Source organism: Oryctolagus cuniculus, chromosome 8 (assembly GCF_051225735.1).
Source record: "Oryctolagus cuniculus isolate XC-2025 breed Fujian yellow rabbit chromosome 8, ASM5122573v1, whole genome shotgun sequence".
Taxonomy (NCBI): domain Eukaryota; kingdom Metazoa; phylum Chordata; class Mammalia; order Lagomorpha; family Leporidae; genus Oryctolagus; species Oryctolagus cuniculus.
In genome coordinates, this window is record NC_142874.1 from 15,714,277 (window position 1) to 15,858,455 (window position 144,179).

Below are 144,179 nucleotides of genomic sequence, written 5' to 3' on the forward strand. Positions count from 1 at the left end.
TCTTAATTTCTTATAGTGCTAGGTTGTATGTATTGTATCCAGAAAAACAGAGTATTAAATATTATATCAATTAATGGGTATTTTAAGAAAATACATAAATTCTGTTTTTCTACTTATTTTGTGGGAGAAAAGGGGAGGTAAAATGAAGAGAAGGTTAAACAGCAGAAGTGTGCAATAAAGTAGCTACAACATACATGCATGCACATATGTTACTTAACACATACGACTATGAAATATAAAACTTGTATGTCTGTGCTAATTTAATCAAAGGGTTGAAGTAGTCATTACCTTCCTACTATGTCTACATTCTTATTTCTGAAACTATGTATTTCTGTTCTGATTGATCTGGTAATAAAGTGATGTATTCTTTTCCTCAGGAAAAAAATTAGTAAAGCTGATACATACAGGCATAGTGTTTTGTCTTTGTTTTAAATCCTTGTCAAGAAATGTTAACAATTACATACTACTATCGTTTTAATGATTTTGTGGCTTTTAAACTTTCCTTTATATGAGAGAACTTGGACATATTTCCATTTAATTATTGTTCATGGCCCTTGCCTATTTGCCTGATCAACAATGCTCTTTCTTTATTTGTTGAACTCCTTATTTAATGGGGCATTAAGCCTTTGTGCATAGTGTAAATTAAAAGCATGTTATCTCAAAAATGACACATAAGATATTAAGTTAAAATTTTTTAATGATAGGAGAGCTCAGTCAATAGCTGTGGGTGACCCTGTACCTGGTGGGGAGTTTGCCTGCCCTGCCCATGTAGGAGGTAAAGAGGGTGTGGTACACTATGCCTTCTGGGAGGGACCTTACAAACTGACAGCTGGCAGATGGTGGGAGCCCCAGGCACATTTTCTCCAGACCCCTGCTCCCTGTTACAGGGCCCTGTAATTGCCAATCGGGTTAACAGCCCCCAGGTGTGGCACAGGCCCATTGGGATCACCTGGAACGCTATCCTAGCTACGTGACCTTCAAGCTGATTGGAGACGCACAGCAGCACCAATATTGGCTTCCTCCTATAGAATTAGTGTGGCCCTGAATTAGTTACACCCCCCTGCCTGCCCTTTAAGAGGTGTGCCTGCTCGTTAATAAAGCGGATACGTTCACCGAAACTTGTTTCTGGTGCTTCCTGCCGAAGAACGAGGTCGCCCCACCATCGGGCAGCGTGGACCTCGCGGGCTGGGGCTGCAAACAGCTACGTGATCACGACCATTCTCTGAGTACTTAGTGTGCGACGCGGCAGGCTGCATGGTTTTCATTTCAGCTTGGAGCGGTGACAACACTGCAGGGTGAGTTTTACTATCCCGATTTTACCTCAGTGGAAAACTGAGGCACAGTTCATTTATTAGATCGATATCATTGCCATGGGATGAAGTATTAAATCTCCTTATGAACATATCCCCAAGATCCTCTGACCCCTGCCAATACAAGTTTACCGTGCAGGCTTCCTTGACAAGCTGTCCTAACGGTGGGCCAGGCATCTACATCTTTACTGTTTACCTGCTCTCAGAGTAAGGGTGCTGTTATGGGACATTCCGCTTTTGATACCTGAATTCCTGGAGGTTCTAAAAATGGTCAGGTGTCTGACTTAAAACTGAAAATTCTGCTGGCGCCGTGGCTCACTAGGCTAATCCTCCGCCTAGCGGCGCCGGCACACCGGGTTCTAGTCCCGGTCGGGGCGCCGGATTCTGTCCTGGTTGCCCCTCTTCCAGGCCAGCTCTCTGCTGTGGCCAGGGAGTGCAGTGGAGGACGGCCCAAGTGCTTGGGCCCTGCACCCCATGGGAGACCAAGGTGATAGGCACTGTTCAACATAAATAAGGAGACTCCTAACTCTTCACTAATTCCTTATTTAATTCTGTCCATTCTTGGGCTGGTGCCGTGGCTCACTAGGCTAATCCTCTATCTGTGGCGCTGGCACCCTGGGTTCTAGTCCCGGTCGGGGCACCAGTTCTGTCCTGGCTGCTCCTCTTCCAGTCCAGCTCTCTGCTGTGGCCTGGGAGTGCAGTGGAGGATGGCCCAAGTGCTTGGGCCCTGCACCCCATGGGAGACCAGGAGAAGCACCTGGCTCCTGGCTAAGGATCAGTGCAGCGCACTGGCCGTAGCAGCCATTTTGGGGGGTGAACCAATGGAAGGAAGACCTTTCTCTCTGTCTCTCTTTCACTGTCTAACTCTGCCTGTCAAATAAACAAAACAAAACACCAATCCTCACTTAATCAGAGAAAACAAATTTCAAAATAAAAACATTGGATCTGTGGTGCAGATACAACTAGTCATGAGGCTTCATTTTGGGGTTTGTTTTTTGGTTAGCTTCGCTTTAATGAGGGGCGCATAGAGGTTACAGTGGAGTGCCGTGGAGAAAACCTGCGCTTTCTACTATGACCTCATGATCAGACTTGACTTCTTCCTCTTGTCTTGGACTCCAGGTTTTTCAAGCATTACTGAATTTGCTTGTGAAATTACATATATGAAAATCCAGTAAGGTCTTTAAAGTTTCATTTTTCTTGAGTCTGAGAAATTATTTCACTTACACTGCAAAATGTTGGTATTCTTCCTTCCATCTGACGGCAGGTTCGCATTGTCTTAAGAAACCTCATTTTCTCACATCCTCACTTGAACTCTACTTGATTTCCAAAGTTCGTGGTACTTCCAAAAAAAACTGATTGTTTAAATTCTATTTTTCCATGAACTTTGGAATCCCCATACATTGGCCAGAGGGGTGATCGTTTGCAACTACATGCAATATTTGGTTTTCAACTTGGTGCACGTGTGCATGTAGGTGTCTGTGTACACATAGACTCTATCTTTGGAATTTGCCCAATATCTTTCTTCATAAGTGTGCTTTGTGTGGTGATCTGCCCAGCTGTTTTCTTGCCCACTGCTGTTTGTTTTTCTAGTTGATTGCTGCAGATGCTCATGTACTGTCCCTTATGCCTTTCATTGTTCTACAAAAGAATACATGAGAGAGGCCTATCCCTTTGATTGAGACTGTGAATATCTCTCTTTAAAGCTTAAAAAAAATTTTTTTTTATCCTGCAACAGAGCTCAGTACACCTCACTTTTCTATCCTTGGAAGCACAATCACACTTTTAACTCATCTTTCTGGGAGGTTTCCATTGTTTTGCTCCTTTTCCATGGAGACACATCTTCAATGCAGCCGTTCATATTTTAATAACAGAAGAAAATCTCTGAATTAATGTTTATTAACATTTACTGAGAAAACTGTTTGTGCCAACTCTTTAGTTTTTAAAAATGAAGCAAATGTGTTAGGTAGTCCTTGATGTGTGTTACGTTTCTACACATATTATCTTTCTTGCGTTGTGAGTATTAATCACCTTTTTTTGCCACTTGTAAAGCAAGCAGTACTATTATTCTGTAAAGCACAGGAGGGAACCGAGACACTGAAAGATTGAATACTGGTAAGTGCCAGTCAATGGAAAGAACACATTTTGAACTCAAGAAAGAATGTTCCAGAGATTATGATTTAATTGTTATACTGTGCCATTTCTGGTTTTCCAAAATATATGATGGGTGGTGTGAATATCAGCTCACACCAATCCTAACAAGACGTGTGTTTTCCACACCTATTGGTCAAGAGAGGTTGCAATTCTTTTGGTCCAGAGTCCTCTAACCTCACCAGACAGGAGCAAAGCTTTAACAGAATTCTTGGGAGCGACTGGTGAAGATCACTTTACAAACACCTGCTTTAGGGGCTAGCACTGTGGTGTAGCGGGTGAAGCCACCACCTGCAGTGCCCGCATCCCATAAGGACCGCGGGAGACCCAGAAGAAGCTCCTGGCTCCTGGCTTCAGATCAGCGCAGCTCTGGCAGTTGCGGCCAATTGGGGAGTGAACCATTGAATGGAAGACCTCTCTCTCTCTGCCTCTCATTCTCCCTCTGTGTAACTCTGACTTTCAAATAAATAAATCTTAAAAAAAAAAAAATCTGATTTACTTCTTAGTTTGTAACCATGGAGGACACATCTAATCTCAAGGAAGAAAAATGTTTGTTATAATCAAGTGAATAAAATTATTAAGAAAGCACATAAACTGTGCCTACCCCTGAGCAATTTGGTATATTTATTTTCCAAACATAGTTATGTGTTGTCACTTGGTTTTAGCTGTCTCAGTCGGGGGAGAAATCTGACTCTACATTTTCTAGGCAATATCACCTGTCACCGCTATTTAGAAATGTTTTGGAGGCAGGAGGCCGATTTCCCCTTCTAAAGTTTCCTTCTGCTGTGCTTAATGACACCCAGTGCAGGTATTTACAGACACAAAAGCAGAGTGAGAGAAAATAAACGTAGACACATCGTTCTTCTTGAATGCAATTGCTCCTCTGCAGATGTCTCTAGACATATTGTAAATGGTGAAACAGCTATTTATCCTCAGCTCACACTTGCTCACGTCCTCACTGAAATGCTAGCCGGGCCGGTGGTTTCTCTCTGATGTCTGACCCGCGGATAAAATTACCCGAATCCCGGGCGCTTTGTAGAAAGTGCTGCTGTGGAGCAGAGCCGCCAGGGGGCGCCATTCCCGCGACAGGTGCGGCCCAGGAAGCGAGGAAGCGGCTGGGACCCTTGGCGGCGGTGCGGCGAGGTAGGTGGACGCCAGAGGCACTCCTGGGCCTCGTCAGCACCTGCAGACGGCGTCCCGTGGGCACTGGGGCTCGCCTCTGCCGCTGGCTCCGCAGGGTCTCCTTCGCCGTGCCCGGCGGGCAGCTGTCTCCGCTCGGCGGGTGCACAGGAGCTCGCCTTGGGGACCTGGTGATTCCAGCAGCACGCGGTGTTGCCAGCGCCGGGGTTGCTCACAAATCCTCGCACTTTCCAGGCTGACTCGGAGGTGGGGCTGTGCACCCCGAAGCCCCGTCTGCCTGGAGCTCCCGGGCACCGGTGTGCCGAGGAATCGAACCTGTGTCTTCCCGCTCGTGAGCACTAGATGTCAGCATTGCTCCTTCTCCTGGAACACGGGGCTCCGCGAATGACGGCATAGGCGGCTCCTCTCGCAGCCCTCTGCCACAGAAACCTCACTCGCGGAACCCTCTGCTGAGATGGTTCACCCATTCCCGTCGGTTCTCCACCACCCGGTCCCTCTTGTTTTAATAACCCATCACTACTTCTGAGCGCAAAGGAGCAATCTTTTTCAAAGAGAAAAACGGAAGCTAAAGTAAAAACTAGCTCAGCTAATCATCCAGTTTTATTAAATGAAACCACAGGCCTGACCTTGTGGTGCGGTAGGTAAGGCAGCCGCCTGGGACACTGGCATCCCATATGAGCGCAGGTTCAAGTCCCCGCTCCTCCACTTCCCATCCAGCTCCCTGCTACTGTACCTGGGAAGGCAGAAAAAGACAGTCCCTGCCAACCACCTCAGACTTAGAGAGGGTTCCTGGCTCCTGACTTTGACCTGGCCCAGCCCAAGCCACTGAGGCCATTTGAGGAATGAGCCCACAGATGGAAGATCTCTCTCTCTCTGTCTCTCTCTGTAACTCTGCCTTTCAAATAAATAAATCCTTAAAAATATGTAAATGAACCAGCACTAATCAGGTTTAAATATAGCTGAAAACATCCACATTTCTTTTTTCTATTTTTAAAGATTATTTATTTATTTGAAAGTCAGAGTTACACAGAGAGAGAGAAGAAGAAGAAGAGAGAGAATTCTGTCATCCGCTGGTTCACTCCCCAAGTGGCCGCAATGGCTGGAGCTGTGACAATCAGAAGCCAGGAGCCAGGAGCTTCTTCCCGGTCTCCCACGCTGGTGCAGGGGCCCCTAGGACTTGGGCCATCTTCTACCGCTTTCCCAGGCCACAGCAGAGAGCTGGATTGGAAATGGAGCAGCCAGGATACAAACCAGTGCCCATATGGGATGGTGACACTGCAGGTGGCAGCTTTAGCTGCTACGCCACAGCGCCAGCCCCCCCCCCCCATTTCTTAAAATGTAGTGGGTGAAAGCCGAAGATATAATACAAATAAAGATATTCATGCAAGTATCTTAAATCAAATATTTAAAAACTCTATATGTAAATTTATTTATATTTTCTATTTATATTATGCATCTTTAAGAAAGTATGAGGATTACAAAACACCTTTTTTTAAGCATCTTTAACAGAAAGAAAAATCAACACCAGAATATCTTTTTTCTAATTTTTATTTTGAGGTTTTTAGTTTTCAACAGATTCAAGGTAGTTCATAGATACAATTCTAAGAATATAATTATATTCCTTTTCCCTTTCTTCCTGTCTCTTCTTTGCACCCTGCCCCTCCCTCCCCCACTCTCTCCCTCCCCCACTCCCTCCCTCCCTCACTTTTTCTTCCTTTTGGAAATGCATGCTCTTTGTATCGGCTTTGGCTTCCTTAGGGGCTACATGTTATCCATGATTTTGCCAGCTGATTGCCTCTATCGGCACCCTTTCATGGGGCATCATTCATTCATACACTGACGTCACTCAGCAAACCTTTACCGAGAATCTACTATGTGGTATGCAGTGTTCCAGGGATCGTTCCTACTGTAACAAGCAAAACAAATGACATTTTATTCATGAAGATGATATTCATTCAAGGCCTGAGGTAGAGAATCAAGGGTAGAAATAAGTACATTAAATAAGCAGGCTGACAACAACTGTGGTCTTGGAAGACATACACGCAAAGGTGAGCTTAGACCTGGATAAAAGGCAAAGTGTGAGCCACGGGGTCACAAATGTGAAACAAGAAAGTGGGAATCAACTCGCAGTCATGGTGGCAGTCTTCGTGGCATGCGTGATACGCACTGGAGTAAACTTGCTGGGAACCAGCTTGGGGACGTTACAGGACTGGGTTCATGGAGACTTGGGAGAACGATGGAGCCCTGACCTGGAGGGCAGTGACAGCTGACATGACATCGTTCGGGTGTAATTGCAATCAGGGTATGCTTTTTAGTGTTTGTTTATTTGAGAGTGATGGAGAAGGTATAAGTAGACTTTTTAAAAAATATATTTATTTGAGAGGTAGAGTTATACGCAGTGAGAGGGAAAGACAGACAAGTTTTCCATCTGCTGGTTCGCTCCCCAAGTGGCCTCAATGGCCAGAGCTGGGCCATTCTGAAGCCAGGAGTCAGGAGCTTCTTCCAGGTCTCCCACATGGGTGCAGGGACCCAAGCACTTGGGCCATCTTCTACTGCTTTCCCAGGCCATAGCAGAGAGCTGGATTGGAAGTGGGGCAGCTGGGATATGAACGGGCTCCCATATGGGATGCTGGCACTGCAGGTGGAGGGTTAGCCCACTGTGCCACAGCACCTGCCCCCTCATTTCAGTGCACTGGTTTGTTCCCCAAATGCCTGCAACAGTCAAGGAGCCAAGGCATGGCCAGGTCAAAGCCAGGAGCCAGAAACTCTACCTGGGTCTCCTGAATCAGGGCACTTGGGTCATTGTGTGCAGCCTCCCATGTCTATTTTTTTTTTTTTTTTTTTGACAGGCAGAGTGGACAGTGAGAGAGAGAGACAGAGAGAAAGGTCTTCCTTTGCCGTTGGTTCACCCTCCAATGGCCGCCATGGCCAGCGCACCACGCTGATCCGAAGCCAGGAGCCAGGTACTTCTCCTGGTCTCCCATGGGATGCAGGGCCCAAGCACTTGGGCCATCCTCCACTGCACTCCCGGGCCACAGCAGAGAGCTGGCCTGGAAGAGGGGCAACCGGGACAGAATCTGGCGCCCCAACCAGGACTAGAACCCGGTGTGCCGGCACCGCAAGGCGGAGGATTAGCCTAGTGAGCCGTGGCGCCGGCCCCAGGATGTCTATTATCAGGAAGCTGGAATATGGGCAGCTGGACTCAAAGCAGGCACCCGGATGTAGTTTGTAGGCGTCCTAGTTGGTGGCCGAACCTACTGCCCCACAAAACAAAACAGGAGCTCTGCTTCCTGCACAGGCCCTGGCTTCCACCACTGGCATCACTCCTCAGGCCCTAGTGAGCATTTTTAGTGGAATATCTGAGCCCAGCCTGTTCTGAGATGCCTAGATTTTACCTTTCCACTTCATTTTTTTTCCAGTGGTACGGGAGTTCAGGTGGTATTAGAGAGACTGATTGAGCGCAGAGGGAGGGCAGTGGTATTGGAAAGACCAATTGGGATTCTCAGTTTCCCTCTTGTTCTGGAGACACACCTGTTCAATAGGCGGAGAGCAAAGAGGGAGGTTGAGACCAGCAGAACAGAGTCCTAAGTATCCCTGTTTCTTTCTCTTGGTTCTGCATGGTTTTATGACTTCATTCTGTTTAAAAGCATGAATTTGCAACACATCAGCAGGAAGTATGCAAATGTAAACATAAAATATAGTCCAAAGCCAAATAAAATCATTTTAATGAGTTACTATTATAGATTGTTCATTTCTCTGATTTTTCTCATGCATCACTTTACTGAATAGATTTGCATATCTGAAATGAATTTCAAAGTTCTGAATACTCACAATAATCCAGATGGAACTCACTCAGAATATATCATTTTACACTTAAAATTTTTGATTATCATGTAACACTTGAATATTTAATTAATATAAATATTTCAACACATCAGAGCATAAACTGAACAAAGAGATATTTGTGCTCCCATGTTTATTACAGAATTATTCATAATGATCAAGTTAAAGAGTTAACTCAGATGACTACTGATAGATGAATATATAAAGAAAATGCAGCTTATACATACAATGGAATATTAGTCACCCACGAAACACAGAAATCCTGATAGCTGTCACTGGAGGTCATGATGTTCAGTGAAATAATCCAAACCCAGAGAAGCAAATACTTTATGTTGTCTCTTTTTTTTTTTTAAACACTAATTTTATTTATTTGAAAGACAGAGTTACAGAGAGAGGTAGAGATAGAGAGAGAAGACTTCCATCTGCTGGTTCACTTCCCAGATAGGCACAGCTCTGGCCGTTGTGGCCATCTGAAGCCAGGAACCAGGAGCCTCCTCTGAGTCTCCCACATGGGTGCAGGGACCCAAGGACTTGGGTCATCTTCTACTGCCTTCCCAGGCCATAGCAGAGAGCTGGATTGGAAGAGGAGCAACTGGGACTAGAACTGGCACCCATATGGGATGCTGGCGCTTCAGGCCAGGGCTTTAACCTACTGTGCCACAGTGCTGGCCCCATCATGTTATCTCTTATTTGTATAATTAAACAACAACAACAGTTGATCTGAACCAAGAATAGTGATTAGCAGAGGCTGGGAAGGGTGGGGGCAGGGAGACAGAGGGAGATTGGATTCTGGGTGTTGACTCTCAGATCTGTTGCCTTTTCAGGATGAGTTGTGCACCTGTACCTGTTCCTCCTGCTTGGAGCGGTGGCTCTCACCATGGGGAGCAGCGTGTCCTGCGTGCACATTTAAAAGCAGACGATGATCTCGTTGCTGGGTAAGACCCACGGAAAAGTACTGCATTCACTGGCTTTCTTTGTCTCATCTGAATTTCCCTTTTGCTGTTATATTTTCTTTCTTTTTTTTTTAAAGATTTACTTTATTTATTTGAAAGGCAGAGTTACATAGAGAGTGAGAGCAAGAGTGAGCGAGAGATTGAGATCTTCCAGCCACTGGTTCACTTCCCAGAGGGTCTCAACAAGAGGGGCTGGGCCAGTAGGAAGCCAGAAGCCAGGTGCTTCTTCTTGGTCTTAAACTTGAACGCAGGGGATCAGGCACTCAGGCCATTCTCTGCTGCTTTCCTAGACACATCAGCAGGGATCTGGGTTGGAAGTGGTGTAGCCAGGACACGAGCTGGCACCCATATGGGATGTCGTTGTCACAGGTGGCAGCTTAATCCTTCACCCACTCTGCCACAGTGTCGGCGCCGCTGCTGTATTTCTTGATTTTCCCATTTGCCATATAAGAAGCAAGGGGAAAAGTAAGAACAACTGATTTGCCGACTTCATTTGCAAATAATAACTGAAGCATTTTATGAAAAAAAAACCACTAGTGTGAAAAAAAACAGCAGAAATAGAACATAAATGTATAACCTACTCCCATGTAAATGATACTGTTGTAACTAACTTGACCGAATTCTCTTGTTTAATCCGTGATCCTCCATGTTGTTAGATACAGCTCAACTATTGATGGTGACAATGTGATACATTCTAAAAATGTTTTAATTGACATCCTGGTAGTAGCTTCTTTTTTTTTTTTATTAAACCTGAGCTTTTCCCCAAGTTTTTAAGCTTCTTTATGCTTTATGTATCCTTTTTAAGATAAAACTCCCAAGAAAAGCTACAAAATTCATGGCAATAATGAGCAGGAAAGCATGCTCTCAAGTGCTCTAAGAGAAAGCAAAATTAAAAAAACTTTGGTGTGTTACCCAGAGATCACAGCAGATCCCTGACCCAAGGAGAGAGCAAACTTGACAAAAGAATCATGCAACAGGCTCAGGTTCCTATTCCAGAATTCCAGGGAAGTAGAGAATAACATTGATTTCTGCGGGAAACACAAGGGCATCTTAAAATATGTGGAAAAATGTAATTAAAGGGCAAGATTATTTTGATGCAGTTTTTTAAGCCCATGGCATACGAGTTGTTTTCAAAAATTCTTGAAAAATATATGAAAACCATCCTGCCTGAATTTCAGCAGTTTTTGCACCCAAATAAGCTTATCTTTTAATTCCTTTTTCCACTAGATTTAGAAGCACTCTCTCACATGGACATTGTTTTGGTTATGATCAATTGTCAGTATCTTAGCCTGGAAAAGAAATTGTTAGGATGGGAAAGAGCAAAATCTCTGAATTCAGTTTGTGTGAGTTCAAACCCTGGTTCTGGCCCTTACTAACTGTATAATTTTGGGCAGGTTACAAAACTCTGAATGCCAACTACCTCCTTAATAGCACTGAGAGTTTTCTGAGTTCATTTTTGTAAATCATTTACAACAAGAGTTAATGTATAGTAATTGCTATGTTTTGTTAAAGTTACACTATTTTAAGCTTTAGTGTATACATTTCAGGATTTCATTTGACAGGGCCTTATCTATTTCTTTTTTGTAATTTAAATTTTCTCCACAAAGAAATTCTTCAAGTGTTTGCCAAATTTAAATATGCTTCCCACATCTGAATTAGACTGTAATTTGATTAACTTATTTCTTTACTATAATGATGTGAAAATTACAGGGCAGGAAGCAAACACTGGTCAGAAACAAACAGAAACAAAGCAAGAAACACTAATTCCAGAGAACTATAGATCACATTACTTAGAATGGTAGAAGTGTCTAGAAATTGTTGAAGTAAATGCTTAGTCATCCCAAATATTAGAAATATATATATGTATATTTGTATATATGCACATATATAATTATTTAAAAGTCAGAGTAACAGCTAGAGGGAGACACACACACACACACAGAGAGAGAGAGAGAGAGAGAGAGAGAGAGAGAGAGATTATTCCATCCAATGGTTCACTCCCCAAATGACTACAACAGCCACAGCTGGGTCCAGCCAAAGTCAGTAGCCTGGAACTTCATTCAGGTCTCTCATGTGTGTGGCAGGGGCCCAAGCCCTGGGCCGTCTTCCACTGCTTTTCTCCAGGTGCGTTAGCTGGGACTGGATCAGAAGTGGAGCAGCTGCTGCTTGAACTGTTGCTCCTATAGGATGCTGGCATCGCCACTGTGCCACAACTCTGGCCCCTCAGTATCTATTTCTGATAAGATCGTAGTTTACAAGATCAAATCAATGCTATTTTTGGAGAAAAGAAGAGTGATTTATTCAAAGGTAATGTAAGTTATTAAGATGAAAGTTTTGAAAGTTCACATGTGATTATTCATCCCCAGTGCGTGATGTATTATTTCCAAATGAATTATGAAATTTTTTTCTTGGTAAGCATTTAAAGGAAGAGAAAGGAAGATAGTACAAACATTTTTCTTTGACTTTGGAAAATGTCTTTTATATTTGTGATTTGCTAATTCACCATAGCTTAAAATGAAGCCTACTGGAACAAACGTGTGTATTACCCAGCTCCTGTATCTGCTAACCTGGTTTAGTGGGGATTATATGAGTTTCTTTGTGTACTGAAAAGGTTGTTCTTGTCCAACAGACAGCTATATGTCAATTATTTTATTTTTCAACCTTGTTCTGTCTTTACAGACTCTATAATTTCTATTGTTCCTTCTTCAATTACAGCAACTCTTCTTTTTCAACCTTGTTCTGTCTTTACAGACTCTATAATTTCTATTGTTCCTTCTTCAATTACAGCAACTCTTCTTGTTCTATCTACTTTGCTCTTCAATGGATTGAACAGAATTTGTATTTCAGACATTTCATTTTTCATCTAGTGAATTTTCATTTTCAAAAGTAGTTTCAGGCCAGCGCAGCGGCTCACTAGACTAATCCTCTGCCTTGCGGCGCCAGCACACCGGGTTCTAGTCCCGGTCGGGGTGCCGGAGTCTGTCCCGGTTGCCCCTCTTCCAGGCCAGCTCTCTGCTGTGGCCAGGGAGTGCAGTGGAGGAGGGCCCAAGTGCTTGGGCCCTGCACCCCATGGGAGACCAGGAAAAGCACCTGGCTCCTGCCACCAGATCAGCGTGGTGCGCTGGCCACAGCGTGCTGGCCACGGCGGCCATTGGAGGGTGAACCAACGGCAAAAGGAAGACCTTTCTCTCTGTCTCTCTCTCTCACTGTCCACTCTGCCTGTGAAAAAATAAAAAATAAAAAAAATAAATAAATAAAAAGTAGTTTCATTTTCTGCCGATATTTCCTATAGGTTCACTCATAATGAACATATTTTACTTTATGTCCTTAAACATAGATACAATAGCTGCTTTAAAATTGTTACCTGCTGATTCCAGAAACTGGATTGAGTTGGTTTTCATTGATTTCTTTGTCTCTTGAGAGTAGCTGTGGTTTTCCTGTTTCATTGCAGAAATGATAACTTTGGACTCTATTCTGGATGCGTGGTGTGATGTGTACTTATCATAGACGCTGTAACCATGATATAAAGAGTGTTGATTTTTTTTCAAGAATCAGTGGACTTAAATGAACCATAATCTAAACTGTCTATCCTGAGTTTGGCAGCTGCTGAAATCTTAAAATATTTTACCCTTGATTGGATTCTTTGAAATCTACCTCATGCATGCATAATCATGAATTTCCAAGAAATGCGGGTAGATTTTATGTGTACACTTCTGCTTGCACTTGTTTTCAGTTTTCCTCTCTGTGTCCAGCTGCTGCAGCTGCGCGCCACACTCTGTTCTTTGGTTCCGCAAGCCAGGAAGGCTGGGGTTTAGTTTGAGTCAAGGAGCTTTAAGGAAGGGAAGGACTGAGCCCTCCTCCAGTGTTGTCTCCTCGCTGGTTTCTGTGGGATTTTGGTCTCTGCAGTCCCTTCAGAACCTTGTTTCCTGTCTTGTCTGGAGTTCATGATTGTTATCTGCAAAAGAGTTCATTATTTTATTTTTTTATTTTTTTTTCCCTGACATGGTGCATAGCTGAGGGTAGAAATTATGTATTTGATGATTGTTAAGTGGAAAACCTGACAGCTTACATCTGGGACAATTTTCTACAGGGATTTTGTATGTGTTATGCTTGTCAGGGGAGCCATTAACCTGGTGTGATATTAATCTTTATTGGCTATCCTTACCATCGTCTTGTCACTGGCCAAAAGATTGGCCTTCCTTTCTTAGGACAGACCTACGAATACTTCTGGCTGTTAGTCCAAGTAGAGATAATGTTCTATTTCATGTTCTCTCTCTCTCTATGAGCATGAACAAGAGTGCAATGAAAATATTTAATAGAGGATATTGGATTGTGGAATGGGGTACCTTTCAACTTTGTAGACTGGAATGCTTCTAGAATATGATTTTTAAGTCTTCAATATTTTCACATTGCTAACAAATAATACTTTACATTGAATAATTTGATTTCTTGTTAAATATAGTTGCCCTTGCCAGTTTTCCTCATGCTTTTGAAATTCTTACAAAACTTTCATTGCATAATCATCGTTGTACTCTGGTCTTAAATTATGGCAGTGCATACACACTCATGTCCATTTTATAGTTAGTCATGATTCAATTAACTACCAAGAAAGTCTCTGATCCTTCTGGTTCATACGCTTATTCCTCTTTATATGCTTCCTGTTGTGCAGTAAGTGGTATAGAACCCACAATATATGGTCTATTTTTTGTATTACTTTCCATCATTTTCCCCTTGTATCAAATACTTGTTAATTCTATGTGTTAAGGTGTTTCATGTAACAAATTAAGAAATATATTTTAAATGATGTGAAATAACTTCCACTTTAAGTTAAAGGCAGAATAAAAAAAAACCAAAACCCTGACAATGAATCGTGGTGACAAAGAACAAACAAAGGGCCAGCATTTGGGGGGAGAAGATGACCCCATTAACATGGGTGCATTCTAGACTGGAGTGCCTGGTTCTGAGTCCCAGATCCACCCTGATTCCAGCTTCCTTCTGCTATGCACCACGGAAGGCAGAGATGGTGGCCTGAGTGCTTGTCTCCTTGTCATTTATGTGGGAAAAACTGTCATTCCTGGGCTTTGGGCCTGACCAAGCCCTTGTTGTCCTAAGCATTTGGGGAGTGACCAGTGGATGGCTGATTGCTGTCTCTCTCTCTCTCTCTCTCTGTCTCCCTATAATTCAAATAAAAGAAATGTATACTTTTATATGCAAAAAAAGCCATGTAGGGGACAGCATTGTTTTACAAGGGACTAAGCTGCTGCCTGTAATCCCAGCTGAGTCCCAGCCGCTCCACTCCAATCCAGCTCCTGTTAATGTGCCTGAGAAAGCAGCAAAAAATGCCCCAAGTACTTGGACCCCTGTCACCCACGTGGGAGGTCCAGATGGAGTTTCAGCTCCCTAGCTTTGACCTGGCCCAGACCTGGCTGTGGCCATCTGGGGAATGAGCCAGTGGGTGGAAGATCTTTCTCTCTGTCCCTTCCTCTCTGTCAACCTGCCTTTCAAATTAAAAAAAAAAAGTCTTTTAAAAATGTCATGGAAGGAAGAAAATACAATTGCAGTTATTTTTAATTACACTATCCTTTAGGTGCAACTTGCAAAAGGCAGGACACAGGATTGAGTTTCTATTAAAATATTTGCATAAAGGGAGAGATTCACCACAAATTTATTTCCAGTGTCTAAAAATCCAATGAGAGGGGCCAGTGCTGTGGCACAGCGGGTTAAAGCCTCAGCCTGCAGTGCCAGCATCCCATATGGGCACTGGTTTGAGGCCTGGCTGCTCCACTTCCAATCCAGCTCTCTGCTGTGGCCTGGGAAAGCAGCAGAGGATGACCCAAGTCCTTGGGCCCCTGCACCCACGTGGGAGACTGGAAGAAGTGCCTGGCTCCTGCCTTCAGATCTGCTCAGCTCTGGCCGTGGTGATCATTTGCGGAGTGAACCAGCAGATGGAAGACTTCCCTCTTTCTGTCTCTATATCTCTCTGTAACTCTTTCAAATAATAAAAAAAATCCAATGAGAAGGAATTTTGAAAGCAATTCTCCCAAATATTTCAACTGTTTCTATATATCTACTTTTCTCTTTCTCTTTTGCTTTTCACAGCCGTTCAATTTTAGGGATATTACAGGAATTATTATTCATATTTTTGGTAATGAAATAGTGACACATTCTAATGCAAACCAGAATGCTTAGCTTATTTAGTTTTATGCTTTTAGCTAGTAGAATTCAGGCGCACATGGAAAATTAATTTAGAAGGATTAGGTTAGTCAGGAGTGTTTAGCTGGTGAGGAGCATCCTCCTTGCTCCTTCCCTCCATCCCTCTCTCTTCCCCCCTCCTCCATCCCTCTTCCCTTGCTGTGTGATTTCTTTCTTCTTCTTTCTTTCTTCTTCCTTCTTCTCCCCTCTGTTTCTACTTGAGCACATTATTTGCTTTTGTGGTGGTGAAACCCATTTATTTTGCATCACTTATTTATCAAGTCCACTTGAGAATCAGAGCTGAATCATACTTTTTTCTTTATTTGGTCTACATTGTTTTTTTGGTGACTCATGTACATGCCAGCCACCTGCTAGGTGCATAATAAAGTTCTGAATGTAGAAAATTCACTTGAGAAACTGGTCTGCCGATTTCACTGGACTACTGATCCACAACGCTACCTGTGGCTCGGCAGTCATCTCTCTCTTCCTTCTGGGAGCTCCAAAATAAACCGATATCAGTAAATACAGGCTCCTGTTCATCCCTCGACTACCTACACTTGGGGCATCTGTACTCTTTCTACTGCCTTTGGAAGTTTTCTTATATTCTTTCTTGTTGACTTAAAATGTTTAATTCTCTACCTAACCAAAAGTAATACACTTTTCTCCTTTAGTGTTCAAGATTTCCTTTTTTTATTTAAATATTTATTTACTCGAAAGGCAGATTAACAGAGAGGGAGATGTGTGTGTGTGTGTGTGTGTGTGTGTGTATACAAAGAGAGAGAGAGGTCTTTCAGTGGCTTTTTCACTCCCCAAATGGCCACAGCACCTGAAGCCCAAATGATCCAAATCTGGGAGATAGAAGCTTCTTCTAAGTCTCCATGTGGGTGCAGGGGCTCAAGGACTTTTGCCATCTTTCAATGCTTTCCCAGGTGCACTAGCAGGGAGCAGTATCAGAGGTGGAGCAGGCAGGTCTCAACTGGTACCCATATGGGATGCTGGCGTCACAGGTGGTGGCTTTACCCTCTCTGCCATAACACTGGTCCTGAGTTTAGGATTTTCAGAGTGGGAGAAAGCCAGTTTGTTTCTCCAGAGTTGCAATTCCTGGTTTTCCCACAGTTATCTCCTTCACAGAATGCATAGATTCTCCAGAAAAAGACTGGGTCAGCACGAGTTAACCGTATGCAACATTTGGAACCATCTGGTGCTCCTAAAATTAGGGCTTAGTGTGAGCCTGACCTTCACCTAGATATATTGTTAATTTGGTTTCCCACTGAAAACTCCACCTAGCCGTGTTTGCCATCTGGTTTGTATTGCAACTACCATCCCCGTCCTCCAACGTACCATACCTGCACCAGATCATTATGAACATTGTCATAGGTGTGGACTTCCCTTGTGGTTTAAGGCTTTGGTCATGTGGTTCTTGGTCATAGAAAAAAGCATGAGCTGTTTCTGGGTACCTATTTCTATGTCCATAAACGTCAGTTTGTTAGAGAGTCTTCTGTCCTGTGTCACAGATAGGATATTAGTGATACTGACAATCTCCTGGTTACTTATCAGTCATTAGCTTCAGCTTGTTGAGGGATAAATACTGCCCCAGGTCCTCTGTGGTATTTATACAGTGATACTTTACAATTCTCCGGCTCTGAATGCGTTACTGCATTATGTTGAAACAAATGAACACCTACATATAATTCTTAATTTTTAGCATGACTACATTGCATAACATGATATTGAAAAAGCATTATGCAAACAAAATTAAAATCTGACAGTGAAAATACATTTTGACATCATTCAAAGTATGCTAATAGAAAAGCACAAATTATTGGAAAAAAAGATTATTATGGACTGTGCTATTGACATTGCAACTAGAATTGTAGATTAGTGGACTGTTATAAAAAATATAATTAGTACTATTGTCTGAAGACACAGACCAGAGGAGAATTCCAGCATTGTATCTGAAGCACTTGATAAATTGGTTTGAAGGCTGAGCTTTTGTAAAATCTTTAGAGTTCAACTGGATGAGAGTATAGATTTTGCAAATCTCTCCTTTGTGTTTGCTTTGGTATGGTGGGTTCGGGCAGAATAATATGAGGAAGATTTATTGCGCTTTAAAATGCTTGTCACAGAACTGTAACTGGATAGTGGAGCAGTCTGGACTTAGGCTTTGTCCAATCCCATCCTTCTACTGTGCTCTGACTGACAAATGTCGAATTCAAAGTCCCTTAACAGCATTCTGGGAAGACTCCATAGTCTTCCCTTCAATTTCACTTACCCTAAATTCACCCCAGTCGAAAACTGCAATTTCCTCTTCTCTTCTAGCCTCAAGCAGTGGCTTAGCTGTTTGCTAGAAGGTCCCATATGGGGAGGTACCTGCTTGTTTACACCACTTTTCCTTCTTTGCTGTGTTCTAGTTACTCTGGAGATAGACAGACATTAGGGTGGATGGGCAGAAGTCATCCGCTCTGACTGTGTGATTAGGAGCCCACTTGTTCTACTTCCCTGGCTAACACTGACTATGGTTGTCTGTCCCTGGTGACGCAGGCACCGGGATGGTGGCTCTTTTCTAGAAAGCATCGGGAACTTCTCTGGTGCCCACTGCCATGACCTAATCTCTGCCATCCATCCACTGTAGCCCCCTTTCAACAGCATAACCTCTCTCTTTCAAGTGGGATCTTTCCTCAGGCGTCGTAGCTCTGTGGCGTGATGACTGCTCAGTTTCTTAGTCCTCCTGTCTTCCGGACCTGAAGATTTGGTTCCTAAATCCTGGGGACTCTCTTTAGAATGCAGATTTATTAATTTTCTTCCCTTTGTGAAATTAAGTTTCTGCCCTTTAATTAAAATTAATTAGTTTCCTGCCCATTCTGAGACAATAGAAAATTTTTGACTAGGAAGATTGTTATGTGTACAAAACAAGGGGAACTGTTAAGATTCCAGGGGAATTTTTAAGATACAACCTAATAATTTGTCAATGGATTATTACCTCCTGTGCTGATAATGGGAAAAATGGCAGAGGAAAAAGAAATCCCAGAGGATTAGTGACTCAAAATATTTACTGAAATCATTATGTAGTCCTAGTTAGATGTACAATTAAAAGATAGCAGCTAAAGAGAGGATAATTTTCAAAATACGAGAGGTCTTCAAAAAGTTAATGGAAAATATGTATTGTGAAAAAAGCCATTTAGCTGACTTGCCCCAATTGGTAGAGTTAGAAACATACCAGGGGATTCCAGTTCAATCCCATCAAGGTGGCATGTGCCAATGCCATCTCACTATTCCAAGTGATCAATTTCAGTTCACAATTGATCATAATGAAAGGACTAAGAGTCAAAGGGAGCACATAAACAAGTCTAGTACCTGCTAACACTAACCGATAGAATAAATAAAGGGGAGAGTGATCCAACATGGGAAGTGAGATACTCAGCAGACTCATAGAATGGCGGATGTCCTAAATAGCACTCTGGCCTCAGAATCAGCCCTAAAGGCACTCGGATCTGGCTGAAAAGCCCATGAGAGTATTTCAGGCATGGAAAGCCAAGACACTCTGGCAAAAAGATCTCTGTGAGTGAGATCCCAGTGGAAAGAACAGGTCTTCAAAGAGGGAGGTGCCTTTCTCTGAAGGGAGGAGAGAACCTCCACTTTGACTATGACCTTGTCTAAACAAGATAAGAGTCGGAGAAATCAAGGGGCTTCCATAGCCTTGGAAACTCATGACTGGTGCATAGGGAGATTACTGATGCCATAAACAGGAGTGTCAATTTGTAAAGTCAACAACAGGAGTCACTGTGCGCTTATTCCTCATGTAGGATCTCTATCCTTAATGTGCTGTACACTGAGGCTTAATGCTATAACGAGTACTCAAACAGTATATTTCACTTTGTGTTTCTATGGGGGTGCAAACGATTGAAATCTTTACTTAATGTACACTAAACTGATCTTCTGTAAAAAAAAAAAAAAGAAATTATCAATTCCCAACTTGACTCTCACTGGGATTAAACATGACAATAGGTCTGATCTGATTTCATCATCATTTAAAAAAAATCATCTATTATTTTTCACTTTATGTTTCTGTGTGGGAGCAAACTGTTGAAATCCTTACTTAAGGTATACTAAGCTGATCTTCTGTATATTAAGATAATCGAAAATGAATCTTGATGTGAATGGAAGGGGAGAGGGAATGGGAAAGGGGAGGGTTGTGGGTGGGAGGGACGGTATGGGGGGGGGGAAGCCATTGTAACCCATGAGTCGTACTTTGGAAATTTATATTCATTAAATAAAAGATAAGAAAAAAATAAAAAAAAAGAAAAAAGCCATTTAGGGATTTCATTTTTTGCACCAAAGTAAACTTGTCCTTTAATTCCATTTTCTGAGAACTTCCTATGGTTGTATATTTATATATAGTGGTTTGCCTTAGAGACTGGAAGTATTTGTAGTTTAGAAAATTAATCAGATTAAGATCTGAAATTCTGATTTACTACAGGATGATGTTTCGAAGTAGTCATTTTTATTTACCTCTTATTTCATGTCACCCATTTCTCCTTCTTCCAGCCAAGAATTGAGATTTGGCTGTGATCTTACCTCAGGAAGGGGTATGGGAATATCAAAATGCAGAAAATGTAGACAAACTGATTCCTGGTTCTAAACATCTAAATTTTATGGAGGACATTGGGGGATTCTTGAAATGCACACAAAGAGGGGAGCTAAGACATTGGTTGAGAATCTCAGAACCTGTGTCAGAGTGCCTGGGTTCAATACCTGACTCTGACTTCAGATTCCTGCTAATGCACACCCTGGGAAGCAGAAGGTGGATGATGGTTCTACTGGTTGGATTGCTGTGCTCCCATGGGAGATATGTAATGAATTCTAGGGTGCTGGCTTTGGCCTGTTCTAACTCTGGCTATTGTGGGATCCATGTATCTATCATCATCTCATCCTGTCTGTCTGTCTGTCTATCTATCTATCTATCTATCTATCTCATCAGTCCATCTAGCTATATAGCTATCTGTCATCTATTTATTTCTCTGTCCTCCAAATACATTGTTCTTTAAGGATGTAGAAGTGCACAAAGCATTTGAGAGCAGTGTGTCTGAACACAGGTGGCTATTCTATTTCCACTCTGCTGCCACTCGCAATTTCCCCTCTCAGATCGGAAGAAAACTTCTCTGTTTGGAAAAAATGAGAAGAGTGTGAGAAGAGGAAGTGATGTTCCCCCCTCCCCTCACTGCACTAGACCATTTATTAGTGCAATTCATTATGTTTTCAAAATAAAGGAAGAAATCACATGAGCCTACAATTAAAAATATTTCATGAAATTCAATGTCATGAAGACATGATACACAGGTGTGAGAGTCACCTACATAATTTGCATTGCCCCATCCAAAAATGAAAATTTGGTACCATTAGTCCCCACAGCAGGAAAAAGCTGTGCTTGAAAAACTAAACTATAGGACAGGCACTTGATGCAGCACTTAAGATGCCAGTTGGAACATTGTTTCTCAGAGTGACTGGGTTCAAGTCCCAGATGTGCGTTAGATTCCAGCTTCTGGATAAGGCACAGCCTGGGAGGCAGCAGGGGACCACTGAAGTCATTGACTCCTTGCCACCCACATGGGAGACCCAGATTGAATTCCAGCCTCTGGCTTTGACCTGGCTCAGCTGTGGCTGTTGCAAGTAATTTTGTAGAAGTTGCTGAAAGAATGTCCAGTGACATCTACTATAGTCCCTGCTGGTTTGCTGAGATGGACTTAAACGGAGAGAATGGAAGATCTTGTCTGTCTGTCCTTGCCTCTCTTTTTCAAGGAAAAAGCCATAATTTATATAATAAAGGGGATTTAAACCATAGTTTTTTTTCGTTTCCTCTGCCAGCTCTCTTTCAACTTACTATTGTGTTTGTTATTTAATGTTCTAAGTAATGACAAGTTAAAATTAATAGTTATTACCATGAGTTTTACTGACCAGTGTTATGTTATAAATGGAGGTTTTAAATGCGAATATAAGAGTATTTAATGCATATGTGGAGTCACCAAAATGACAGAATTCATAGTCACAGTTTATACGTGGATACATACATATTTGATTCTTTCCAGAGTAATGGAAAACACCACATGAAGCTATCTCAGTAGTTTTTATTTTGCTTCTGGATAAACACACACACAGCCTAGTAATACTGTCCACTTTGAGCTTACTGGCGAGTAAGAAGGGATTCGGAGAAACACATTGTGGGTTTCTCCTTCCTTCCTTCCCTTCTCTACAGCCATTTTCAGGGTTCATGATTGGCTAACACAGAGGATTAATGTGAATAAGAGAGGAGATGGTAAACTGCCTTGATCATTCATAATTCATAATTCTTAAATCTTAGAATGTCCTCAACTGCTTTTCTTTGGAGGCAAATTATGGATCCATGGCAAACAGTAGCCCCTTGGAGCTATCAGATTTCTCTCCTACCTTTCTCATTCACTAGCAGATGTAAATTGCTTGTCTGGTACTGACTTTGAATGTCACTGCACTGCGCCACACATTGTGGTAGCCTGGGATTCTGAGCTTGTAGGGTGTCACAAATGCTATCTGTGACTATGGAGAAAGGAACGCGGGCCACATGCTTTGTACATTTCTGTTTTGTTGACACGCACACTCTATTGAGCCGCTTTTAAAGATAAAAGTATTAAGAATTTTCAGAGCATTAAAGCAAGACTGAGCCATTTCTGAATGCAGGGTCCTGTGCAGCTACACAGAGCACCAACTCAGGACACCAACACTAGCGATCAACAGCCTTATCTGACATCTGAGACGACAGTAGGATGAGTGTCCAGATACATGCATGCAGACATCCCCCCGGGATAGCACCTGAGTCACTGGCTCACCCTCTAGCCTTTAAGGGCTCCTGGCTGAAGTCCCAAACATCAGGAAAGATTTCCCACTGGAAGATGCTTCTATTTTAAAAGAGCAAAATGGCATCCAATTAGTACAAATAAAGAGAAATCAACAGAGTAACAATGATTGAATGCATCTAATTAAATCTCAGGCTTTGGTAGAAAATATATTTGGGTATATATACTTCCTATACCCAGTCATTTTGTTCTAACCAATGTAGAGATGGTATTAAACGTGGTGGGTTCCTTTACTTCTGCTTGGCGCCCTTTTGTATTGAAGAAGTTGGTTTGGAAAAGTGTTTAAGGCCTAGACGCCCTGCAGGGAAGGGTGTGTGTGCCCTTGAACTAGACTGTCAGGGCTTCCCTGGGGCTCTGCTCCTCACCAGTTAGATGACCTTGTGTCACTTCTTTGTCACTCTGTGCCTCTAATTCCTCTTCTGACAAATTAAAATAATAATAGCCCAACTGATAAATAGCTATGAAAATTAAATGAGTTACACATGCAAAACACTTAAGAGAGTATCTGACACCTGAGAAACCATTGTACACATGAGCTACTATTATCAATAATTTAGTTATAAGTTTCATTAATATTTTGGTTATTTTATAGGGCAATATAAGTAAAATTGGATATGGAATACTTTCTGAGAAGGTGGTTGTTAGTTAATTTTGTGAAATAAGGCATGCTTTGTGTAAAACAGCAGAGAGCTAAACAATTCAAACTATAAAGGTTCCCGTAGACCATTTATAGCTGATTCCCAAATTATATGTGCTATTGTCAACCATTCCAGGCTCTGTAACAAAGTGACATTACATAAACTTTGTTATTTAAAATCTAGAAAAAAATATTCTCTTGGACTGCATCAAAAACAAAATCAATATCCATTATTTGGAGAAATAGCCCTTGTACGAATAGCAAGCAGAGAGAATTGTTGACAGAGTGCCTGGTGACATCTATTACCCAGTCTCTGCTGGTGCACAGGGATGAACTGAAACTTGCTGTCTTCAGTCTTAGCTCACCCAGGGTCCTTCAGACCCTCTCCCTGTTAGAGAGATCCTTTTCTACTGCTTTTTTCTGCTGATTGCCTCTGGTCTATAATCTCTGTGCTGCCGACATGCTAGTAAATGATAGCAAAGGATTCTAGGATTCTAAGCTTTTTAATCACTGCAATTATTATGCACTTATGATAGATCCTTTTCAAGTTAACTGGTGGGTGAATCCATGACAATCAGTCTCCCTTTGCGCACTGGCCTTCCCTGGATCACCCATGGCTAACTGGTATTCAAGCTAAGGGAGCTGGGCCCCAGCTTTGGCTTGGCCTGTCAGTGTGGTGACCAATGTGGCAGGTGCAGCTCTGAATTCAGAAGGAGCCTCAGGTTAGGGCACCATTTGGGGAGCCTGCTTAACTGTGCTCAACAAGGAAAAACATTATTACAGTGAAGGAAAATGGCATCTTGAGGCTCTGGCTCTGGTTAATATGGAAAGTCATAATGGCATCTATATATGAATTTAGCTCTCGATTTGTCTATATGGTGCAAAATGAACTTCTTGGATTTTTTTAAACAAATAAATGTGTAAAAAAACACCAAACCTGTTTGTGTTTTCAACAAGCAAAAGGCACTCCAGCAGCAAGGACCCACTATCCTGATGCGCTATTTAACTTGGATTTCCCTTCATTGCATTTGACTGTTTCTTTGTTTTGAAATTGCTTCTTTTTCCATGTGGCTTCCCTAATCTGGGCCTGCAAGGTAGGCTATTTTGCCTCTTTCACTGAAATGGGAAAGGTAGAAAATTGCGTTCCTGGTGAGAAACCACAGGCATCTCTCTCTCTGCACACACGAACCTCCAAGAGGTGTCATTCTACTCAAGAATTATTTTGAACAACAAGTAGCTTTAGTGAATTAAATTCATTTTTTTTTTCCTTTTCCTACTAGCACTTAGCTGCAGTCTGGCAGCATCAGAAAAACACCTAATTCCAGGCAGCTGAATCGTCTGTCTCTCAGCTCATGCATGAGACCAAAGGGTATTAAGATTCTCTATCCTTTCCCTTTGTGTCTCCTATGTTGTCACTTGTGATGATTCATCCTTTGTAGTCACCTTAAAAGCATAATAATGATCGTTTGTAAAACTTTAGTAAAAAGCAAACTCTGGAAAGTTCATCCCCAAATGTTCCAGCTTGCTGTTTCTTCTCAGGTTTCATGGCTTGAAACAACACAGCAGGTCCTAATATCCATGAAATGAGACTCTTAAGAGCAGAGGAAACCCATCTCTAAGGACAGTGGGAAGTCACCGGCTCCGAGACATCCCTGCTTCGAATCAAAGATGCCATGCAGTGGCACTTTTTTGAAGAATGAGACATCCTTCTGTTTGTGGGACTTCACACAGACAATTTATTTTCATTCCAAGAAAGGCATTTCCAAATGGAAGACAGTTTGATCTCATAATTTAGTGTATAGTCCTTGGAAAGACGCACTGCTTCCCTTCCAGAGCGTTACGAGAGAAGCCAGGAGGGGTGGTAGAACTGACGATGGGTCTGGAAGACTCCTGTGTTGTTAAACTTCTCCCCCTGACTTGAGGAGCCAGATGGTGTTTATGTGAGTCAAGACCCACCCAGTTGGCACTCTCAGCTGTCTTTAAAGCGGAAAGATAAAGATGGCAGAAGTTACTAGGATATGCTTTTGAAGAAGAGAATTAAAGATATCAGTTATGCTGTAAGACAATGTTTCGGAGTGTCTGTGGCTTGCGCTGTCTCCTGTAGAAAATGCTTTCAGTAAGCAACTTTGTATACAATTACACACACACACACACACACGCGCGCGCAATCATTAGCTAATATATAATGATGTAGTCAAATGAGCTCTAATTATAAAGAAAACTTATCTTGTAGCATAGTCCATGACAATGACATTGAAGCGAATATGAAGCTGAAGTAGCTGATGTTTAAAAACAAATGTTCCAGCGTCAGTGAAAACCAACTGGAGTTTATTTGTTGTGAGAGAGCAAAGGATGTCTCTGGCATGTGGGGGATGCTAAGAGAATGCCAATACTGGGTAAACAGCTTTTCCAGGGAAATAGAACTTCGCCTGCAGTTTTAATAAAGATGGAATGTGGTAATGATATTAGAATGCTGCTATCTACATGCAAAGAGGTTTGGAAATTGTTCCTGGGAAGCCTTATTGGACGGGATGTTTGTGATAGTCTCCGCTGAATGCCTGCAGGCCCTGACTTATTAAGAATGCCTGGAAATTAGATCTTGCCTTAGGTCACGGGAGTTGCTAACTTTGTCAGATAAAGGAAACCATTGGAGGCAGAAGAGTAATTGTTCCAACAGAAAGAACAGGAACAAAAAATATACATTTTAGTAGAATTTATTGACAAAAGTAGAAAAACACACTGAAGCTGGGATCGTCAGCTCTTTGGAGTGACACTTGCCAATTTGTGCCCCAGCAGCGTTCTTTTCCTACCTTGTTATTTTGTAATAATTCATGTGTGGGAATTAGACTATGAAAACAGGACATATGTGAGATTAGGAAATATAAACCTCACACAAGAAATTAAGTTAGCTCCTGGTATGTAGGGGTTCCCTGGTACTAATACATTTTTAAGAAACATAAAATTGTCAACTTTTCTGATATAATAATATTAACTGTTTCAACTTCCATTTCTAAATTCTTTTTAAATCATATTTTAGTCTCCAGTTGTCTTTCTTACATCAATATTTATGCACTATATTTTCTATTAAACTTTATAACTTTGCATTTGGAAAAGTACAGATTATTTTTAAAATTGACACGTGTCTATATTTCAAAACTTATTAAAAGACTTTCAGCTTAAAATGTAGTAGAAAGTACACTTCAAACCAAAGATTAAAATTTTAAAAATCACTGGATTATTGAAACACATACATAATTATATACAATATGGTTTATATATTATGTTTTATATTCATGTATTTACAATATAGCATTTATTTGTCATTACATATAGACTCAAAGTCGGAATACTGGACACTAATTATATATGTAACAAAAAATCGTTTTGGATACTAAAATTTTTAATTCAGCAGAAAAGATTGTTGTTACCAAATAAAAAATATTCAAGAATCCTTTATTTGGGATTTTATGAATACGGAGGAGGGATTCATGCAAAATGTCTAATTCTAAAATATGCACTGAGGTTCCTGTGCATGTTGGTCTATGGTTAATTAAAATTCAAATTCAGGGACCAGCTACGTGGCACAGTAGGTTAATCCTCACCTGTGGCGCCAGCATCCCATATGGGCGCTGGTTCTAGTCCCGGCTGCTCCACTTCCAATCCAGCTCTCTGCTGTGGCCTGAGAAGGCAGTAGAAGATGGCCCAAGTGTTTGGGCCCCTGCACCTGCATGGGAGACCCAGAAGAAGAACCTGGTTCCTGGCTTTGGATCAGTACAGCTCCGGCCATTGTGGCCATCTGAGGAGTGAACCAATGGAAGGAAGACCTTTCTCTCTGTCTCTCCCTCTCACTGTCTGTAATTCTACCTCTCAAATAAATAAATAAAATCTTTAAAAAAATTCAAATTCAGCAAACTGCAATGACTCCATACTAAGGTATTGACATTTATGTCCCATGTGACCCTTTCTACCTAGCTCCCCAGCCTTCAAACTGATTGCTATACAATTGTTTAAAAACCACTAGATGTGTACAGCTAAACTATATTACTTTTTCTTGTCTTGATTTTAGATATATATATATGTATATGTGTATGTTTTAAATATTAGTTAATTTATTGAAAGAGCAACAGAGAGAGAAAGAGAGGGAAAGAGAGAAAGAAAGAGAAAGAGAGAGAAAAAGAGTGGGAGAAAGAGAGAGAAAGAGAGAGAGAGAGAGATCTAGCATTTGCTTGGTCACTCCCCGAATACCTGCAATAGCGGGAGCAGTCCAGGCCAAAGCCAGGAGCCGGGAACACCATCCTGATCCCCTACCCAAATGGCAGAGTAGTTGAGCCATTGCCGGATGCATTAGCAGGGCTCTGGATCAGAAAAGGAATAGCCGAGACTGGAACTGGCACTCTCAAGTGGTGGCTGTAACTTGCTGGACAAAATTGTTGCCCCCCAGGTTTTCATTTCTTTAAAAATATACATGTTGGGGCCGGCACTGTGGCGCAGCAGGTTAATGCTCTGGCCTGAAGCACCGGCATCCCATAGGTGCACTGGTTCTAGTCCCGGCTGCTTCTCTTCCGATCCAGCTCTCTGCTGTGGCTTGGGAAAGCAGTGGAAGATGTCCCATGTCCTTGGGCCCCTGCGCCCACGTGGGAGACTGGGAAGAAGCTCTTGGCTCCTGGCTTTGGATTGGCGCAGCTCTGGCCGTTGTGGCCATGTGGGAGTGGGCCAGTCCTTTCTCTCTGTCCCTCTATTAACTCTGTCTTTCAAATAAATAAAATAAATCTTTATAAAAAAATACATGTTATATTTAAGTGTAATATGCTGGGCCTATTGATTGCATCTCATGCCCCTCCCCCCACCTCCTTTTGCTTACAAAAAAGTACTTCATTACTTTACAGCAAAGCCCCAGATTTCATTATTTTACTGCTAAGGAGGCTTTGTTTTCCTCCAGTGGAGCTGGACGTGAGTATCATCAGCTGCCCCTTTGCCTTGTGTGTCTACAGTAAGTCACAGAGCAGCCAGTGTATCTGCTGCATCTCTTTCTACCCCAGAGGTATCTGATCTTTTTGTTTGCTTTTGCTTTTGGTTCAAGTGCACTGGGGCCATAGAAAATATAAAAGCAGGGCCGGCGCCGTGGCTCACTAGGCTAATCCTCCGCCTGTGGTGTCAGCACCCCTGGTTCTAGTCCCAGTTGGGGCGCTGGATTCTGTCCTGGTTGCTCCTCTTCCAGTCTAGCTCTCTGCTGTGGCCAGGGAGTGCAGTGGAGGATGGCCCAGGTCCTTGGGCCCTGCACCCCATAGGAGACCAGGAGAAGCACCTGGCTCCTGGCTTCAGATTGGCGCAGTGCGCCGGCCGCAACATGCCAGCCGTAGCGGCCACTTGCAGGTGAACTAACGGAAAAAGGAAGACCTTTCTCTCTGTCTCTCTCTCTCTCTCACTGTCTAATTCTGCCTGTCAAAAAAAAAAAAAAAAAAAAAAAAGAAAAAGAAAATATAAAAAGCAAAGGTAAATGGGCATAACTTCTATACAACAGTAGAATCCCATTCAGAAGAGAAAATAAGTTACCCTTATTTGTTTTATTAGTTTAAGTCCTTTTTTTTAAATTTAAAAATATTAATTCTAATTAGTTTTTAACAGATTCAGTGTGATTTATAGATACAATTCTAAGAACATAATGATATTCTTTTCTCCCTCCCTGGTTTCCTCTTTCTTTTTCCTTTTCTTTCTTTTTAGTTTTTGAGATAACATACTTTAAAATTATATTGCAGTCAAAAGACTTAGTACTTCACCAAATAAGAAATTCAACAAGTAAAAAACAAAAAGACCTTTATTTAGTGGGAATGTAGACAACTGCTATAAACAATAATTAAATGGAAAAATGACAATTTCATCCATATTCAGTATATTTTAAAGTAATCACAGATCATTAGAACTAGTAGCATGACATTCTTAACTGCTGGTTTGACAAAGGTATAAAACAAAATCTTACAAAACTATGTTTGCAGCAATACTGATACATAGACATTTCCTTTTCCTTCTTTCTTTTTTTAATTTTAGCTTCCACATATAAGGGAGAACATGTGGTGTTTGCCTTTCTGGGTCTGGCTTACTTCCGTCAACATCATATTCTCCAGTTGCATCCATTTTGCTGCAAGTGGTAGAATTTCATTCTCTTTTATAGCTGAATAATATTCCATTGTGTATATATACCACTTGTTCTTTATCCATTCATCTATGGTGGACACCTTGTTGGTTCCAAATTTTGGCTGTTGTGAAAGTGTTGCTACGAACATGGTGATGCAGATGTCTCTTTGTTGCCTTGTGTTCAAATATTTTAGTAATATACCCAGTAGTGGGATTGCTGGATCCTATGGCTAGCCTATTTCTAGTTTTTAAAGAAATTTCCACACTGTTTTTCACAGTGTTTGCACTAATTTACATTCCCACCAACAGTATATAAAGTGTTCCTCTTTTTCCACATCCTCTCCAGCATTTCTTACTCTCTGTTTTGGATTTTAGGCATTCTAACAAGGGTAAGATGATATCTCAATGTGGTTTTGATTTGCATTTTCCTGATGGTTAGTGATGTTGACCATTTTGTCATGTATTTATTGGCCATTTGTATTTCTTCTTTTGAGAACTATCTATTGAAGTCCTTTGCCCATTTGCCAATTGGATTGGTTGATTGTTGGTTTTAAAGTTGGTGATATATTTGGGACATTAATCCTCTGTCTGATACATTGTTTGCAAATATTTTTTCCCGTTCTGTTGGATGATTCTTACTATATTTCGTGGAAGCTTTGTTGTGCAAGTGCTTTGGAGTTTGAGATACTCCCATTTGTTTAGTTGTTTTTGTTCCCAATGCTTTTGGGATCTTGTCCAAGAAATCATCCCCTACACCAACGTCTTACAGTATTTCCCCTACATTTTTTCCAACAACTACATAGACTCAGGTCTTCAATTTAGGTCTTTGATGCATCTTCAGTTGATTTTTGTTTATAATGAGAGATATGGATCCAATTTCATTCTTCCATATTTATGCATCCAGTTTTGCTGGCACCATTTGTTGAAGAGATTATCCTTACTCCACTGTAAGGTCTGAACACTTTTGTCAAAAATCAGTAGGCACATGGATTAATTTCTGGGCTCTCTATTCTGTTCCACTGATCCATGTATCGGTTTTTATGCCAGTACCAAGAGGTTTTAATTGCTGCAGCCTTTTGAAATCAGGTATTATAATGCCTTCAGCTCGGTTTTTCTTGCTCAAGATCACTTTGACTATTCTGGGTCATTGTGATTCCATATGAATTTTAGGATTTTTTTTTTTCTGACTCTAAAGAATTCCATTGGTATTTTGATAGGGAGTGCATTGAATCTGTAAATTGCTTTAGGTAGTATGGACATTTTAATGATATTGATGCTTCCAATCTATGAGCAAGGAATATCTTTCCTTTTTTAAGTACCCTTCATGATTTCCTTTTTTTTTTTTTTTAAGATTTATTTTACTTGAAAGTCAGAGTTACACAGAGAAGGAGAGGCAGAGAGAAAGAGAGAGAGAGAGAGAGAGAGAGAGAGAGGTCTTCTATCTCCTGGTTCACTCCCCAATGGCTGCAATGGCCAGAGCTGTGCTGATCTGAAGCCAGGAGCCAGGAGTTTCCTCTGGGTTTCCCATGTGGGTGCAGGGGCCCAAGGACTTGGGCCATCTTCCACGCTTTCCCAGGCCACAGCAGAAAGCTGGATGGGAAGTGGAGCAGCCAGGATACAAACCAGCATCTGTATGGGATGCCAGCACTGCAGGCAGTGGCTTTACCTGCTACTCCATAGTGCCGTCCTTGATGATTTCTTTCATAAATGTTTGATAATTTTCATTGTAGAGATTGTTTAGTTCTTTGGTTTAAATACTCAAATATGTTTTTTTGTGGTTATAGTGAATTGAATTTATTTCTTGATTTCTCTTTCTGTGAGCTCATCATTAGCATACGAAAAGCTACTGTTTTTGTGTATTATTTTTTATAATCTGCAACTTTATTGAATTGGTTTATCAATTATAAAGGCTTTTTGGTGGCATGTTTAGGTTTTTCCATGTAATACATCATGTCATCTGTGAATTTGGATAATCTGAGTTCCTCTTTTCCAAATTTGATGACCTTTATTTCCTTCTCCTCTCTAATTGCTCGTGCTAAAACTTCTGGTACTATATTGAAAAAGAGTGGTGAGAGTGGACATCCTCGTCTTGTCCCAGATCTAAGGGGAAATGCTTTCAGTATTTCCCCATTCAGTATGACATTGGCTGTTGGTTTACAATATATCCTATATCTAATTTGTGGAGACTTTTTGTCATGAAGGGGTATTGAATGTTATGCTTTCTCTGCATCTATTGAGACAACCATATGGCTTTTGTTCTTCATCCAACTGGTGTGATTTATGATGTTTATTGATTTGTGAATTATGAACCACCATGGCATTTCTCTGCTAAATCCCCCTTGATCGTGATGTATGATCTTTTTGTTGTGGTTTTGGGTTTGATTTGCTACTGGTTTGTTGGGAATCTTTGCATCTGTGTTCATTAAGGATCCAGATCTGTAGTTTTCAGGTCACATCTTTGGTTTTGGTATTGAAATAATGCTGGCCTCATAAAAGGAGTTTGGCAGAATTCCATCCGGTTCAATATTTTGGAATACTCTGAAGAGCGTTGGAGTTACTTCCTCTTTGAGTGTTTTGAAGAATTCAGTAGTAAAGCCGTCAGGTCTTGACTTTTCCGTGATGGAAGACTTTCAATCAGTGCTACAAACTCATTGCTTGTTATGCACCTGCTTAGATTATCTGTATCTTCCTCATTTAGTCCTGGTGGGTTATATGAATCCAGGACTTTATTCACTTCATCGAAGTTTTCCAGTTTATTAGCATATGGCTCTTCATGGTAGTTTCTTATGATCCTTTATACTTCAGTGCTGTCAGTTGTAATGTCTCCTTTTTTTCTAATTTTATTTGAGTTTTTTCTCTTTTTTCTTGTTATTCTTGTTTACCTATTTTGTTTACCATCTCAAAAAACCAACTTTTTGTTTTGTTCACCTTTTGCATTTTTTTGTTTCAATTTAATTTCTGCTCCTATCCTTATTATTTCTGCCTCCTACTACTTTTGAATTTGATTTTTTTTATTTGACAGGTAGAGTTACAGACAGTCAGAGAGAAAGGTCTCCCCTCCATTGGTTCACCCCCCAAATGGCTGCTACAGCCGGAGCTGCGCTGATCCAAAGCCAGGAGCCAGGTACTTCCTCCTGGTCTCCCATGCAGGTGCAGGACCCAAGCACTTGGGCCATCCTCCACTGCCCTCCTGGGCCACAGCAGAGAGCTGGACTGGAAGAAGGGCAACCGGGACTAGAACCCAGAGCCCACATGGTATGCCAGCACCACAGGCGGAGGATTAGCCAAGTGAGCCATAGTGCTGGCCCCTTGCTTTTATTTATTCTTGTTTTTCTAAGTATCCAAGATGCATCATTTGATCTTTAATTTGAGACATTTCTCTTTTTTTAATCTAAGCATTTAATGCTATAAACTTCCCTCTAAATACTGCTTTTGATGTATTCTACAGGTTTTCATATTTTTTTATTTCAAGAAAGCTGTTGATTTCTTTTAATCTCTTCAATGCCATATTAATCATTCAATAGCATGTTTTTTAATTTCCAAGTGTTTACGAGCATTCTATTCTTCTTGTTGTTGATTTGTAGTTATATTCCTTTGGTCTGAGATGATACATGGTATGATTTCAATCTTTTTAAATTTTCTGAGATTGACCTGTGGTCTAAAATGTGGTCTATCCTAGAAAATGTTCCGTGTGCTGTATTCTGTATTCTGTAGGTGTTGTGTGAAATGTCCTTTAAATGGTTTTTAGGTAGATTTGCTCCATTGTATGTTTCAACTCTGATGTATCTGTCTTGATTTTTGTCTGGATGATCTGTCCATTGATGAGAGTGGGATGTTGAAGTCACCCAATATTATTGTGTTGGAGTCTATCTCTCCCTTTAGGTCTAATAGTATTTGCTGTATATATCTGGGTGATCTTGTGTTGGGTGCATATGAATCTATACTTGTTATATCTTCTTGCTGAATTGAACCTTTTATCACAATATAATGTCCTTTTTTACCTTTTTTTACAGTTTTTGATTTAAAGTCCGTTGTATTTGATATTAGGATGGCTACATCTGCTCACTTTTGGTTTCCATTTGCCCGGTATATTTTTTTTCAACCCTTCACTTTCAGCCTTTGTGAATCTTTGTGAAGCGAGTTTGTGATAGGCAGTTTCTAGTGGGGTTGTGGTTTTTCATCCATTCAGCCAATCTACATCTTTTGCTTGGTGAATTTAATCTAAGTTAATCCTTTATTTACACTCAAGGTTAGTACTGACAGATGAGAACTAAGCCCTGTCATTTTGTCGATTGGATGATGATTCTGCCTGCTGTGTTAGTGAATTTGGTGGTGTCATGTGTTTTCATGATGTTTACTTCTAATGCAGGACGCCCTTCAGAATTTCTTGTAAGGCTGGTCTGGAGGCAGTCAATTCTCTGATTTTGCTTATCTGGGAAATACTTTATTGTTCATTTTTAAAGGATAGCTTCACTGTATGTAATTTTCTTGGTTAACGGCTACTAACACAACATGAAAATGGTTGGATGCCTTAGGATCTTACAGATATGATGCTGCAGGCATTGATAGATGGAGACCTTGATTAAATTTAGAGAGATGGGCTTCCTAAGAGAACTAGACTTTAAGTAAGGATTTGAAGGTTTGAACATATGCCCTCATGAAGGGAACATATGAGCCAAGGCAGTGAAGTAGAAAATGTTTACTGAAAACTAAACTGAAGCAGAGGGAATTTTATATAACGAAAGAATTTTAGTGGAAAAATTATGCCCAGACTGCTTGGTGATAGAGCTTAATTGAGGGAAAGGATGGGGGGTTTGTGCCCCTGGAGTCCTTATGCTGAAATCCTACTCTCAAGGTGATAGAATTAGGCGTGGTATCTTTGGGAGGTGATTAGGTCTTGAGTGTAGAGGCCTCATTCATGGAATCAGCACCCTTATACAAAAGGGTCAGAGTGATCCTTCATCACTTTCACCACTTGATGTTAGAGTGAGCAGACAGCAATCCATGAACAAGGAAGCAGGCCCCCACCAGACACGGAATCTACCAGCTTCTTGATCTTGGCCTTCAGAGCCTCCAGAACTCTGAGAACAAATTTCTGCTGTTTGTAAGCCATCTGGTCTATGATGTTTTGTTGCAGCAGCCTTGAAAGGACTATGACAGCTGATAAGAATCTGATCACTATTTCTGATACAAGGAAATTAAATGAAAGATTTTTTTTCTTTTTAAATATTTATTTTGAAGAGTTATGCAGAGGGAGAGAAAAAAGGGGGGAGGGGGAGAGAGGGAGAGAGAGAGAAAGAGAAGAGAGAGAGAGAATCTTCCATCTACTGGTTCACTCCCCAAATGGCTGCAATCACTCCCCAAATAGCTGCAATGGCCAGGGCTGGGCTATGCTGAAGCCAGGATCCAGGAGCTTCTTCCAGGTCTCCCATGTGGGTGCAGGGGCCCAAGCACTTGGGACATCCTCTGCTGCTTTCCCAGGCACATTAGCAGGGAGCTGGATTTGAAGTGGTGCAGCTGGAACTTGAACCCGTGCCCATACGGGATGCTGGTGTTGCAGGTAGCGGCTTAACTTGCTGCACCTCAACACTGGCCCCAGAAATCAAGGAGAAGAGGGAAGGAATATTTTGGATTTTTCAAGAAGATTAGTGTGATAAAGATGTTTAGGTTGGGTTGAAATAAAAGACGAGATATAGAAACTAAATTAGGGGAATGTTGTAGAAAGACATATGCATAATGTGTAGCTGATCTACATAGGTGTGTGTGAGACTGTGAACATTGTAATTTGGTATGTTACATACTTTAAAAATAAATATAATAAAATGCACAAGATACTGGTTATTCATAATTATCAGGCTGATGATAATTTCAAATGTTTTGAATTTCCCAAAGATGTTTCAGAGATCATGTCTTCTATAAACTTGTTAATTACTTTAAAAGATATTAACAGGATATCACACCCTAGACACTTAGGCTTTCAGGAATGGAGGGAGAGGTAAGTGTGTTAAGGGCTATTAGACCGTTTGAAAGGACTACAGTGCTCATATAGGAAGGATGGTCCTGAAGTAGACTTTTTTCACCCCAGGGCTAGTTGCTGGTGTTTAGATATTAATTGTAACATAACTTGTGGAAAATGGAAAGCTTGTTTTCACATACAAATGCAATTAGGCCACCATGGGCAGAAACTAGAGCCCAGGCAAAGATGATAGCCAGGAAATCTGTGTCTCCTCACCTTGTGTGACAGGAGTATGACCCTCATCTATGTTGTAGGAAGATATATAACTGGGTGCGTGGATAAGTAGAGAAGTCAGAGTGAGCTGAGAAGTTCACGTGATGTCTAAAATATATCAGAAGTTTTATGTATGATGATGACATAATCAGCTATGTGATTTAGAAGAGTTACTGTAAGAGTTTAGAGTGTAATTATAGCATGGAAGATTGGAGGCAGGAAAATAATTTTTGAGATTGTTGAAGTAATTTGAGCAAAATTTTATGTCATCCTGAAATAATGTCAAAGCAGAAGGGGAGTGAGTAATTAAAGGCATGTCTGAGGAAGAGTGACCACAAATTGAGAATTGATTAAAAGTGGCATGCTGAGTGGGCACTGTGCCACAGCAGGTTACACTGCAGTTTGGGATCTGCACCCTATATTGGAGTGCCAGGTTCAAGTCACAGGTAGCTTACACTTCTGATTCTGTTTCCGGCTACCGTGCCTGGGAGGCAGCAAGTGGTAGCCCAAGTGCTTGAGTTCCTGCCACCCCTATGGGAGACCTGTGTTGAGTTCCTGGATCCTGGCTTTGGCTTGGCCTAGCTTTTATGTTACAGGTGTTTGGGAAATGAACCAACAGTTGGAAGATATCTTTCTCTCTCTGCCCCTCCCCTCCCCGCATCACTCAGCCTTTCAAATAAATAAGTAAATCTTTTAAAAAATAAAAGACGTGGTGTGCTAAGGAAGAGGGAGACGTTATGACCCATACCCATTTCTCATTTGCTTAGTTTCTTGTCTGCATATTCTATACACTGAGATAAAGAAAACCAAAGAAGGAGGAAGTCTGAGAAGATACATTGGTATGATCAGGTTGAATATGATGGTTTCAGTGCCAATGGAACAGCCTTGTGGGGATATTCAATAGATAGGTGGTTATGTAGGCATAGAGCTCAAGAGAGTTACCTAAGCCTTTACTAATCAAAGCATCAGCATCATCTCTGAAAAGTTATTAAAAACGTAGAATCTCTAGCTCCTTATTTAATAAGATCCTGTATGATTTAAATGCCTCTTAAATTTTGAGAAACATTGATCTAGAATCCACATTAAAAACACACACATCCATATAAGTTACTAGAACTTAAATGATAGTAAGACTATGGAAATGTGTCATTTGAGCACAGAAAAGTAGGAAAACTTTAAAAATGGCAAACACCTGAATTTAAAGGAGGGTGGAAGAAGATGAATCCTAGAATAAAACAGGTAAGTTTCAAGATGAAGAAAAACTAGGAAAGCAGTTTATCAAAAAAGTCGAAGAATAAAGAGATTCCAACTATAAGGCATTGGTATTTCTCTCTCTCCCTCTCTCCCCCTCTCCCCCTCTTCCTCTCTCTCTCTCTCCATATATATATAAATTTAATTTCATGAAGTAGAATTCAGTATGCTTTTGAGGTTGCTGGATATGGCTTCAAACTTATCAAACAGTTCCCACACTGAGGTTCCAAAAAACTATAAAAATATAGTGAACATTTTCACACTCATATCACTTATTGATCGGAAATTATGTTAGATGAAGTATTATTCACTTGATTTCTTTGTTTATGATTCTTGAATTCTGTATTTAACATTAGGTTCGATCTAGGATTATGGTAAATTTTGTTTGACCAAAATCACTAACCGTAGAAGACAAGAAACACATGAGAACTAAGTAAAATTTTAACTATTCAAGGGAAGAAAGCAAATCTATCAATCTATTCATTTAAGGAGATCACAACTTGATTATAAATGTCAATAAGCACAAAAATGAGAGCATACATTATGAAAAGAGTAATAATGTAGACCTTAATAATAATGAGTTGTTAAACCTGCGTATTAGGAGAAAAATAAGAATTGAAATTAAAGTTTGCCTCATAACGATTTTAAATTTATTAAGAAACTTATGTGAAAGATAGAACTATACAATTTTTAGAGGGTAATTTAAAGAATATTTTCACCAACATGAGTTAGAAAATTTTAAAATGATAAAACATAAGAAGTGTCAATCATAAGGGAAATTTTAATAAACATAAGTAAAAGTAGATATTCATGTAGTACCATGATTTTAAAAAATATATACTCTTTAAAAAGCTTGAGAACACACTGTGTTGATGAAGTTAAGGGGAAGAAGGTATTCACTTCTGATTGGGATGTAAATGCATGTAGTTTGAGGTAATTTGCAAAGTCTTCAAATTTGAAAGCAATTAAAACATTACATTTAAAAAATATTTCAAATAATTCTAGGTCAAATACATTTTGGGGAATTTTCCCTTATAAAAATGTATTTTCCAAATAATGCACATATTCATTAAGCAATTATTTTATCATACTGCAATAGAGGAAGCAAAGTCTTCGTTTGAAGATATATTTAAAAATTATCATCATCTATCAATACACAAAAATAATAATGCAGTTACAGAAGATTAGTGTCATTGTGTGTGGATATAATAGAACTTCCAAGATATTGTTGATTTAAAATGTAAACAAGCAGAAGTCTACACATTATTTTCTCCTGTGTATTTTAAAAGTCAGCATATGCAATAGCCTTCCTAATCCATAGTTCCACATTATACCGTTGAAATTACCTGTGGTCACCTGTGGTCTGAAAACACTCAGTGGGAAATTCTAGAAACAAACAACTCCAATGTTTTAAATGGCACGTTATGCTGAGGAGTGTTCTGAACCCTTGTGTGGCCTCACCACATCCCCCCTGGATGTGACCGTGCCACATTCACTGCGTGCCTATCAGACACTTAATAACCGTCAGGTCAGCAGGCTAAGTTCTGGTAAGGCAGCATTTGTGTTGAAGCGAGATGACTGATAGCAGCCACACACTGTGCCACAATGCTACATCATTTCCCGCACTTCATCTTGTCATGCAGGTGTTGTTTCGTGTTATCTCACTGCAGGAAGTGCGAACACAATGCAAAGATGAACAGAAAGAGAGAACTTCCATAACTTTTCTTACAATAAAAGTTTTACATTTACAGTTGTTCTGTTATTAATTATTATTATTAATCTCTTACTGTGTCTGATTACAAGTTAAACATTATCTTAATATGTCTGTATAAGCAAAACATACACATATATATATTGTCATACATATATATGCTATATGTATGTGTGTGTGTGTGTGTGTGGCATTTATATGTGACACAGAGACAGAGTATATATAAAGTTCAGTCGTATCCAAGGTTTTCTGTTTTAGGTATCCTCTGGTTCTTTTTTTTTTTTTTTATATTTGATAGATAGAGTTAGACAGTGGGTCTTCCTTCCGTTGGTTCACCCCCCAAATGGCCACTATGGCCGGCACTGCACCAATCCCAAGCCAGGAGTCAGGTGTTTCCTCCTGGTCTCCCATGCGGGTGCAGCGGCCCAAGCACCTGGGCCATCCTCCGCTGCCTTCCTGGGCCACAGCAGAGAGCTGGGCTGGAAGAGGAGCAACTGGGACTAGAACCCGGTGCCCATATGGGATGCCGGCGCCGCAGGCAGAGGATTAACCAAGTGAGCCATGGCGGTAACCCCATGGTTCTCTTGAGATGTGGATATGGGATGGTTATTCTATGTGCATAGAATATTATTCATAATGTATGAACACATAGGAAGAAGGCCATTGTATTTTCCATTGAGAGTCGAGTTGAAGGCTAAGAAACACTGATGAAAGAGTAGAATTAAATAACAGATGTTCCACATATCAAAAGATATTTAAAAATTATGAAATTTAATATGTACTTGTCATCTATTTCATGACGTTAAGTAATTTTTGACTTATTTTGATGTTTGCCTTTTTGAACCTGAGACTTCACTCTTCAGAAATTCAGTGAATTTCTGAAACCATCAACTAACTGAACACCACAAGTTGCAAACTTATTTGAGTAGTTCCTATTAACTAAATTCATTAGAAACTTGTAAAGCCTGTATTTACTTTCTTCACTTAAAAAGATCTAGTTCTCAGACTTTTTAATATGTAGGAAGCACTATAGTCCTACCATTAAGAGTGCTTCATCGATGTAAATGCTTCCTTAAAAAGCATTGAATCTGATCATAATGAAATCATATAGCAAATCTTAATGTAAAAGCTCAATATCGCAAACTTTTTTATCCCTCAATACTATTCAAAATGGTACATTTAAAACCACGATTAAGTTATTTTATACATCAGTAAAGTAGCATAGATAATAAAATGCAGTGAAATCATTACTTGCTTCCATTAACTCTAGTTAGTGGAAAAAAAGGAGATGTGATTTTGTTACTTGACAAGGTGTATAGGAATTAAAGATTTAACCAAATGGATAATGTTCAAGTTTTTGCTAAACATGATTCCAGGGTTAAACTCAAGTCTCATCATCCTCGGTTTCCATGGAGAATGAATATGGCTTCTCATTGAATGCCTTCCCAACTTGGGCGAAATACATTCCTTATAAGAGTTTCTTTTTGGAGTTTGAATTGAATCCTAATATTTCAGGATTAGACATTTTAGAGGGGGAGAAACCCTTCATTTGTAAATGTATAAATTTTTTGACATGAAATAGCAGTTTTTAAAGAAACATATATTTAAAATCTTCCTGTGCCATGAGCATAGTACGTGATATATATTCTATTTAATATACATTAAATATTCAATTTAAAAATGTGCTGCACATCTCTGCTACAATTTGAATTTTGTATTATAAAATGAGGGATTTACCTATTGCTCTATGTTTTTTTAGGAAAACCAATTTTGAGGAGGATTCCAAGATGGAAGATTTGGAATGATGTACTGCGCTAAGGTAGGGATACATAGTGGGGAAAAAAAAGTGTGGGAAGTGCACTCTCAGGGAAGAATCCGAGAGCAAACCACACTGGAAGTTCTGCAAAAGGAAGAGGGATGCCGGTGGACCTGTGTGGAAGGTGCAGACATGCAGCACGGACATGGCCACAACACGTGACTGCAGCAGCAGAGAACCGAGGTAGGTGGCAGCTTGGATGGGGGGTGAGAGCAGACTGCAGCATCCCGTGGTAGTAGAGCAGAGGGAGAACCTGCTGAGGAGAGGGCAACATGTGATCCAGAGATTCTACCAGGGGGAAAAATCTGCAGTCCCCAGTGACTTTGAGCCTGGCTGAGAGGATTGATGGGAGGCTGGGCATTCACATAAGACTGTGAGATGCCCCCAGCCTCCTAAAATACCGTGGGCTCTGGGGCTCAAGCACCCAGGAGGAGCTGGCTCAGGGAACATCTGCCTCTCTGTGGATCAGACAAGTTGGCAGGCTAGAGCAGAACCTTTGCACCGAGAGATTAGGGGAGTCTTGTGTGCTAAGATGTGGAGACTTGGTGGTTACATGAGAGGGTGCATGTTGTAACCGGGTCTCTGGGAAATCACTGGGTGCATCTCCACACGCTTGAAACTCCTTGGTTGTCTGTGGTGGGTCATTGTAGCAGGAACCATGCTCAGAGTGAGGACTGTGCAGATCATTTGAATCTGTTGGGGAATAACAGGCATTGCTCCACTTGGAGGAGTGGATGTGAGGGAGTGAACACACTAACAGAGGTGACCAGACCATTCCTTTCCTTCTGTTAACAAGAGATCTACCATGGCCAACTACCCTGGATACACTGACCAGAGCTCCCTGACCACACCCAGCATACACATTTGGTATTCACTGAATGTGCAGACATTCCAATAAGCCACAGAGACATAATTCAAAGATAAAAGCAGTGAGAGGAAAAAACCAACATGTAACTCCATGTATATCTAGAAATAAATGTGGGAATTCAAGAAATAAGAGTGAGGAAGACATCATGAACCCCTGCCCTCAAGGAACACAACAATATTTCAATATTAGAATGTGAAGGTGAAGAATTGAGGAAATACTGGAAACTGAATTCAAAAGATTAATCATAGTTACTACTCAAAAGCACTCAGAAGTAAATACATGAACTAAAGAAGATCATACAGGATATGAATAAAATATTTCCCATGAAATTGAGATTTTAAAGAGAAACCAAAACAAAATATTAGAAATGAAGTATTCAATAGATCAAATAAAAAAATGTAGAAAGCCTTAGCACCTTTTTGGTGTGGCAGATGAAAGAATATCTAAAAGAATATCTGAGCTAGAAGACAAATCTTTGAAAATCTTTCAGTCATACCAAAATAAATAAATAAATAATATATATTTTTGTCAGCCTACTAACCTCTTTTGATATGGAATTCTGTTGAGGAATGCTTACAATTTCTATATATAGAATTTTGTCTCAATAAGCAAGACACTAAAGTTTAAATGTTAGTGTGGTTTCCTAACTTCAGGTGAATAAGTTACAATAACTAGGGAGTATCTCTGGGTGCCCAGAAATCTGATATTTGTAGTAAGATTGTAGATGCTTCTGCATTTGTAAAAACCAAACAGATGTCATGTATGTAGGTTTTCTCTTGTTTTAAGAGACGTCTACAAAACGGTTAATAAGAAAATTTACCAATATTATTTAGGCACATGTGTTTCTAGACAACTCTAGCTGAGTTGTTTGTGTTTCTTGATGAAGGAAAATATTTGCTAATTTGTTACCAACAACTATTCATCTAATAATTGTTGACAATTCCACTTTTGTGTTTTATAGGAAAAATTTAGCCATTATTTTAATTAACATGAATATAATTACTCTTTCTCTTTCAAATATTTTATTCTTTACCTTTTCCCATTCTTGAGAAATAACACATTTCTTCAATTCTTGTAATTATTTAGATAGCAATATATTTTTAAAATTCTTCAAATTTCAGCAGTGAATTATTCATCCAATTTTTAAACTTCTTTTCTGAGTCCACATGAACTTAGTCATAATTTTGCTTCACTTTGACAAAAGCTTTATTATAGAAATAATTTTAAAATTTCTGTTAGCAAAATTGTCTTTATTTATGAGTTACAGTGTGACATAATTTTGATTGCCTTCTACATTTATTACATAAACACAGGCAAAACTAACACAATTATTTTTCTAAATAACAAGAGTCCTACTTTGATGCTGGAGGGTATCATTTTGATCATCTACACACCAATTCTCATGATATGAAGCAGCCTACTCACCCAGAGAGGTGAAGGATTTGCCTTCAGCTCATGGAGGCACTGTTGGCCTTGATTATACATTACCACGATTCCAAGAGAAAATTTTTTTCCTGTCTTTTCTGAAATATGAAACTTTCCAGAGTTTTTTTTTTTTTTAAATACGTATACAAGCATTCTTGCTTATCTATATTATATTTCAAAGTGATTTTTGTCACAAAATAACTATATTGGTATGCATCTAATAAAAAGTACTACATATAGCTTCTATTAGTAAGAAATCACTTAGGAAAATTCAAAGAACAAGACAGAAACAAAATAGGGTATATCAGGTTGGATATAATGATGTTTGTTCCTATGAATTTAGTTCTATATTAAATATCATGTGTTCTTGACTAAAGTGTAGGTATACCAAATTCCACCAACTGCCTTGATATACTAAATATCTGTAATATCTCCAGGCCTAAGTTTTCATGATCTATACTATGATGATATGAATAGTATCAATTTCATACCGTTATTATGGGATTAAGCGAGTTAATCCATGAAAAGCATTGAAGGTCTTGTTAGGGAAGTGGAAGTAGGAAGCATTTGCCACTGTTACTACTCACTATTACTCTTGCTCTTGGTGTGGGTGATAACAACTGGCATTCTTTCCGTGTCGACAATCTGCCATCTACTTTGGACTTACTATCCATATCTGTCTCATTTAGCATCACAAATAATCTTAATATGAGTCCCCAGTTGAGGAATAAATAGTTTAATTGTTAAAGTAATTAAAACATGTAACCAATGTCAACAAATCTTAACAACTCAAATACTCTTACCAACCAGTCATACTGTAGTTTAGTATTCTGTATTTGAAGGGCAACTCAAGGTGGATGAAAGAAGCGGCGTTAATTGGCAGAGAGGCTAGAGAGAAAAACTAATCAGAGGAACAATGAGAAGAAGGATGAGGGTGAGAAACAAACAAATGAGTGACACAGAGATTGTGATTTAAAACAGGACCTGACATTTAGACAAACCATTTGGTGGTTCTGAGAAGGCTAGGCTGCTCTGTGGATTCTTCATGTGTACCTGAAAGAATAAAGGATGTTAGAATGGTTTAATCAATTGAGATATGTAAGATGAGGAGGAGGAATGCTGGTTATTAAAAGTCACTTGGAGGCAAGATATTGTTCTCCAACAATGCTAGATAATGGATGATTGAAATGATTTAGTTTTAGCTATTTTAAAAGAGATACGCATCTGTAACTCATGGGTTGACAACACACAGATTTTTACAAAATATTTTAACCCCTTTCATATACTGTTTTATTTTTAAAGTATTTTTTCAAAAAATTCAGTTGAAAGGCAGAGAGACAAAGAGAGACTGAGACGAAAGAGGAAAAGACAGATCTCCTATCTGCTGGTTCACTCCCCAAGTGCTTACAGTAACCAGGGCTGGGGCAGCCTGAAGCAGAGCCTGGAACTTCATCTTGTTTTTTTCCTGTGGGTTGCAGGGATCCGAGTACTTAAGTGTTTCTTAGTGTGTACAGTAGCAAGGAGCTGGAATGGGGAGTGGAGGTGGGACTTGAACCCAGGCACTCTCAAGTGGGATGTGACATCCTAAGCAGTGTCTTTGCTGTGCCAAATGCCTGCATTTGCATTTCATTTTGGACTTGTTAAAGTAGGATATTCGAAAGTTAAATTCTTGATATGGAAGTTGACATAACTTGATGATTAAGTAGGTCACTTCTTGTTGAAATTAAGATGTTCATAATATTTGCTGACTCTGATGTGTATCTTGAGTGTTTCACAGCCCAGTGGCAATTTTAGACATAAGTCTGACATGGGCTGGAATTGATAGCTAGGTTATTTCCTTACAATGCTCATATCTGTTTAATTTATAGTCTTCAGACCCATTTATAAATATGAAACACAATGAGAGTATTATTATTATTTTGGAAAGTCACCATCATGTATATAGCAAGATGAAGTCTGATTATATTCAAAACACTTAGTTTTAGTTTTTATAGAGATCAGAAACGCTACACCAAGTTTATGGTTTCTTTTACCCGTGAATAATCTTCCCAAAGTCATCTTTTTTCTCTTACCTGCTATTTGAAAGCAGTATTTATGTTTTGATACAGATCAGCTTCTTCCATTCTTGTCATTTTTCAAATAAAGAATCAAGCCTAGTGAATTCTGGCACTTTGTAGTTAACTCTCTGCACACCACAAATGAAGTTTCTAATATGGAACTAAATGATGGCTCTATATATTGGTCTTTTTGCCAGGCCATTGAGTCTTATGGTAAAACAGACAAACTATAAAATTCAGTGGCTCGCATAATTATACCTCTAGATTCAATGAACAAAATTGAACACACCTTTAAATGCTCTTGTTCAAAAGAGGAGTTCAGTGTTGTTGAAGATGTAGGTAGTAATTGTGCTGAATTTTAATTTTAGTCTAGGCAAAAGAATACACTTAAATATGCAATACGAGAGAACAAATTCTATAGTCCTAAAAGATAATAGAAAAACATTTCAGGAAAAATTTAAGAAAATACTGTTGATTACATTTCAGACACAAATGTTCTCTATTCAGTCTATAGTCCTTGATTGTCTGATTTGCTCACTTATTTTAGGCTGGGGAGTTTGGAAATTATACCATTTTTTTCTAGGGTAATTGTTTTATATGAAAATGATTAGCATGAAAGTCACACCTGACAAAAACTTACAGGTTAAGGAATTTACTCATTTTTGAAAATGAATAGGTTCGAGTTGCCTAGGACAAATTTTAAGAAAAATTTGCTATGTGTGATATACTTAATTTGGTGAATTGTCATCAGCAGAAATGCTATTCAGTTTATTGGGAAAACGCTACATGGAGATGCAACCTTGTCTGAGATGAATACTGTGGCTTGCTTGTGAGTGGGTCACTGGAGAAGAATGAACCGCGAGCTGCTCTTGACTCCTTTCTGTTCTAGGATTCTATGAGTCCATTGTGCACACCTATATAATTACTACACTTAATTTTAGTATGTATTATACATTATCTATGTAAGCGAATTAACTGCCGCAAAATTATAAAAATGGCAGTATCTTTTCCTAGAGTTCAGCGTATTTATTTGAAATGTACCACCAGATTCTGCTTAAAGTAAGTAAAAACTGGAGGTTTTTTTTTCATTGAAAGTGTTGCTGAAGATTCTCCATTTACATGTATACACATTGTTTTTACAAATGCAAAACATTCAGTTCTCTCCTTGGAACAACAGTTAGACAATCAGGTAATTTCCTATTTTTTCACATATAATTTTCATCACTAAACTATTTCAAGGCAGCTTGAATATAAATGTCTACTTCTTACATGTAGGATAAAAAAATGTATGTAATTAGACATATTCTACACAAACAAAACCATTTCATAATTTAAGACATAATACATGGTAATTTAAAATTCTGACATTAATAGCTAAAGGTTTTTTACATTGCATTGACTACTACTTTTGTTTAAGTCATCTGGAAAGGGACAGAATTTGCACACCAATTCCTGTACTATAGATGCACAAGAAGCTGCGAGAGGCTGGTGTGGCACGGAGGGTTCAGTCACTGCCTGGGGCATCCACACCTCTCACCAGACGGTCTGGTGTGGAATCCTGCCTCTGCTTCTGATCCAGCTTCCTGTCTCCTAGGAGGCACCAGGTAACGGTTCAAGTGCTTGTGGCACTGCTGGGAGACATGGATGGAGTTCTGGCTTTAGCCTGGTTCAGCCCTGGCTGTTGTAGGCATTTGGGAAATGAACCAGTGGTAAAAGAAAAGTGGGAGTGCGGTGGGAAGAGTCACTATATTCCTAAATTTATATATATGAGCTGCATGAAGTTTGTATTATTAAAAAAACCTCTCTCTCTCTCTCTTTCTCTATTGTTCCATTTCATTGAAGTAGATACAAATAAATAGTAAAAATTCTAATCCTTTTGAATTTAATTATAATAAAATTATTAACTTTTAAAATAAGAAAATAATAATTCCAGTAATAGAGGGAGAGAGCACTGAGAGAGAAAGCATGAGAAGAAAAGCTTTTTAAGTTCCAGTCCAACAGACACCTTTCTTAGAGAAACTTTGTCTTGAGGATTTGTGTTCCCACAAATTCTGGAGTTAAATATCCAAATCAAACAGGAAAAAAATTAAAGATTTTTAAAAAACATTCTAATAATTTTAATAATTTAATAAATAATATAAATATATTCATTATAATAAATAATATAAATAAAATGATATAAATAAACATAATAAATAAATATGAATATAAACGAATATATAAATAATACAAAATAATCATTTAAATAATTTTAATTCTGGAGGTGATAAGCTGGAGAGCATCCTGATTTCTATCATATATCTGAGCACACAAAAACCATGTGAAAACATAATTGTCTCTGAGATGTTTAGAAGGATGTTTAGGGATTACATACTATAATATAATAATATTATAACATTACAATGTAGCAGGTACTGTTCCAGGTGTCTGTAGAAGTTGTTCGCAACTAATTCATTTAATACTAACCTTTGTCCTCTGTGCACTATGGTTGTCTTTCTTGTATAGATGGGGGACTGAGACACATGTAGGTTACCTTATACTCACACAAGTAACTAGGAAGGAAAGGATTAAAATTCCAACCCAGATCACTGGACTCCATAACTTGCTCTTGTAACCGTACGCCTACCCCTCAATTCATAACTTACAAACACATGTGACTCAAAGTTGTTTTTGTGGCACTTAAGTTGCACAAAACCTGTGGTGGAGAAAATGTTTAAATTATAAATCACTGTGTATTTAACTTTATTTGGATCTTTGGTGATGTGAAAAAGAACACTTCAAATTATTAGTTGGAGTAAAACTTGCACATTGAAACACGGATTGTCATCTAATTAGGAGGCAAATATTTCCAGCTATTGCCATTTAATTTCACTAGAAACAGCTACTTGTAGATTATTAAAGGCTTAAATATTCCTAGAGTATAATATTATTATCCTGTTATTAGCATTGATGATGCTTTATACTTTTCACACTATAGTAGTCCTTACTCATGATTTCTACATATACCCCTAAATATCTCTTCAACCATTTCAAGCATTTTATTTTATACATTTTTAGATTGCATTCTAATATATTCTAATATAAAATAACATTCTCTATGTCACCGGTGAGGAGGTCCCATTAATCGGTGAACAGGGACTTTTTCTTCACAGCTTTTCCTCTCTCTTTGTAGTCTGAACATTTTAATGATCTTTTATCTGGTAAAGTAGTCATTTCCATGGTAGTTACCACATTTGAGACATCTTGGTTGATTTTATATTTATTATAGTTGTCCTTTAACCAAAACTTCCATTTTAATAGCCTATTGCAACTTGTAATGTTTTATATCTAAGTAAGGTCATCTCTTTTTAAAAGATGAATTAATTAATTAATTTATGGGGTGTGGGAGACACTTCTTTGATTCACTGATTAACCCCCAAATGCTTGGAATAGCAGCAAAGACTGGACCAGGACAAAGCTAGGAGCCAGAATTTCTGTCTAGGTCTCCCATGTTCCTCCCAGGCTCCTGAGAGCAGGAATCTGGATAACAACTGAGGCAGGATTCAGTCCCACCAAATGTCCCAAGTGGAAGTTTAACGTGCAGTGCAGCACCACCAGCTGTGTAAAGTCATCTTCAATATCCAACTTTCTTTTTCCTTAGGGGCCTGAGACAAAAGATAAGCTGTTGAAGTATCACTCAGGGATGAGTTTTTGCTTTCTTCTTCCTACAATCCATTAACATCTTTGGACCTGGGCAAGAGGGCGCCTTGTCCTGAGCTTCACTGGTGAACACATGCAATGATTCTTGTGATATAAGACATTTTCCCGTAGCACCTTGCAGCCTGTTCTTGCTTTTCCTTGTATTTCAGTAGGGACTTGGATGTATTTCTTGACTGAGTTGAGTTTAGTCAAGAATTGTACCTGACTACTTAGGGACAATTTTAATATTAAAGCAATTTGTATGTTCAAAAGAAAATGTATATGTGCTTCCCCATCTCTTTAACATTTAATATATGCATTAGTACATTTATATTTAATATTATTCACCATAGTATTGAAATTTATAGCTAGAAAAATCAGGCAAAAGCAGGAAATAAAGGGCATCCAAATTAGTGAATTGTGTTTGCAGATGATGTGATGTTATGTATAGAAAGCCCCAAAGACTTCACAAAAAACTAAAACAAATTCAGCACTGTTGCAGTATACAAATACAATATGCAAAAATTAGTAACATTGTTATACACCAATTGCAAATCACTTGAAAAAATAAAGAAATCCAATTTCAATAGCTAAAAAATAAAATAATTGAATAAATTTAAGCAAAAAAAGCGAAAGATCTTGCAAGGAAAACTGATGGAAATAAATTGAAGAGAACACAAAAAATGGAAAGACATCCTGTGTCTGTGGTCTAACAAGGATGAATGTTAAAATGGGTATATATCCAAAAAATAATAAATCATTGTATCAAAGAGATATCTGTGCTACCATGTTTATTTCAGCATTGTTTACAACATCCAGAATCCTGAATCAACCCAGGTGTTCCTCCTCAGATAAATGCATGAGGGAAATGTGATGTGTACATCCGCTATGGAATACTGTCTAGCCATAAAACCAATGGAATTCTGTCATTTACGGCATTATGAATGGAACTAGAGGATATACGTTAAATAAAATTAGTGAGACAGAAAAAGACAAGTATCATGTTCTCTCTTAAATTTGGGAGCTAAAAAACACTGAATCTGAGCACAAAATATTGCTTAATAGAGCAAGGGAGGGGTAGAGGATGTTTGGATTGGATTGGTTCATTGATTGTGACAAATATACTAACATTAGATATTAATAACAAGAGAAATCTGGGTGTGGTTTATAGATTGTGGCACATATATCCTAAGAGTATAGGTGTTAACAATGGGGACAGCGCTGTGGCACAGCAGAGTAAAGCCCTTGAATGAAGCGCCAGCGGTCCATATGGGCGCTGGTTCTAGTCCCAGCTGCTCCTCTTTCCATCCAGCTCTCTGCTATGGCCTGGGAAAGCAGTAGAAGATGGCCCAAGTCCTTAGGCCCCTGCACACACATGGGAGACCAGAAGAAGCTCCTGGCTCCTGGCTTCGGATTGGCGCAGCTCTGGCCATTGCAGCCATCTGGGGAGTGAAGCAGTGGATGGAAGGCCTCTCTCTGTGTCTCTACCTCTCTCTGTAACGCTATCTTTCAAACAAATAAAATAAATTTTTTTAAAGAAAGTAATTTTATTTGAGAGGCAGAGAGCAAGAGACAGAAAGGAGAGAGAAGGGTGAGAGAGATAGGGAGAGATTAGAGAGAGAGAGAGAGAGAGAGATGGGGGGAGAGAGAGAGAGAGATGGGGAAGAGAGAGAGACAGAGAGAAACTCTCATCCATTGTTTGACTCTGCAGTTCCCACCACAGTCAGGGCTGGGCAAAGCCAGGTCAAGGTAGGACATTGGGAACTCAATCCAGGTTTCCACGTGGAAGTCAGGGAACCAATCACTTGAGCCACCACCTGTAAAACATTTTAATGTCAAGTAATGTAATGCCTCATAGGGTGTGCATTAACAGGAAGCTGGAATTGGGAGCAGGGCTCCAGTATGGAATATGGCATCCCTAGAAGGAAATTATCCACTTTGCTAAATGTTCTTTTTTTTTAAAATTTTTTTAACTTTTATTTAATGAATATAAATTTCCAAAGTACGGCTTATGGATTACAATGGCTTCCCCCCCATAACGTCCCTCCCACCCGCAACCCTCCCCTTTCCCATTCCCTCTCCCCTTCCATTCACATGAGGATTCATTTTCAATTCTCTTTATATACAGAAGATCAGTTTAGCATACATTAAGTAAAGATTTCAACAGTTTGCTCCCACACAGAAACATAAAGTGAAAAATAATAGATGATTTTTTAAATGATGATGAAATCAGATCAGACCTATTGTCATGTTTAATCCCAGTGAGAGTCAAGTTGGGAATTGCTAATTTCTTCTTTTTTTTTTTTTTAACAGAAGATCAGTTTAGTATACATTAAGTAAAGATTTCAACAGTTTGCACCCCCATAGAAACACAAAGTGAAATATACTGTTTGAGTACTCATTATAGCATTAAGCCTCAATGTAGAGCACATTAAGGACAGAGATCCTACATGAGGAGTAAGTGCACAGTGACTCCTGTTGTTGACTTTACAAATTGACACTCCTGTTTATGGCATCAGTAATCTCCCTATGCAGCAGTCATGAGTTTCCAAGGGTATGGAAGCCCCTTGAGTTCTCCGACTCTTATCTTGTTTAGACAAGGTCATAGTCAGAGTGGATGTTCTTTTTAATCCCCTAACCAAAGCAAGCCTGAGGGAAAAGAATGACGTAGGAGACATTATACTACCTAGATTTAAAATATATTGAAAAGCTGTTGTATTAAAAACAGCATAGTATCATCACAAAAACAGACACACTAGCCAATGGGGCAGACTACAAACAAAACAATGAATCTATAGGTAACTACGTTTTGATGAAGTTGCTAAGAAAATGCATTAGTCTTTTTGAACATATGGTGAAGGGAAAATTGGATATCCACATGCAGAGGAATGAACTACACAGTAATCTCTCACTGTACAAAATCAACTTAAAATGGATTACAAACCTTCATGTAAAATATCAAACTTTGAGATTGTTAGGAGAAATGAAAGGAAACATTTTAGGACATTGAAACTGGTAAGGACTTTTTGGATCAGAGACACAAAGCATAGAAAAGTAAATCAGAAATAGACAAATGGGATTTCATTAAACTTAAGAGCTTCAACACAGAGAACACAGAAGGAAGCAATCAACAGAATCAGCAGACGAGCCACATAATTGCTGAAATATTTTCAAATTTTCTTTTTTTTCATTTTCAATTATCTTTATATACAGAAGATCAATTTAGTGTATATTAAGTAGAGATTTCATCAGTTTGCACCCACACAGAACATAAAGTGTAAAATACTGTTTGAGTACTAGTTATAGCATTAATTCACATTGGACAACACATTTAGGACAGAGATCTCACATGAGGTGTAAGTGCACAGTGACTCCTGTTGTTGACTTAACACTCTTTGACACTCTTGTTTATGGCGTCAGAAATCTCCCTAGGCTCTTGTCATGAGCTGCCAAGGCTATGGAAGCCTCTTGAGTTCGCTGACCTCGATCTTATTTAGACAAGGTCATAGTCAAAGTGGAAGTTCACTCCTCCCTTCAGAGAAAGGTACCTCCTTCTTTGATGGCCCGTTCTTTCTACTGGGATCTCACTCGAAGAGACCTTTCATTTGTTTTTTTTTTTTCTTTTTTTTTTTTTTTTTTTTGCCAGAGTGTCTTGGCTTTCCATGCCTAAAATACTCTCATAGGCTCTTCAGCCAGATGCGAATGCCTTAAGGGCTGATTCTGAGGCCAGAGTGCTGTTTAGGACATCTGCCATTCTATGAGTCTGCTGTGTATCGCAATTCCCATGTTGGATCGTTCTCTCCCTTTTTTATTCTATCAGTTAGTATTAGCAGACACTAGTCTTATTTGTGTGATCCCTTTGACTCTTAGACCTATCATTATGATCAATTGTGAACTGAAATTGATCACTGGGACTAGTGAGATGGCATTGGTACATGCAATCTTGATGGGATTGTATTGGAGTCCCCTGGCACATTTCTAACTCCACCATTTGGGGCAAGTCAGCTTGAGCATGTCCCAAATTGTACATCTCCTTCCTCTTTTATTCCCACTCTTATATTTGACAGATATCACTTTTCAGTTAAATTTCAACACCTAAGAATAATTGTGTGTTAATTACAGAGTTCAATCAATAGTATTAAGTAGGACAAAAAAATACTAAAACGGATAAAGTATTACATTGTACATCAACAGTCAGGACAAGAGCTGATCAAGTCACTGTTTCTCATAGTGTCCATTTCACTTCCACAAGTTTCCCCTTTGGTGCTCAGTTAGTTGTCGCCGATCAGGGAGAATATATGATATTTGTCCCTTTGGGACTGGCTTAATTCACTCAGCATGATGTTTTCCAGATTCCTCCATCTTGTTGCAAATGACTGGATTTCATTGTTTTTGACTGCTGTATAGTATTCTATAGAGTACATATCCCATAATTTCTTTACCCAGTCTACTGTTGATGGGCATTTGGGTTGGTTCCAGGTCTTAGCTATTGTGAATTGAGCTGCAATAAACATTAATGTGCAGACTGCTTTTTTGTTTGCCAATTTAAATTCCTTTGGGTAAATTCCAAGAGTGGTATGGCTGGGTTGTATGGTAGGGTTATATTCAGGTTTCTGAGGAATCTCCAGACTGACTTCCATAGTGGCTTAACCAATTTGCATTCCCACCAACAGTGGGTTAGTGTCCCTTTTCCCCACATCCTCTCCAGCATCTGTTGTTGTTAGATTTCTGAATGTGAGCCATTCTAACCGGGGTGTGGTGAAACCTCATTGTGGTTTTTATTTGCATTTCCCTGATTGCTAGTGATCTTGAACATTTTTTCATGTACCTGTTGGCCATTTGGATTTCCTCTTTTGAGAAATGTCTATTGAGGTCCTTGGCCCATCTCTGAAGTGGGTTGTTTGTTTTGTTGTTGTGGAGTTTCTTGATCTCTTTGTAGATTCTGGTTATTAACCCTTTATCTGTAGCATAGTTTGCAAATATTTTTTCTCATTCTGTCAGTTGCCTCTTCACTTTCCTGACTGTTTCCTTTGCAGTAGAGAAACTTCTCAATTTGATGCAATCCCAATAGTTAATTTTGGCTTTGACTGCCTGTGTCTCCTGGGTCTTTTCCAAGAAGTCTGCCAGTGTCGATATCTTGCAGTTTCTCCAATGTTCTCTAATAATTCTGCCTGGCAAAATTACTATGGAACAAAATATATAAATAAATTGAATTTGTATCTTTAAATTTTGATTAATATTTGTTCTAGCTTATTATCAGTATTATAGTTAATTTTTTAAAAAAATCTTGTTTTTTCACTTTTTAACTTTGTTATAGTTTCTTTGGAATAATTGTCTCTTGTTGGACTTTGTTTACAAAATCATATAGGTTTGTGCTTGGTGGAAATTTTGACATTACAACTTTCTGCTTTTCTTCCATAGAACTTATCTCTTTTCTTATCCAGTTTTGTTGAAAATATTTTCCTAGACAATTTTGTATTCCATTTATTGGTTCAAGTGCATGCGAAAGGATATATGGAAACTATTTTCTAATGATTATTTTAATATTGGTATTTTTATGCTTAATTCCAGACATTTTTATTCATTGTGGTGGTGGTCATATGCCTACTTGCAATTAAAAGTTTTGATCAATATTTGTACAAGTTTGTTACTGGTATATTATGGTGAATTCTAAAAAATAACTTAATTTTTTAATGTTTTAGTTTAAGTTTGTTAGAATTATTTGCATTGTCACTTTTTATTAAATTGTACACTTTGGATATAGTCACTGTATTTAAATTAGGTCCAAATAGATCTGATAAAAATTCCAATGTTAGTATTCCATGATTTTTCAGGCTTATATAATTTTAACCCTGTTTTCTAAGCATTCTAGTTGTCCATTGCTCCTTCTCCTTTCTCTCCCAATTTTTACTTATGCATCCATTTTAATTAACTTTATGTTAAGAAAATGTCCACTGTGTTATGTTTTAGTAATCCTCTCACCTGTGTGTTTAGTAAAACACACTTGCTCTGGCGCTTTTGCTATTTTATGTATATTCGGTGGTCACTGTCTCTTTTGACAGTAATTTATCCAGACACTATGTAGATGCCTCAGCTTAGATCTCCAGTGTTTCCTTCAGTAAGCACTCCTCGGAAAAATAATGCATGAGATTTTTCAAATTCAAACTACTTACATTTGGCCTTTGTATTGGAGAGTTTCACTAAGTGCCAAATCCTTGCCTCATTCTTCATCTCTCCTTGTGTTTCTGGTAAGTCTCATTGATTGTCCTATGTTTATAAACATGGCTTTGATAATTGTGACTTTGAAAAAACTAAAGTAGACTTCTTCTCATCAAAGCTACCTGATCAATTTTTTCTTGCTTTGCAAACATTTTTGAAATCTATGCATATGAGAGATCTTTATAAACCTCTTGAAATGCTTATTGTGAACAAACTATGCATTTCAAAGTGTTTTTGTACTAAAATAAACTTATCTTTTCATTCCATTTTTACATGACCTTTGAAGTACCCTTGCATGTGTGTGTTTGTGTGTATGTGTCTATGCAAGGAAAGATCATAAAAATTCCTTGAACAGGACGTAAGAACAAATGATCCCTACAGATTTACGCCAGTAGACTGTTTATGGCACTGATGTCAAGATAAATTAGCTTTAACCCATTTTATCTTTTTATTAAATTCAGTCAAATTAAAAGTTGTTAAATACAAAGAGTACCTGACTGGACTCTCTTGAAAGAGTGTCCCATCATTGGGTAGGGATGATATCCTATCTTTTTTTTTTTGACAGATAGAGTTAGTGAGAGAGAGAGACAGAGAGAAAGGTCTTCCTTCCGTTGGTTCAACCCCCAAATGGCCTCTACGGCTGCAGCTAAGCCAATCCGAAGCCAGGAGCCAGGTGCTTTTCCTGGTCTCCCACATGGATGCAGGGCCCAAACACCTAAGCTATCCTCCACTGCCTTCCTGGGCCACAGCAGAGAGCTGGACTGGAAGAAGAGCAACCGGGACTAGAACTGGTGCCCATATGGGATGCCGGCGCCGCAGGTGGAGGATTAACCAAGTGAGCCATGGCGCCAGCCCCCTATCTTTTTTAATTGAACCAGATTAGCTTAGTTAGATGAGAAGTGTTTCTCCAAAGTATAATCTATTATAATGCTATTATAAAAGGATAGAATGAATTCCAGACAGACAGAGGGATAAACATTGTGTTATGTTTTAGTAAGTTTCACTGTCTTAATATCCTCGCAATAGCCAATGGGAATAACAATAGAACAAAGCTGTGACTGCATTTTGTCATCCCCCGTTCATTCCCTTTCTATAAACACAGAGCCTTGTCAGTGGTGCTCCTCAGCCCTGCTTCACATTAGACCATCTGGAAGCCTCAGAGTTCTAATTTAGAGTGTTATAAAGCTGGCTGCTAGGGTTGCTAGGTTTTTGGATTTTTTGTTTTGTTGTTGCTATTGTTGTTGATTTGTTTTTATTTTACATAAATTTTTATAGAAAACTTATTTAATAAATATAAATTTCAAAAGTGTAACTTGGATTATAGCGATTCCTCTCCCCATAACCACCCTCCCACCTGCAAACCATCCCATCTCCTACTCCCTCTCCCATCCCATTCTTCATTAAGATTCATTTTTAATTATTTTTATATACAGAATATCAACTCTATACTAAATTAAAATTTCAACAGTTTTCACCCCCCCACACACAAAGTATAAAGCACTGATTGAAAGCTAGTTTTACTGTTAATTCGCATAGTACAACACATTAAGGACAGAGGTCCTACATGGGGAGCACGTGCACAGTGACTCCTGGTGTTAACAATTGACACTCTTATTTATGATGTCAGTAATCTCCTTAGGCTCTTGTCATGAGCTGCCAAGGCTATGGAAGCCTCTTGAGTTCACAAACTCCGACCTTATTTAGACAAGGCCATATCAAAGTGGAAGTTCTCTCCTCCCTTCAGAGAAAGGTACCTCCTTCTTTGATGGCCCCTCCTTTCCACCAGAATCTCACTCACAGAGATCTTTCATTTAGGGCATTTTTTGCCGCAGTGTACATGATAACTTTTTTACCACTAGTGGCCAACCCTGGTAATTATAATATGCAGTAGAATGAGATCAGCTAGCTTTGTGGTGAAGAGGTTGAGCACTGTAGCCAGGCTGTATATGTGAATATTCCAGCTTAGTGTCTTAGAAGTCTGGTCACCTTGAGGAATCTCTATAATCTCCTTAATGAATTGGACTTTGGCCAAAGAGTAAATGAAATCACACATTTAAATACACAAAGTAGGAAGCAGGCATTAAGCCCAGCAGTTAAGATACTCATCTGATTCTGGACCCCTTCTTCTGGCCTTGTTGTTCATTTCTTCATCCACATAGCATTATTGTCAGGAGCTGTATTAGGATGATGCACAGTAAAGTATTTAGAGACACATTTGCATAGGAAATAATTTTTGAAATATGAAAAAATGTTACATAGCTATTTAACAAATGCAACAATAGATATTCCAACAAAAGAGGTCTTTGTTTAAATTATATAGGAATTTGTTCTAATTCAATAATTTTGTCTTTAGAAAAATTTCTCCTTTCTTATTTTTTTTAAACTTTTATTTAATGAATATAAATTTCCAGAGCCGGCGCCGTGGCTCAATAGGCTAATCCTCCACCTTGCGGCGCCGGCACACCGGGTTCTAGTCCCGGTTGGGGCGCCGGATTCTGTCCCGGTTGCCCCTCTTCCAGGCCAGCTCTCTGCTATGGCCAGGGAGTGCAGTGGAGGATGGCCCAGGTGCTTGGGCCCTGCACCCCATGGGAGACCAGGAGAAGCACCTGGCTCCTGGCTCCTGCCAGGATCAGCGCGGTGCGCCGGCTGCAGCGGCGGCCATTGGAGGGTGAACCAGCGGCAAAGGAAGACCTTTCTCTCTCTGTCTCTCTCTCTCACTGTCCACTCTGCCTGTCAAAAAAAAAAAAAAAAAAAAATTTCCAAAGTACAGCTTATGGATTACAATGGCTTCCCCCCCATAACGTCCCTCCTACCCGCAACCCTCCCCTTTCCGACTCCCTCTCCCCTTCCATTCACATCAAGATTCATTTTCATTTCTCTTTATATACAGAAGATCAGTTTAGCATACATTAAGTAAAGATTTCAACAGTTTGCTCCCACACAGAAACATAAAGTGAAAAATACTGTTTAAGTACTAGTTATAGCATTAAATCACAATGTACAGCACACTAAGGACAAAGATCCTACATGAAGAGTAAGTGCACAGTGACTCCTGTTGACTTAACAAATTGACACAATAGCTACAAAAACAATCAAATACCTTGGAATAAACTTAACCAAGGACGTTAAAAGATCTCTACGATGAAAATTACAAAACCTTAAAGAAAGAAATAGAAGAGGATACCAAGAAATGGAAAAATCTTCCATGCTCATGGATTGGAAGAATCAATATCATCAAAATGTCCATTATCCCAAAAGCAATTTATAGATTCAATGCAATACCAATAAAGATACCAAAGACATTCTTCTCAGATCTAGAAAAAATGATGCTGAAATTTATATGGAGACACAGGAGACCTCGAATAGCTAAAGCAATCTTGTACAACAAAAACAAAGCTGGAGGCATCACAATACCAGATTTGAAGGCATACTACAGGGCAGCTGTAATCAAAACAGTATGGTACTGGTACAGAAACAGATGGATAGACCAATGGAACAGAATTGAAACACCAGAAATCAATCCAAACATCTACAGCCAACTCATATTTGATCAAGGATCCAAAACCAATCCCTGGAGTAAGGACAGTCTATTCAATAAATGGTGCTGGGAAAATTGGATTTCCACATGCAGAACCATGAAGCAAGACCCCTACCTTTCACCTTACACAAAAATCCACTCAACATGGATTAAAGACCTAAATCTACGACCCGACACCATCAAATTATTAGAGAGCATTGGAAAAACCCTGCAAGATATAGGTACCAGCAATGACTTCTTGGAAAACACCCCAGAAGCACAGGCAGTCAAAGCCAAAATTAACATTTGAGATTGCATCAAATTGAGAAGTTTCTCTACTGCAAAAGAAACAGTCAGGAAAGTGAAGAGACAACCGACAGAATGGGAAAATATATTTGCAAACTATGCAACTGATAAGGGTTGATAACCAGAATCTACAAAGAAATCAAGAAACTCCACAACATCAAAACAAACAACCCACTTAAGAGATGGGCCAAGGACCTCTATAGACATTTTTCAAAAGAGGAAATCCAAATGGCCAACAGACACATGAAAAAATGTTCAAGATCACTAGCAATCAGGGAAATGCAAATAAAAACCACAATGAGGTTTCACCTCACCCCTGTTAGAATGGCTCACATTCAGAAATCTACCAACAATAGATGCTGGAGAGGATGTTGGGAAAAGGGACACTAACCCACTGTTGGTGGGAATGCAAATTGGTTAAGCCACTATGGAAGTCAGTCTGGAGATTCCTCAGAAACCTGAATATAACCCTACCATACAACCCAGCCATCCCACTCCTTGGAATTTACCCAAAGGAAATTAAATTGGCAAGCAAAAAAGCTGTCTTCACCTTAATGTTTATTGCAGCTCAATTCACAATAGCTAAGACCTGGAACCAGCCCAAATGCCCATCAATAGTAGACTGGATAAAGAAATTATGGGACATGTACTCTATAGAATACTATACAGCAGTCAAAAACAACGAAACCCGGTCATTTGCAACAAGATGGAGGAATTTGGAAAACATCATGCTGAGTGAATTAAGCCAGTCCCAAAGGGACAAATATTATATGTTCTCCCTGATTGGCGACAACTAACTGAGCACCAAAGGGGAAACTTGTTGAAATGAAATGGACACTATGAGCAACAGTGACTTGATCAGCTCTGTCCTGATGGTTGATGCACAATGTAATACTTTATCCATTTTAGTATTTTTTTTGTTCTAGTACCATTGGTTGAACTCTGTAATTAACACACAATTATTCTTAGGTGTTTAAATTTTAACTGAAAAGTGATCCCTGTTAGGAATTTGGAAAACATTATGCTGAGTGAAATAAGCCAATCCCAAAGGGACAAATACCACTTGTTCTCCTTGATAGGTGACAACTAACTGAGCAAAAAAGGAAGCCTGTGAAAGTGAAATGAACACTATGAGAAACGGTGACTTGATCAGCCCTCACCCTGACTATTGATGAGCAACTTGATATGTTATCCCTCTTAGTATTTTTTTTTTTGTTTGTTCTACTTAATACTTTTGGTTGAATACTGTAATCAATACACAATTCTTCTTGAGTGCTGAAACTTAACTGAAAAGTGATCGCTGCTAAATATAAGAGTGGGAATAAGAGAGGGAAGAGATGTGCAATTTGGGACATGCTCAAGCTGACTTACCTCAAACGGTAGAGTTAGAAACATACCAGGGGATTCCAATTCAATCCCACCAAGGTGGCATGTACCAATGCCATCTCACTAGTCCCAGTGATCAATTTCAGTTCACAATTGATCATAATGATAGGACTAAGAACCAAAGGGATCACATAAAAAGAATAATGTCTGAAAATACTAGCTGATAGAATAAAAAAGGGAGAGAATGATCCAACATGGGAAGTGAGATACACAGCAGACCCATGGAATGGCAGATGTCCTAAACAGCACTCTGGCCTCAGAATCAGCCATTAAGGCATGTGGATCCGGCTGAAAAGCCCATGAGAGTATTTCAGGCATGGAAAGCCAAGACACTCTGGAAAAAAAAAAAACCTAAATGAAAGATCTCCGCGAGTGAGATCCCAGTGGAAAGAACGGGTCATCAAAGAAGGAGGTACCTTTCTCTGAAGGGAGGAAAGAACTTCCACTTTGACCATGGCCTTGTCTAAAAATTATCAGAGTCAGTGAACTCAGGGCGCTTCCATATCCTTGGCAGCTCATGACAAGAGCCTAGGTTGATTACTGATGTCCTTTCTTATTTTTATAATTAAATTTACACTCTCTGTTTATGAGTTTTGTAAAGAAATGTAGAATATACATGTAACTTTAAAGCATGAGTTATGTCAACATAACTTGAAATTGGATGAAGATCAAGTCCATGAGGGAAGAAGCTATTTATTTCTCTATCTCCAGAATCCTACAAATGCAGGATTCTTTAACAAAAATAAACCCAAAGAATAGGATAATACCTCTACACAATTATGTATTTAGTTATTTATTTTCATCTTATTTGAAAGGTGGAAAGACAGAGAGAGAGAGAGAGAGAGATCTCCTATTTACTGGTTCACCATCCAGCTTCCACAATAGGCAGGACTCTAGCAGGCTGAAGCCACAAACCCAGAATTGTAACTTTGTTTCCCATGTGAATGACAGAGACCCTTGTACTTGAACCATTACTTTCTGCTTTCCACAGTGTACATTAACAAGATGCTGGATAGAAAGCAGAGGAATCCATATTCCATTGAAGCATTCTGGTATGGGATGCAGGAGTTCCCAAGTGGTAACTTAATCAATGTGCCAAATACTCATTCCCAAAATTGTCAATGCAGTGTTTCTTTCTCCTTGTTTTAATTTTATAATATTTAAAGATTTTAAAAAATATAAACACTTTGCTGATCCTGGACACATTGCTAAGATAATAGTTTTTCAACAAATTTCTCTTTAGTGTCTGGAAATTGAAAATTAAAGAAAGAGCATGAGTATTAGGATCTATCCATGAATATCTTTAGAAATATACTTTAAAATGGGCTATTAGTAGGCTGGCACTGCGGCTCAGTAGGCTAATCCTCCACCTAGCGGCACCGGCACACCGGGTTCTAGTCCCAGTCGGGGCACTGGATTCTGTCCAGGTTGCCCCTCTCCCAGGCCAGCTCTCTGCTGTGGCCAGGGAGTGCAGTGGAGGATGGCCCAAGTGCTTGTGCCCTGCACCCCATGGGAGACCAGGATAAGTAGCTGGCTCCTGCCATCGGATCAGCGCAGTGCGCCGGCCGCAGCATGCCAGCCACGGCGGCCATTGGAGGGTGAACCAACGGCAAAGGAAGACCTTTCTCTCTGTCTCTCTCTCTCATTGTTCACTCTGCCTGTCCAAAAAAAAAAAAAAAAAAAAAGACAACATTTAAAAAAATGGGCTATTAGTAATCAGATAATAATTTTATGACCTATTCTGCTTTATTACAGTTAATCTGTATGATAAAGGTAATTTATATCTAATATATTTTAACAAAATGAGGTATTGCATAAAATTATTTCAATACTAGTTATGGGAGGGAAGAAAAAGAAACATTTGTTTTTCTCTGAGATATTTTACTAATATATGAACACATTCCAATAGCCTTTTTTCCTGAGGCATACATAACAAATTGAATTTGCTTCAGCATATTGTTGGTTTTCAATGTTATCCTCTAGAAAATATTACCACATTTTGGCCAAGGGGGTTGTTGTCAGAATTGTCATTTTTTTTTTTATGGTACATGGAGCTTTTAAGTCTCAACATTTTATATTGAAAAGGGACTCTTTCCTCACCAGTGCCTTTAAAATGTTATGACATCCATAGGGGTAAATCAGTATTGCTTCATGCCTGGTTAAGAAATTTTGCTGGTGGATATTTGAAGTTTTTATGCATTCAAAACATTTTAGTGGTTTTACTTTTTCTTATATGTCTTTCATGATCTTTTTATTCAGCACTAGAAGTTATTTTTAAAGAAAGATATTTAATGGAGAATCAATACTTTTGACACTTTAGGGATCTTCAAACTCTACAGTCCTCTGGATTCCTGCATTATTTGTACATAGTGCATGGCTACATTTCATCTAGTCAAAACTGAATTATCATGCAGCATTAAGCTATGTTTTTATACATGACATAAACTGCTCATGCTTATATACCTTCAGAATTATTGACTTCATATTTCAATGTTGTCTTCAAACCTTTCAGTGACTTTAAAAATGCTTCAGGGGCCACTTCCTTGAAAGGGAAGGACTCTCCTTGCCTCCTCCCATCTTCTCTAATCAGAGCAGCTCTGCTTGTATGGGCTGAAGATCTGTCCTATGACTAAAATAAGTTTAAGAACTACTAATATAGGCCGGCGCCGCGGCTCACTTGGCTAATCCTCCGCCTGCGGCGCCGGCACACCAGGTTCTAGTCCCGGTCGGGGCGCCGGATTCTGTCCCGGTTGCCCCTCTTCCAGGCCAGCTCTCTGCTGTGGCCAGGGAGTGCAGTGGAGGATGGCCCAAGTACTTAGGCCCTGCACTCCATGGGAGACCAGGAGAAGCACCTGGCTCCTGCCATCGGATCAGCGCAGTGTGCCGGCCGCAGCGGCCATTGGAGGGTGAACCAACGGCAAAGGAAGACCTTTCTCTCTGTCTCTCTCTCTCTCACTATCCACTCTGCCTGTCAAAAAAATAAAAAAATAAAATAAAAAAAGAACCACTAATATCTTCTACTCCTTGAAGGAATTCATAAACACTATTTATGATCTGCATGAAGGATTATGGGGCAGTGCATTGAAATTACTTGGAAAGAATAGAGATAATCAGACATTGAAACTTAGCGTACTGAGTGGGGATCTTCAAACCATCTCAGACTTCATGATTTGCTGGGAGGAATCATAAGACTCAGAAATGTTACTATACTTAATGGATATAGCTTATTAATGACAAAGGATCTTTATTAAGATCAGCAAGGAATAATGCACTTGGAGTGAAGTCTGCGAGGGACCAAGCACATACTTTCGACCACTCTTTCCCAGTGGAGTCCTATAAGGATGAAAGACTTATCCCAGCACCAAGGGGTGATGGCAGCTATGCTGTGTTGCCAACCATGGAAGTGCACTTAAGCTTTGGGATATGGACTTCCAGTCCAGGTTTTCCATGCAGGTGGCAAGGACCCAACCACGTGTGTCACCAGCTGCTGCCTCCCAGAGTTCTTATTAGCAGGAAGCTGGAAATGGGAGGAACTTGTGTACTCTGATATGGAACGTGGGCATCCCAATCTGCATTGTAACTACTAGACCAAAAGCCTGCCCCTGTTCTCAGGGTTTTTACCGGGAGTCTGTCCCTTAACATATTGAGCCTACACAACTGATCTCAATGACTTACTACCAACTCCCCTCATTCCGTATCAAACAGCTTATTATGATAAAGTATATTATTGTGATAAATACATTTATGTTGTTAAATTGGTACAGCATGACCCAAAGTCTCAGGAATATAAAATCACCTATGTCAGGCAGAATATTCCAAACGCTGAGAGGTTACATCTCAGCAACCAGCAAAAGACAAATCCTGAAGGCAGATACATCTCGGCATTGCACAGAGTTTGAGCAATCCAAACCTGCTGCGCTAACCCTTTCTTCAAGATCCTTACGGCATCCCTGTCTTTTCCCAGATTTTAATGTCCATTCTAACCCTGTCCATGAGTTTCTGAAAAGAGCATATTCATTTGATTATTTTCTTTCCATAAAATTAATTTTTATAAGGGTTGTCTTTTCCTTTGGAGAAAGAAATCTTTTACTCTTCTTTTGTCATCCCATTAAATTTTTAAAAAAAGACAAAATCTCTGAATAGATACGTAGTGCAAACTGCTATAAGTACTAAAACAGAGCCACCTCTGACACACATGTGACCCCTGTGCTGTTTGTGTATAATCAAAGGGCATTCACTTTAGTAAATAGAAGCAACACTAGTTTTGCAAAGATTGACTAATTTTTCATACTTACCACTTTTGCATTTTTAATACCTGTGGTGGCTGTAATTTAAGTATCCCAGATTTCATGGACCTCTGACTATAGATAAGGTAACGTATTCTTATATTTAAATTTTCACTACTGAGATTGCATCCTACTTGATTGATTTCACTAAACTCCAAGTCCTGAGTAGCTGAAAAGCCTCCTGAAACGCTGGTGTGTTCTACAGTCCTCTCTTGGTTGTCTAATTTTACCACATGCAACCTCCCATCTCTTCTGGAGGTTAGTACTTCACACATAAATTTATTCTCCTACAGGACTGCTTATCCAACTTTGTGGCTTTGATCCAAACATGGGCACAAACTTTTCTTTAAATTCTTCCAGTAAAGCAAAGGGAAGCTACAACAGTTAAGCACATTTAACTGAAGACTTGGAGATAGCTGAAGAAAGTGGCAACTGTGGAAACCTTCATTCTACATATGTTGCTACCACCTTCCCTAGACCAAAGCCTTTCCACAGAGTCTTAGCAATGTTCTACCTTCTTACTCCCAAGCTTCCAGAGTGTTGCCTTCCACGACAGAATTTCCCTCCAATGTGACGCCAGCCTCACCCCTCAAAGCTCTGAAAGAAAGGTGTACTTACCAAAAAAAAAAAAAATAATGCACTCAGCAGAGTTACAATTTCCACCGTCATGAAGACAAACTTGGATGTCATTATGCAGAGCAATAATAGCTACCCATTGGCTCCTGCTATAATCAAATTTCTTTCTGTTTTAAGAAAAGGGCCCAAACACCTTCGTTTTAATTATTCAACTTGCTTTTGTGAAATTTTGCTACAAAGAAATTTCTATGAAAGAATTCACAAGATTTTAAACTTTTTAAAAATAGCTTTGGATACAGTAGGCTAAGTGTTTTCATAAGGAATCTCAGAGACTTAACTGTAATCTTGAACCATCTATCTACTAAGCCAGCTATTAAGTCTTCTAAAACAGTGGTTGACAAGCCTTTCAAATGGGGACTCCATCTATTTTATAGCAGAAAATATCTGTTTCTTTACAGTGAAAGGCTTCCTGCATAAGAGAAGGAATTAGTTGTAAAGAATGGAACAGAGTCAAGTTTAAACATACTTACAACTTATGTAGCCCATTTTTTTTGGCAAATGTTTTCCCCTCTCCAATCTTCTCTTTTTTGTGAAATTTGATTAAGAATATTCTATGTCTTCTATCTGTTCACTTTTCCTATCAGTTCAAAGAAGAAACTACAACATAGTAGTTGAATAGTTTAAGAATATTTCAACTGAAAATGATTAACCTGAAGTTTTTCTTTAATCAAAGTGTATCATTTTATACAGATACAGCCTTTTAGTTTATGTTTTAATCTAAAGCAGGCAACTTGTGATATATGTTTGCATGGCTGCTCAAGGTTGATTGTTCAAGAACAGTCTTTGATTTATCTATATAGAAATTTAAAAACTCACTGGATAGTGTTTTCCACCAAAAATGGAGTGGTTTCCCCATCTAGACAGGGACTCTTCAGGGTAAAAATCACCTTTAAAGTCTAGGACTCTCCAGGGGCCTGTACTGGGGCTCTGTGGGTCAAGCCACTGCTTGGGACATTGGCATCCCATATCAAAACACCCATTCAAGTCTTGGCTGCTCCAGTTCTGATCCAGTACCCGGGAAAGCAGCAGAGGCTGCCCACATGGATGACCTGGGTGGAGTTCTTGGCTCCTGGCTTCAGCCTGGCATAGCTCTGTGTGGGCAGCCACAGGTAGTCACTTCCTTTGTTTACACTTAAACATATGAATGGAGACTTCCAGGCACAGACAATTAGGCTAGGAAGAGGCAGGAAACCTAAACCACTCATAAGAGATAATATAGATAATCAGTCAAACCTGAAACCTGCATTTATCACCTAAGTGTTTTATTGTAACCTTAAAAGCCTTTTTGATATGTAAATCTTTTGTGCTCCTTCTTGTAAACAACTGGTCATGTTTAAATACTGCTGGATTTGTTCAATAAAGGAGCCTTGATCAGGACTTGTCTTGGCTCCATTCTTTGCGTCCTTGTCCCCGCATTCCCACTCTCTGTTTCAGGAAACCCAGTTCATTGTGCCGCAGGTTGGCACAGCTCTGTATATTGGGACCAGTGGATGGAAAATTTCCCTTGCTTGTCCTCTTTCTCTGATGTCCTGCCTTTCAAACAAATAAATAAATCTTTTCAAAGAGTAAGTCCTAGGACTCAAGGAAATGAAGCTATTAGCTAGAAAGCTATCTTTCTATTAAGTATTCTTTCTTCTTTAACCAATTTGCCCTCTAAAGTAGTGAGTTCAGGTCTCATCTATTACTGGCTGTCTAAAGTGCCAACATATTTAAATCGTAACACTGTAATTGGCCTCCATATATTTATTTTGAGAACATTGATGAATTATATTGGTCGGAGCTTCTGGGAGATCAGATACCTGCTAACTCTGGTTAAAAGTTAAGATTACACCCAGCTGGTCAATAACAGAGAGGAGCAGATGCCTACTTTTGAAGTATAAGTGAGAAAAGGTTCATTTGCAGCTTCTGTTGGACCTGTTGTGAACCATTATATACTGTTGATCGAAGAAGCACTACCAATTGTCAAAGCCAGAACAGTTACCTTTGCTGTGTCTCCACCAACCTAAAACATTCACATGTTCTCTCCACATCCAGTGATTAACCCTACTCTGTCCAGAGTGAGGTAAGGCTGGAATCCTGTGTGCTTTCCCCCATTGCTTACAGGATCTCCTCTTCCGCACTAGGTTTGGAGAGGTCATAAGGAGGTATTAAAGTTTACTTATGCCCCACTCTTAATGTTTGGGTCTTTGTTCCTAGCCTAAATTACCATGATTAAAAAAGCAATGCTTATACTTCCAGCTCTACTTCTAGTAGAGTCATTCTTATTTAGACTATTAAATACCCCTGGTGGAATAAATCAAGGCTGCATCCCTTAAGAAAAAGAGAAGGAGTGTTTTGAAGCAATACATTTCCCGGGGCTAGCATTGTGCCATAATGGGTTAAGCTGCCACCTGCAATGCTGGCATCCTATATGGCCACCAGTTTGAGTTCCAGCTGCTTCACTTCCAACCTAGCTCCCTGCTAATGAGCCTGGAAAAGCAGTAGAAGATGGCCCAAGTACTTGGATTCCTGCCATCCACATGGGAAAACTGGATGGAGTTCCTGGTTCCTCACTTCAACCAGGCCTAGCTCCAACCATTGCAGCCACTTGGGGATTAACCAGTAGATGAATAGATCTCTCTCCCTGATTTACCACCCATATGGGAAACCCAAATGGCGTTCCTGGCTCTTGGCTTTAGCCCAGAACAACTCTGATTGGGGATTTAACCAGTGGATGGAAGACCTCTCTCTCTCTCTCTCATTCTTTCTCTCTGTGTCTCTCCTGTCTCAATTTGCCACTCTCCCTTTCAAATAAATCAATAAGTCTTAAAGAAAGTGTGACATTTACTCATACCTTACTGAAAAAGGGAAAGAGACCATTGGAGAAAATCCTTCAATTTCCAGCCACCACTGATATACTTCTCCATACCTAGTTTTACCTTTGCTACCTTGAAAGGGGCAGGTTTCTTGTGTTTCAGATGAATTCTTCTTGTATGCTTTCTTCATGTTCCCATCATCCTTTCTAGTTTTCTTATTCAGTGTAGCTCCTTCCCATGATTTAAATATGTTCAACCGTTTGCTTTTTACAAATACATTTTTGGATTTCCTAAACATACATTTTTAAAGAATGTATTAATATCCTACTACTTACACTTAAGGTTGGAAGATAAGTGAACACATCCTTTTTTATTTTATGTTTATCCCTCATATTTATATACAACATATAGATGCATAAGTATAATTTTTCTTTGTAAGGTATTTCCTGGTAAAATGAATTAATGGTGCATTTCAAAGTGGTTAATAATAGGATGTCAGTGCACACAATTTATATAGCTTCTACCATGAAACTTAACAAAGTTTCACAAGGGGTAGAGACGTTAAATCAATAAACACAGATTATTAGGATTTGTGCTAAAGAAAGATAGCACATGTGCTGAAGTCCAGATAAAAGGGAACATGACCACATCTGTGAGTTTGGGAAGCTCACTTAGGATCATTACCTTTTTTTTTTTTTTTGACAGGCAGAGTGGACAGTGAGAGAGAGAGAGACAGACAGAAAGGTCTTCCTTTGCCGTTAGTTCACCCTTCAATGGCCGCCGCGGCCGGCACACTGCGGCCGGCACGCTGCGGCCGGCGCACCGCGCTGATCCGATGGCAGGAGCCAGGTGCTACTCCTGGTCTCCCATGGGGTGCAGGGCCCAAGGACTTGGGCCATCCTCTACTGCACTCCCTGGCCACAGCAGAGAGCTGGCCTGGAAGAGGGGCAACCGGGACAGAATCCGGCACCCCGACCGGGACTAGAACCCGGTGTGCTGGCGCCGCAAGGTGGAGGATTAGCCTAGTGAGCAGCTGCGCTGGCAGGATCATTACCTTAACAATGCCTGTGGCATGGTTATGAATTGTTCAGAATAGGCAGGGGTGATGTGAACAGAGACAGAGTCTCATTCCTGGCAGGGAAGAGAGCAATGAAAAAACCTTGAGGTTAATGAAGAGCATGGGATTTCCTTGCATCCAAGATTGGCTCACAGGAAGCCGAGGGGAGAGGCTGCCGAGCTGGGCACGGCGCCAATCAGGTGGGGATGCTAGAGGACGTATTTAACTCCCCATGTACTTAACTTCTTTGTCACCTTCTTTAAGCACCAAGCTTCCGTCCTTGACTACACTCTGATGATTTTCCTCCTGTCTTCATCTCCTCTTTCTCTTCAACATGTCTTTTAAGCTGTTGGTGTCCTTAATTGAGGCCTCAACACATAAGAACATGGCATAGTTTTACAACATGAATGGGACAACCAGTTTTAATGACCCAATCTAATATTTTTACTAAGACAGTGTAGTGCTTTATGTGTTTTTTCCCATTCTTTGCAAGGAATGGTGTACCTATCACAGAGTCCTAATTTTAGAATGGTATATTGCTTGGGTAGAAAAATCTTTGAGATAGTGGTGTGCAAAATTCAAAGTGTTCTGAAATGAATGACTAGGGCTGGTGGTGTGGTGCAGGGGATAAATCTACCATCTGCAATGCAAGCATTCCATATGGGTGCTGGTTCAAGTCCTGGCTGTTCCACTCCCAGTCCAACTCTCTACTAATGTACCTGGGCATATAGCAGAGGTTGACTCATGTACTGGGCCCCTGCACCCACGTGGGAGACCCAAAAGAAGCTCCTGGCTCCTGACTTTGTCCTGGCCCAGCCCTGGTCATTTTGTCCATTTGGGGAGTGAACTAGTGAATGGAAGATTCTCTCTCGCTGTCTCTCTCCTTTCCTCTCTTTCTGTAATTCTGCCTTTCAGTCTTTTAAAATGAATGATTGATAACCAATGTATTAAATATTTAGCAACTCTTTGACTTCCAATTATTTTCTTTCAGTGGTTGGAATGAGAATGTAAAAATGTTGACAACTGATGAAAGACAAACTATAGCACTCAGTATCAGATCCTTATTTGACTTTTTCAAATTGAAGAGATCAGAGAATATTTTAAAACATTTTGTTAAAATACGGTATACAAACCAAAAAATGCACTTAAGTGTATAATCTCATATCCATGATATTTTGTCAGCTGATCACCCTTATAACTAACACTAAATTAAGAACAAAGGATTACCCATTGCTCCTTAATATACTTCCATCTCCATTTCATTTTTAAATGTGTGAAACAGGAATATATTGCCATTTACTTGGTATAATTCGATGAATTAATATTTATAACTATGTACCAATGATCTGACATCCACACAATTTGGGTAACATTATTATCATAGAAGGAGATTCTATTTTGATCTACTTCTCTACGTGTATAATACACCTCAATGATTAACTTTTCAAATAAAAAATACTAGTTATGTAGATTCCTGTCTCGTTTTCATTACAAGAACTACCTCATCAACAACACATAGTTGGGGAACTCTATCCATCTCCTGGGCTTCAATTGGAGGGATTTGAATTTCTTTCCTGTAAGACTGGGGTGGGAAATGCAGTTACAGCCTTCAGAAATCTTCAGGTTGGAGCTACAGCTCCTTGACTCACTTGCTTCACAATCTGGCAAATGCTGCACATCACAGGCTGGCCTTGATTTGTGTCCTGGTCTTCCCCTCTAGTGAGACATTTTCTCCTTGGTTCTATGAAATTCTGGGATTTTTTTTTTCCCATTCCCATTCAGCTTAAATGTCACCACTCTAGAATTCAGTGAACAGTCCATGGGGCGGGTTGGGGGTAGAGACAGTCAAAATTTCCAGTTCACAATACCAGTTCTGCCAGATATAACTGCTGAAGAATAATATGCTGAGGTAAATGCAAACTCTTCCTGGTGGACTAAGCACGATCCCAGAATTCCCATCAGGATAAAACAGTTGACAGTTGTGTTTATTTAAGAAGGTTGGTATTATTTCTGAAACCGAAATTCTACTGACCAGAAAAAAGTGAGCCTAGTGTATGTATTAAAATACTGTGAGAATTTTTGGGGGAGAATTATTTTATGTCAAGAATCCACAAATATTTCCTACTGCTCATTGTTAAATATTGAAATTATTTGCTATCTGGAAAGTTTAGTCTTATGTTGGTTGTTAGGATGAGCGATATCTGGTGTGGGAGAAGAGAAGAACACCATGGGGGAGGAGGAAACGATTGTGGTGTTCAGACTATGATTCGGAAATCTAAGTTTTATGTCTGAGCAAAAAATGATCTGTCACTAAGGAAAAAGGGATTTAGTTTTTATGCTTGTTGTAAAATATTATTTCACTGAAAAATGCTTAAATTTCCATTTAGTGGCTCATTTGTGTATACATTTCAGAATTGGAGATATTTTTTCTTCCTTTTATTTTCTTTGAGCTATATTAAAATATTAAATGTTCCCAGTTGTGTACTACTTAAAAAGAAAATAAGGATTTGAATCAAATCATAAATATGCTTCCACAAATTTCAGAAATGTCCTAAAACAGCACAGGCAAAAAAATATAGTTGGTCATATTCATGTATGGTAAGAGCAGGAGGAAAGAGAATATTCTATATTTGAAATCGAAATTTGTAGGTGAAGATTCAGGATAAGACCCCAAAGAGGCTGTAAAATCTATAGATATAACCAAAATAAAAAATATTGTTTGAGTTCAGATCAAAGGACAATAAAGGACATTGTCTATTATACTAGGTTTAAAATCTATTTTCATTTTGGAATGATTAAGTAGAAAATGAAGGTAACCGATTTCTTGAAATCAGAGTAAAGTTTATAGAAAATTTATATCTAGTAATCCTAGAGAGAGAGAAAGAGAGAGAGAGAAAAAAAAAATCTTCTCTGGCCGTTGTTGGCCATTTGGGGAGTGAACAAAAGGAAGGAAGACCTTTCTCTCTGTATTTCCCTCTTACTGTCTATAACTCTACCTCTCAAATAAATAGATAATCTTCTAGCTGCTGGCTCACTCCCCAAATCCCCAAATGTCTGCAACAGACAGAGCTGTAACAAGCTAAATTCAGGAGCCCAGAACTCCATCTGGGTCTCCCACATGGGTTCAGGGGCCCAAGCACTTGGGTCATCATTTGCCACCTTCCCAAGCACATTACTGGTAATCTAGATTGGAAGCAGAGTGTCTGGAGCTCAAACCCACTGGTCGGATATTGAACACCTGTAGCTCAAGCTGTAGCTTAATCCACTGCCTCATAACACTGGCCTCAAGAACCCAATCAGATTTTACTAATATTTTCCTTGAAGTTTTGAGAATATTATAATCCTGTTACTTGCTAAAATGAATAGTTCAACTACATTAATTTGATAAGTAGTGAATTGTTCTTATAATAACAATACTCATTTGGACCCAAGAAAAGTTTAATGCCATTGTGAAGTAACGATGTCCATGAAAAAGTGAAAACGGTAAGAAGATAAAAAGAACTCATGGAAACAAAACTGAAACATTTATCAAAAGTAGTAAATTCTCTCTCACATAAATCTGTCAAATGTGATTTTGAAATAACGTGCTTTAAGTGGGCTTATGAAATTCAAAATACATGATTTTTAAAATTTTCACTCTATTTTCTCCATGGCCTATATTCGTGTTTCATTCAATGTACAGGAAGAGGAATAGCTTCACCAATTTCTATGCTGGAGAGCTGAATTTACTTGCCAATGTATTGATTGTCACCACCTTGGATTTCCTAGGTGCTGAGTGGGGTGGTGGGTTACAGCAGCATGTCCAAATTGAATCGCCTTTTTGTGAATTTCCCACTTTCATTGCCTGAACTTCTTTCTCCTCTTGGGCTAGCCAATTTTACTGGAGAGGAATTTTCCACTTTCCTGGATGTAGGTTATAAAATTGGCTGCCAAACCTTATTGGAGTATGTGAAGTCTGAGGAGAGGAATGCCAATGTTCAGCTTGCAGGCTTCTCACTCATTCCCTCCTGTCAGCCCCAGGGCCACCTCTGGCATGAGGTTTGCTACTGCAGAATTTAGAGGGACAATGTTTCAGCCTCTTCCAGAGGTGAAACTTCCACTCCTCTGTTGAGATTTTTAGAGGGACCGATATCCAACTGCATGAAGAGGGTGAGAGGGTCTGGGAGAAAGGCAGGTCAGCTCCACCTCTCTTGACACTTCTGGGTTCTGAGAGTTGATCTCTGCAGGAATCACCTGGTTTCTGGGTTTTACCTGCTGCTTTGCACGCTGCTGGTTTCTGGACTTTACAGCTGCTAGCACTTGGCTCAGTGCACTTTGCATGCTGTATCAGTTACATCTGATTTCAGCTTCCAAATCTTAGTACTGTCATCTCCTCTCCTATTCTCTTGGCTTCATTGGTTTCTGATATGTGCACCTAGTTAGTTGGGTTTTGAAAGAATATTCATTAGAAGCAATATATGTGGATTATCAGCATCATTTAAAGGAGCTCCCTTTTATGTTATATATTTAATGATTGTATTGTCTTCTAGGCACCATTTTCTATGACTCCTTCATGCTCCTTAATATAACCTTGTCCTTATTTTCTGATATATATGTGTACTTAATAAAATTCTTGGAAGTGTGTAATTTAAAGGCAAATTTGGCAATGAGATTTGACCTAGAATTTAAGATACAGGTTCGAATGTGATATCCCATGTCAGAGTTCCTAGGTTCCAGCCCAACTCCGGCCCTAAATCTAGCATCGGGCTGATAGGTAGCCAGGGAGGCAGTAAGTGATTGTTGAAATAGTTAGGTTCCTGACACTCAGGTGGGAAACTTGGCTTGAGTTCCTGGATCTTACCTTCTGCCTGGCCCAGCCTCAGCTGTCGTAGGCATTTGGACAGTGAATCATCAGATGGAAGTTTGTCTGTCTGTCTGTCTGTCTGTCTCTCCTTCCCTCCTACTCCCTCTGTAAATAAACAAACAAATAAATAAATAAATAAATGCATTTTGAAACAATAATTTTATTTAGGTGTAAAATAGATTTAAAAAACCCATGCATAGTTTATCCACAATACCTGTTTACACATTTCCCATGAATTATTTTTTTTGAGATTTAAAAAGATTTATTAGTCAAAGACCTACAGCCAGAGCAGCATGGAGAGGGGCTTCCAAGAAAGGGGAAAAAAAACCCAAAGAACCTTGTAGCACTGGGGTTTTCCAGGTACAATTTTAAAGGAAAAAATATACTTGACAATCAAATTGGCATTCAGTTACCAGGCAGAGACAAAATATATCAAAAGACCTGATTTACAATTCTTCATCCTTTTAAGGATAAAACAACAACAACAAAAAAGCTGCTCTTGATGAAACAAAAAGCCATCCAGAAGGGTGGGAGAGGAAATTTGTTTTCACAGTAAGCTGTGACCTCAGGAAGAGCTCCCTTGCTATTTTCATGGTAAATTTGGAGATTCCAAGGAAGGAGGGCAGCTTGTTTGTTCTTGCTAGAGATAACATTTTGGTAGAGGAAGCAAATATTTTACATCCCAGATTCTATTGGGACCACCCTGACTACCTATTAACCCATCTAACTCCTCACATCCCCCCCACTTAAGAATGTACCCTGACATCTGTTAGGGGGACTGGATGATGATGGCTCTGGCTGCTCCAGGCTGAAAAGGGCCATTTTGGGAAGAGGAGTCAAGACAGGGTTCCAGCAAGTAGTGGCTTCTCAGCAGGAGGTGGCTTCTCCAGGGGGTTGCAGTGCCAGTTGCAGAAACTGCCTCCATTGGAGGTTTCATGTGCATATCCTCCTAGAATTTTACTTTTTCAAGTCTGGAGAGAAAACAAATCTAACATGCAGTTTAAACTCAAAGGATCTAAAACTGAGGACAGAGTCATTATTAGAGGCCCTAAGAAAGGTGTCTAAACCATGAGCAAGTTTTCTCATTCAGAGGCAAATAGAAACTGACAGAAAGAGCTGGCCAGTTATGAGGCTCAGCTTTGTCTATCTATTTACATGGCGTACATCATAAGGGAGGCACCCTGTTGACTTCTAATACCTAGCTGGCCTGGAGGAGAGCTGGCTGAAGAGAAGCTAGGTGGCATTTCTAAAAGGAAAACATTTTTAGTTACTCTACAGTTCTGCCTGCAATGCTGTTGACCTTACTTGGCTATCCTCTTGATAGCTGTGGTTACTTTGGAAGCTGGGACTAGTGAAGGGCTTTTCAGCTTAGAGCAAACAATGTCTGTGGCTTTGACCTGGAGCCCTTGGAATCCAGGACAGTTCTGTTTCCAGTGACCCAACTCTTGGCTGTCGTAGCTGCTAGGGCTCTTCATAAGCTGCCTTCTGCTGAAGCCCTGGATTTCTATATCAAAAACCAATGTAGTGGACTGGACTATTGGGTCTCCTTGATGGCAGATATAAAGCAGCCATTCATTGGCCTGCTACCTATCTTTACTTTGCTTCTGCAGCCTGGTTTCCTCTTCCTCCTGGTTTTTTGTTAAAACAGACCAGAGGAAACCTTTAAGAGAATGCAAGTCAAGGGGGTGCTCCATCCCTAATATTTGGTAGCCTGAACTAGAAATCTGTAGTCATAGGCATGTTCTAATAGTGGTTTTACTTTGAGGTAGACAAGGCCCAGAAGGAAAGCTATGCCAAAATGATGACCACCTTATCTACAAAATTTTAAGTCATTAGTAAAACTCTCTCCCTTTGTTTCATTGAAAAAGGGAGGTTATCCCTTTTTACTGTGCCCATGTCATAGTAATCTAGCTGTGGAATCATAATTTAAGCTCTCTTTTTGACTATGCTATTATTATTTTTTTTTTTTTTTTTGGACAGGCAGAGTGGACAGTGAGAGAGAGAGACAGAGAGAAAGGTCTTCCTTTGCCGTTGGTTCACCCTCCAATGGCCGCTGTGGCCACTGCGCTGCAGCCGGCGCACTGCGCTGATCCGATGGCAGGAGCCAGGTGCTTCTCCTGGTCTCCCATGGGGTGCAGGGCCCAAGCACTTGGGCCATCCTCCACTGCACTCCCTGGCCACAGCAGAGAGCTGGCCTGGAAGAGGGGCAACCGGGACAGAATCCAGCACCCTGACTGGGACTAGAACCCGGTGTGCCGGCACCGCAAGGCGGAGGATTAGCCTATTGAGCCACGGCGCCGGCCAACTATGCTATTATTATAGAAAAATATTAGCCATCCCTTTTAGAAGGTCTAAAGATTAAATTGTATGTCCTGGAGAGTCCTTCAGAATAGAGCAATGAGTTCTTTTGCAATGCATATATGTTAGTAAATATTCCAAAATAGTGTTAAAAATCTGTTTAAAAACTGCAGCCATCTCCTTTTAATAGTCTTGTTTAATTGGTGACTCTGTCAGTTTATTAGTCAGCTCCAATAAGCTATTTTCTCTTCCCTAGTTCTGATTCTGTTAAAATTGTTCCAAGTCATATTTAAGATTTTATTTTCGATTTTGGGGATGACCAAGGACAGATTTTGTGCTCTGCTGAAGTAATTTATTGTGTTCTGTTAATGACTCTGTTAAGTTCTAATTGTTTAAAAACAGATGTGTTTTTATTAAGAGTTATGGTTTGTTTAAATCTATATTCATTCTAAAGCATTTGAGTAATCGCCTTGCATCAATGATCAAATCTGGTCTGTATTATGTCATGATGTTAAGGGAGCCTACTTCAACCAGATATTTTAAGCCTTTTTGATATCCTCGACAGACATTCAAAAAAAATAAAAGTTCCAAATTCTCAGACTTTGGTATTTCCAGCTGTGCCCCTGAAAATATCAAAGTATATGTCTCTCATCATGTAGAGACACCAACTAATAAGGCTATCTGGATTGTATTAAAGGTACTGACAAAATGTGAAGCAGTGCTAAATCTTAAGTTATATAATATAAAATGCTACTGATGCAAATGTGCAAAAGTTACAAAAGTCTAATGATCTTGTGTTATCAGACATGATGGTTGTCTCAATGAGAAATGCCCAGAGGCTTAAAAGGGTTAACTGTTTTATAAAATCCCACAGGTGCTGTCAAAAATACTGTGTGGAATTAGCAAGTGCCTCTGCTTGTCGGTTAATGAGTTTATAATATTAAACATTGCTATTTGAAGCCTTTGTCATCCACAGTTTTGTATTCTCTAAGCCCTAAAAATCAGATTCATTGCTCATGAAGTTGCTGATTCTGTGTTAAATTGTGTCCTTTTAGATTCCCAAGGACTTGTTCTATCTTATGTTATATCTGTGCACATATCGTATGTCCACAAGGGAAAATTTATTAAGAACTCTGTTTTAATTGGCTTATAGATAAAATAATTCGCATTAATCCAAACTGCTAAATTAATCAAAGACACTATTTTGGTTCATGTGACCTAAATTTCTGTACCGGATGTTTAAAATTTGTTGACATGTTTGTACTTGGGTTTGCTGGTCAAACGAGTTAGACTTGTGTTAGATATTTAAGTGATGTTTCCAAACACAGGTACTCTTGTCTTGAAATTTATAGAAGGTATTGGACCTTTTTGTAAATGTTTTCATAAGTCATTAATTAACAATTAAGTTGATTGCTAAGTTGTCATTTGAATTGTTTTTGTCAGTAAGCGATCTGGGAAGCCTTACCTGTTCCCTGATTTCTCTATTCTCTTCAAGATGGGAAACTAATTCTATTTCATGTATTTTTGAAGATGTCTTATAAGCAAGGATTTCCATTTTATTGCCCTCAAAATAAGCATTTTAATTCTATTTTCTACAAAATTTTTGAAGTATGTTTGTACAGATTCTGAGGTTGGTAAGTGTTCACTGGTTAGGGTTGCTTATTTGATTTCAAACATGACATTTATAAAGAATAATAGAAATTGAAAGCCAACAATTTCTCTGATCAATGGCAAAAAAGGATCACACTTCTTGAATGTAAAAGTAATTCACCTTTCTTGGATTAATTTGTACTTTTTAAATTACATTTCCAGAGGCAAATGGAAAATTATATTTCAGTGTTGAAAGTAAATCAGTAGACATGAGTCATTGTCAATGAACAGAGAAGATGTGCTATAAAAATAATGTGCGCTATTAATTTTCAATATGTGGCAGATAGACTTCAGTACTGAGAATCTAAAATGTGAGATTCTCTAGAGATATTCCCTGCAAATTATCTGATAAGGGAAGAGGGAATATTCATGGAGCTACCTAGCTAATGTTATACTGGTGAATGTTGGAGTGAACACTTTGAACCAAAAATAAGCCCATCACCAACAATCCAATCAGAACTAGACAATTCAAGTGAGATCAGAAGGAAATAGAGTTTCAAGGGTCCCTGGGTGTGATTAAGAGCAGAGGGTGGAGATTGTAGGGATATCGGGCCTGAAAGAGGCAACCAACATCTTCTCTGATTGAGCTGGTACAGGAATCCAGAAAAACCAAACCCCAGGCTGAGGACTGCCATCCCTTTTTTGCTATGTGCATGTACACATTTTTACCCACTTCCATACTGCATTAGTGCACTACACTGCATTAGAATGAGGACTTGGGAGGAAAGACTTTATTCTCACTTCCATAAAGTTGCATGTTGAGTTGTGTCTGAATTTAGGTGTCCCTGGTTTCATTGATTCCTAGGATGGAAGAGAGGTTGGAGAAAAAGAGAGTAGGACAGTTTTGGTGTCTGGAGAAGTGTGGTTTCTGATCTAAGAAGCATAAAAATCTCTTGAGTATGAGAGTTACTACACCACTCTCTCAAAACTCTTAAACAGCTCTTAGAAACATGACTATCATATCTGTTGGAATTAAAGTCACTCCAGTGAAACCAGTGTTACAGTCGAATTAGAGTTGAATTGCTCTTGCCACCCCAAAAACGCTCCAAGAGACCTTCTCTCATGTAATTAACAAAGGGTAAAGTTTATTGATGTTCCGACATGTCGGGGCCCCCGTCCCAGTACAGGCGAGCGGCCTCGAATAGTCTTGGGTTGGGGTTTTTATACACATTGAAACAAAGAAAATCAATCATTGTATAGAGCAGACAGTGGTATAGAGTAAACAATTGATACAAGTTAAGTGATTTTACAACCAGTTGATTTATGAATACAGGGAGTGATACCTAGGAATGCAGCCGAATGGCGATAAGGGACACCTGGTGGCGCCAGGGTTCCAGGAGGCAAAGAGATATATGGTGACTTCTTCTATCTTACTTAGGTGAAACTAAGGTTACGCTCACATTGGGGTAATTTACTGACCAATTAACTTTATAGAGAATGGCTATGCAGAGCAAGTCTAACGAGGTCAGGAAAGTTCACCAGAGGAGGTTGGGGGGGAGCGGCTTTTAACTTTTTAACCCTTCACCAGGTTCTGAATTCAGAAGAAAATGGGATTTGTGGGAGCAACTTCAGTCCACTAGAGCCAAAGATTTTAATGACTATTTGAATAAACATATCTTGAGACTCTAGATATGAAGCTTATTAAATAGGTTCTTTGTTCAAATATAGCATAAACTCAATGTTTATTATACGTATTGGGCATTCTGATAACAGAAATTTGTCTAATTCAAGTTCCAATTTGAAGTCAACAAAATGGTTAAATGACATTTGAAACATTCATCATGACTGATCCTTGATTTCTCATTTCTTATTGTTTTATTTATTTATTTATTTATTTATTTTTGACAGGCAGAGTGGACAGTGAGAGAGAAAGAGACAGAGAGAAAAGTCTTCCTTTGCCGTTGGTTCACCCTCCAATGGCCTCCAGGCCGGTGCACTGATCCGAAGGCAGGAGCCAGGTGCTTCTCCTGGTCTCCCATGGGGTGCAGGGCCCAAGGACTTGGGCCATCCTCCACTGCACTCCCTGGCCACAGCAGAGAGCTGGCCTGGAAGAGGGGCAACCGGGACAGAATCCGGCGCCCCGACTGGGACTAGAACCCGGTGTGCCGGTGCCACTAGGCGGAGGATTAGCCTAGTGAGCCGCGGCGCCGGCCTTCTTATTGTTTTATTTGGTAATTTTACCTCAACTAGAACTCTGTTAAATGATAATCTTCCTATTGTTTGAACATATAGTATATAACTCCCTCCCAGGAAGAGCATTCATCAAAATAAAGACAGAAATAAGAACTGCTACAAAGTAAATAATAAAATTTACAAACACACACTGAAATTGGAATCATATGATTCAATCTCAATCATAGCAGTTATGTAACCTTGTGCAGACACTACTTTTTATTAATATTAATTTTTCATAAATGTAAAATGACAGCATTTATGGTCATCTCTATGGGCTACCGCAAACACAAAATGCCTACTTACCATTTATCTGAGAGTAATCAATGGGCAATGTGGATTCCTCTCATCCTTTTAGATCAGGAATCATTTTATAATCTCTAGGTTTTGTATAAACATCAATATTATTTAGTTATGCTTTTCATTTATATATCTAATCTCTACTTTCCTGTGAAATAGCTAGTTTTTCTCAAGTTGACAGTATAGAGGCAGTGTGTAGAAATACAGTCATGATTATCTGATTCCATGTATCAAATGAACACATTTTAATAGGAAGTAATTTATTTATCTAAGCTATTTCTTTTTTTAACCCAGAATAATTTTATGTAAGGCAACCAAACTTCATGTATTTCATAAATGAAAATTTAGGAACATAGTGATTCTTCCCACCTTACCATCCCTCCCACTCAGACTCCCACACTTCTTCCTCCTACTAATATTTATTTTCATTAACTTTATACCCATAAAATTAACCCTACACTAAGTAAAGAGTTCAACAAATAGTATAAAAAAAACTTTCTCAACAGTCAAGAGATGGGCATTTCAAAGTCATAACATCTCAAAGTGTCAATTTCACTTCTATAGATTACCTGTTAGGTATTCTATTAGTTACCACAGATCAGGGAGAACATAAGGTATTTGTCTTTTTGGGAATGGCTTATTTCATTAAGTATAATGTTTTTGAGGTACATCCATTTTGTTGTAAATAACAGGATTTCATTTTTTAACTGCTGTGTAGTATTCCATGGTGTATATATCAAATAATTTTTCCCGGTCTTCAGTTGACAGACAGGTAGGTTGATTCTGTATCTTAACTATTGTGAATTGAGATGCAAGAACATGGGGATACAGACAAGTCTTGCATATAGTCTTTCATTTCCTTTGGGTGAATTCCCTGGAGTGGGATGGCTGAGTCATATTATAGTCTATGTTCAGATTTCTGAGATATCTCTGTAGTGTCTTCCATGGGGCTGTACCAGCTTACATTCCCACCAATGGTATATTACAGTGCCTTTTCCCCACATCCTCACCAGCATTTGTTCTTTATTGATTGCTGTAAGAAAACCATTCTAATGATAGTGAGGTGAAACCTCATTGTGGGTTTGATTTGCATTTCCCTGATGACTAGTGATCCTGACATCTTTTTCATGTTTCTGTTGGCCATTTGGATTTCCTCTCCTGAAAAATGCCTGTTCAAGGGCCAGCACCGTGTCTCATTTGGTTAATCTTCCACCTGTGGTGCCGGCATCCCATATGGGCACCAGGTTCTAGTCCTAGTTGCTCTTCTTCCAGTCCAGTTCTCTGCTGTGGCCCAGGAGGGCAGTGGAGCATGGCCCAAATGCTTGGGCACCTGCACCTGCATGGGAGACCAGAAAGAAGCACCTGGCTCCTGGCTTTGGATTGGTGCAGTTCCGGCTGTAGCGGCCATTTGTGGTGTGAATCAATGGAAGGAAGACCTTTCTCTCTGTCTCTCTCTTTCACTGTCTATAACTCTACCTGTCAAATAAGAAAAATGCCTGTTCAAGTCCTTTGCCCATTTCTTTACTGGGTTATTTATATTTGTTATTGAGTTTCTTGACTTCATATAGATTCTGGATATTAATCCTTTATCAGTTGCATTGTTTACAAATTATTTCTCCCATATGTTGGTTGCCTCTTCACTTTGCTGAATGCTTGCTTGCTTTCTTTCTTGCTTTCTTTCTTTCTCTCTCTCTCTCTCTCTTTCTCTCTTTCTCTCTTTCTCTCCTTCTCTCTTTCTCTTTCTCTTTCTCTTTCTCTTTCTCTTTCTCTTTCTCTTTCTCTTCTCTTCTCTTTTCTCTTCTTTTTTGCAGTATAGAAGCTTCTCAATTTGATGTAATCCCATTTGTCAATTTTGGCTATGACTGCCTGTGCTTCTGGGGTCTTTTTGAAAACAGTCTTTGCCCATGCCAATGTCTTGGAGGGTTTCAACAATGTTTTCTAATAATTTGATGGTATTGGTTGTAGATTTAGGTCTTTGATCTCCTTTGAGTGGATTTTTGTGTAAGTTGTAAGGTAGGTGTCTTGCTTCATACCTCTGCATGCAGAGATCTAGTATTTCCAGCACCATTTGTTGCATCGACTGTAATTGCTCAGGGACTTATTTTAGCTCCTTTATCAAAGATAAGTTGGTTGTAGATGCATGGATTGATTTCTGGAGTTTCTATTCTGTTCCATTGGTCTATCCATCTGTTTTTGTCCCAGTACAAGGCTGTTTTAATTATAACTGCCCTGTAATATGTCTTGAAATCTGGTATTGGGATGCTTTTGGCTTTCTTTTTGCTGTATAACATTACCTTAGCTACTAGGGATCTCCTGTGTTTCCATAGGAATTTCAGCATCATTTTTTCTACATCTAAGAAGAATGTCCTAGGTATTTTGATTGGGATCACATTGAATCTGTAAATTGCTTTTGGTCGTATGGACATTTTGACGATATTGATTCTTCCAATCCATGAACAATGAAGATTTTTCCATTGTTTTGTATCGTCTTCTATTTCTTTCTTTAATGTTTTGTAGTTTTCATCATTGATAACTTTTATGTCATTGTTTAAATTTATTCCAATGTATTTTTTGTAGCTATTGTGAATTGGATTGATCTCAGAGGTTCAGACGTTCTGCATATACAAAGGCTATTGATTTTTCTGTGTTAATTTTATATCCTGCTATCTTACCAAAGTCTTTCATGAATTCCAAGAGTCACTTGGTGGAGTCTTTTGGATCCATATATATAAAATCATGTCTGCTGCAAATAGAGATTGTTTGACTTCCTCCCTCCAAATTTATAGCCCTTTGAATTCTTTTTCTTGCCTAATGGCTCTGTCTAAAACTTCCAGGACTATATTGAATAGCAATGCTGTAACTGGGATCCTTGTCTGGTTCTGGATCTTACTGGGAATGCTCCCAGCTTTTCCCCATATCAAGACATTAGGGTGCCTTGTGACTTGGATGTTAGATAAGCATGCGTGGGAAAGCAACTACATGTCCTGGTGGGAGTCAACGTTCCCACAAGGACTCGGTGCTCCTCTTGTTAATAGGTCATTTATCACCCTTAATCAGCTCCTGAGGCCACATCCTGTGTTTAGGAGGATTTGTCCTCCCTGAGAGTGTTTGGCAGAAACTTTGTTCCCCACATACATCAAGATGGGAGACCACAGCATGCAGCCAAAAAGAATCTCTAATGGGCCTCAGGTAGTTCCGTGGTTAGTGTGACAAAAAATAACTTTGACCTACAACATAAAATTAAGGCACCTTTCATTGCTTTAGTAATAGATGCAAAAAAACACTGAAATAGTGAAAACCTGGGATATAGTATTAAAACACAGCATTGGGGCCTGTGCTATGGTGTAGCAGGTAAGGCTGCCACCTATGGTACTGGCATCCCATATGGGCACTGGTTTGAGTTCCAGCTGCTCCACTTCCAATCCAGGTCTCTGCTGTGGCCTGGGAAAGCAGTAGAAGATGACCCAAGGTCTTGGGACCCTGTACCCATTTGGGAGACCTAGAGGAGGCTCCTGGCTTCAGATTGGTGAAGCTCCGGCCGTTGCAGCCTTTGCGGAATGAATCAGCAGATGGAAGATCTCTCTCTCTGTCTCTTTGTAACTCTGCCTTTCAAATAAATAAATAAATCTTTAAAAAACCCCACAGCTTTATGCTCATTTAAGTTGTACTGTGGGTTCTGCCATATATAGAACTAACTTGTTCTGAGGAAATTCGATGTATCATGTGCTCAGATTTGGATGTCATGATCTTATTGGTCTGGTAATATGTCTTATTTAGGATGTGGGATAAAGAAATTGTTTTAATGAGCAAAAATATATTTATGTGAAGATAAAAGAAGACAAACCCAGCTTATGAAGAAGCTAAGCTATTTGGAAAAGCATATTACTTTATGGGCAATAAAAAGATGAAATAGACTGAACCAGAATCTCAAAAAATATAGGAACTGGTGAAAAATTCAGAGGGATTCATTATTCAGGCACTTGTAGCTTATTTGGAATGATAATTAATTTACTATAATGTAGTTGAATACTTAACTGAGGACCATGTACTATGCTTTACCATTTTTGAAAACAAGACCATGGAAAAGTTTAAACCTCATATTTCCCGAAAAAGCAGATGGCTAATGACCGCTCTGTAGGGAACAAGGAAAAATATGTAACTTGGAATCCAGGAATCAGCACAGGGTTCTGAGTGGTATTTATGAGATTTTGAAGAATGCATAGAAAAAAACGCAAGACAGGGAAGAGGAAGGGAGCTTTGGAAGAAGCAATGGTCGATGCAGATTAGCAGGTGGATCTGGGTGGATTTTAGGCTACCCAAAGAACTTCATACAGCCTCAAGTGTGCCTGTGAAGGTGCATGGCACAACTTAGAAGACATAGGAAGGAGCTCTGAGAGGAACACACAGCAATTTTAGGATTAAAAAAATAAATTAATCACCAACGTTACTATTAAAGATGGTAATTCCTTTTTAGAAAGAGTCCTCAACTTTCGGTGTTTTAATTTTATTTTTAAAAAGTTTATTCTAGTTACAATGTTTTGCAAGTACAATTTGGAGACTGTGCTTTTCAAGTGGTGTATATGGTTTTTGAAGGAGATTTATGAGGGAAACTGGCATGATGATCCGATATGTGAATGGTGTAGCTAGAAGCTAAGGGTGTAGCTATGGAAGTAGAGATAGAAAATGTCAGGAAGACTGTGTGAATGTCAGATTTAATTCTGGAGTGAGAAGGGACGATCTGAATCTCTAGTGCATAGAGATAACATGGATCAACAATATGTGATGTTGTTTGAAGGGAAAAAATAAAAGGGGAAGGTTCCTGTATGTGGCTGTAACGTGTACTTCATTGAGGCATGAGCATTATTGACAGATGCACAGATTATGTCCTGTTAATTTATAGGGGTTTTGGGGGACACAGATGTAGATAGGTGGAAAAATTGTGAATGGAGTATTCACTTGTGCTAATATTATTTCTGTTCTGTAGTACTGTGGATTATGAACACTTTGGTAAAACAAAAGTAAAGTATCTAAAATATATAGTGAAAATGCCACTGTATTTTCCCACTTAACATTTTTCTTTTTAAAAAATTTTATTAATATATAAAGAACCACCTTCTTAGGTGCAGTTCAAAGGAGTTTTGAAGTAAGACAACAGAATTTTTTGAACATTTAATATAGAACATGCAAGCCAAGATTTCCAGGAGATTGGAATAAATAAAAGAGAAAAATGCTGCATATCTCAAAGTTTTACAATGAAAATAAGATGATTGATAGATCATGGATCTTCCCCTCTCTTCAATGATAAGAGAGTTGGGAAAAATGATCCTTAATAAAACTCAGGATTCAACTTATGCTGTTACAGAACACAGAAATATTCTTTAGAATGTCTGCGTGATGAAACATACGTGTACCTTTCTTTGTGCATGGACCATCTGCTGCTTTTTATCAGTGAAGAAACATGTAGCTGATACATATTATTTATTTATTTAAATATTTATTTGAAAGGAGAGAGAGAGAGAAAGAGAGAAAGAGAGAGATCTTCCATCTGTTCACTCCTCAAATAGCCACAATGACTAGGGCTGGTCTGGGCTTAAGTAAGGAGCCTAGAACTCCAACTGAGACTTCCACATGGGTGAGGCAGGACTTGGCCATGCTCTGTGGCCTTCCATGAACATTAACGGGGAGTTGGACTAGAACCGACAAACCTATATGGGATGATATTGTTGCAGGCATGGTTTAACCTGTCGCACCACAACCTTGCAAAGGTTGATTCTTTTTTTTCTTTTTTTTTCTTTCTTTTTTTTTTTTTTTTGACAGGCAGAGTAGACAGTGAGAGAGAGAGACAGAGAGAAAGGTCTTCCTTCCATTGGTTCACCCCCCAGTGGCCGCTGCGGCTGGCGCACGGCGCTGATTCAAAGCCAGGAGCCAGGTGCTTCTCCTGGTCTCCCATGCGGATGCAGGGCCCAAGCACTTGGGCCATTCTCCACTGCCTTCCCAGGCCACAACAGAGAGCCGGACTGGAAAAAGAGCAACCCGGACAGAATCCGGCGCCCCTACCGGGACTAGAACCTGGTGTGCCAGCGCCGCAGGCAGAGGATTAGCCTAGTGAGCCTAGTGAGCCGCAGCGCCAGCCCCAGGCCCCAGGTTGATTCATAACTTTTTTTTTCTTGTTACCAAATGTATTAGATATTCACAATTTATTGTCCCTTAAATGTTTGCAACATTTTTCTTCTCAAATTGAATTGATAGAGGCTTGCTAATAAAACTACAGCCAAAATAAGTAAATAATAGGCAAGATTGAGAAATTAAAACATAATCAAAACACTTTCTTTTACTACTTTGGAAAAAACTTTTGAACAGTTACTCTAAAAAAATTCAGTGACTACATCCACTAGATTCTCTTTGAGGAGAGGAAACATTTAAAATAATTTACATAGATAGCAATGAAAATATTTCTTGAAAAAATAATAGTTATCAACTAAGTGAGAATAAGGGAGTGGACCATGTTAATTAAGATGACTGATTTTCAGTCAATAAAATAATATATTAATTCCATCTAGAACACAAATGAACAAATTTATAAAATTTAATATAATTCATCAATTTCATAAAAATGTTTTAATTTAAGATAAAACTTTCTTTTACTTATGATGTTCTATATTGAATACAGTATAAACAAAAACTATTGGAGAAATGTCTTGTTTTTTCTTTTAGAAAATTTGTAGAAATAGAAGAAAGCTTAAATTTTGTATATTTAAGGAATTATATGTTCATTATAGTAGATAAGAGGAGAAATGATAGCTAATGTTATTCTTCACAGTTATTTTTAAATAACCAATGCACACTTTTCTCTCTCTCTCTCTGTGTGTGTGTGTCTTTATCATGAGAGGGTAACTTGAACAAAAAATGTGTTTCAATTAAACATTGAAAAAGAATGTTAAATGTGCAGGTATGAAAATGATCACATTGTTTTCTAAATTGGCAGCCATAAAGAGATTCTTTAAAAAATCAGACTCAAGCAGAATTGTGGCATAGAAAATTAGGCCATGATTTGGGATGTGTGGATCCCTTAACGGAGTGCTGATTTGAGTCATGGCTACTCTGCTTCCAATCCACTTCACTTCTATTGAGCCTTGGAAGGCAGCAAATGATAGACCATGTACTTGTGCCCTGTTGCCCACATTGGAGATCTGGATGGAGTTCCTGGATCCTGATTTTAGCTTGACTGTTCCAGCCATTTGGGGAGTGACCCATAAGATGAATCTCTCTTTCTCTCTGTCTCTCCCTCTCTTTCTCTCTGTTTATCTGTCACTCTGCTTTTCAAATAAATAAATAAATGGTTAAATACAAGTGTGAAAAGCAAATAACAAGTAGAGATCATTGAAATAAAGACTAGGGGATGATGTGACTTTCATGATCATAGACCTTACATCTCTGAGGATGCAGTTAAAAGTTGTGTAACAGAGCCGAGAATCTTATAAAGCATATCTGGTTATGCAACTTGTGAGTGAGTGATTGTCTCAGTGGGGCATGAATAAACCAGACTGATTTCAACTCATGGTAGAATCTGTAAAAGTTTAATGTGTAGGAGACATTACTAACACCTAGTAGAGAAGGAAAGGACATCCAATTTAAGCAATATTAAGATTACCCAAAGTATTAATTAAATGTCCAAAGAGTAAAATATAAAAATCTCTTGTAGCTTAAGAAAGTATCTGAGAGATGAAAGTCCAATGAAATTTTGGTAAAATCAAAAATGATGGGCTTAGGAATATCCAGCAAATTGGCTGTAGAATCAGATTAGAATAACAGTCTGAATTGTAATGCTTTACTTAGTGACCTTTAATATTAATTAGATGGACAATATCTGTATAAGGCATGTGTATGTATATGAGTATATAAGGATAAAACACACAAAGGTTACCTGCATAAGTAATATATAAGACAAACTACACATATGTAAAATGTCATTTGTAAATAATTTTTGTTACATATATGTGTACCAAAATGAATGAAGACTATAGTAGGCTTTAACTTTGGAATTTTTAAATCATATTTGAGTGCAAATGGTAATAAAATTAAATTCTGTTTCTGTATTTGATTATTATATACTATCCATCCATCCACTAATTCTCATCTACTAATATAATTTTCATTTAGAATTGCAAAAAGATTCAAGTTTCAATTATTATAACTGCAAAGCTTGAGAGAGATGAATGAGACGATGATACCATTTTTTTCCAGAAAGTTAACTGATAGAAATGCACTATTTTTGTTAAGGGTTTGCCACTGTGTTGCTGGTACAGGAAGAATCAAAGAGGACTTGATGTCTATAAATTCTGTTAAGTAAACATTTTCTCATGAAAATGAATCAGGGTAGGCTTTTGGCACAGCAGTTGAGATTCCACTTGAGAATCCTGACCTGGGCTCCTGTCTCAGCTCCGCTGAGTGCAGCTTCCTGATAATACTCACCGTGGGAAGCAGAAGGGTCCCTGACATTTCCATGAGAGATCTGGATTGAATTCTGGGCTCCTGCTGTGGTGGGCGTTTAGGGAGTCAGTTGGTGGACGGAAGATCTGTTTATGTGTGTTTCTCTCTGGCTTTCTGTCTTACAAATAAATAAAAATATAGTTTTTAAAAAGAAAATGAATACATTCAGTGAACTACAAGATGCATTAATTCCTAGATTCTGAGGATTGTCTTCAATGCGTGTTGCATAAATTGCACAACTTATTTAAAAGTTTCCTATGTTGCACTCCTTGCTACTAAAGATTGTTGTCTGCATTTGTTGGACTAAAGGTTGTTTCTTTGAGTGCTTGTTTAAATTTACCACTGTCTTCATGCACTCTCCTATTTTACTCAGTATTTTGTGTTTAAAAGCTTTGAAGAAAGGCATTTGCAAGTGTGTTATCAAGTGTGTTATTTTTGCCAAACCAAAAGTAATGAGAATGTATGTGTATCACATGTGTGTGTTTATCAAGACACATACACACCTGTGATTTGTAATTCATATTTTGGTATGAGTATCATAGTAATGAATGGTTATTTTCTTCCTAATTTATATTTTCTATAATGGACGTGGATTATGTTTTGATATAAAGAGAAGCACATTTTTAAAGAAAAAAAAAGTTATTTAGTAGCTGGAACAACAGTAACAAAAAACTTGTCATTTTAGAAAAAGAGAATTTCACAGAAGAGAGGACTATTACAGATATGAATAACAAGAGAAGTCTGGTGGCCAAAGAAACTTTGTTTGTATCTACGTTGCATAATCAAAATTGAACAGGCTTAGGAAGACTAATTTAATGAGATAGTTCAGCAGCTGAGACCTATAAAAACTCAATATGCTGAGGCTGGCTTTAATATCTGATGTATGTAAATTGCTGAAGGGTAAAAAGAATTGCAAAGAGTTTTTGAGGCTCTAAAATTTATAGTTAGCACACACATCCTTGACGAGTTCTTTAAATGCCAGAGTGTTCAGTTGTTTGTACGTTGTCACACTCACTGGGCAGAATTAACAACACCTTCCAGGTAACAATGTTTGCGTCACCTTAACTTGGCTTTCTTAGCCATAGAGGGTATTTTCTCAGGTATTCACGTTAAGTTCTTCAACTCTTCAAGTTCAGTGTCATGAAGTCTAGCACTTATAATCTAATAGTACAGAAGTTCAGTCATTTGAGACATTGTTTGGAGTGGCAGCTGTAGCAGAATCTAATCCCCTTTGTGACCCATGTCCTCTTCCTTGGTACACAAAAGACTTTTGACAGCCTTCTTTCGGTTAGCTGTGAGCTGTGGCTGGGTCCTTATTGGGTAAGTTTATGATAGATAGATACGACACTTCAGTAGTTGTTCTTTCTGGGTTTCAAGTTAAGTGCAATAGGGGATTCAGTTTCAGAAATGCAGCCTATGCCTCAAAATCGGAGGCAAGCACCTGCTGAGCGAGATAGGCTCTCAATGATCCAGAAGAGAAGTCGAGTTTGTTGAGATCTCAGGGTTGATGCTGTGGCATAGCTCATCCTACTGTGAGGAATACAGGAATATCAACATAGATGAGAAAAAGATGTGCATCTGTGCTGTTTTCTCAATATTAAGGTGGTTCAACTTAGTTAACACCTGACGTATTTTTTTTTTCAAATGAGACTTATTTCCAACACTTGAAAGGCTGTCTCATCCCTTTTCTGGGGATCCAAGGTATGTGGAAATGCATCCATCACTACGCTCTGCTTTTCTCCAGGCATCACAATGGGAAGGGAAAAAATGGCTCATCCAATAATGGAAAGTGCTATTTCTGTCTTCTCAGACTTGGGGTATCATTTATCTTAGCTGTGGGTCTGTTGTATGAAAACACACTGATTGAGCGTTTTGGCTTACAGAAGAAGGCGAAAAGTAGGCGCAGGCTAGAGAAGAGATGTTTCGATGAAATCATTGTGGGGAGTAAGAGGCAATCAGGTTTTTAGAATTTGGGATTGGCACTCTGAGCAAAACCACATGAGACATCTGATAAGTTCTAAAAACGTGGTCTTCAGAAAAGATAGATGTTGAGACTGGAAAACAAGGGAGAAGTGGCATCCAACTAACATGTTGCTGTTTCACTCTGTCTTAGCTGAAACCTTCAGTTAAAACCCACCCACCACAATAACATTGGCACTGGCAGCTGGAAGAGTGGAGGAAGGGGTTGATAACCAATGTTGACTCAGTGGAGCAGAAAGAGGGTATGAGTTCCAGGCAAGAAGAGATGGTGCATTCACAGGCAACAGGCACAATATTGACCACAGTGTGGACTTGCTCAGGTGTGAACCGGAGGCAATGCAGTTCCCCGACAAAGCCCAGACAGAAGGCAGTGCGGAGGGACAAAGGGCGGGGGAAGCTGCACAAGGTCACTCCACAGCTTGTAGAACATCTTGTTGTAAAGGGAGCATTGACTGCACACCGGGAAGACTTGGGACATACGTGTAAGAGTGCTTTGTCATTTTTAAAAAATTTTTAACCTCATATTCCATAGCTTCAACTAACCTGTGCCATGTTGATTTTAATTCATTTTCATAGTAACCAGTTTGAGAGAACATTTTTAAAAGTTATGTTTTCAGCTTAAAGCCTTTGTAAACAGAATTTATGGTATATATGAGAAATCTTCAAAAAATCTATCGGAAATGTATATTATGAAAAAGCCATAAATGGATTTTAAAATTTCTTTTGTACCAAAATAAATCTCTTCCATTAAATTTTGGTAGTTCCCTCACGTGAGTATACTCCAAGTATATATAAATATAAATATGTTACAAATAACATTTCTTTTTTATTTTGCAAGTGATTTTTAATTCTTTAGCCATAATTTTTCCAGTTTCTTACATTATGATGTCTCTTTTACATACTTATAAATATTGGACACAGAACTTGTTAGACGTTTAAAAGGAAAAACACATTCTTTCTTTGGAATAGCATGACATCGTATTTCAATCTAAGTGGAATTTTTCATGTGCACAGAGCAAGGAATTATAGTTGTAGAAATTTCAACAAATATTGTGTCTGAAGTTTTCCTGTTTGACACATATACATTTCTCTGTCAGCACGTTGTGGGAAGTAAGCACCCAGTCACTACAATCTGCATCTCTATACTCAAACCAGGGCTGTGTCTTTTCCTAGACATGTAATTTGCAGCAAATCACATAACTTCACACTGTCTCAATTTCCTCCACTTTATATGGACGTCAGTGACAGCACATTTGTTTGTCCTCACAAATGAGGACATGAAATGATACTTGCAAGAATGAATTTCTTCATACAGACTCAGTTTACAATAGTTTTCCTGCTGTTAATTTTCATAGCAATACCTTTCATTCTATAAGTTTATTTATATGGACACTTTACATTTAAAACACATAGAGAAGAGCCTACCCTAAAGTGAGTATTCAAATAGAGTATATGAACTAATGTTCCAGTCCAATGTAGGTTAACTTTAAAATGGCTAACATCACTAATATCTTTTTTATAACAATTGGATTATACTAAATATTTTAATGATTATTTTTCCTACCCTTAGATACCATAAATTGTCATATTAAAACTAACCAAACACCAAAAAGGAAACCTGTTGAAGTGAAATGGACACTATGAGAAACAGCGACTTGATCAGCCCTTGTCCTGAGTGTTGATGTACAACTTAACACTTTATCCCTTTTAGTATTTTTTTGTTCTACTTAATACTATTGGTTGAACTCTGTAATTAACACACAATTATTCTTAGGTGTTGAAATTTAACTGAAAAGTGATCTCTGTTAAATATAAGAGTGGGAATAAGAGAGGGAGAAGATGTACAATTTGGGACATGCTCAAGCTGACTTGCCCCAAATGGTGGAGTTAGAAATGTGCCAGGGGATTCCAATTCAATCCCATCAAGGTGGCATGTACCAATGCCATCTCACTAGTCCAAGTGATCAATTTCAGTACACAATTGATCATACTGATAGGTTAAGAGTCAAAGGGATCATATAAACAAGACTAATTGCTAATACTAACTGATAGAATAAAAAAGGGAGAGAACGATCCAACATGGGAAGCAGGATACACAGCAGACTCATAGAATGGAAGATGTCCTAAATAGCACTCTGGCCTCAGAATCAGCCCTTAAGGCATTTGGATCTGGCTGAAGAGCCCATGAGAGTATTTTAAGCATGGAAAGCCAGGACACTCTGGCAAAAACAAAACAAAACAAAACAAAAAACCCACCACAAAACCTAAATGAAAGATCTCTGCAAGTGAGATCTGAGATCCCAGTAGAAAGAACAGGCCATCAAAGAAGGAGGTACCTTTCTCTGAAGGGAGGAGTGAACTCCACTTTGACTATGACCTTGTCTAAATAAGATCGGAGTTGGAGAACTCAAAAGGCTTCCATAGCCTTGGCAACTCATGACAAGAGCCTCAGGTGATTACTGACGCCATAAACAAGAGTGTCAATTTGTTAAGTCTACAACAAGAGTCACTATGCACTTAATCCTCATGTAGGATCTCTGTTCAATGTGAATTAATGCTATAACTAGTACTCAAACAGTATTTTACACTTTATGTTCTGTGTGGGTGCAAACTGTTGAAATCTTTACTTAATATATGCTAAATCCATCTTCTGTATATAAAGATAGTTGAAAATTAATCTTGATGTGAATGGAATGGGAGAGGGAGCCAGAGTTGGGAGGGTTGCAGGTAGGAGGGAAGTTATGGAGGGGGGGAACCATTGTAATCTATAAGCTGTACTTTGGAAATTTATATTTGCTAAATAAAAGTTAAAAAAAGAAATCTTCGTTGATGTGATGTTACTATTTTGAAAGATTTTTATCAATTCTGTTTATAAATATTTCAGAACATATTCCCTGGTTATGTCATGCAATTATATGAAGATGATTGCATCATTAAGAATTCTAACTGTGGGAAACCACAATGCAACTTGGCTTATGATAAATACATCCAATAACTGGAAAGCCTAGAAAAAAGATCTAAGCTCAGGCAAATCTCATTGCAACTACTACCTCAAGGTATGCCACTTCAAACCTGCTTTTTCCTCAGACTTACCCCAGCCATCCGTATTGGTTGCATCGTCAACCTTGGCTCAGTGGCTAGTAGCAGCTCCCATATGGAGAGCGTTGTGTTATTCATGTTGCATTTGGATACATTATCACTGAGTTTGTGATGCCATCTCTCCCAAAGAGAACAGGGTTAGGGTTTATGGATGAGTGTCCACCACTGCTGGGCTCCACAGTGGCCTCGGTTCACTCTTTTGACATTGAGGTTCAACTTGTTTTCCTCCTTTTTTGTTCCACTTCAACTACCTTTGTGACTGTAGCTTTGTCACCTTTATAACCCGTTGCTTTGCTTTATAACTCAATTTTAAAGCCATGTGACATTACTGCAGTTTTTGCTACATGTGCCCTTAACATTGACTTTTGCACCTGAAATTTCTCCAGATATTTTTGTAGAATCTTATTTTGTATCCTGGGAAATTTTTACTTCCGTAGACTAAAACCTAGCAACAACATCTCCTCTAAGAATTGGTGTAAGGGCAGAATGTTGACAGTCGTTCCAAATGTTTGATTCACATCTATCCTCCACTGACGGCTCAAATGCTTCCCAAATATTCAATGTATGAGTTGATGTCTAAAAATATTGGTTTCAGAGTAGGCATTTGGTGCAGCTGTTAAGACATGGCTTTAGATGCGTGAATTCCATATCAGAGTGCCTTGGTCAAACTCTGGTTCCACCTATAATCCCAGCTTCCAATTATGTGCACCCAGAAAGGTAGCAGGTTATAGCTCAAGTCCTTGTGTACTTGATACCACATGGGAGACTTGGATAGAGTTCTGAGCTCCCAGTTTCAGACTGGTCAATGCCAGGCTGTTGTGGGCATCTGGGTAGTGAATCAGCGGGTGGAAGGTCTCTTTGTGTTTGTTTCTGTCTTAGTCTCTGCCTTTCAAATAAAAATGAAAATGCAAATGAGTGAATTAATGAATACATTTTTAAAAGTGCTGGTTTTACATTTATTAAATGACTAGCTAGCCATCATCTTATATTCCTCTTATTCTGAAGAAACTAAATTAAATAGTTATGTATCTACCAATGTTATCAGATTATGAAGCAAATACTCAGTATCTAAACTATATAAATATAAAAACTATATAAAACTATCATTTTGTATAGCAATTATGAATAGTGCTTTTAAAAAAGATTTATTTATTTGAAATGCAGAGACATAGAGAGGACACACATACACACACATACACAGAAAGTAAGAGAGAGAGAAAGAGAGAGAGAGAGAGAGAGAGTGTGTGTTTTGAGAATCCAATTTCAATAGGGCTGCAATGGCCAAGCCTTGGCCAGACCAAAGTCAGAAGTGAGGAACTCCACCTTGGTCTATCACGTGGGTGGCAGGACCATCTTCTGCTGCCTGCCCAGGTGCATCAGCAGGGAGCTAGATTTTGAAAACAGAATAGCTGAGATTCGAAGCAACTCTCCTTTTTGGGATGCTGGCATTGCAAGTGGTGGCTTAATCCAGTGCATCGCAACACCAGTCCCATTGACAACACTTTTATACAAGACTGATATGAGGCAGCAGCATGGTTAACTTCCATCTTACATCAACCTGATGAACTTTAAAAAATTTTAATATATAAATTGATTTATGTCGTAGCTGATGATGTCATAACTGAGTGATGCAGCACCATAGAAAGATTACAGTCATTAGAAAATGCAATCCTGTCCATATGTGTTCATTGATCAGAGGAACAGTTTGAAGACAGACCTTTAAACTATCATTTGCTTGATTTTCAATTCTTCATAAACATTCCACATAGTTTTCCCCAGTGCCAATCATGACATAAAATCTCATATACACTTTATAAAACTATGGTAAGCATTTCATTTATTCTCTCAATGACCATTTTAGCACTCATATAATAAAAATAAATATTATCTTATCTATTTAATAGTAAAATAAATAAATTCTTCAACTTTAAGATCTTATAAAAACACTATTGTGTATGTGCATTAAATATTGCTTACTATAATGGAAATGCAAACTTGGAAATCAAGCAGTCTTCTTGAAAGAAAGAGCTTTGATTATTTTCCTTTATGACTCTTATCATCCCCAAAGATTTTGAAGTTTTGGTAAGTTGTTTTACATTTTAGTTCATATTCATTCTACTATAAGTCATTTCCATTTTGGCTTTTTTCACATTTGAATGATTACTCAAGATATGAAACCATTTTAGTTTTATTACTAGATAAATGAAGTAATCATGTATTCACATCTAAATTACTAATGTTGAATCAAATCACAAAAGAGTGATATAATAACAAAAACATTAAGGTTGAGCAGGTAATAACTTGAAGCCATGGTTTGACTTGCAGCAACAGGAAATAAAAATGATTGGATTTATATTGGATTTCATTTATTGTCATTGCATACTGCAGTTTATATATTGGTTTAAGAACATTTTGCATTCATTATATTAATGAATGATTGACTTATAAAACTCAGAAAAAGTTAGCTGAGGTCTTAGCTCTGACCCACTTTTCTTGTCATTGAAGCAACAAACCTCTCCCACACAATATCAGCTGGGGGTAAGATTCATTCCATCTGAAGCATTAGCCCAGGATGTACGAATGCTCCACATCAGACCTCACATTATCCTAACCATTCTTAACCCACAACCAGCTAGCAAATGGGGAAAAGAAAATAAATTGAAACATGTCACAAATGGTTAATTCTAGCATGTTAAAAAGGTCAACTAAGTTCTGTTTTTGTTTTTTCTCCAAATTTACCCTATACAGTAGTGTCACAAATAAAAACAACAATGATGGAGTCTGTGGTTCATCTAACGAGGTTGGAGTTTCAAGGGTTTTCCAATTACGTGTGTATAAATGTCCCTTATTCCTCACTTCAAGGGATAGCTGAACCACTGCAAAGCAGAGGTCACGGGAAAGACTTTTTCCTCTAGGTGAGCTCTGGGACTGGATTTAAATCTCAGTTCATGAAGACCCCTGGGAACTCGGCTGCAGGACCGAGTTGCTCCCTTGTCTCGCATTGGTAGAGAGCTCTAATTTCACACTGAGCACTCTACAAATAGAAGCTTTATCTATAATTCTCATCTGACAGGTAGCAGTTGATTAAACTCTTAATTGTGTCCAGATGATCAGAAACAGCAATACATTCCCCTGTAGCTAATCTGTCACTGACCAAAAAATAGTATGGACATTTGAACGTGTTTATGAAAAATCCATATGAATAAATAACCAGACTCAATAAAGAGAATGACAGAAACCAAGTAGAAGATTAGTAGTAAAGAATATTTTAAAGAAAAATTTCAAAGAGATTTGATCTTAGCACCAAAGAACCTCAAGTCTAAGACAAAAATAGCAAAATAAGTCACCCAGTCTTTTTTTTAAAGGATTTATTTATTTATTTTAAATCATAGTTACACAGAAAGAGGAGAGGCAGAGAGAGAGAGAGAGAGAGAGAGTCTTCTATCCTCTGGTTCACTACCCAGTTGGCCGCAATACAAGAGCTACGCCGATCTGAAGCCAGGAGCCAGGAGCCTCCTCTGGGTCTCCCAGGTGGGTGGGTACAGGGGCCCAAGGACTTGGGCCATCTTCTACTGCTTTCCCAGGCCATAGCAAAGATCTGGATCAGAAATGGAGCAGCTGGGACATGAACTGGCACCCATAGGGATGCCGGCACTGCAGGCAGGTGGCTTTACTCACTATGTCATAGCACCTGCCCAATCACCCTGTCTTAGTGGAAAAAATTATATCATAACTTGGTGAGAAGACAGAGTGTAATTAAATAATGAAAGAATAGTAATTTCAAGAACTAATTCCAGAGAAATATTATAGCAGTTAAATATAAGAAGTCCTAGAAAAGGATAATAAATAATGAGAAAGTGTACAAGAACTAACTTTAAAATGGTTTTGAACCGAAGACTCTAGATCTTTTACAGTATTTATTTAATTTATTTGAAAGGCAGAGAAACATGGACTGAAACAGAATGAGATAGTCCATTCATCAGTTGACACCTCAAATGCCCATAACAGCTGAAGCCAGGAGACAGGAACTCAATCCATGTCTCCTATATGAGTGGTAGAGACCCAAGTACTTGAGCCTTCACCTAGTGCCTCCCAGGGTGCATGTTAGTGAGAATACAAATTTGAAGTTGTCCTGGGACTTCAACCCAGGTGCTGAGATATGGAGTGGGATCCATCCCCAGCAGCATTTTGTCCCCTATGTCAATGCCCACCCCTTAAGGACATAGTTCTTTATTTAAAAAGTCTCTTGAGTTCTAAGGACCATAAAGAAAAGACACAAATTTTCATATGTTGTAAAAAATTTATGTTTCCAAATGGAAAGAATATATTTCTGAAGAATAGAGAATTAGATTAAAAGTGTTGCAGATGTAACATTGAAAGCTAACCAAAAATTTTGTGTCATATTAATATTATTGCACAAAAAGGAACTGTAAGTTAATCATTATGGAAAACAATTTTAAATACATTGGCAATAAGCATAATAGTAATGAGTCTTTTTTTTTAAAGAAACTTAATTAACTTTAAAAGTTTATTTATTTATTTGAGAGGTAGAGTTACAGGCAGTGACAGGGAGAAACAGAGAGAAAGGTCTTCCTTCCATTGGTTCACTCCCCGATCTGAAGCCAGGAACCAGGTGCTTATTCCCAGTCTCCCATGCGGGTGCAGGAGCCCAAGGACTTGGACCATCTTCTACTGCTTTTCCAGGCCACAGCAGAGAGCTGGATTGGAAAAGGAGCAGCTGGGATTAGAACCGGTGCCCATTTGGGATGCTTGCACTGCAGGCGGAGGATTAACCTAGTGCGTCATGGTGCGGCCCCAGTAAAGAGTCTTAAATTTGTTAAATCTATATCCTCTAGATCAATATCCTGTTTTTAAGAGTTTGTTCTTAGAAAATAATATGATAGGTCTTCCAAAATTTTATGAAAAATACCTATATGAAAAATCATGCGTAGGTTTCAAAGAAATTTGTGCCAAAATAAACTTATCATTTAATTCTTTTTTCCATAAACATTTTGAAATACCTTGTACAATTAAAGCACAGGATTTGTTTTTACTGTGTTATTTTTAAAACAAAAAATGTTGAAACAAATGTATTCTTTTTTAAAAAAAAGATTGATTGATTGATTTGAAAGGCAGAGTTACAGAGAGGCAGAGGCAGAGAGAGAGAGAGAGAGAGAAGTCATCCATCTGCTGGTTCACTCCCAGATGGCCGCAATGGCTGGAGCTGTGCCAATCCTAAGCCAGGAGCCAGGAGTTTCCTCCAGGTCTCCCACGAGGGTGCAGGGGCCCAAGGACCTGGGACACAATCCACTGCCTTCTGCAGGCCACAGCAGAGAGCTGAATTGGAAGTGGAGCAGGTGGGACTCAGATCAATGATCATATGGGATGCCGGCACTGCAGGTGTCGGCGTTACCTGCTATGCCACAGTGCTGACCCCCACTATGCTTTTTTGATGGCCAGATTATGAGAGTACATCAGCACATGGCAAAAATGAACTAAAAGGATAAATTGATCACAAAGATAAGATTAAATGTCAAAGGGATCACATAAATAAGACCAGTGTCTGCTAATAATAACTGATAAAATTAAAAAGGAGAGAATGATCCAACATGGGAAGCGGGATACACAGCAGACTCATAGAATGGCAGATGCCCTAAATAGCACTCTGGCCTCAGAATCAGCCCTTAAGACATTTGGATCTGGCTAAAAAGCCCATGAGAGTTCCTCATGGAAAGCCAAGACACTGTGGCAAAATAAATGACCTAAATGAAAGATCTCTGTGAGTAAGATCCCAGTGGAAAGAATGGGCCATCAGAGAAGGAGGTACCTTTCTCTGAAGGGAGGAGAGAATTTCTACTTTGGTTATGGCCTTGTCTAAATAAGGCTAGAGTTGGTGAACTCAAGAGGCTTCCATAACCTTGGCAGCTCATGACAAGAGCCTTGGGTGATTTCTGACGTCATAAATAAGAGTGTCAATTGTTAAATCAACAATGGGAGTCACTGCGCACTTACTCCCCCATGGGATGGTTTGCAGGTGGGAGGGTGATTGTGGGGGTAAAAACGGCTATAATCTTAAAATTGTACTTTCAAAATTTATATTTATTAAATAAAAGTTTTTTTTTTAAAGGATAAGTTGAGCCACTGCTGTGGTGTGGCAGGTAGGACCACCACCTGTGGTGCTGGCATCCCATGTGGGCACCAGTTCTGGTCCTGGCTGCTCCTCTTCTGGTTTGGCTCCCTGCTGTGGCCTGGGAGGGCAATGGAGGGTGTCCCAGGTCCTTGGGCCCCTGCACCCTCGTAGGAAACCTGGAGGAAAATCCTGTTCCTGGCTTTGGATCGGCACAGCTCCGGCCATTGAGGTCATTTGGGGAGTTTACCAGCAGATGGAAGACCTCTCTCTCTCTCTGCCTCTCCTCTCTGTAACTCTGACTTTCAAATAAATAAATGAATCTTAAAAAAATAAAATAAAAATAAAAAGGATAAGTTTAGTACTGGGCATTTGGGGCAGCAGTTAAGCCAGAAAATATAACCATCTCATATGTTTGTGAATGTATATGCTACTTAACTGAATATGCAAATATGAAAATGTTCATAAGAAATGTATATGAAAATATATATTATTTTTATTTTCTAGATCTATTTAATTATTTGAAAGTCAGAGTTACAGTGAAAGAGGGAGAGACAGGGTGAGAGAGAAATCTCTCATTGCTGGTTCACTGCCAAAATGGCCACAACAGCCAGGACTGGGCCAGGCTAAAGCCAGGAGCCAGGAGCTTCCTCTGGGTCTCTGCCATGGGTGCAGGGGCCCAAGCACTTGGGCCATATTCCACTGCTTTCCCAGCTCATGCCAGAGAGCTGGATCGGAAGTGGGGCAGCAGGACTGGAACCAGCACCCATATGGGATCCCGGCACTGCAGGCGCGGCTTCACCTGCTACGCCATAGCGCTGGCCCCTATAAATGTATTTTTAACAATTTTCCTCTTCTGGATATCCTGTTCTTGCTGTCCTCTGTGACTACAGAATGTTCCTTCACGTAATGGATTGTGTAATGGATTCTCCCTAAGTTCAAAATTTGAGTTATGTGTTTTTCTTTGAAGATGTCAATTGTTTCCCCTCAAATGCTCAATTTCAGTCAGCATCTCCCATCTTCTGTATTTACCTTTCCACTTTCTATTGAAAATATTTACTTACCATCATCTCCTTCCATTGGAACAATGTGGGGAATAAGAGGCTTATCAGTAATGTATGAGATTCCTAGGACTTAGCACAACGACTGGATTATTTTAGATGCTTAATAAATGTTTGTTGAATTAATCACTAAAATTTGTTTGACTGAGCAGCCTTTAAAGAAAAAGTCTTAATTCAAATGCTTCTGTTACATTGATAGATTCCACTCTTAACTATTTAGTCATGATTTTTAAAGTTCCTGCTTAATTCCAGGAATTGGATTAATATGCATGAAGTGTGTATAGTGAATTAAAATCAGCCATTTGAGTCTTAAAATACTAAATTATAGAAATATAACTTTATAGAATATTTATATTTCATGGAATATAACTTCATAGAATAGTAATTTGTCCTTTTGCTGAAATTTTTTCTCTTCCATTTATCATTTAGGGTTTTTCTTGGTATCTATACAAATACCCAAGACTGAAAATATTTAGTCAATTGTTTTATTACTCCTTTGGATCATTTGTCATTCTATTATATCTAAGTATAATGACACTTTAGATTTCAATTTAAGTGTATATGAATATTTTCATCTTATTTACGTAATTCTTAGGTCTTCTGATTATTTTAACCCTTTGCAAATGGTATTAAACTGCCTTTTTAGATTGCTTCACCCACTCCCTTCGTGTTTGGCTCCTAATTCCTGCAGTGGGAATTGACACAAGTGACAGTTGCCAATGCAGCTACTTTCAGAGAAATAATACCCATGACCAAGATCTCAGATAATTTAATTATTTTATAGAAACATTTATATGAAAGGTCCTTGTGCTTTGGGATCATGGAGCTCAGGGACCACAAAATGCTATCGATTATGGACCAGGCTATAGGGCAAAGTCAAGCATCCCCTTTATTCTCAATAAGAACAGAGATAGGGATGACGTCATCTGCACTTTGGTTTAGCACACGTATGCCATTGCAGATTCCTTTTCATGTGTTACTGTTGGACACCCTTACTGCCTTGAAGAGTCCACTAACTTTGTGGTTCAAAGTACTTGTGTTAAAACTAAAATGAGTCTCGGTTACCTTATTTTCCAAAGTCACTAACATTATTGGTGCAGTGCAATAAAACCAGGATCCTTTGATGGTTGAGAAAAGGCCAATAAACAAAACAACAAAAGGTCATGCTAAGGCCAGAAATAATGAATTGAAATGAAAGTGTATGATCCTGGCATTCATATAAAATAAAATAAACCATGAAAATTCACAATAAGCCCAAGGCTATGTATAAATATAATAGAGAAAAGCTGGTCTTAAATTAATCCCTGAGGAGATTCTGCAGAATACCTCTTTGGATGAAGGATGAATTATGAAATATGTGTGTTTGTTGAAATCATTAAAAATGATTGAAGCAGCAAACAGACTTTGGCAAACATTTAGTCACTTCAGGGTATGGATATGTTGTTAATATTTGGTGCTAATACCAGTGGGCACATTTGTATAAAATTTTCTTTTCTTTTAATAGTGATGTGACTCCATCTGTCTCCATACTGGCTTAATGAATGTGTCTGTCTGTTGGCAGGTGCATACAAGTATTGTTAGATTGAGTATGTTATTGATTATCTCTTTTTCAAAAATGTAAATTGAATGTTTCTAAAGCATTTTTAGCTCACCTTCTGAGTCTACTAGGAAAAGAATATTATGTGCTTCAACTATTTTTTCAGGGATAATGAAAAACAAGCCCCATTTCTCACCAGTAGGTAATTTTATCTCTCAAATTCCAGCTTTAACATTTGGGAGTGTATTGAATTTTATATGTGGCTATGAAGAACAATGCATATTTATTAGACAAGTCACATAAGTAATATATTTTTGAGTAACTTAGAACAAATGTTCCTTTTCATTAAATGTTTATTGAATAGTTTTGTGTGCCAATATTATCACATCATAATAATTTATTCATTTATAGCAGTGAAAAATATGTAAAAGTCTTTACTGTCATGGCTTGCATTATGAAGGAATTTGGGGAGATGAAGTAAACCAAAGAAGGAACTGACAAAAAAAAAAAAAAACATAAGGAATTATGAAGAGACAATAAACAAGCAAAGGAAATGAGTATTGCACATTATAAATATCTATATATAATATAGATATCTATATATAAATTAAGTCATGTAGTGTATCTATGTATGAAATTATATGATGTTTGGAATTTTCTTTGATCAGGCATAGGAAAATAGAAAGGGATAGAGATGACATAAGACAGTCAATGAGTTGATAATTCTTATATTTAGATAATTTGTGCCTGTGTGTTTATAATACTGTTATCTCTGTTTTTGTAAATGGTTGAAATTGTTCATATTAAATGATTGAAAAAATTTATTTATTTGAAAGGCAGAGTTATAGAGAAAGGGGTAGGGGACAGAGAGATCTTCCATCCACTGATTCAACTCTCAAATGCCCGCAACAGCCAAGGCTGGGCCAAGTGAAAAGCCAGGAGCCTGGAACTCCATCCGGCTGTCCCACATGGGTAGCAGGGCCCAAGGTACTTGGGCCATTATCTGCTGCTTTCCCAGGCACATTAACAGGGAGCGAATGTGAAGTGGAGCAGCCAGGAGTTGAACTGGTGTTCATATGAGATGCCAGTCTTACAGGCAGGGGATTAAGCAACTATGCCACAATGACAGCTCCAAGTGAAATCAAACAGGGTTCACAAACACTTTCTCAGGAAGATAACATTCACATACATACATACTGAAATGGAAAGAGATGAAAGACCCAGATGGAAGAAAAGTGACTACAACCTGTTGAAGTGGTTGTATGTCTGGAAAGTTCTGGTAGTAGTAAGAAGTTGTTAGAATGGAATGACAGAAGTTGAGAATATTAACAGATGACATCAAAAAGGAAAATGAAGGCAGATTGTGTATGCGTTGTGAGAAATCCACTGAAAGCGAGTTGGGTAGCCACTGTAGAATTTCAGCCAATAAAGATACTCTGATTATATTTGGAAACATCTCTATGGCTGTGTTATTTCTAGTACATTGTGGGCAAGTGTGAAAGGAGGAATACTGGTTTCACACAGATGATGGTGGCTGGGATCAAAGTGTGAAAAATGGAGCCAGTGAGATGCAGCTAGATCTTGGACTTTTTTGTAGGTAGCAAAAAAGAATTTGCTGAAGGAATAGGTGTGGGTTGTGATGAATGATGCAAATAAAAGATTCATTGATGATTCTACAATTTGGGCCTGTGCAAATGGAAAGATGGATTTTTCTATTAACAGAAACAGGAAGGATAGCAGACCACATAAAGTAGCATGAGCTTTTGCCTTGTGATCTCAAGACAGGGGAGGCAACGGGTGTTGTTTTGAGATAGGAAACAATGATATTTGACATCTCTCTTGACTTTGGCAGATAAGAACTACAGCTAGGGAACTGGTAATCTTATGCCAAGCATGGAGGGTTTTCCCTTGAAAATATATTTCATGAAAAGAATACTGTTTATGCTTCCTAATAACACTTTAAAAGGAGGTTCAAATAGTTCTAGTGGTCAAATATTTCAACTTAGTCACAGAAACCTAAATTTGATGTGCTTTATAGTTCCAGGCAGTACATTTGAATAGCAGTCAACAACATCATTCCATTATACTACACACACTTCTTAACCTGAAACAGATGCAAATGATTATGTATTCTTTAGAAATAATTATCATTTAGGTACTAATTTTTTGCCTACATGATCACTATCCTGATTTTGTTCTAAATTACTTGTCTCCATATCATCTAATCAATTTTTCATTCCATTCTCCCATTTAAAGTTGGCTTTTTTAAGAAAAAAGATTTATTATTTGAAAGGAAAAGTTGGGGGGGGGGATGGTGGAGATTCCATCCACTGGTTAATTCCCCAAATGGCCACAATGGTTATGCCATGACTGTACCAGGCCATATCCAGGAGCCTGGAACTCCATGTAGGTCTCCCATATGGGTTGCAGGAGCCTAAGTACTTGGACCATCTTCTGCTGCTTTCTCGGGTACATTAGTAGGGAGGTGGAACAGAAACAGAGTAGCCAGGATTTGAAACAGCACTAGTGTGAGATGCTGTTGAGGTAGTTGGCATCTTATTTGGTTGTGCCACCATGTACGCCACTACAAAGATTCCACATTTGCGTTTTAATGTGCACAATATAGGATCTTTGTGAAAAAATCTGTTTTCCCTACCTTAAAAATGTGAAACTTGATAAGTAGTTAATTGATTTGCTCACAGCTTGAACTATCTTGTATACATTGAGACTGTCACCTAGATCACTTGTTGCCTCATAGTATACTACCTGTTGATATTATTTTATCATGTGGCTGTGTGTATGTGCTATAGAGACACATAACACACATGAATTTTCATATGTTTATGTATATACAGGTGCATTCATACATACACACAGATACACATTTTAGTAATCTATCATTGCATTAAAATCTACAACCATAAACAATGTTATCAATAAAATTGTTATGCTACTCTCACAGATTATGGCCTTAAAAATGTATGCCTTATCCCCTGATGAATGAGATCTTAGCATGGATGTTTCAAATGACTGATATTACTTGAGCACCTGGAGGCGAAAATCATGTGGAGACTTTTCAATAGTGTGTCTGGTGCTGGGAAGGTATAATTGGAGCCTATTGATCAGAATGTTTACTTAATGCCTCTCCATATAGATTGGGCTTTCTTGCAGAATAGCAACCACTTGGTTATTGGGATTTTTAAAAAGCAGCTCAAAGTTTTAATAATGAATATTTTAGTGAATTAAACCTTTTATGTCCTGGCCTTAGAAGTCACATAATGTTGCCTATACCTTACAGTGTGTCAAAACAATCGCATGATTTGAGGGGAGAAAAAATAGACTGCTACACAAAAGGTATGTATGTCAATTTGTGATCATGTTTTAAAACCAATGCAGTGTTGGAGATTTATAAGATGCTATCAAATGACCCAGCATATCAGTCTTAGGAGTTTGTGAAGATGTGGAAAGAGAGAATGGATTAGAAGACCTATTCTATGAAATAATTACAGAAATATCCCTAATTTGGAGAAAGAAAAAGATGTCCAGTACAAAAGGCACATAGATCTTCTAACAGACATGACCAGAGGAGATCTTCATCACTGATACATTATGGTCAAACTTTCCACAGTAAAACATAAAGATTCTAAAATGTGCACAAGGAAAATGCCAGATTTTCAGAAGATCTTCAATTATACTCTCAGCTGATTCTTCATCAGAAACTACCAGTGAGAAGATTGATAGACACAGTCTAGAAGAAAAAAAAAACTATATGCATACTGTACCCTGAAAAGCTCTCATTTATGAACGAAGGTGAGATAAAGACCTTCCATAATAAACAGAAATTGATAGAATTTGTCACCACTCATCCAGCCTTATAAAAGATACTTAAGGATGTGTTATACACAGACACACAGAAATACAGCCATCATTATGAAAGAATGTAAAGGCAGAAAACCTCACAGTATATGTGCAAAGCAAACAAAGGAATATTTATGGAAAAATGACAGGGCCAAATCATCACTTATCAATAGTAACCTTGAATGTGAATGGCCTAAAATCTCCAGTTAAAAGATGCAGATGGGCTGAATAGATTAAAAAGCAAGACCCTCACCAGCAAAAATACAAGCAGACTAAAAGTGAAAGGATGGAAAAATATATTCCATGCTAACATAAAACAAAAACAAGAAGATGTAGCCATCCTAATTTTAGACAAAATAGACTTTAACACAAGAACTGTTAAAACAGACACAGAAGAACCCTATGTAATGATTAAAGGATCAACTCAACAGGAAGATGTGATAGTAACTAATATATATGTACCCAATGCCAGGGCATGTGGTTATTTAAAATAAATATTAATCCATCTAAAGGGATTCATAGACTCCAGTACAATAGTAATGGCAGACTTCCATGACCTTTCATCAATGAACAGATCATCTAGACATAAAAATCAACAAAGAAACAGAGCTAATTGATACTATGGACCAAATGAACGTAACTGATATCTATAGAACTTTTCATCCCACAATTGCAGAATGTATATTCTTTTCATCAGTGCATGGAACTATCTCTAGGAGAGACCATATGCTAGGCCATAAAGCAAGTCTCAGCAAATTCAAAAATTGGAATCATACCATGCATCTTTTCTGACCACAATGGAATGAAGCTGAAAATTAACAACTCAAGAATCTCTAGAGCATATACAAATACACAGAGACTGAATGAACTGCAGGTCATAGAAGAAATCAAAAGGAAAGTAAAAAAAAAATTCTGGAAATTACTGAAGACGACAATACAACATGTCAAAAAACTTACGGGGGCCGGTGCTGCAGCTCACTTGGCTAATCCTCCACCTGTGGCGCCGGCACTCCGGGTTCTAGTCCCAGTTGGGACGCCGGATTCTGTCCCAGTTACTCCTCTTCCAGTCCAGCTCTCTGCTGTGGTCTGGGAAGGCAGTGGAGGATGGCCCAAGTGCTTGGGCCCTTGGGCTCTGCACCCTCATGGGAGACCAGGAGGAAGCACCTGGCTCCTGGCTAAGGATCGGCGCAGCGCACTGGCAGTAGCAGCCATTTAAAGGGTGTACCAACAGAAGGAAGATCTTTCTCTCTCTCTCTCTCTCTCTCACTAACTATATCTGTCGAAATTAAAAATTACAAAAAAAAAAGAATAGCCAAAAAAAGACAAATACCGTATGGTCTCTCTGATATGTGGTAAGCGAGTACCAAAAATATAATATATAGGAGTGAAATTGACCTTCTGAGATTCAGTGATTGTTTACAGCCCTTGTCTCTACTGTTGAGGAACAGTTTTTTTTTTCCTTCTTATTATTTGTTAAACTCTTTACTTAGTGTAATGTTTATCTTATGAGTATAAAGTAACCTGAAAGTAGATCATTGCAAACATTAAGAGAGGGAATAAGAGGAAAGAGGATGAACAGTGGGAATGTGGGTGGGAGGTAGGGTAGAGTTGGAAATATCATCATATTCCTAAATATGTATATATGAAGTGCATGAAATTTGTATACCTTAAATAAAATTTAGTAAGTAAATTAATTAATTAATTAACCAATGCAGATCCTAACATACTTACAGCGTAGTTTTCTACCAACGTTTCTAGTTCTGTCTAGCAACTAAATACATTTAGTGAGGCTGAATCAATATGATGGATTTAAAAATTAGTATCGTTGTGGTATTTGGGTTTTAGTTCCTGAACACAATATTGAAACATGTTTCTCAGCATTCCCTCACAGATCTGGGCACATAGAGTTCTATTCCTTGCTCGCTGCAAGGAGTTTGCCTTTGAAAAGCAATAAAAGCAAAACCAAGAGACATTAAGTTGTTTGGAGATCCATTGTTGAAGTGCATTGTAGGAAGAGTTTTAATACAATGTTACTAGTAAAACATCAGCAAAATAGGTTCTTGTGAATGCAAACTGATTTATATAATTCTTTTGCATTTATGTCTAAGTTGAAGAAACTAAGCTGACCGAAATGAAAATATGGCCTCAAGATACTGAGTGAAAGAATATAGCATTTTAAACAGGGCTGTGATTCTTAACCACAGATGGTGCTGCCCATGTCCCTCCAGGGGGCATTTGTGTTGGAGTGGTTGTCACATTACTGGCAGTGTTACTGTCCATGGTAAGCGTAGGATGCCTATGAATTCCAAACATCTTAAATCAATCCAGTTATACACAACTATTTTCCCAAATAAAATTCCAATGGAGCTTTAATCAATAAATATAGAGAATAATCTAGGATATATTAATGTGCTTTCTGTAATTCCTCAGTAGGTACTGTGCCAATGCTTTTATAATAATCATTTTATCTGGCCGGCGCCGTGGCTCACTTGGCTAATCCTCTGCCTGTGGCGCCGGCACCCCAGGTTCTAGTCCCGGTTGGGGTGCCGGGTACTAGTCCCAGTTGCTCCTCTTCCAATCCAGCTCTCTGCTGTGGCCCAGGAGAGCAGGGAGGATGGCCCAAGTGCTTGGGTCCCTGCACCCACGTGGGAGACCGGGAGGAAGCACCTGGCTCCTGGCTTCAGATCGGTGCAGCGCCGGCCGTGGCAGCCATTAGGGGACTGAACCAAAGGAAAGGAAGACCTTTCTCTCTGTCTCTCTCACTGTCTATAACTCTCTTTCTGTCTCTCTCTCTTACTGTCTAACTCTGCCTGTCAAAAAATAAAAAATAAATAAATAAATAAATAAAATAATCATTTTATCACACAAAAATATTGGCAGCCATTCTCATTGTCATTCCACTTTTAGGGATACCATAGTTAGAAAAGATTTTCTAGTCACTTCTTCTAAATTCTTGTTTTTAAAATTATTATCCATTCCTGAAAAAAAACCCACAATTTATGGCTCCATTTCTAATAAAATTCATGTTATTTTGTTGATTTGTTTCATTACGGAAGAAGTGAAGTATAACAGACAACATTCTCATCAGTGTGGTGATGGCTAATGTGAGTTGATTGGTAAAGTCTTATTGAAGTATTCAGAGCATATGACTTGGTTGTGGTTTGAGGAACATTAGAATTGTCCATCTGGAACGAAAGAAAAGCAGCCTTGAACAGAAGGAGCAGAATATATAGAGGTGAGGGGTTGGAGTAGAGCAGTTCTGATCATCTGAGCATTGTTCAGCAATTTTGGAGCTTAAAACATTTAAGAAAGGATTAAATTAGGGCTGCATCAAGAAGTGCCTTGAAGGAACTGAGAGTGAAGAATTCTCAGTGGGAGAATGGCATGCATCTTTTGGCCTTAAGATGACTTTGTCTGCAGTCTGGGGAATGAACTAAGAAAACAAACTAAGGCAGGGTGAGAGACAATGATGGCATGAACTAAGCAGTGGCATTAGATATGACAGTAAATTGAGGGGAGTAAGAGGTAATAAGATATAGAAGGAACAGGCAATGCTAAACAGAAGCATGTAGAACGTGGGGAGAGGAAGAAAATTGAGATGGGGAATATAGAAGGAAAATCAAGTACTTTTTATGAGGAGGAAAGATAAAGAGTAATAAACAGGGAGCTTGTTGAATATGTTTGTAATCTATCAAGCTTACTGTTAGATGATCTCGATGGAGTTAGACACAGATGTGTAACGCAAGGAGGGAGCTGTTCTGCACATCAGCCCTTGGCAACTTGTTGCAGGAGACTTAAAAATTCTGGTGAAAATGGAATTTAAAAAGATGCTTGTTATGGTACAAAAAAATTGGGATCCTTGCATTTGAGAAGTCTTCAAAAAATAATGGCAAATGCTATTAGTGGAAAAAAAATTATGCTTGTATTTCAAAATGGATTTTTACCAAATAAACTTATCTTTTAATCACATTTTCCACAAACTTTTTGAAGTCCCCTGTACTGTGATTTGCCCACTTTAATTCGAATAATTCAATACCATACTAGTACCATTTAGGCAACTGTCTGCTTAATCATTTTTTTTAACACTAAAATGACTGCTGGGTTAATTAAATTATTCAACACAAAATCATGGCCCAAATAAGGCAGGAAGAATCAATTAGAGACTATCAGATTCAAATCTTTAAAAGAATGGATACCAGCAATAAAGATAAGGTCTTTAGGCAGAATATCTACCATCTATCTATCTATTTTTACTGTTTTATGATTAATAAAGCTCCAATCTCTTTCATACTGTGTCCATTGTTGCAGCCTGGCTTAAAATTGAGTTCAAAAGCTTTGCATAATTACAGGCACTTTTCATTTTCCATTTATGCACTTGGCTCAAAAAGATTTTCCTATCTTTTGGCAGAAGACTGTGAAATGAAGCTAATGAGAAACAGTTATCATGGAGTAAATGTATTGTGGCAGATATAAATAATTAATAATTGAGAAGTGCACTGGAAGAACAGCTCAGTAGGTTATGCCTCTGTCATGGGGAAATGAGTAATTAAACTAATAAGATAATTTGTCCTCTCCAACGTTTCTCTATAGGTCCATAAATTATTACAACACTATCTTACTAAAGTTTGAAGAATGAGGTTTTGTGAGTAAAATAATTGAATAGTTTTAAAAATTTCGTGAATTTTGAACAAGGAGAGGTGGCAGTGGTGAAAGCCTGGTGACAGGTAAATTCAGCAAACAACACATGATAAAGTTGTTGATGAAGAATAGGTGGTTTATGTTCTGCCTTCGCACTAAATCATAGATTTCCATTTTTGGAATTCTTGCAATGATTATAGTTTATCTCTAAACTCCTCAATAGCAGTATTTTGTGTTGAAGTACAAGAAAAATGATTCAGTCAATTCATTAAAAGTTTAAAACTATTATTTCCTATTTTTCATGGTGACTCTCTCACATTACCATGATGTTTATTAAATTTCCTGTTAATATCATAAATAGAAAAAATATAATTTTAAATTACTAGCATTAATTTTATTATTCATCTTTATAGTATAAAATGTGATTTTCCAGTATAACACCATTTAACTCATTTGTGGAAGGACTACATTTGCACAATCCATATTTCATACCTCTGACATGCATATGAATTCCTTCCTCTCAGGGAAGTAGAAATTTTACACAAATGGCACTGAACTGATTTTTATCTGACTTCTTAATTTGCACACATTCTACCAAACTCTACCTTTGCTTACTGATGAGAAAGGAAGCCGTAACAGGTAGAGAACCTGTCAGCTGATGTCTTTCCTCCTGTGTCATGAAGAAAAGAGGTGATGGGGTCCTTGGTCATTGATGTTTCTTAGCATGTTTTATTCTACTGAGTCAAACAAGCTCTGCTTTGAATGGAAAGTTACCTGTCCCTGCTGTCACCACCCAGTCCTGACCCGGTCATAGACCTAACAGACTTGCTGAGCTCCCACACATCACCGTCCATGAGAATCCAATGCTGCAGGGGCAGGATAAAGCCTGTGTGAGACGGGTAGCTAGAAACGGTGGACACGCGTACAGTGCATGTCTCTCTGGTTATGTGTGGAGAAGCGCAATTGCTCTGCGAACTTCACATGCAAAGCACAATTTCAAAGCTATGGAAGGACCTCCAGAGCGCTCAGAAGCCTGTCCCACACATTGACCCCAGATCATATGCCCATAACGCCAACCTTGTTTATAAGATGTGCAGCTTCTCATAATGCTACTGTACTGTTTGGGTAGAAATAGTAAAGAGAGATGCTCCTGCATGAGGATTCGTCGCTTCTGATTGTTTTCACAGATATAAAACACTAAAACCCACACCTTGAGTCTTAAGAAAAACATATTCCGTCAATAACAAAATATCAAGAAGGTATCATCCAATCCTCAGAATACTTACAATTCAGTAATTTTTCTTCTCAAGCTATTTTACAAATATGTTGCCTTCTATCTTTAAATGATCAATTTTTCTACACAACTCAAGGACAAATATATTTAAAAATTTTTCTATAACTCTAATGACTTTTCCAATAATACAGTTTTTCAAATGTATTAAGTTAAATTAAATTTTTAGTAACATTTTAGTAAGCTTTCTGTCCTTTTATCTAAATATAAAAATAAGTGGATATTTTCTTAAAAGATCATTTTGTTTGCTGGGAAACATTTCACAATACATTTCTTTTTTTTTTTTTTTTTTTTTGACAGGCAGAGTGGACAGTGAGAGAGAGAGACAGAGAGAGAAAGGTCTTCCCTTGCCGCTGGTTCACCCTCCAATGGCCGCCGCTGTAGCCGGCGCACCGCGCTGATCCGATGGCAGGAGCCAGGATCCAGGTGCTTTTCCTGGTCTCCCATGGGGTGCAGGGCCCAAGCACCTGGGCCATCCTCCACTGCACTCCCTGGCCATAGCAGAGAGCTGGCCTGGAAGAGGGGCAACCGGGACAGAATCCGGCGCCCCGACCGGGACTAGAACCCGGTGTGCCGGCGCCGCAAGGTGGAGGATTAGCCTATTGAGCCACGGCGCCGGCCACATTTCACAATACATTTCTAAATGCTGCAGCTTGCCTAGTCAATTATTTCTCTTCTTTGGCCCTTTTCTTAAGACTTATTCCCAAGTGATTCTATTAAATAAAAATATTTTTAAGGTGTAGACATTTGAGAACCATTATTCTCTATCATTTGAAGTTATATTTTCCTACTTCTCTTTTGTATTAAATTAATATTCTAATTTTCCCACTTGATTTAAACTTTATGTAAGCTGGATGTCTGGAATGTAATGAAATTAGATAAAATAACAATTCCAATTTTGATGTTCATTTATTCACTTAAGTTTTATTAAGAGCTTATTGGGTGATGAAGAATAGCTATTATGTATTCCAAAGACTATTTAATTAAATTATTATTCTGTTGCCAGATTCATATGTTAATAACAAAAGGAAAAATAAAAAAGGAATAAAATAGAAGATTACCATAGAGTAAAACAAATAAAATTCCCTGCCGATTTCTCTCTCTTAACTTACCATTTTAGAAATAGTTTATTTTGAATAGTTGTTTTTATTGGTCTCATATTTGCCTGTTACTCTTCCTAATACTATGCAATAGATATGCATTCTTAAAATACTAATATAGGTTTTAAATATATAGTATATTAACAAAAAGAGGACTGAACTTTAACTCTTTCTGTGACATTTAAATTTAATCATGCCAATTGACCTAATTAAAACCAAACAAGTAAGTTCAGCTGGATTTTAGCTATAATGTGTGTGTAAATGATCTTTGCATTTGATTAATGAAAAGATTGGAAACGAAAGTGACCAGAACATGAATATTGCTTCCTCTGAGGGTTCCCTTGAAAAAAATAAGGCACACAATAAAAGTTGGAAAACATGTCAGAAACCTGGAGCCCCAAGTCTCATGTGGGTACATGAAAGCAAACCTACTTTTTGGCATTATGGTATAAGATAGTGGATACCATCTTCCTAGGAGTTGAACTGCATATGTAATTACTGTATTTTGAAAAACTGAATGTTACAATGTCTTTGATCATTTATAATATATAGCTATCCTCAGAATTTCATAACCTTAGAAAGTTCTAAATAAATATTTACTTTTTGGTCTGTTACTGTAATTTAATGCATGTATTTATTAGCTGAACTTTTTGTATGCAAGTGATAAAGTGGGGGGAGAGAAACACATTTTTTTTAAAGTTTATTTATTTATTTTAATTTGAAAGGCAGAGTGGCAAAGAGAGAGAAGGAGAAAACAAGTCTTCCATGCACTGATATACTCTCCAAATATCCAAGCTTGGGTCTGGGTCTAGCTGAAGCAAGGAGCTAGGAACTCAGTTCAGGTCTTCCACATGGTTGGCAGGAACCCAAGTACATGGCCACCAACTGCTGTCTCACAGAGTGTACTTTACCAGGACACTGGATCAGAAGTGGAGATAGGATCCAGTTACTCTACTGTGGGATACAACACCCACCCTTGAATGAGTATCACTCCCTATTTGTTCATTTTCATTTTTCTAATAATTTATAGATTAAAAACTTTAAATGCTCTGAGAATATTCGGACATATTTGCAAAATTTTGACACTCCACCAACCAAAAGGTGAACTCTAATTCTGTTGTCATGGAAAACGTATTGACCTTAAGGATTCACTTCTAACAAAAACCGTGTGATATACACCTACAATCAACTTACCTTTGACAAAGGAGCAAAAACCAATCCCTGGAGCAAAGACAGTCTCTTCAACAAACGGTGCTGGGAAAACTGGATCCCCACATGCAGGAGTAGGAAACTAGCCCCCTACATTGAAGTTTGTTCATGCTGAATATTGGTTGTAATAAGTATTATTAATTTTGCTCAGTCATAAGCACACTGATTATTTTCAACAGCATATATGCAACAGCAATGCATGTTTCTGTAATGCAGAAGGGAACTCCAAGCCTGTTTGAAAGTGTGAAATAGTGTATAAAATAGATAATAGTGCTGCTCTTAAGGAGTTTATATTTTGGGATGGTGGAAACAGAAAATTAGCAGGTAAAAATAAGTTAATTATCAATAGGAATACATGCAATGTAAAATATCCAGCCGTGTCGGAGCAGACATTTGTATAGTGGTTAAGCTCTTGGGATACCTGCTCCCCATCCTAAAGTGCCTGAGTTTGAGTATCATCTCCACGTCCAATTCCAGCTTCCTGCGAATGCCCCCGTGGCAGGCAGTAGCTGACAGCTCAGGTAACTGGATCCCTGCTACCTAAATGGGAGATTCCATTGGAGTCCCAGCTTCTGGCTTCAGCCTGGCTCAACTCTGGCCTTTCTGAGCATTTGGGGAATGATCCAGCAGAATAGAGCTCGCTCTCTGTTTCTCTCTGTCTCTCTGCCTCTTAAATAAATAAATATATTTTTTAAAATGTGATTGCACAAAGACTTGGCAAGCAAGGACTTCCGGTATGTTGTCCAGTGAATGAACTCTGTGCTGGAGGAAACTGCAAATATTGGGAAAGGTTTCTGAGTAAAGAGGGCACCTCATGGAGCATGGAAGAGTATGCACATCATTCAAGAACCAGAAAGAAGGTCAAGTGGCTAAACCCTAATAAATCAATAAAGTGTGTGTGCAGGGCCGGCACTTGTCATAGTGGGTAAAGCTGCTGCCTGCAGTGCTGGCACCTCATATGGGCCCATATGAGTCCTGGCGGCTCCACTTCCAATCCAGCTGCCTGCTAATGTGCCTAGTAAACCAGTGGATGGAGGATCTCTCCCTCTCTCTCTTCCTCCCCCCCCCCCGCCCCTCTGTAACTCTGCCTTTCAGACAAGTAAATAAATGTTAAAAAAATTTTTTAAAAAGTGTGTGTGCCTGTGTGTGCCTGTGTGTGTTGTAGAGGAATCACCTAGTTTTCTTTACATTTGCTTTAGCTGGAATCATTGCTAACTAAATATCAAGGGCATTTTATTCTTTCCAAAATGTCATTCTGTCTTCCAGCCGTAGTTGGAAAGACTTCTTCCACAGTGGCCCGGAGTCTCAGTCTCATTCTGATCCCTCTCAGGCAACATCCTCTGGGCACTCCTCAATATGCTTTGCCACATGGCTAAAATCCTACTTTTCTCATCATGGAAACAAATGACCCTGTGGGAACAAAGTGAAAATGGATTCCTCTCTCCAGTAAAGTCATACTTGCTAAAAACCATGCCCCTTGTATAAAACCATTACAGAGGGCTTTAGAGAGCTAGAGCTTTCTTTTTTGTTGTAATGTAGGCTACTGGACAGGAGATGAACATTAGTGAATATTATTGGGACAAGACTCTTAAATGTAAATAATGTTACACTAGATAATGGGAAAGAGGAACCCTATTTGATGCATTAATGGACAAGTGAATTGTCTACTTGTGCTTTAGCTTTATAAGTTTCTAATATCATCAAATGTGTAAACTGATAGCTGAATCCTCCCCAGCAAATCTGTATTATCTGGATATATACTTATTTATTTGGGCTTCCCTGCTTTGCATCTGCTTTTACTTATCAATTAGAAGTTTTTAATTTCTTCTTAAATACCAGTACATTGAAAAGGGGTGATCCTACAGTTAGCCTATTCTTGTTTACCAAGTTATTCCTCATTGCTATTTCACAGAATATACTCAATAATCCAAAATTTCTTTTCTTCTTAATTCTATCCAATTGCATAAAATAATAAACACCTTTCCCAACTGAATATTACAATCTGATAGCAATATTGCGGAAAGGGATTTGGAGGAAGGATTTCTCCTTCCATTATTCCACTCAGTATACACAAATGAAACCATTACAGGAATAGAAAGAGAAGGCCACAGTGATTAGCCTCATAACTGATTTCATATTCTAATAACTGTTTTATCCTCATTTTTTTGTTTCACTATTTTCCTCATTGCCTGTCTTTTAAAAAACTATTAAAATAAGATCAGCTACAAAATTTGCCAAGGAACGACTATTAACTTTGACTGTATGCTAACACTATGCCCTTACATGTGTGTGAAGACAATTCTTTTAATTAAAGGACACAAGCAAAATCTAGGAAATGCTCTCAAGAGCAAAATAGTTGGTTCAGACTTTCAGGACCACTGAAAAGCTTATGGGGTTTGGAGCAAGACTTCACAACCGTCAGATGGTTAATACATATCATCATAATTACTTTGCGTTGCTCTCAAGCAGCCAAGGGAAAAACTGTAGGCAGTTGAAATGTATCCAAAAAGCAGCTGCTTGGACATGTCAGGAACTAATTAAAAAGTGCTGGGATGAACACGAAGCAGAGAGACCAAGCTGTACCTGTGAGAGCCATGCTGAGTTTGTGATGACAGGGTCACTACCAGTTCATTCTCTACTAAGAAGTGGTCTTCCTTATTACAAGGCCAATGACAACCCATAAGGGTGCATCAGACACAAAGCAGCTCAAACCTTCAATGGGAGCTCCCTGGGGGGCACTCACTCAGCAGTGAGGCTTTTTGGGTAAACACATCATAGATCATTGTCATGATGGAAAAATGCTGTGGAACTGTCTGGTGACAGATTGCCTGTTAATGAATAGGTTGTTAGTAAGCAGGACAACTGAGAGTTGAATATAACATTGAGTCAAAGGTCATATCTGTCAATCTGTTTACCCAAAAATATTTGTCCTTCATGGAGTTGCTACAGGATTTTCTTAAATAGAAGGCAAAGAAAATGCAGATTTCATAGTAGAAGCAGGCCGTAATAGAGGAGTTTTCTTTTTGATAAAGCCTGTGAATCAGAAGCACCATAAATACCACAAAAATACTTAACATGAGTATCATCAACAAATATGTATGTTAGATATATAAGAAGAAACTGTCCTTTAAAATAATTCATCTTCTTTAGCCTATCAACATTATAATTACCATAGATGATTTCACTAAGTGGCCTGAGACTTGAAAGTATTCCCAACCAGGAGGTGACTAATGGAAGTAGAATTTTTGATGAGCTTTAATGGGTGGTTGAGCATGAGGAGTTATTTGAACTGAAGTTAAATAGCCATTTCAAATATTTTAAGTCCAAAATGACCATCAGTAGTCCAGGGTCAGTGAGTAGATTTACTCACTTGGAAGCTTGGAGACATGCGTTTGGATGTAAATGTACAATACTGTGTAAAGGGACTTCTTGTGGCCATTGAGAGATTCCTTGCATCCAGAAGCAGTTTAACACTTGCTGGCCTCTGTCAGAAAATCAGAATTTGCTCAGCCTTGGGATTCAGCTAGACAGAAGATAGCATGAGGAAAGTTGGGTAAAGAAGTGGGAAACTGAAAGAAGAGAAAAAAAATCACAGTTAGATAGATCTAGAAATGAGCCGTCAACAGAGAAGTTGAAGACATCAGTGTCAAGTTAAAGTCTCTTTAATCCAACTTCCTCCTCCTGGTGTATTTACATGTAACACACATTCCCTTAGGTCAGTGTTTTAGCACCGCTTCCTTCTCCTGTGTCCTTACATGTAACGTGCGTTCATTTACATTGGTGTCTTAATTCAACTTCTTTGTCCTGGTGTATTTACATGTATTATATAGCAATTTTCATCGATTTCTTGTGCATACACTTGCTTAAAAAATCGTAAGTTTTGCTTGTTTTTTTTAAAGTATATGTTCTCATAATTTTTTTTCTGTCCTATCATTTAAAATTTTTAAAAAAAAATTTATTTGGAAGCATGGAAGGAGAGAGAGAGAGAGAGAGAGAGAGAGAGAGTGCTCAACCCTCTCTTTCCCTAAATGCCCACAATGATTGGGAGAGGGCCAGGGATGAAGGCAGGAATGCAATCATTGTGTTTCTTGTGAGTGGCAGGAACCTAAGGATTTGAGCCACTGTGTGCTGCCTCCCAGTCTGTATCAGGAGGAAGCGGGCGTCACAGGGCAGAGAGGGAGTTGTGCTGAGGCACTCTAACGGTAGCTACATGCATGTTAACTACCAGGCTAATCACATACTACAACACTTTTCACCCTACAAATAAAACCTTTCTAAATAAATATGTATAATAGTTATATATATTTATCAGTAGACATGAGAATTCACTCTAAACTAATACAAAGAAACTAAAGAATCTGTATTACACTTTCAAGTAAAACTGAAATTTTAACTTGATTAAATTCATTGATGAAGGAAAATAAAACTGACTCATCATGGCATTCGATTATAACATTGGAGGTAATTATGTCTTCCTACTGTATTATATCTCAAAAGTCATTTGTTCATACCCATCTTCTGCCAGCTTTTTATTAAAGTCTCAATGATCTAATTGAGAGAGAGAGAGAGAGAGAACTCCTACACTCCCATTCACTGATTCATTCCCCAAATGCCCACAAGATCCAGAGCTGGGCCAGGTCAAAGCCAGGCGCCCAGAACCCCTTCTGCCCCCCGCCCTCATGGCATGGAAGGAAGAGACACAACTGCTTGAGCCATGATTTATTGCCTCTCAGAGTGTGCACTAGCAGGAAGCTGGATTCTAAGTGTAGAGAGGACTGGAAGCCAGGTACTCTGATATGGCAGGTGGGCATCCCAGATGACCTTTAACCACTCTGCCAAATACCTACCCTTTCTGCCAGCTTTAATTGCCACATAAAGAATACATAATACTTAATAAAATTGCTGAATGTATGATTTTTTTTATAACAGAAATCCGTAAGGATGATTGGGCTCCCATATTTGGAAAACTGAAAATAGTCTTAAAAATAACTTTAAAGTACACATCTCAAAATTTGTCAGAAACTTCCTAACTGCAAGCAATGTGAGGATGTGTTGGAAACATCACAGCCACAAACAGGTGAGGTTCTGATAGCTTTCAAAGAAGATGCGTGTGCATATTTTGTGGATGGATATAACTAAAACGTTTATTGATTATCTGTGACTAGTGTCTAATGACACAAGACTTGCAAGAATATTGAAGAGAATCTAGCCCCCTTTTGGAAAAGATGGTACAAAATGCAAACAATATTAGTAGGCAATAAATCAAATGATGAGAATCTGCAACAGTAATCTGGGGCAGATGTTGGCTTAGCAATAATGATGGCATTCCGGACAGCTGCTTCCCACATCAGTATCTGCAGTAGGTTCCAAGCTCCTGATTCCAACTTCCTGCAAACATGCATCCTTGGGGACAGCAGTGATGACTCAAGTAAATGGCTCCCTGCTACCCACATGGGAGACCTGGACTGAGTGCCCAGTTCCTGGCTTCAGTCCAGCCAATCCTGGCCATCATGAGTATTTGGCGAGTGAATCAACAAATAGGAACTCTCTCTATTTCTCTCTGTCTCTGCTTACCTTTCTCTGTTCTTCTTCTAAATAAACAAATAAATGACAGCAGCATTAGAAATCTTAACTAATGTAGATTTCCCATTTTTTTTCCCATCAAAACATCAATAAAGACCTAGAAACAAATCTGTGTTAACACAGTGCTCACACAGATACATACACAATAATGAAAAGGAAATGAATTCTTCTGCAAAGAAGTTAGTGAGGTAACCCCGAGCTAAGATTTTAATCCATCTATGACAGGCTCTGGAATCCCTACCCTTTATTTCTGTCACCATTACACATTTAAATAATTGCAACCATTTATCTCCTCCATTTAGCCGCCCAAAGCCAAACTCCCTCTATTCATGGTTGCCCATGTACTCAGTAGTCCTGGGAGGTGGGCAGTATTATATTCACTTTATATAAGGGTGCTTACAAAAATTTGTGGAAATACATAATATGAAAAAACTACTTAAGGATTTCAAAAATTTCTGCAGCCAAATAAACTTTTTGAAGTATGTTTATCTGTGAGAGAATGGATCATTTTAGGCTTTAACCTGACCACTATCTCATAGCTAGAAGGGGCAGAACACTTGGCACAGGCATTCCATTAACTGTGTTCCCACTTGGGTATTTTAACACAGGGAAATCAGTATTAAAAGAGTTCTCTGTAATTTTTTAAAAGAAATGAAAGATAACATAATCTGTTACAAGGCAGACTATTGTATTTTAAAGTACACAACAAACACATATGAAAATTACATCAGTGAAATTGAAAATTCTGTTAGCCTTTTGAGAGCAAATTTCTGTGAAGGCTTTCAGAATTAATTAAAAACAGGAAGTGGGGCCGCTGCCGCGGCTCACTAGGCTAATCCTCCGCCTGCAGCGCCGGCACACCAGGTTCTAGTCCTGGTCGGGGTGCCGGATTCTGTCCCTGTTGCCCCTCTTCCAGGCCAGCTCTCTGCTGTGGCCAGGGAGTGCAGTGGAGGATGGCCCAAGTGCTTGGGCCCTGCACCCCATGGGAGACCAGGAGAAGCACCTGGCTCCTGCCATCGGATCAGCGTGGTGTGCCGGCCGCAGCGGCCATTGGAGGGTGAACCAACGGCAAAGGAAGACCTTTCTCTCTGTCTCTCTCTCTCTCACTGTCCACTCTGCCTGTCAAAACAAAAACAAAACAAAACAAAAACAAAACAAAAAAACAAAAACAAAAACAAAAACCAGGAAGTGGAGGTTCATTAACAGGTGGTTTAGGGAGTCCTGAGCAGTGCTCCTGAGACTCAGCAATGTATCCTCAGCTTCTGCCAAAGCTGCATGGGCTCAAGGTCATCAAGAGGATGCACTCATCATGGAAGGAGCCTTTGGAATGGAAAGTTCGCCTTCGAAGTGGTGACACAATCAATAATCAATAGGGCCCTGAATGAGAGTGTAATCACAATAGGAGCCACTTAACCTGAGTGATTACAGTGATAATGAGTTAAAGGGAGAAGGGGACCTGGATCTGCATCAGCAAATTCACTAAGTGCCAAGGATCGGGAAAAAGAACTCTAGAAGCAAATCGGTGTTAAAAAAAAAAAAAAAAATTCTTCAAGTGAAATCCAGTCCTCTTTGTTAGTGTATTTTTCCTTACCAAGTTATTTAAACTTTGTGAACGTGTGGTGCTGCCATGGATGCCAAAGTCATGGCATGTATCAGGCTGATACATTGGAAACGGTCTCTGATCCTGTGGGATAAGAAGGTATTCAGTGATGGCTTCTGGAACAAGACTGAATGGGACCCAGGAAGTCACTTTTCAATATTCCTTCTGCTTTTCTGAACAGAGAAAAAGAAATGGCAAGAAGTTTAGTCCTATTACAGTCTAGTCAGTCACGTGATGAGTTTACAACAGCAAATGACTAAAAGCCAGGATGCAACTACTCCTATGACTCTCACCATAAGGGCAGCAAGATGTTTGCTCAATTACACTGTTCCTGAAACTTCACTTCACAATGCCTCCTTATTTTCAATGGCTTTATATTCTAGCCTTTCAGACATGATTAGAACAAATGAAGCAATTTGAACAAATGACAGTTGTATTACTGTGTTTGAATAGGAACACTCAATGTTATAATAATGTCAATTCTAAAAGAAATTTATAAATACGCTAAAATACCAATAAAAGTAACACTGTTTTCTAAAATAAGTAGGTTGATTTTTCTTGTACTAAAGATGTATATTTTGCTTATTGCTAATGGGCTACTGTTTTGTATGTATGCAGAGTGGACAGTGAGAGAGAGAGAGACAGAGAGAAAGGTCTTCCTTTGCTGTTGGTTCACCCTCCAATGGCTGCCGCGGCCAGCGCACCGCGCTGATCTGATGGCAGGAGCCAGGTGCTTCTCCTGGTCTCCCATGGGGTGCAGGGCCCAAGCACTTGGGCCATCCTCCACTGCACTCCCTGGCCACAGCAGAGAGCTGGCCTGGAAGAGGGGCAACCGGGACAGAATCCGGCACCCCAACCGGGACTAGAACCCGGTGTGCCGGCGCCGCTAGGCGGAGGATTAGCCTAGTGAGCCGTGGCGCTGGCCCCCGTATGTATGCATTTTTGTTACACATATGTAATTTTCCTAGATAATGCTTTTTCATATTTTATCTTTAAAAATTACTCTCAAAAGTTTATTTTTGAGATAGAGGAAGACCTAGACAGAGAGAGAAAGAGATTGAGACAGAGAGATACAGGCAGACCCTGTGTGCGGTTCATTTTCCAAGCACCTACCTGCAAAGGCCACTGCTGAGCCAGTCTGAAGCCAGAGTCCAGGAACTGCATCTGGGTATTCCATGAGGGAAACAGGGACCCAGCTACCTGAGGCTCACTTGCTGCCTCCCAGGGAGCACGTTGACAGAAAGATGGAATTGGGAACATAGGCACGCTAACCCAGGCACTCTAACACGCGATGTGTGTATCTCATCCAGTAGCTTAATTTGTAGGACAAATGCCCACTTCTGCTTTGCTTTTAAACTAAACACTGTATTTTATTTTATGTTTTGTTGCTTATTTTCTTTTTTTAAAATTTTATTTGTTGTGCAAGTTTTATGTATTTCATGAAATGCTTTGTATACATTTACTCTATTGCTTATAATTGTTGCTTAATACACCCTGCACAGCATTTTACCTATTTACCCTGCCAATCATTGGCTACTGCGTTGCCTAGAATGCCTTCTGCTAGCTACAAAGCTGGAAACCATATACTTAGTGAAATAAGCCAGCCCCAAAAAGACAGATACCAGATGTTCTCCCTGATCTGTGGTAACTAATAGAGTACCTAAAAATGTGATGTGTAGGAGTACAATCGACATTTTGCGATTGGATGATTGTTTACAGCCCTCGTCTCTACTGTTGAGGGACACTGTTTTTTGTTTGTTTGTTCCTTCGTTTTATTTTTCTTCTTACTATTGGTTGAACTGTTAGTGTAGAGTTAATCTAATAAGTATAAAGTATACTGAAAATAGCTCCATGTAAAAATTAAGAGTGGGAATAGGAGAAGGAGGAGGAGGAAGAGTGGGAGTGTGGGCAGGAGGAAGGGTAGTATGGGAAATATCATTAGATATGATTTACATGACATTTGTTTACCTTAAATTAAAAAAAATCTCTCTCTTCTCTCCCTTCCTCTCCCTCTTGTTGTAACTCTGCCTTTAAAATAAATAAATAAATCTTTAATATATAAAAAAAAATCCTAGCAACCTGCCCTCATGCTGCTAAGTATTTCTATGGGTTGTATTCCTCAGAATATCATTTCTTTTTTTTTTTTTTTAAATATTTATTTGAGAAGCTGAGTTCCAGAGAGAAAGAGGGAGAGACAGAGAGAGAGTGGTCTTCATCTACTGGCTCAATCCCCAAATGTCTGCAAAGGCTAGAGAGGGGCTGATCTGAAGCCTGGAGCCAGAAACTCCTTTTCGGTCTCCCACATTAGTGCAAGAGCCCAAGTACTTGGGCCATCTTCCACAGTCCCTAAAGTCCCCTTTGATGACTACTGCATAATTTATTTGCTTGTCAGCATAAGTATGTACCTATTACCATTACAAAAATTGCAAGTGTCTTATTAATATCATGCATGCCCTAGGGGATAAAAACATAGCCTGTGCTTTTAGTTCTGCTGTTAGGTCATTTAGCTAATGCATCATCATGAAATGTGTTATGGAACACTCCATTTCATTAACATGTGTAAAAACCAGCACCCAGCTCAAGAAATGGAAAGGGCTTCCTTGTTAGGAGTCCAGTAGTCTCTGGTTGCGCAATAGCATAAATCATGATCTGGATATAGGATGCTATGTGCACTAGACATGTACACTGGTTAGGAGTTCCGGCTCTTTCTGGGACTCTTCCACAGTCACTAAGTGGGAGAATGTGTGATGTTCAATGTTATGAGTTCATACTGAGTTTTTTAATTCTATGTAAATTTAAATCCCATCTCTATGTAATGGTTACATCTGTAATAAGGCTTTCTTCTTAGAGGAAAAAAGTCTTAGATTAAATGCACCATTTGAATAAATGTTGAGAGTAACATCTACACATTTCATAAAATTCAAAAAATAGGAACTAGTCCCTGAATTCAGTGATTTGTTTTTCAATACGGAACAGAGTAATGTAGAATAGTATTCTAGGATAAAGAAATGGAAATGGCAAAGTCACCAGACACTCCAAAGGCAGGCAAAAAATATAAACACTAAGGCAGATATGCATGTTGAAAGGCAGGAGAGAGATACTCAAGATAAAGATTGTGATGTATAAGTCTGGACATTAAGGAGCCAAAACCTAGGAAATGGAGATAGAATGAGATCTAGAGAAAAATGAGAAGTAATTAACTTTGTAATACAGGACAAACATGGTGATGTAGAGTCTCAGATATGGTTTGAGAGATAGGAGATAAAGATGGTGGGAAAGTACTAGGGTATTCCAAAAAGTTCAGAAAAGCTGGAATTTAAAGGTAAATTTATTTTGGCATAAAACTTTTTGAAATTCATATATTGTTTTTTCATAATGTGCACTTTCCACGAACTTTTTATGGCCTCTTATACTATTACCTGAAGAATATGCCAAGATTTTATAAAAAGAAGAAGTTTATAAAAGAAAAAGATCTGGAAAGATTGTTTTTTGCTTACACAGTTTTTAAACAAAAGTTTTGTAGACTCTCTAAAAGGTCAAGATGTTGAATCTGCCTCTTCAATCAACAGTAAGTATTTGATCCAAGACACTCACACGGAACAGACAGAGGATTGGAGTTAGAAACAGTGCAGTGCTGAGGCCTACATGGTTACAAATGCTTCAGAAATCTCCACCTGCCTCACTGTGGGAAATAAAAAATCCAGTCAATGGAACTTTGATTAGCTTAGTTATTAATAATAATTGCCCATCACCATTGATTTTTAATCAGATTCTCCTTGTTTAAGACATTAAAAGAGAGACCCCAGGTAGAACACATCAACATTCATTCTGTCCCTCCAGGCCTACTTTGGAAACTTTTGTGACTATGCTAATGACATTGGAACTGTATTGGATTTTGATGTTAATTTTAATGGACAAAGAGGTTAATCTTCAAAGAATGTTGAATTATTATTCCTTCTCTGATTCTAAGAAAATTTAAATAGAACAAGATGATGAATTCACTCTCTCTACTTGTGGCAGGAAGTTGATTAATTATTGGAGGAATTGGAGTCCACAAATTATTTATAGCTGCTTCTGATACAAATACAGCATAAAGCAATTCTATGTCAGTTTATTCAGAAAAAAAATGCATTCTACCACTTAATTGCATTTTTCTTTTGTGTTGCTGGCATACGGGAGGTACTCATCAGGATATGTGAATGGATAAGGGCTTCCACAGCCTAATCTTGTCTGCCACCACACACCGACTTTGTGGTTTCCATTTCCTCATTTGTCTCTTTCTTGACAGCATAATTTATAAATAATACTAAAGTAATTAAGAGTACAGGTGTTTCTGGAAATGACATTTTCCATGAATTTGTACATGCTATGATAGTTCAGTTAATAATTACATTATCCTGGGAAAGGGAAGAGTGACCTTTTACTGGACTTTCTCTCTGATGTTGTCATATATTATAGGAAGCTACGACAATAAAAAATAATTTCCCTATCTTTCTATTTCACAAAAGTGGTTCTGCTTCAGCCAAATTACTAATTTTTAAGTAACTTTCAAGTTTTACCACTCAAGTCAGGGTAATAATATCTATGACTCCTTTTTAAGATGGTTTGAGCTAAGAAAACCTCTAGAAATACATGTCACCTTGAGGTATAATGCAGTACCATGTCTGTTCATCTTTTATAGAATTTCTTGTCTGCGAGACTAGATTTGAATACGTGTAGGAATGAAGCATCCTTAGCAGATTTAATCCATCTAGTTTTTACCTACAAGCAAACTCCTCTCTTCTTATGAAAGCCAAGTAGTAACTTAGATGGAAGAAATATTGTAGTTAAATGTTAACTTATTTATCTAAGGTTTATGCAGTACCAGATAAATGATTCTAATAGTTACTGCATCCCTTTCTTTTCTGACTCTTTACATGTCTAAAAATTTTCAATTGGGTTAACATTTTCAAAACTGAACTCCTAATCTCTCTTCTCAGCTGGCTTCATTTTCAGTTCTTTTGTGTTGGTATGTCATCCTGCCCTTATTATCTAAGGCTACAAACTATCTAAGGGCCACCTGCCCTTACCATCTAAGGCTACAAACGCTGGAGTCTCTCTCTAGTGCTGCAGGTTACTTACTCATCCAAGTCACGCAGCATCTTACCAGTCCTGTTGGCTCCAGCATAGAAACAGTCTACCACCACCACTATCTCATCCCCTCCTTAGGTATCACCTGTGCTGAATCTCTTTCTTTCTGACCTGGGTTTAGGACTTCATAGTTGGTCCCTCAGTTTCTATGCTGTGTCTTCTTCTTATAGTGTATTCTCAACACAGTAGGCAGGGTGATTATTTCCAAGTTACTTCTTATCACTCAATTACTGAAAACCCCCAGTGGCTCCTTATTTCATTCAAAATCTATTCCATTAGTATTTAATTGATCATCAAACCTTGGCCTACACCAGAATTTAAGCCTTGATCTTTCAGGGACCTGTCCAGCCTCATGTCTTACTGTTCTCCCTCTAACTTTCTTGACTCCAACATGCCAGAGATATCATGTGGCATGTGTACCTCTTCCCCCAAACTCGGTGGCCCTTCCCTTTACCCACAATGCTCTTCTTCCAGATCCATGTATCCCTCATGCTCCTCAAGCTTTTGTTGAAATCTTTTTGAACAGAACTGCACCTTTCCACATACACATTATAAAGCCCCTGCATAGCCTGCTCCAGTTCAATGATCTCTAGAGCTTATATTTTAAGACAGAACAACAGACAATATTGCAAGCATTTCTACTACTTGCTTTATTCTGTGTGTCTGTCATCGCAGTATAAGTAGAAGAGCAGTAGATATTTTTGCCAGTTTTCCTCAAATGTTTCACTAACCTTTAGAAGAGTGCTTGCCACGAAGACTAGGCATAAAATATTTGCTAAAAGAATTAATGAATGAATGTAATAGTGTAATAAATACCACATACCATAACAAGTGGGTTATACAGACCTTACTGAAAACAACAGTGCTTTGAGCTAATTATTGTTGGTGTAGCCACAGCTGTTGAGACATTTGGGGAATGAACCAGTGGACGGGAGCCTTCCCTCAAATGTATTCTCTTTCTCTCTCCCTGCCCTTGAAATTTCAATAAGTAAATAAAAATGCAAAGAAAAATGACTGGTAGAGCTGTGAGTCAACTGTTGACGTGCTAGCCACTGGAAGCAACAATAGCTTATGAAACCCTTGTCAGTGTAACACCTGCAGTTTATTTGGTGGGCCCCCCTCCCATTCTGAGAAGTATAGCTGGACAGCTGTATGGCTCCGGGAGTGGGCTGTGGAGTCAGATGCCAGGATTCACCTCTTTCTTTTGCTGCCCATGTGGGATTTGCCCTTGGGAAAGTCACCCACCTTCATTTGCTTATTCTTTGTCTATATGTGATGTGATGGTAGTAACAATAATACTCACACCGAAGGGCAGTTGTGGATATCAAATAAACACATGACACCTACTTAACACCTTAGCACAGGGCATCTGCATTTAAGCTTTTTAAACTTTTAAAGATTAAATAAAACTTGTGGACCATAAAATATATTATTTGAAAGTGTACAGTTCAGTGGTTTTTATTATGTTCCCACAGTGTACAACCAATAACATGATTTCATTTCAGAATATTTTCATCACCTCTTCCTCTAATCTCCCCTATTACCAGGCTATGGTATGGTAAAGTTTTTCTATAGATCTGCTTGTTCTGGGCTGATCATGCAAATGGAACTAGGTAATATATGGCTTTTGGCGTGAATTTTCCACTCAGCATATTTTCTGGTTTATCCATGTTGAAGCATGTATTTATCAACATTTCTTTAATTTTTGTAGCAAATAGATCTCCAGTGTATGGATATAAGAAACTTTTCTTGTCCATTAATTTGGGAAATAGATTCGAATTGTTTTTACTTTGTGGATGTTAGAAAAATGATTCTGATTATTTGTGCACAGTCTTTGTGAGCATATGTTTTCAGCTCTTCTGAGTAAGCAGCCAGGAGTATAATTCCCTCCAGAACCATACAATAATCATATTTTATCATATTGAGCCACTAAATTTGTGATCATTTGTTGCAGAGATAGGATGAAATTAATACAGATGTTGAATATCTTTTTCATGCATTTACTGGCCATATTCATATCTTCTTTGGGGAAATGTCCATTCAAGTCCTTTGACCATTTAACAATTGAATTATACTTTCCACTTTGTTTCTTTTTTTTTTTTTTTTAGATTTATTTATTTATTTGAAAGTCAGAGTTACACAGAGAGAGGAGAGGCAGAGAGAGAGAAGTCTTCCATCCACTGGTTCACTCCCCAGATGGCCGCCACAGCTGGAGCTGCGCCGATCCGAAGCAAGGAGCCAAGAGCTTCTTTCTGGTCTCCCACATGGGTGCAGGAGTCCAAGGACTTGGGCCATCTTCTACTGCTCTCCCGGCCACAGCAGAGAGCTGGACAGAAAGTGGAGCAGCCGGAACTAGAACTGGCGCACATATGGGATGCCGCGCTTCAGGCCAGGGCGTTAACCCATTGCACCACAGTGCTGGTCCTGTCTTTCCACTTTGAAATTTAATTCTAGTGCTTTATGGTATGCATAATTTGCAAATATTTTATCTGTATCTAGGTCTGATTTTTACTTTTTTATTTTCTCAAAAATATTTATTTATTCATTCAAAATTCAGAGAGAGAGAGAGAGAGAGAGAGAGAGATCTGTGCATTGGTTCGCTCCCCAGATGGTTGCAAAAGCCAGCACTGGGCCAGCCAAAGCCAGGAGCTTCTTCCAGTCTCTCACATGGATGGGAGGGGCCAAAACACCTGGGCTATCCTCTGCTGTTTTTGAAGGCCTTTGGCAGAGAGCTGCATCAGATGTGGTGCAGCTGGGGCCTGAACCAGCACCCATCTGAGATGTGTCCCACTGATTTTCACTTTCTTAGTGGTATCATTTCTTTACTGCTGGGAGCGCAGGTGTTCATTTTGATGTAGCCTTAATGTGTCTACTTTTGTTGATATTATTGCTTGCAGCTGTGTCATTTATAAAAGACTACTGGTTAATCCAAAATTATGAAAATGCACTCGTATGGTTTCTTCCAATAGGTTCACAGTTTAGCCTAAGGGTTCAGGTCTTGTGTGAGATAAAGGTAAAACTATATTCTTTTGGTTGTGGATTCATGGTTATTTGATGACATGCTCCTACATGTGAGCTGTTATTAGTTTTTTAGATGGCTTGATACATATGCATCGGCCATAAGGCCCCACCATTCCATTCCTAGGTATTTATCCAAGGGAAATGAGGAATTAAATTCCCATAAAGCCATGTTCATAAATCTTCACACCAGCTTTATATGTAATAGCCAAAAGCTAGAAACAATCTAAATGCCCATCAACAGGTGAATGAATAAATGGTTGCTATGCAACAATGTTGCAGTAGGCAACAAAATACTTCTGAGTAATAAAAACAGAAAAAAACTGCTAACACACACAACACGGGCCTCCAAACTTATTACATTGAAAGAAATTCGACAATAAAGCAATGTACATGCATGCACTATGAAAAGCAGAAAGTCTGGAGAAAGGATGGCTAATTTGCTAGAAGTCTGCTGAGACGATGCAGTTGAAGGGATGGGATATGAATGCAGTTTGGGCTGGAGTAAGGTTGGTCAAAAAAGAAATGGCAGAAATCACATTGCATTGGAGGTAGCTTGACAGATAAGCAAAAGCCAAAGAAGTGCACTGGCAAACATCTCAGGAATTGAAATTGAGGCCAACACTGTGGTATGTGGGTAATGTAGTTATCATCCCCACTGATCCACTTTTTATCCAGCTCTCTGCTAATGTACCTGGGAGAGCAGTGGAATATTGCCCAAAGACTTGGGCCCCCGCACCTGCATGGGAGACCTGGAAGGAGATCCTGGCTTCTGGCTTCAGAGGGGCTCAGCTTCTGCTGTTTTGGCTTTCTGGGGAGTGAAGCAGTGGATGGAAGGTCTCTCTCTCTCTCTTTCTCTCTCTCATTTCCCCCCACCCCATAATTCTTTCAAATAAATAATAGATCTTTAAAAATGAATTGAAATTGATAGGAATGTGTCTGGTACAGTGAGGATGCTACTGTGAAGTGACCACAGGTAAGACTGGATATGTTCAAGGAAAGAGTTCTGTGTTCCGAACCCTAGTCCTAGCCTCCTCCGAGACTTTCACAGAAGAGCAGTAGAGGAATAGATTGTGCGTTTACTCAGTTAATTGTAAAGGAAGTTTACATTTCCTTTTCATCCGTCCACTTTCTTCTCAATACCTATAAGTGAAGAACGATCCTTTAATAAACAACATAATAGTTAGCTAATTGAGTATAATATCAGTGTGGGAACGTTCCCCAAAGACACTACTCCTCTTTCCATTGTTTTTAGTGTTTCTTTACTACATTCCTCTATATATTCATTTATCTCTGTGCAAATAAGATTTATCAATTCTAATCTGCTTCACATATGGCAGCCATCCTATCATTTGTTAATAGTCACCCTGGAATTTCATAGTGTGTATAAACTGTGATGGCTTTACCCAATAAATAAAACTGAAATGTCTTTAGAGACTTCACAACCATCAAATATTGTAGCCCTGCTGGGAGATGTTTAACTTTGTTGATATTTAATCTCCTACATCCAAATATCATATTCCTTGGACAGGACTGCTGCCTAAATATAAAAAATTTGAAAAATTGTTTTAAAACCATCATATAACATAATGTGCATATATTTTTCCATAACAAGTGTGATTGTCAACTTTTATTACCCACTCTGGACATATAATCTGCTTTATTCTAAGATTGCTTCAAATATGTGAGGACAAGATATGACAGGTCCTTCACAAATGTTTTTTTTCTGTGGAGTACTCAGTAGCCTCTGGAGAAGAATGAGTCAGAAACAATACGATTGATTCTCTCTCATATGTGGGATCTAAAAAGCCTTAGACTGCACACAGAATGGTGATTATTAGATGCTGGAAGTAGTGGGAGGAGAATAGAGGGAGTTTGGATACTGGGTACCAAATCAGGGTTAGATAGAAGGAGTAAGTTCTTAGTGTTACACAGCAATGCAGGGAGACTATATTTCACAACATCCTCATGTATATTGTGCGAACAAAAAGAAGAAAGAAGTTCTAAGCCTGCAATCATAAAGCGATGTCAGTGAAGGGAAAATGGTGACTCTCTTTAGATTAGTATACACTGTATACACATCTTGAAATATCACAGTGAAACCCACACGTAGGTAGAACTCGTTTTTAAAACAAGATAAGTAAATATGCAATAAAGTCTGAAAAGCTAAAGTATTCAAAAGTATCACTTGAGAAAAGGGAGAGGACAATAGGAAGGGGGTGCATTAATCATAAGGGCGCTTCAAAATCTATAAGGAATATTGATGTAAAGTATGTACTATTTTGGTGCAAAAGTTGTTCCTTTTTTTTGTTGATTTTAAAACTTAGTTTTTCTGGATCTGGTACCAAGGATTCTGTTATTGGCATGATAGGAGATTGATCCCTTCAATAACAAGGATAAAGTTCTTGCTTATAAAGAATGTGAAGTCATCATTGAGATCCTCACAAGAAAAATATGAAACATCCATGGTTGGTAGACTAGACTAGACATGGCTCAGCAAATTATTGGTGTTCTTAAGGCTATCACTAGAAGTTTCCTTAACTGAAATGCAAAGAGAACACAGGTACTGAGGAATGAGGAGCAAAACATCCCAGAAATGTAGATCATTTTTAAGACAGATAATACATTTATTTGGGATGCCTTGAAGCAAAGAAAGAGCTGAAGAAGTGTTTGGTCATGAATTCATTGGTCATATTTTTTCCCCAGTATTATTAGCAGAGACTAAAAGGCAGATCCAGGAAAAGACAGTGATCACCAAGAAGATTAAACACCAGTGAATCAGTCCATTATTATATCACATCCAAACAGCAGAAATGAAAGACAAACATCAAAGGACGTCAAAGAAAAGCAAAACAAAAATGGAAGAAGTCTTCCCTTTAAGGGATCAAAGATAAGACTTGTGTCAGACTTTTTGTAGAAACTGTGTAAGCAAGAGAACTGAAAGAAATATCTGAAGAACTGAAAGAGAAAAACCACCAGCCTAGAGCTTTATATCCATCAAAATTTTCCTTCAGAAGTGGAGGAGATGTAAAGACTGTCAGACAAACAAAAACTGGGTCAATTCATCACTCCTGGAGCTGCCCCGTGACAAGTGTTGGAATTAGGTACTCCAGAGAGAAGAAAAAGGATTTGCAAACTTGGGTCTTCATAAAGAAAGGGATTGTTTGGAGAGGAAAGAAGTAGAGATAAGTATAATCTTTCTCTTATTCCTAATTGATTAGATACATACCTTTTCAATGGAATGGAACTGACAGTGCATTGAGCAATTATAGCTTGCCGATAGGCAAAATAAGGGATTGCAATGACAGAGTGGTGGGAAGGAAGCGTAGAGAATACTCTAGGAAAACTACACTCCTGGTAATGGAAAATAGGTTATCTGAAAGCAGGATTATGTTTCTTAAAAATACATACCATAAACAAAGATAACCAGTAAAATGATAAAACCATGAAAATAATTTTTAAAAAGAGGAATTGGCATTTAGGAAATCAAGAAATTGGAACCATGTGAAAACACTGAACTGAAACCAGAGAAGGTAAAAAAAGATACTTCAGAAGGATGTAGAGAACAAGTAAAATGAGAAGAAAGCTGTTATGAGCTGGATAGGTGTTAATACAACTAGATTACAGCCACTTTGAAGGTGGGTGGTCCGAATATATCTATCAGGAAGACAATATTGTGGTGGCAGCAAAGACGACAAATTTAGGAGGCTACTTCTGCTGGGTTTCCCAGGCCTTGCCTTTGAGGACTCTCTTATTCTTAACTATTTTCCAGTTGTTCTCTGGCCTTCGATCAATTTTTAGTCCCTCAGTGATATGATTCCACTGTATTTCCCTCTGGATCATGTTGCCAAAGGCCTGTTTCTGAATCTTCCATGAGAATTCCTACCTGAAAGGGAATTTGTAACTTTCTTGGTTTCTGATAAAAAGAAATTGACACCTTAGGGGGGAAAATGCCTACATAACAATATTTTCCCACAGATAAAATTTGACTTTAATACATGCTAATTCATACTTTATTTGCATGTGTGTCTGAAATACAGTATATTATGTCAGGGTCAATTAACCTCAGTGTGAACAATTGTGAATCCAACGTGATCACTCACTTGCTAAGTTTTTCTTTATACAAGCAGTAAGACTCACTGTTTTGATAGCAGAAGGTACTGATCATGAGAATGAAAGTTAGATATGGAAAAGGAAAATGAACTGCTTTAAGAGGTGAAGTAACAATTACCCTGTAAAAATGATAGTAGGAAATTCACAAAGACGTGCATTGTTGAAACCCAGTCCTTAACTATGGGTCTAATGATGTCAGCAAGACGACTTAAAAACTTTTTCACAGAAAGCAACAGATTACAGAATAAATAAATTAAAACACAAATCGAGGCAATAGAAATAACAAAATATTTCACAATTGGTCATCTGGGATGATGTATTTAGTCAATTGCTGTTGGATGAGACGTGTTCATTTCCTGCACAGAAATGCTGCTGTCTAAGGTTTAGACTAAGCTTGGATATTGATAGAATCACATTTTATGGTTAAACATAATGAAACCTCAGGATAATTGTGATTTGATGGGTTTTCTCTCTGTTGAAACTATTGGCTATTTGAAGCAAGTTACCACATCCTTTTTTTCATTAAGATCTTGTTGACCCCTATTCACAGTTTGGTACAAGGCAGGCAGCTTGAATCAATCTGACTGATTGTTGCTGTTGAAAAAGTAAGGATATAGTTTTATGGCTGCTCTTGCTCTTGACTTACAATTAAACTAAGAGTTCACTTTTAAGACAATGTGGCAATAATTCTGTTCTCTAATTAAAATTCTAATCTTAAAAGTTTGTAGGCTTTTAAATGAAGATATTTACATATAACTCTTTTTTTTTTCTAAATCAGATTAGTATAGGTGCAACCAAGAGATGGTGAAACAAGCATAGATATTTGAGTGTTTTGAAAATCATTACTAGTGCTTCTTTGTTAGATTAGTTTAAAAGGATATTTATCAGATTGTAGGAGGCAAGTGAAAAAATTCTCATTGTCTTGGGGACCTTGAATTCTTAAGAGTTGTTCTTCGGTGGGTAATTTAATCAAATATTGGTGGGCTGTGTATTGATACGATTTATAGAGAATTTGATTGAAATATCATGAGCTATTTTCTGAGATTATTTTTGAAAAGACAATTTTAAGAGATATTTTTCTGCCTGTATTTGAAAGTGAAATGCTGTATCCTTATTTCCAGGAACTGAATAATGTCAGTGCTTGCCATTCTTTGGCTATAATCTCTGTTTGTGGCTATAAGCAGAAAGCACAATGTATAAATTTCTAGGCTCCAAACTTTTGTGCACAAAAAGAGTATTAGAGCATAATTCAGCTATTGCCAACCTTTATTCCATTTCCTAAGATTCCTGAATAAATTAAAGATTGAAAAGGTATATAGCCTATGACTTTCCTTTCCACAGTTAATACGTTTCTGTGTGCTACAATTTATATTGCCTTCTGTTGTGACTTAAAATATAATGGTCATCTCTATATACACATTCAGAAATAAGAGACTACAACTTCAGTGTAATTTTCTACTTTATTGCACTTTTTGTTTTGTAGGGCTATTCAACTATATTTCCATACCAACTTGCTATACATTTTGCATTTTGTTTTAATATTTACTTGTGACTCCATTTCTAAATTTCACCTTTTGGTTTTCTAACATTTTGGGATCAACCAGCTGATTATAAATAACACAATTCATACTCTATACCCAAAATGTCACCTCAAAGTTTCTTTTTTGTTTGTTTGTATTGGTTTAGTGTCTAAAATATTTAGAGTGAAAATTAGTACTTTATTAATCTGATAAATCACAGAGCAAAGCACTACACCTATATGGATTTTCTGCTTATTGAATTCTAAGAGCATGCTGTATTTTCTGAGTTACAAATTTATTTCAATCTCAAAACAAAAGTTTATTGCCCTCCTGGCTGAACTGTGATTTTGATTTTCTGAATTTGGAAGAAATCAATTCAGTGAGGAATGAAGAAAGAGAAAGTTAGTTGGAAAATAAAATTTAGAGATTGGTTTTAATCAATCAACATAAAATTCCAGGTACTGAAAAATTTATACAATAATAATATTCTATCTCTGTCATGAAGAGATGTTTCCAAAAGTACAAAGCGTTCTCTCAGGAAAGCATTCGACGATGAAATAAAGATTTTTTTCTGTTATTCCTTAGTTCATCTGTAATTCATTTCCAGAAAGGTATTAAGCCAAATATTTTTCTTTGAGAATCATATTTATTGCAGACTTTATAACAGTAAAAAAGGAAAAGAAAGGAGGGAGGGGTGGGGAAATGGTAAAAAAGAGGAAATGAAACAGGAATACAGGAAATAGGGAGTGAGTAAGTGACGATGACAAAACAGCTAGGTATTGGTCAGCCTTTCGCAAGATATGGGTCATTATTCAATCTGAAATTTTAGTGATAGCTGATTGTGGCAGAAAGATGTCATTTGAAAGAAACTGTCTTTTTTTAACTTAGTTCCACGTTTTTCAAGCAATACCCTGATACAGAAATTTGACTGTGAATCTCCCCTTCTTACGAGTATTACAAACTAGTGGTTATAGAAATAAGAAAGATAAGTGATATATATGAGAACCACATTTGAAACTGGTAAGTGCTATGGGTAAATGAACTTGAGCAGGACAAGGGCAGAGAGACTGCAAGGGAGAGAATCAGGCTATTTGAGGTGATAAAACTTACATACATCATTGAAATTAGTGAGGGAGTTTCTCATAGACACTTGGAGGAGGAGGTTCAACCTAGGAAGCAGTTCAGTGAATGATCATGAATGGTGAGTTTGAAGAAGAGTAAATAGGCAAATAGGATCTTGTAGTAACAAGTCTCTGGGAGGAAAAAGTGAAAGATTTTGACCTACAGGGTAAAATCAATCCAGATTTCTTGGACAGTTGTACTGAGTGTGTGTGTGTGTGTGTGTGTATGTGTGTGTGTGTGTGTGAGAGAGAGAGAGAGATAAAGAGAGAGAAAACTTCAATAAGTTTATAGAACGTGCAATTAAAATGCAAGCTTATTTGATGCAAAAATTGAAATCCATGTGTAGTTTTTTTTAATAATATGTGCATTCCATTAACATTTGGAAGATTTCTCATATGTAAATGTTTGAGTAAGTACATGTGTATATAGTTATTTATTTAGTTTAGTTTTTTTTTTTTTTTTTTTTGACAGGCAGAGTGGACAGTGAGAGAGACAGACAGAGAGAAAGGTCTTCCTTTGCCATTGGTTCACCCTCCAATGGCCGCCGCGGCCGGCACACCGTGCTGATCTGATGGCAGGAGCCAGGTGCTTCTCCTGGTCTCCCATGGGGTGCAGGGCCCAAGCACTTGGGCCATCCTCCACTGCACTCCTGAGCCACAGCAGAGAGCTGGCCTGGAAGAGGGGCAATCGGGACAGAATCCGGCGCCCCGACCGGGACTAGAACCCGGTGTGCCTGCGCCGCAAGGCGGAGGATTAGCCTAGTGAGCCGTGGCGCCAGCCTATTTATTTAGTTTTGAAATAAACTCTAGATATAGAGAGAAGGACAAGACTTAAGTATACAATTTGATAGTTTGGGAAAATATATACAAAATTGATATAAACAACATCCAAATTAAAATCTAAATTTTTTTTCTATTAGAGATTCATTAAAACAGTCTCTATGCCCGACAAGAAGTCGATGTCCTGAGTTCTACTTCCATAGATTAGCCCACCTCAGATATCATAGAAAGGAAATCACCCAAAATGTGCTCTTTTTTCTGAGTTCTTTCTGTTGACATGATAAGTTAGGGTTTTGTCCACATTATTTTGCTGTTTTTATTAATTAATTAATTTTTATTTGAAAGGCAGACACAAAGAGAGACATACAGATAGAGGCAGCTTTCTCACGCATGACAGAGATATGATTACCTGAGATATTACCAGTTGGCCCACCAGAGTGTTATATATTTTTACTAATGTCAGTATATAATTTTTATAGTATATTGTTGCATGAACTATTTATCCTATAATTTGTGTAAACATTTACCATTGGACAATTGAGCTTTAAATTTTTCACTCTTATGAGTACATAGGATGTACAAATTCTGCCCAAGTCTTTTATTTACGTATGTTTTCCTTTGTAGGAGCTGAATTACTGGATCAAAGCATAGGTGAAGAAAGTTAACTCATGAGAAAGTGTTAAGTAATCTTTTAAAGTGGTAGTATTTTCTACTACCATCAGGGGTGTATTAGGATAGAATTGTTTTAGTTTCTTCACAATATCTCATGGCATAAATCTTTTTTTATTTTAGACATCTTAAATGGTATGAATTGTATCTCTGTGGTTTTTAATTTGCATTCTCTGGTGAACATACTTTTCATATTGGTCCTAGGAAAGAATACGCATTCACATGCTTGCTCACTGGACCACCCAGGGTGACCCAGTTTCTCCAATTCCTGGTGAGAATTTCTGCCTAAATTATTATAGTTTTTTCATGACAAGCAGATCTTTTTATACTTTAATCAGGTGATAGGCCAAATGTGGCAGAGACAATTCCTAATTTCATTGGTTTATGTTATGGCGATGCTCACATAAGTAGAATAAATAGGCAGGATATATGTAAATATAGAGAAAAAACGTGATTTCAGTACATAGTGAACAAACACGATGTGTCCACAGAGCAAGTTTTCCAAATGTTCTGGAACAACACCCTTTCCAGACAATGCTCAGCGGGTCCACGTGACATCAAGTCATCAGCAATGAAGTTAAAGTTCTGCACTCTGGAGAACTGCCGGTGGTCCATGCCTGTTCAGAGTGAATTCCTGCTGGGAGTGGTGTCGGGGCGAGCTGTGTGTCAAATTACAGTTGGAAGAAACTAGTTTCAGTTGCCTGGGAGGCAGATTACCCTAGCTTCCAGATGTCAACACTGGAGGGGGAAGTCTTGGACTTAAACTGTTTCATTTGCATGCAGTCACACAGTTGTCAATGTGACTATCAATCAGCCAGAGTGAAGTAGGGGCCTCCTTGCTAACAGCCAGGCCCTTGGCCCAGTTACAGCCTGTGTGATAAAATACTCAAAATGAAGTTACTGCTGTCAAAACATAGCCATATAAATCATAATTAAAATGCCAAGTTACTTGGATTCACAAGAGTCATAACAGAGCAAGCTACACATCACAGCAGATGCTCTATTTACCATTCAAAGCTTTTCCTTATGTGATTTATAAGAACACACACACACACAAATTCTAGATACAAGCTTTTGTCAGATGAATGTAACTAACAGTTCCCACTGTGAGGCTGTCTTTCCATTCTCTTCATTGTGTGGCACAAAAATTAAACGTATTTAGTATTGTTGAAGTCAGATATTCAGGTATTACTACGTGCTGTATGTATTTTTGTTTTAAGGATTTAATTTATTTAGAGGTAGAGTGCCGATAGCGAGATGTAGAGGCATAGAGAGGTCTTTCATCAGCTGGTTCACTCCCCAAATAGCCTCAGTGGTCTGAACTGTTTTTGTTTTTTGTTTTTTTTTTTTTTTTTCCAGTGGAAGTATGCAGTGGTGAAAGCACTATTGTTATGTTTGTGGAGCTGCGGAGAAAGCTTACCTCAACTGAATTGTATGTCACTTTTACAAATCAATTAATCTATCCTAGCTAGTTTATAACCAAAGTTTGAGCTTTTTCTTATGATCTTTATTTGTAATGAGGGTTTTCCAAAAAGTTTGTGGGGGAGTGGAACTGAAGTGTAAGTTTATTTGGGTGCAAAAATCTTTTGAAATCTATGCATTGTTTTCTCATTATACATATTTTCCATGAATTTTTGAAGATACCTCCAGAACATGGATTTAAAATTTTTTTGCACCAAAGCAAACGTATCTTTTACTTTCCAATTTGTGAAATACCCTTGTGTTTTGAAAAGAATAAGAAAATGGAAGAATTCACATTGTTTGATTTCAAAATTTACTATATTAATTAAGATAGTTTATTATTGGAAAAAGAAACACAACCACACTCTACGAAAGATTGTTCTGGTCCATGATGGACCTTCGGTATGATGCTGGTCCCACAAAATTTAAAAGAAATAGAAAAAATTTTGTTTCCCTAGTGATGATATGGCCGTCATAATTTTGTAGTGCAATGTATTACATGCATGCCTCTGGGATACTCACATAAACAAATTCACTGTGTCACCAGTTGTATAATAAATGATTTTGTGATTAATTGATGCATTTTCTACACTATTTTGTTTATAATTATTTTAAGGACACACTCCTGCTTATAAAAATTACTTAAAACACTCTGCTGCCTCTTGATTTTAAGAATAATACAGTTCCAATAGATAAAAAGGGTTCAGCTACTGTATTAATATGAAGGCATTAGAGTTTTCAGTACATACATAAACAGAAGAAATTGCATAAAGCCTCAGGAATCTATATTATACAGATTATTTGCACAAGTAAAAGTACATTTTTAATGTAAAATTGTAATTCTGTTTTCTGTATTTGGCATTGAGTATCACTTAGATTTGTTTTGCAGTGAGATCCTCATGGAAGCAGAGCTGTTCCAAAAACTTTAATCTCTAATTTTCTTAGCGTTTTCAGCCAAACGTAGATTACCTATTGTGTAATTATACAAAGAAATACTTACAGAAAATTTAGGGAAAATATCATTTTGCATCTAAAGGACAATTGGTCTTTCTTATTCTAAACTATTATCTTCTGGTTGATGAAACATGTCCCATTTTCCTCATATATTTTTCATTATTTATTTATATTATTTAGAGTGTGATCTCTCAGCAATGTCTTATAATTATTAGTGTATCCGTGTTTATATTCAAAATGTAAACTTGGTGGTTAATACTGTATCTCCCATTAGAACAGAGAGCTTTGGAAGCTATATTTTCACAAAAGAAAAAAAATCTTAATTTAAAAAATGTTCTATTTACTTGTAAAATTTATAAGATTTTCCCCCCAGAGAAATCTGTTTATTTTATTTCAGATATCACCAAGCAGTAGGTCAGCAATGCTTACACAGTTTAGTATAGTAAATAGTTTATTTCTAATGATATATTATTTACCATATGTACAAGTATTGCTTATACAGTGTTGATGCAGACTGCATAAGGGGCAAATTAAATAACTCCACTGAATTTTTCTTTATCCTTATTTGATGTGCTCACATTTCATTATTATTTGGTTAAGAATTTGAAGAACAAGTATTAGACTGGAGGCAAAGGGGTGTGTGTGTGTGTGTGTGTGTGTGTAGCTGGGGTGCACATTCTCTTCTTCTGTTTTACTAGTGGGATGAGTAGTATTTATGAGGAATATTTTTTCCATACTAAATCATAGAGTAGGCAGAGTGAAGTCTGTTTCTTAAGAAACAGGGCAACATTAAGCATCACTGATGTGGAGGATTGGTTATTTACCCACTAAATGGCCCCAGGTATCTAACCTCAGTCAAATCAGATACTAAGTACTTGGCATAAATTGGGAAAAAGAAGTTCTTAAGAAACTTATAGTCCAGCTTGACAAAAAGCCATGTGATTAAATAATTTCACTCCCATTTATTGCATGTGATTTGTTTTTAATAATTAATTAAATAGGCATTGATTGCTGCTACTCTTAATTTGACAGCTCTGATCACCTACTCATTCTACTTACCTTGATTAACCAGATGAGGGAGTAATGGATAAGAATCAAGAATATTGCCCCCTCATGTTTGAGTAACTAAACAAATGGATGTAGGTAACTGTAGGAATGAAAATGAAATGGATGAATGTGCAAAGCAAGTTTATGAGACATTCATGTAAGGTGATGGGATTAACGCTTGATTAACTCGATTTTCAGTCAGGAGAAATGCCACATGAGAGGACAGAAAAGTTTGACAACTTGATAAAAGGTTATTTTAAAAGTACTCAAGATCTGAAAGGGTGATCTATGCAAATAGAGTCGGGAGAATTGACAAGGTGCATTTTCAGTTTAATTTGCCATAATATGGGTGTGATGCATTGACTTTGAGTGCACTGACTCTGCAATCAAACCAAACTGGGCTCATGTTTTAGAACTTTTCCTTACAAGCTCTATTTGCTAAGGCAGGATGTATTCTTAAGTTTAAATTTTCCCATTTACCACATAGGGACACAAAGTTGAAATATTATGGAGCAGGAAATTTTAGTAAATAAATTTTCCTAAACTTCAAATACCTTAAAGTCTCTTCTTTCTGATAAAGTCCTTCCTACATTCTGTATTTCTCTGGAGACACTGTGGACCTATGTTGATATTTCCTTTTAACTCTTAAGATTTTTGAAAGAGAAGTTAACACAGAATTTCCACATTACATCATTCTTAGCAATATGGCTTCCCATTCCCCAATGCAGAATCAGGACCAGAAAATCTTCCGAACACCATATTCAATAGGAAATGTACAAAGTTCCTAATTTATTTGACTCTTTGAAGAATTCAACCCACTAGTATTTTTAAAAAAAAGGTTTATTTATTTGAAAGGCAGAATCACAGAAAGAAAGGGAGGTCCAGAGAGATCTTCTATCCCCTGGTTCACCCTAAATGCCTGCAACAGCTGGGGCTAGACCCGGTTGAAGCCAGGTCTCCTACAATGGAGCCAGGGACCCAAGTCCTTGCGCCATCTTCCGCTGTGTAATCAGGTCCATTAGCAGGGAGCTGGATTAGAAGTGAAACAGCCAGGACTCAAACCAGAGCTCATCTAGGAGGCTGCTTCCCTAGGTGGCGGTTTAACTGGCTGTGCCACGGGCCAGCCCTTGTCATTTCTTCTATTGATTTTGGCACTTGGACTTGGAATCTTTCCTAATCAACTTCGCTTTGTGAGACACACTTTAATGCTTCTGTGCTGTACATGAGGGGAATTCAAGCAGTTCATAGTAAAAGACAAGTTTATTTTGGTGCTAAAAATGGATATCAAGGCATACTTTGGAAGAATGTTTCTATGCATGAATTTCAAAATATTTTTGTACCAGAATAAATTTACCATTGAATTCTATTTTCTATGAAATTTTTGAGGTGCCCTCATATTTTTCATCCTTGGTCTCTGACATGCTGCCGAAGCTTGCTTATTCAGAGATATACCCTCATTTTCTTGAGATTCAGATTCAGATTTCTAACTTTGGATTATCTGCCATCTATATCCCAAACATATTTCAAATTCAGGGTGTCAACAACCAAATGCATTTTTTTGTTTAATCTCCTCCTCTCTTAAGAATGATACCCTGTTCTTTTCCTATGGCATGTATTTGGATAATGAGATCCCTCCCGTGAAGTCTTTGCCTCCTTGACTTCCATGTCAAAATGACTTCCAGCTCATTTCAGTGTGCTGACTTAATACCATGTAAATACCACTTCTCTTCTCCACCTGCCACAGGTCTAGTTTAAGGTTTCACTAGCCTTTACCTAAGCAATTATATTGTCTCTACTCTTGCTACCATATTCTTTTTCAAAATGTTTAGTTCATTTTTCCAAAATAAAGAAAAATTGAACCTGTCAGTCTCATTCTTACAACTCTTATGGATGGAGAAAAATTCATTTATCATAACACAAACCTCTTCACCTGCTCTCTCTATTCTCCATGACATATTTGGAAAATAGTAATTTTCCTCCCTGAATTTCTATTTCTCCACCCAGTGATTATTATCTAATATTTAAGTCTTATGATGGTGAAGCAACCTTTAGGGTCCAATGTGCTGCATGGAGACCTCTGTCACTTATATTATTTAGTCATATTTTATTGGAAGCCTGTCTTCCATTTGGTTGCTTAGGTAGTAAGGAATAATGAAATATATTTGTTATAATCTTACTTTTCTTTTTAGATCTTCAAGTAGCTCTTTATTCCAATGTTCTAAACCATAATGACTCAATTTTAGAAAGCTTTCAGAGTAATATCAAGTAATTGAAATTGAAGTGCTTTACATTTTCTAAATGAAAATAAATCGTTAGATTCCTTCATATAAAATAGTTTTAACTATTCTTTTGAAAAAGTCTAAAAATGGTCTTTCATATTCATGGTTCCCCTATAATTATAAATTCTTTCATTTGTCTTTGTTAGCATGAACAAAAGTTGTTTTGCTTTTAATTATTTAGAAATACGGCAATAATTCATTTGGATGTCAGTAACTGCATTTTAATTACTAAAGCAAATGTTTAATGTGGCTCAGTGATTGATGTTGGTTAGGATGCCCACATCCCATACTGAATGCCTGGAGTGGCGTCTCAACTCCTGATTCCAGCTTCCTGCTCATGCATACCCTGGGAGGCAACAGGCGATGGCTCAAAAGCTTCAGTGCCTGCTACCCAAGCACTGCATCTGCACTGAATTTCAGGCTCCAAGATTTGCCCAGGCTTGGTTTTGACAGGCATTTGGAAATTGAACCAACATTTAGAAGTCTCTGCTTCACTTTTTTCTCTCTGCCTTTCAAATGAAAATTTAAAAACACACACACACACACAACTCATATTTCATCTGTTACTATCTTGCTCAGACTATGGACAAGGGTTTCTTGTGGGTGTGGAGGTATGTTAAGTTACTGGGCAAGCACAGTTTATCTTCCTAAAGCATAAGTTTTATAAAAAAAAAAGTGCTGAGAAACCATTATATTCAATGCTTATCTCTTTTAGAACGAGATGTTAACATGCCTTTCAAAGACCCATGGTCAGATTTCAAAGACCCATGGTTAG

At 38.5% G+C, this 144,179-nt stretch overlaps 1 long non-coding RNA gene across 3 annotated transcripts; it reads left to right on the top strand.

Moving 5' to 3' along the window:
• Positions 1-951: 951 nt before the first annotated feature.
• On the top strand, positions 952-90,875 carry LOC149124847 (uncharacterized). Of its 3 annotated transcripts, none has more exons than XR_016211613.1 (4): positions 952-1,295; positions 9,266-9,376; positions 40,190-40,429; positions 90,343-90,875. It is a non-coding gene; the product is annotated as an uncharacterized LOC149124847 (long non-coding RNA). The 3 variants fall into 3 exon arrangements; XR_016211614.1 differs by lacking the exon at positions 90,343-90,875 and adding an exon at positions 48,237-48,604; XR_016211615.1 differs by lacking the exons at positions 40,190-40,429; positions 90,343-90,875 and adding an exon at positions 24,647-25,266 and having other exon boundaries at positions 955-1,295.
• Positions 90,876-144,179: the final 53,304 nt, after the last annotated feature.